Genomic DNA, 144,179 nt, shown 5'->3' on the forward strand with positions numbered 1-144,179 from the left:
CAAATCATGAGTGTACATCTCTGAAATTTCATAAAGTGAACACACCCATATAACCACCACCTACATTAAGAAACAGACCAGCACCCCAGCAGTCTTGGGCTGCAGTGTAAATTTACAATTCACTTATTATTTATGGGAAAATGTTGCATTCTTCAGTCTATATTTGAACATATTTCCTTAGTACAGTCATATGTTATTTCTAGAGGTGTGGGGCTGTGAACAAGAGTATCAGCATCACTGGAGACTCCATCAAAACTGTGAATTCTCGGATCTCACCCCTAACCTACTGAATCAGAAATTCTGGTGGCAGGGCTCAGCTATTGGTGTTTTCACAAGGCTTCCTGGTGACTCAGATATATGCTAGAGCTTTAGAAACCTTTTTGTTAGTGTCCACTGTTTAGCCTCTAAATTGCAACTGTGTTCTATGTTTTCTGGGTTGTAACATGTTACATTAGAATAGTGGTGATAAGACCTAATTGCTTATTTCCTTTATCCCTAAGCTTTAAAATATACATATCAGCTGTATTGAGGTATGATTCACATACAGCGAAAGACCATTTTTAACATGAAATTCAATGGGTTGTGACAAATGTTTACCATTGCTTCCCTTTCTACCCATTTCCATTGAATAGTCTCCTCAAACTTTATCAAAATTGTTGGCCTACTTACGTCTCTCCTATAACCTGTGAGCAGAATTCTCGAGGACAAAACTGCTCTATTCATCATTGGGCTCCTATCCCTTGAATGGACACAAATAAGAGGCTTCACAAATATTTGCTGAACCAATGAGTGAATAAAACTATGTACATAAAAATAAACCCATCAAGAAGACTAGCTGGGTTGTAGGATGTGGGGAATAGGTGAGTCTACAAATCCTGCATAAATTTGAGGTCTAAAGTGGAGATAATTAGATGAGTGGTGTAATAACATGCAGACAGCAGTGGATTTTCCTCTTGGACCACCTGCATGTGTGGCAGACACGTTCGCTGCCCTGTCCGCATTCCCTCAGTCCATCCTGGAGGTCACCTCTGGTCAGTTCCCTGAAATGTTTCCTGTGTCTTTCTGCTTCAGGGAATTTTATGGACATCTAGTGTCTTAGTCCACAAGTGGGACAGGTCAGAAGCATGGAAAAGTTAAAACTACAGAAGCAATTCCTGACCAACGAGGGTAGTTTTTGGTGGATAACTGCTTCGCTTCCTCATCCATGTGGGGGATAGTTCTGAGGTGTGCTCCACACACTTTCTCAGCACTTCCTACTGGGTTGAAGCCCCAGTTACTTACACATTAAATCCCCTTCTTTGGCTTTCCTTCCTTCCCAGCCTCTCCTCTCTGCTTCTTCATAGTACTGCCTGGGTTCTCCTCCTCAAAAACATGCTTGTACTCAAATCTTTGATGCAGGGTCTGCTTTTGAGAAAACCTAAACTAAGGATCTGCTTTTGAGAGAATCTAAACCTAAACCCTTAAATTTGCTTCTTTCTTGCTTTGTGACTTTGAGTAATTTAGTTCCATTTCTGGCATTGTCTATTTGTTCATTTATAAGACAGGGATAATATTACTTATATTTTAGGATTGTTGTATAAAATCCTGTTCAGTACCTGTACTATTATAGGTATTTAGGAGATAACAACTATTTTAGCTATCATACACATCTGACTTCCCTAACTAAGATTTTCCAAAACAGATGACCCCACAGAGGTAACCCTATAGCAGTGCAATTCTTAAAGCATTAGAGGGTTAGATGGATGAAAGAATGCCTGAGAGCCAGCTCCTCCACTTTCTCTGATAGTACTCTGGGCCCTGCATGCTGTACAATTCCTACTTCCCTTCTGGGAAAATCTGGAATTCCACAGAGACAGAGGGACGCTTTCACTGTCTTATGTAGGCTCTCAGGGAATTAGTTCAACAAATACTTACTGAGTGCCATTACAGGGGAAGTGCTGTTTTAAGTAGTAAGAAACAGCAGTGCATAAATCAAGTCCCTGCTTTCAAGGAGCTTATATTCCAGGGGTGAGAATTTGGATCATTAAGAAATAATGAAACAAATATATGATAATGAGAAAAAACCCAGGAAATACAGAATAAGGAGGATAGTTATGAAGCGAGTATCATCCTAATACCCAAACTAGGAAAGGACATAACCAAAAAAGAAAACTACAGATCAGTATCCCTGATGAACATAGATGCAAAAATCCTCAACCAAATGCTAGCTAACTGAATCCAACAGCATACCAAAAAGATAATGCACCATGATCAAGTGGGTTTCATACCAGGCATGCAGGGTGGTTTAACATATGCAAGTCAATAAATGTGATACACCACATAAACAGATTTGAAAACAAAAATCACACAATCATCTCAATAGATGCAGAAAAAGAATTTGGCAAAATCCGCAATCTCTTTATGAGTAAAACCCTCAGTAAAATCGACATAGAAGGGACATACCTTAAGATAATAAAAGCCATCTATGACAAACTCACAGCCAACATTATACTGAATGGGGAAAAGTTGAAAGCATTCCCGCTGAGAACTGGAACAATACAAGGAGGCCCACTTTTACCACTTCTGTTCAATATGGTACTGGAAGTCCTAGCCAGAGCAATCAGACAAGAGAAAGAGGGCATCCAAATCAGTAAAGAGGAAGTCAAAGTGTCACTCTTTGCTGATCACATTATCTTATACCTAGAGAACCCTAAAGACTTATCCAAAAGGCGCCTAGAACTGATAAATGAATACAGTAATAAGTTTCAGGATATAAAATCAATGTACACAAATCAGTAGCACTGCTACACACCAACCCGTTTTACAATAGTTGCAAAAAAATAATAAAGTACTTAGGATCATACCTAACCAAAGAGGTATAAAACCCCTAGAAGGAAAAATACAGAACACTGCTGTAGAAATTGCAGATGACACAAACAGATGGAAACACATCCCATGCTCATGGATGGGTAGAATCAATATTGTGAAAATGATCACACTGCCAAAGTCAATCTACAAATTCAATACAATTCCCATCAAAATACTACCATAATTAGTCACAGAATTAGAAAAAACAATTCTAAAATTCATATGAAACCAAAAAAATGCCTGCATAGCAAAAGCAAGACTAAGCAAAAAGAACAAATCTGGAGGTATCACATTACCTGATTTCAAACTATACTATAAGGCCATAGTCACCAAACCAGCATGGTACTGACAAAAAAAATAGGCAAGTAGACCAGTGGAATGGAATAGAGAATCTAGAAATAAACCCAAATAATTACAGCCAACTGATGTTCAACAAAGCAAACAAAAAACATATAGTGGGGAAAGGACACCCTATTGGACAAATGGTGATGGGATAATTGGCAAGCAACATGTAGGAGAATGAAACTGGATCTTCATCTCTCACCTGATACAAAAATCAACTCAAGATGGTTCAAGGACTTAAATCCCAGACCTGAAACCATAAAAAATATAGAAGATAACATCAGAAAAAAACCTCCTAGATGTTGGCTTAGGCAAAGAATTCATGACAAAGAACCCAAAAACAAACACAACAAAAACAAAGATAAAAAAATGAGACAATTAAACTAAAGGGCTTCTGCACAGCAAAACAAACAATTTTAGCAGAGTGAATGGGTAACCCATGGAGTGGGAGAAAATCTATACATCTGACAAAGGACTAATATCTAGAATCTACAAGGAGCTCAAACAAATTAGCAAGAGAAAAACAAACAATCACATCAAAAAAGTGGGCTAAGGACATGAATAGACAATTCTCAAAAGAAGATACACAAATGGCCAACAAACATACCAAAAAATGCACAACATCACTAATTATCAGGGAAACGCAAATCAAAACCACAACGCGATACCACCTTACTCCTGCAAGATTGGCCATAATCAAAAAGTCAAAAGATAATAGATGTTGGCATGGATGCAGTGAAAAGGGAACACTTTTACACTGCTGGTGGAAATTTAAATGAATACAATCACTATGGAAAACAGTATGGAGATACCTTACAGAACTAAAAGTAAAACTACCATTCAATCCAGCAATCCTACTACTAAGTATCTACCAAGAAGGAAAGAAGTCATTATATGAAAAAGACACTTGCACACACATGTTCATAGCAGCACAATTCACGATTGCAAAAATATGGAACCATCTCAAACGCCCATTAATTAGCAAGTGGAAAAAGAAAATATGTGTGTATATATATATATGTACATGTATATATGGAATACTACCCAGTCATAAAAAGGAACAAAATAATGGCATATGCAGCAATCTGGATGGAATGGGAGACCATTATTCTAAGTGAAGTAACTAGGGAATGGAAAACCAAACATCATATGTACTCGCTTATAAGTGGGAGCTAAGCTATGAGGATGCAAAGGCATAAGAATGATACAATGGACTCTTGGGAGAGGAGTGATAAAAGACTAAACATTGGGTACAATGTGCACTGCTCAGGTGACGGTAGCACCAAAATCTCAGATATCACCACTAAACAACTTATCCATGTAACCAAAAACCATCTGTTTCCTCAAAACCTATTGAAATAAAAGTAAAATAAAATAAGCAATAATGACAACAAAAAAATAGGACATGAAGAAATTAATTTACATAGGATATCAGAAAGTGTTCTCTGAAAAGAGTATTTCTGAGTGAAGACACAAAGTTAGAAAGGGAACCAGTCATAGGATAGCTTCAGGAAGAGCCAGACAGGCAAGAAGAAAAAGGCAGGTGCACATTTCGTGTGTTCCAGGAATATCAAGGAAGTCAGTGAGGGCAGAAGGGAGTAAGCAAAAGAAGAATGGAACGAGAGGCTTTTCCCATCTCTTAGGGCAGCAAGGACAAGATGGCCTGGGGCTGTGTAGATTACAGGATGGGTTTTGGATTTGATGTAGAGATGGAGAGTCTTGAGCAGAGGAGTAACATGATCTGAATTAGGTTTGAAAAGGATCATTCTGGCTGCTATATGGCAAACAGGCTGGAGAGGCAAGAGCATAAGTTTATAGGCCAGGTGGGAGATCAGAGGAGAGATGACCATGACTTGGCCCAAGTAGCAATGGAGGTGGTTAGAAAATGTTGCATTCTCCCAGAAGGATGTTCTGATGGGGTGGATGTGGGTTACAAGAGAAAGAGAAGACTCAAGGATTATCTAATGTTTTTGGAATATGTAACTGAAAGCCTGAAGATGTCCCTTAATGATATGGCAAAGATTAAGAAAGAAAGAGGTTTTTAGGGATAATGCCGGTGTTGAGTTTTGGATATGTTAAGTTTGTAATGTCTATTCTTCATCTTATCAGGCAATCACGTAGTGTATTTATTCATTAAGAGCATGGATTGTAAAGCCCAAGTGCCTGTTTCAAATCCCAGTTTTATCACTAACTTGTTGTATGACCTTGGGATACTTACTTTACCTGTCTGTTCTCAGTGTCTTTATCTGTAGAATAGGGATAATAATAAATCACTATGAGGATTAAATAAGTTAATGCATGTAAAGTGCTTGGGACTGTGTACTGCACAAAGTAAGCACTAAACTAAAACATGTTAAAATACTGAATAGATAGATATATGAGTTCAGAATTCAGAACAGAGGTCTGGGCTGTATGTAGCAAGCTGGAGTCATCAGAGCATAGATGCTATTTCAGCCATGGGACTGGATGAGGTCATCTAGGGAGTGAGTGCAGATGGAGAAGGTAAAATCACCAGACATGGAGTCCTGGAGCATTCCAAGGTTTAGAGGTGAAAAAAAGATGAAGGCATTCAAATGTACAAGTTGTTAATTCATTTTTAGAACTTTACATTTCTTGTGAGCTTTCATATTACTACTTGAAAATTCAGCTGAATGATTCACAAAGAGCAGCATTCACTTGAAAATGTGTCTGCAGTGGGGCCTGCAGCAGAGCCTATTTTGAAATAACACTTGTCATTCTAGGAAGGCGGCTGGAGTGTCAGAAACGACCAGCCATGCATTACGCATTTTATTCCCATGAAAAGGAGGGGTAAAGTGGGGAGACGTGATAATTTTTTCAAGAAGAACAGGGTGGCTAAGAAGTGTTAGCCTTCAAAGTATCCTCCTTATGAGACAACATATGTACTTACACACTTACCATGATTTCAGTATGTTGCTTTTTCATATATGATTTTATTAACAGCTATTAGAACAACTACAATTACAGAAGACCAGTTTCTGTCTTTTATGGGTGACACCTGTTTTTTATTGTGGTAAAAATATATCTATAAAACATAAGATTTGTTATTTTACCATTTTAAAATGTACGATTCAATGGCATTAATTACATCCATGGAGTTGTTCAACTATCACCACTATCTAGCTCCAAAACATTTTCATCACCCCAAACAGAAACTCTGTAATGCATTAAGCAACAGCTCACCATTCCCCTCTTACCCTATCCCTTGGTAACTTTCTTTCTTTATGCATTTGCCTGTTCCAGATATTTTATATAAGTGGCAAATACAGTATTTGTCCTTTTTATCTGGTTTATTTCACTTGGCAAAGTATACTTTCAAGGTTCATCTATGTTGTAGCATGTATTAGAACTATATTCCTTTTTATACCTGAATAATATTCCATTGTATGTACACACACACCACCCACATTTTGTTTAACTATTCATCTGTTTTCTTTAAATGTTTGGTGGAATTCACTAGTGAAGTTATCAGGGCCTGGAATTTTCTTTGTTGAGAGGTTTTTGATTATTGATATGGAATTTTTCTTCTTTTTTATTGTAGGAATTTGTAGCTATAAATTTACTCTGAACGCGTCTTTTGCTGCATCCCATAAGTTTTGGTATGTTGTGATTTCATTTTCATTCATCTCAAAATATTTTCTAAATTTACTTGTGATTTCTTCTTTGACCCATTGGTTGTTTCCGTATTGTTTAATTTCCACAAGATTGTGAATTTTCCAGCTTTCCTTCTGTTACTGATTTCCAGTTCCATTCCACTGTGGTCAGAGAAGATATTTTGCATAATTTTAATCTTTATAAATTTATTGAGACTTGTTTCATGGCTTAACATATGGCTTAGTTTGATGACTCTTCCATGTGCACTTACGAATAATGTGTGTTATGCTATTGTCAGTAGAGTGTTCCATATACAGTCAATCTTCATTATTCATAGATTGTATAATTCCCAATTAGCCCACTCACTAAAAATTATTTGTAATTCTGAAATCACATAGCTTTTACATTCATTTGTGGACATGTTCGGAGCAGTGAAAAATATGAGTTGTCTGAGACACATATTCTCAACTCAGATTGAACAAGGCATTGCTCTGCCTTCTTTTTTAAGTTCCCATGCTATAAACAAGTGTCCTTTTGGTTATCTATGCAGTGCTATGTTTTTCATATTTTTGTTTATTATTAAAGTTTTTTCTGTTTAACATGGTTCGTAAGCATACGATTGTAATGCTGTCTGGTGTTTCTAAGTGCAAGAAGGTTGTGGCATGCCTTACAGATAAAATATATGTTAGATAGTCGTTATTAAGGAACAAGTTATAGTGCTATTGATTATGAGTTCAATGTTAATAATAATATATATTGAATAAAGTGTCTTTAAACAGAAATCCATATAAAACAAACTTATGTATTGATCAGTTGATGGAAATGTTAGCAGAGTAACTCTGCATTTTGCCTAAGAGTAACAATTTAATATTTGCCCTAAAGTTCATGGTGGCTTTACAGAACATTACTACCGCAAATAGTAAAAATCAACTGTATTTCTATTAGGTTTAGTTTGTGTATATTGTTCAACTCTTTTATTCCCTTACTATTCTCTGTCTACATATTCTATCCATTATTGAAAATGGTATTAAAAACTCCAACTATTATTGTAGAACTGTTTCTCTCTTCAATTCTGCCAATGTTTGCTGCATATATTTTGGGGTTCTGTTGTTTAGTGTATACATGTTTATAATTGTTATATCTTCTTGATGAACTCACCCTTTATCACCATAGAATGTATGTCTTTGTCTCTTGTAACAGTTTTTGGCTTAGAATCTATTTTGTTGGATATTACCATAGCCACTCCAATTTTTTTGGTTGTAATTTGCATAAAATATCTTTTTCCATCCTGTACTTTCAAGCTATTTGTCTTTTTTTATCTAACATGAATCTCTTGTAGACAGCATGTAATTTAATCACAGTTTTGGTTTATTTTCTGATCCATTTTCCAATCTCTGCCTTTTTATTTGAAAGTTGAATCTATTTATATTTGAAGTAATTACTGATAAGGAAGCAACTGCTTCTATCATTTTGCTGTTTGTTTTTGTATGCCTCATAGTTTCTGTGGTTGGCATAAATATATTTATCAGCTCAAAAAAAAAAGAAAAGAAAAGAATAAAAGAAGAAACAAAATGAGGCAAAGGCTTACAATCGTTCCAAATAAAAATTGTTATTTTTTTATCTATCTTTTCTCTAATGAGAAAACCATCTTTAACCTTTAAGTAAAACTAATTTAGTAGGATGCATATTCTGAGTTGAAGACTCATAGGATTTCAGCACTGTGGCTCATGGCTCCTTAACTTATTGGTCCTAGAAGAAAAAGCTGAGAATGAAAGAGTAATTTTTACCATTGTAATTCAACAGCATCCATCCAAGAATTTTTTTTTTTTTTTTTTTTTTGAGATGGAGTCTCACTCTGTCACCCAGGCTGGAGTGCAGTGCTGTGATCTCAGCTCACTGCAACCTCTGCCTCCTGGGTTCAAGCAATTCTCCCACCTCAGCCTTGCCGAAAGTTGGGACTACAGGCCTGTGCCACCACATCCGGCTAGTTTTTGTATTTTTAGAAGACACATGGTTTCACCATGTTGGCATGTAATTTTCAAATTTCTTATCTTTTAAGAAGAATAAAAAAATTCCTGACGTTTGTGGAGCTTCTAGCAGGCTGTGTGCTAGACCCTTTTACTTTCTCGTTTTGATGAGGACTTGAATTAATCAAATAATATTCATTAACTACTGGTCTTGAGGGGCCTTAATACATTTCATTTTCGAATGAAGCCTTCAACCATTGCTCTTCATTTGCATCTATAAAACAATCCAGCTTTTTGAAGGTTCAAGAGAGCTTTAATATTTCTGAGCAGGCATCTATCTATATTCCTTCTCCAAGATCCTTTTTTCTTAAATCACTCCGCAGTGCTTGAGGACAGGGCAGAAGAGTTCCACTCTCTCCAAGGCCTCTTAGAATAAAATAAAGCCAGCACTCAACTTTTTAACTTTATATTCAATTTTCCTAATTATTAAGAATAAAACAAACAAAATAAGCTGAAATGCTTTTAGTTTTGATCATAGGCATAAAACCATCCTGGAAAGGAAGAGTGAGATATTAGCCTTCTTCAGTAGAATAGTGGTTTCCAAATTTTCTTTAAGGATTAAAAACAGTAACCATTTTTCTTTAATAAAAAAGCTATAAACAGACTTCCAAAATATAAACACAGAGAGGCAGAACTGCTCAGTTTGAAACTACAGGAAAGGGGAAGATGCAGAGTCCGAAGCTGTGGCCCTGCTCCCAGTCTTCACCCCATAATTCTGTTCACCAAGAATTCTCAACCTTGGCTACACTATATTAGAATTGCCAGAGGATTTAAAAAAAACCCTGATACCTGGTTCTCCCCAGACCAACTAAATAAGAATATCTGGGGGATAAGACAGAGGTTATCACTATGTTTTGAAATTCTACAGGTGAATCCGAAGTTTAGGTGAGGTTGGAACCATTGCAAGAAAGGAAGAGAAACAGTCTATTTTTTATTTGACAGCAGTCATAGGCTTTCCCCCCCATTATCCAGAATATCCAGAAGTGACGGAGCTATCTGGATAGCTGGATTAATATAATTTCTTTCGCTTTGCTGTTTTTCACACATGACTGGGTTAGAATAGAAAGTGAGCTTTTTTAGGGTATAACAGTGTCATCAGATCTTTTATTTTATTGTTTAAAATAAAATAGCCCATATGCTTACAACCAAATAACTTGCTCTTTTGTAATTTGACCTCTGAAGAGAATATTTTTCAGAAGGAATTACGCCAGAGTCAAAAGAAAGAGAAAAATTAAAATCATCCCTGCTTTGAAAGTTAAGTGATTAGAGAAAAATCTATGGAGAATATCTCATTCCTCTCATTATGTCTTCTCTCTATTGTATCAGGAGACAATAAAGGGAATTAATTAAGAGGCTCTCTCTAGCATCATTAACAGAGAACTCCTCTTTGTCTGATTATGATTTCAGGAGATCAAAATGTTTCTACCTCTGAAGATCAGAACTATAAGGACCTTTTCCCCCCACTTCACCTCAGGAAGCTCTCATTGTCCTTACTGAAGGTATTTAAACAGAAACAACTTAATGGATTTGGATATTAAAAAATCAATTGAAGAATCAAAACACTATAAAAATTGCCAATGAAAAAGCTAGTAATAAACATATTTTGGAAAGAAAATTTTAAAATTTATGCAATAAAGGTATGATGAGGCCGGGGAGTGAATGAATAAACAATAAAAATAAAGATAGCAATTTCCAAAAGAAACAGTTTTGGGGTCTTCTAATTTTAAGGCTTCTTACATTTTGCTTTAAATGAATTTAATTCCTACAAGGCAATCCTAGTAAGGAAATCTCGTCTTATCATTTTATGCATGTTGAGAACAAGTAGAGAACGAAGTATGGGCTGTGTGTGTGGATTTTGTTCCTATTCAGTGAAATCAACTGGCTAATGAATATTTACTCTCAAGTTCCCTCTCATTTCAGGGAGATCCAGCCATGCCCATACTGCAGAGCACACCATAAACTGCAGTGTTGACGAAGGGGGAAGGGGCAGACTCTCCTAGCTATAATCCCAACACTTTCATATGGAGACTGCCTATGAAAGTCCTTACATCTTCCTGGTTCCCTCATTTCTAGCTTTCAGATGTCACATTGTAAAAATTAAAATTGAATTGACATTTTTAAGCACATTGAAAGTTTTCTAGTATTTGAGATCTTTGCATGAGACTATTGCTTCCCATAGAGATCTGGAACAATCACATTGGGAAAACGTCTGTCATATCCACAGATCTAGATTGCACCATTAGGTTTCAGGCACAGAGAAGAAAGAGCGTCTTTAACCAAAGCCACAATTGCAAACTGTATCATAAAAAAAGGAAAGGGGAACTAAGTAGAAATGGGAGGGGAAGAGGAAGAGAACTAACAATGGATTGAGCACTTTTTATATCCAAGGTATAATACAAGCCTCTTCATGTGCTTATCATCCAATGAAGACAGAGAAGCTCAGATGGGTTAGTTGATCTGCCCAAATCTGCTTTGCTAGAAAGTGGGGAACCTGCAATTTTACCATGCTTTCTTGGGTTCCAGATCACTTGTCACTCTGCCATTTCACAGAAAAAGTACAAAACAGATTAAACAAATAAGCAATACAAAAGGCAAAGTGCAAGACGTAATACCTATTCATTCCAACCCTTAAATGTAGCTCTTCTCATTGTCCAGATGGGCTATGATGTAAGGACACTTGCCTCTAATGGTCAAAGCACATTGGCAGACATTTCCATGCATCCCTCTGGCTGCCACAGCCTGCCATGTGGGTGCAGACTCTCTGCAAGTGGAGCCTTCTGCTGTTGACATTGCCTATGGGCCTCCTCATCTCCCTGAGCCTGGAAATCCCCAATTCCATGATGTTGTAAGGGCTGCCCTCTTGCTGATAACTGCCAAATTTCCTTGATGTTCAAGGGCTTGGAAGAGCCCAACATTTGAGTAGCTCAGTGCACAGATGGATTCAGAATTTCAGGGTGCTGGAGCTGAGGATTCAGAAATGTGAGACATTCTAGGGAGATGTTGTCTTAGCTCCAAGCATTAGGGCTCCTCAGATTAAAAACATCTAACCCATCTAAAATACAAGAATTTTAAAGTGATCTGTGGATTTATGAGTTGTTATAAGAACTATTTTGCTTACATTATAAGAATGTTATTCATGACTATTTATTAAAGACTTCTAGTGCTTTTGTATATATAGCTTATCTATTGTCTTCATAGCGACTCTATCGTAAAATCTTAGCCCCATGTTTAGCTGAAGAAATGAATGTTCAGACAAGGTAGGCCATTTGCCCAAATTCACACAGCAACTAAATTGTAGAATGGGAATTCTAACCCAAGTCTGATTCCAGAATAAGTGTTGTACAACTGCCCCCCTAATAATGGGTAAAGTCAATGTGTGTGGGCTAAGCTGGTAACCTAATAATCACTTAACTTCTATTTTTTAATCTATATTTTTCTAATCACAAATTTTAACTGAGAATTCCAGTTATGTAATTATCTACTAATGAATAATAACTACTTGTTACCAAGGCATACTACTAAATATGTTTACTCAAAAGTGCGTTTCATTTTGAAAAGTTTGTTTTTAATTGACACATAATATTATGCTTATTTATGAGGTACAGTGTGGTATTTTGATACATTCTGTAAAAAATCAAGTCAGGTTATTTAGCATATTCATCAGCTCATACATTTATCTTTCCTTTGTGGTGAGAACATTCAAAATCCTCTCTTCTATGTATTTTGAAACATACGATGCAATATTGTTAACAATAGTCACCCTACTGTTCAAGAGAACATCAGAATTCATTCCCGCTGTCTAACTGTAACTTTGTACCTATTGATCAGTCTCTCCCTATTCTCCCTTCCTGCCTCCCCCCACCAGCTTCAGTGACAACTATTATACTCTCTACTTTAATGAGATCAACTTCTTTAGATTCCACATATGAGTGAGATCATGTGGTATTTATCTTTCTGTGCCTGGCTTATTTCACAGAGTGCTGCACACACTGGTTTTTCTCAACATAACATATCTTAAAGCCTTTCCCATATCAGCACATACAGTTCTAGCTCATGTCTTAATGACTGTATATTTTTTCATTATATGGTTGTATTTAACAGAGCCAATGCTAATGAATGTCTAAGTGGCTACCAGTTTTTTTTGTTATTGCAAACATGATTTCAGTGTATCTTTTTTGAACAAAATTTTGGCATACTATACCAGTACATCTACTGGCTAAATTTTTAGCAGAATTGTGGAGTCAGAGTACACGCAAAACACTGATAAATGTTGCCTAATTGTCTTCCAAAGGAGTTGAATCTGTTTACCTTACAAGACACAGTGTACGAAGGGGCTCATTTCCCTTTAAACTTGTGAATACTGGGCATTCTCAAATTTTAATTTTTGTGCTAATCTGATAGATAAATTATGGAACCTTTATTTTTGAGATACAATTCATATAACACAAAATTGACCCTTTAAAAGTATATAATTCTGTGGCTTTTAGTATATTCATGTTGTGCAACCATTACCACAATCTAATTGTAGAATATTTTCATCACCCTAGAAAGAAACATCATACTTATTAGCAGTCACTCTCCATTCTCCCCTGCCTCAATCTAGTCCCTGGCTACCACTAATCCACTTTCTGCCTCTATAGATTTGCTTATTCTGAACATGTCACATAAATGGAATTCTACAATATGTGACCTTTTGTGTCTCGGTTCTTTCACTGAACATGTTTTTAAGATTTATCCATGATGTAGCCATAAATTAGTATTTTCTTTTTATGGCAGAATAACATTCTTTGTTTGGATATACTACAATTGGTTTAACTATTCATCAGTTAATGGATATTGAGATTGTTTACACTTTATGACTATTATCAATTTTGTTATGATAATTTATGTACAAATTTTTGTGTGAACATAGGTTTCAGTTCTCACTGGATATATACCTAAGAGTGGAATTCCTGGGTCACATGGTATCTGTATGTTTAACATTTTATAGAACTGCCAAACTGTTTTTCCAAAATGGCTGTATCACTTTACATTCCCCCCAAAATGCACAAGGGTTTTAATTTCTTTAATCCTCACCAATACTTGTTATTGTCTATCTTTTTGATTGTAGCCATCTTCGTGGGTGATATGGTTTGGCTCTGTGTCCCCACTCAAATCTCATCCTAAATTTTAATCCCCATAATCCCCACATGTCGAAGGAGGGACCTGGTTGGAGGTGATTGGATCTCGGGGGTGGTTACCCCCATGCTGTTCGTGTGATAGTGAGTGAATTCTCATGAGCTCTGATGGTTTTATAAGGGACTTTTCTCCCTTTGCTCTCTGTCACCTGCTGCCATGTAAGATGTGCCTGCTTCCACTTCTGCCACGATCATAAGTTTCCTGAGGCCTTTCTAGTCACGTGGAATTGTGAGTCAATTAAATCTCTTTTCTTTATAAATTACCGAGTGTTGGGCAGTTCATTATAGCAGTGTGAAAACAGACTACATATCTTGAAGGCTTTCCCATATCAGGGCATACAGTTCTAGCTCATGTTTTAATGACCGTATATTTTTTCATTATATGATTGTGTTTAACAGAGTCTATGATGATGAATGTCTAAGTGGCTCCCAGTTTTTTTTGTTATTGCAAACAAGTGGCTATAAAGTTGTATCTCAAGATAGTTTTGATTTGCATTTCCTTAATAATTATCTTGAGCATCTTTTCATGTGCTTATTGGCCATTTGAACTTTTTTTGTAGAAATATCTATTTAAGTTCTTTGTTCACCTTTATTATTGAATTATTTGTGTTCCAATTGTTGAGTCGTAAGAGTTGTTTCTATATTCTGGATACCATATTCTTATCAGATAAATGATTCATAAATATTTTCCTCCATTATAGAGGGTTGTCTTTTTACTTTCCTGAGAGTATGTTTTGTAGCACAACAGTGTTTAATTTTGATGAAGTCCAAGTTATCTATTATTTTTCTTTGGTTTCTTGTGCTTTAGGTGTCATATCTAAGAAACCACTGACTAATATAAATATTTATACCGACATTTCCTTCTAGGAGTTGTATAGTTGTCACTGTTACATTTAGATCTTTGATTCATTTTGAGTTAATTTTTGTCTATGGTGAGAGTTAGGGGTCCAACTTCATTCTTTTGCATGTAGCTATCCATTTTTCACAACACCACTTACTGAAAAAACTATTCTTTACCCATTGAATTGTCTTGGCACTATTTTTGAAAATTAATTGCTTCCACATTTATTGCTTAATTTCCAGACTCTCAATTATATTCCATTGGTCTATATGTCTGTCCTTATACCAGTACCACACAGTCTTGATTATTATTGTTTTGTAGTCAGTTTTGAAATTGGGAAGTGTGGGCTATCCAACTTTGTTCTTTTTCAAGATTTTTGGCTATCCTATGTCCCTTGCACTTTCATATGAACTTTAGAGTCAGCTTGTAAATTTCTGCAAAGAAGTCATCGGGATTTTAATAAATATTACATTGAATTTGAATCTGTACATTGATTTGGGGACTATTGTCATCTTAACAATATTATCTTCTAATCTATGAGCATGAGATATACTTACATTTATTTAAGTAGTCTTTAATCATTCATAGTTTAATCACTCTTCTACTTCTTTTGACACATTTATTATTTTCGATGCTTAGATTTTCTTGATTTCATTTTCAGAATGTTCATTGCTATTGTACAGAAATCTCTGTATCCTGAAACTTTGTTGAACTTGATTACCAGCTTTCCTATTTTTTTGTGGATTTATTAAGATTTTCTACAAATAAGATTATGGGAAATACAGATAGCTTTGCTTCTTCCTTTCTAATCTGAGTGCTTTTTTGTTGTGGTAAAAAACACATAACATGAGATGTACTCTCTTAACAAATTTTTAAGTGTACAGTATACATTGTTAACCATAAACACAACGTTGTACAGCAGATGTCTGAGTCCAGCTAAATAATTGGTATTCCAGAATCCACCAGCAGGTCGCATAATGAAAATTCTCAGGAATGAGGCTTTGAAGGTGCTCCAACCTCATTCTGCCCTCTCCACTGACTGGCAGGCTGCTGGTTTTCATCATGATTGTAGGATGTTGGCTTTTAAGGCTCCCATGGAGCTGAGAGGAAAAGGTGGAAATATGCTGAGTTTAAATGCCACAGAGCATGCTGTTCTTATTAGTATTCTGCTCTATTTTTTCAATGAAATCTCTCTGGCTTGCAGAAAGCCTTTTGTTAATTTCCAGTGTAGCGTCTTAGAATTTTTGTCATGTTTTTCCATTGCTTTTATGGAGGAGAAAAGTTTCAGAGGACCTCACTCTGCCTTTTCCTCCCTTCCTCCCTCCCTCCCTCCCTTTCTCTCTTCCTTCCTTCTTTCCTTCCTTCCTTCCTTCTTATTTTGGAGACAGAGTCTCCTTATGTTGCCCAGGCTGGCTTTGAACTGCTTGTGCTCCTGAGTAGCTGGGACTACAGGTATGCGCTATGGTACACAGTTTTTTACTCTGCCATTTTTACTGATATCATTCCACTAACTTAACTTCTTTGTAAATACTCATTCTGAGTTCCAAGTCACCGTTTTACAAATGTACTTTTGGATATTTTTCTTTGTCTTTTGGAGAGGGCCTAAATTAATCTCTCTCTCACCGCTTCCAATAACACAGAGCTAGGCCACAGTCACAGAAGTTACCCCAGCCCCACCCCACCCTATGCTATGTAATTTGAGAGACATGACAGGTTCTGCCACCTTCAGATCTCTTTCATACCAACTTACCTCCATTGAACTTCCTCCCACTAGAGTCACTAAATGGTGAAAGCACAAAGATCTGGGCACTATCTGGGCTCCAGTTAGACATTCACGATACCATGAAGGATTGCTAAAAATACTCCTTCCTTATGAGATGATAGATGCAGGAAGGAATAACACATAGCATGTTCAAGCCTTGGGTAGCCCCAGTGGTGAGGAGACAGAATAAAGGTAGCAGGGTGAGATGGAAAAACAGTATATTAGTCTTACAATTAAAAAACCTAATCTCAAATCTACCCCACATAGCTTTGTAATCTTAATTAAATTGCATATCTAATTTAGTTTCAGTTTTTAATTGGTAAAATGAATAAAATAATTCTTACCATGTAGAGTTGTCATGAGGATGAAATACATAAAGTGTTGACTGGTATAGTACCTGGCATAGAGGAGATGAATCTAGAGATGCAGATCTGATGAGTTAATAGGTGCATAGTGGGCAGACTGAGGACAAGGACACCTCTGTGACTAAGGAAAGACTGCAGTCCTGGAATGCGAGCTTTCTGTTGGCCAGACCTTTGCCTTCTAGTTCATGGCTGAATCATAGTGTCTAATGCAGGACTGTCACACACAGTAAATGCCTTATAAAATACTTGGCTATTCTTTTTGTTTCTTAAACTTCCAGAAAACAAGATTTCACAACCTCCATCAGTAATCATTTAGGCATTTAATAACCCTGCTGGGGAACATTTCTTGACAGCTTTCTAACTCCCTTTTGTTGCAGCTAGAAACCATTTCAGCTTAACTCAATTCTTAGTGCAGCATTTCAGCTCCTGTTGTACTTGAAAGTAGCACTTCTTCTGTCTTAGCTGTTGTTAAGTTTGAGTCCCTTTAATAATTAATATCATATCTCACTCCAACCAAGCTGAGAGACAGGCTCTTCTGGCTCTCCTCTGGCTTTTTAATTGGCATCTTGTGCACTGCAAACTGTACAGTGCAAATGAGTTAAATACCATTCTCTGGCTGACATTTTCTTGTTGTCAAAATTCAGCAAGCTCAGCCTTAGGAATGTTCCAGTAAGAACTGCAGAAATGGCTCTGACTGAAGGGATGCAAATGTTTCCATGATTTTTTTCCCCCAAATATCTTTGCAATTGCACGTTCACATAGCTACCATGCAGATAAGGGTAGGAGACACTGATTTCCCAGTGAAAAGATTGAAGTTGATTATTTGATGTTGTAAATCGTTGAGATTGCACATTTACACATCAGGCCAAGTTCTTGGCTAGCCTTCTCAGAACTGTGGCAAATGATGATAAAAATTAAGTCTGCGAGGATCAGCAGAACATTTATTTAGTATCAACCTGAGTACCTGGTCCAGCCATGCCACCTCCTGGAAGCAGAGTTGGGTGAAGAATGAATGAATGCATTGAGGGAAATTGTAGCAATTGTATGTCAACAACAAGATGCCATAGATGTAACCAAGAAGAATGTAGAGTATTAGAAGTAGAGAAAAAAGGTTTGGAAGCAGAAACCTGAATGTATGTGTGTGTGTGCGTGCATGCCTATCCATTACACAAAATTTCATCACCTGTAAGCTGAGAGATCTAGGTGGCTGCTCAGAAGTTGGTAAACGTTAAAGCTGAGTGCATACTTACATAAAATGTTTAAAAATTTGTTTGAATGTAATCTCACCTTTAGTTTTAAAAAATCATATTTTATGTGATGGTCTTGATTAAACATGTGTTTTCAAAATAGAAAGATGTAGATATTTTTCTCGTGGTCTGAGCTAAAAGTAAATAACAACTAGCCACTTAGGCTAATGATTCGCATGTAACATAGGGCCTGTCATAAAGAAAGTATCTACAGAATACATATTTTTGATTAAACTGTATATTACGCAACACATAAATTATTCCTGTGATGATTACCTATACAAAATTGAAAGGAATATGCTCCCACTGATGCCTCCTCCTCAAAAAAAGAATTGAATGAAATGTCTACCCTAAAATTGAAAGAAAAAATTAATTGTCCTATAGGTAAAATATTATAAGTAGAAAAACCTACAGACTTTGTGGTTAAGGAAAACCTACTTTTACATTCATGTACTTGCAGCATATATATTTTCTTAGAAGTCATTCTTGGCATCTGTATCAGTAATTTTGCTGTGATAACACATGACTCCAAAACCTTTCAGTCCTAAGCATTCTTTTCTCTCATCATAAGTGTCACTGGTTGCAGATCCACGTGCCTTTGTGTATTGAGGATTGAGACTGAAGGAGCAGTCACTATTGGAGACACGCTATTTTGTGGCAGATAGCAACAGGGAGAGAGCTTCTAGTGCCTCTTGAACCTTCTGCTCAGAATTGGTGTATGTATGTTACATCCACTTCCATTCCTTTGTCCAAAGGGTGTCATATGTTTAAGTCCAAAGTCAATGAGGCAGCAACATATACTGCTCCCATGTCAGGAATAGTAAGTCTCAGGGCTGGGGGTATGGGTTAGGATTGCCAGATAAAATGCTGGACCTCCAGCTGAATTTGAATTTCAGTAACCAACAAATGAGTTTTTAGTATAAGTATGCCCCAAATATTGCATGGAGCATAAATGTTATTTGTTGTATATCGGAAATATAAGCATCCTGACTTTTTGTTTGCTAAATCTGGTGATCCTAGCAGGGGTGCATAATCTTCCTAGAGAGAACAAGGTAGTGAATAATTGGGAGCAACAATATATTCTATCATTGCACATTTGCGTTGCTACATTTTTAAAATTACATACTTCGGGGAGTCTTATTGTTTGCTGCTGCTCTCTACACCATGAACTTTCCTCTGTTCTAAACTAATCTAATCTACTGCCACCTGGTTTCACATTTATGCAGAAATTATAATGCCCCCAGGCCTCTATTGAAGAACTGAGCTCCCATAGAAGCATTTATACTTATTCCCACTTGAGTCCACAAACACATTAGTCACTGTGGTCACCAGGCAGCCCTCATCATATTCTTTTCCTCTTTTCCTGCAGCTCCCACTTGCTGATCTACACTGTCCCAGAGCCACCTGAAAACACCTCACCCCTGCTACTCTGCCAGTGCCTGTCCTGAGAACACCAAGTGCTTGGGTGCTGGGTGGTAGTGCCTCTAATACCGAAATGTCTCAGGGCACCAGGCTGGGGCTGGGCGTCAGAGAAAGATGGGAGAGCCATCTTCTCCTAGGGCACTGTTATTGCCACCAGGCCCAGGGCCAGCTCTAATTATGCCCCCAGTTCCACAGAGCCTTTCAAGGGAACATATTTGCCAGCTTCTGACCTTCACCCTTCTAACCGTATTGGCTCAAACTCAGTCCCAGAAACTTTATGCTTAAGCATCTGCAGTAGAACTATTGGGAATAAAAAAACAACTGGACATTTCATAGGGGCCATTGTCCACTCACACATGATGCCCTTGCTCTGCCTGTTTCCTGCACTGTGGAATGATAATATGCTAACTGCTTCCTCTTCCTTATACACCGTTTGCTTGTGTTTGTCTTTCTCATGCTCTCCTTTACCTCCAGGGGCTCGAAGATATTGATTCCTTTTCCTGGCATGTTTTATTTCACCCCCTACCTTGTGGTAGACTTTGTTGTGTTGGATTCTCCAATATAGATTCTATTTGTTCCTCAATGAGAAGCAGCAGTGTGATGGGAGAACTGACCTAAGGGTAATTCAATCTATACTGCCTGTGGTTGGTTTGTATGACACAATTCTGGGAAATGCAATACTGGGGAGGTTTGCCTGAAGCTTCTGGGAAAGGTCTTTCTTGCTGTTAAGAGAGAATGATGGGAAGCTATTATTTCTCTCTCTTCAGTTTGAACAAAGAAGCACGTACTAGTAAATGCTCTGGCCACCATCCTACACCTATGAAGGAAGCCAGAGATAGGAAGAAACCAACGCCATGGATAGTGAAGCAGAGAAGGCAAAGACCCATGTCTTCAATGACATCACTTAACCTGCAGCTTATTCAACTCTGAGGTGCACCCTGCCTTCGGATTGACTTTATGTCATCTAACAAATGTACTTGTTTGAGCCAGTTTGGGTTTTCTATTCCTCACAGCTGAAGGCATCTGACTGCTATATTTCCATCACTGTCTCCTCTCCTGATGACTCTTACTTCCGGATTGTGTTTAGGTGTAATATTTTTGGGATTGCCTGAGTATGGGTTAGGTACCTTGTACTCTGCTCTCATAGTCCTTAAGACACTTTGTCGTTGCTTGTGTAATAGTATAATTGAACTGCTGGAATATAATTCCCAAAGGGCAGGAGCTATATGATTCTTTTCCACTAGTATGTCACTCTCCCATTGTCAGCCACAGAGTAGGTGCTTAATAAAGTTTTGCTGAGAGAGGCTCCAAGGCCTTGTTGGATGATGTACCGTATACTCACATATATCCACACAAGCTCTGCTCACCTTCACTGCCTGGTTCCTTCCTCCAGTTGGTTATGACAATGTTGCTTGCCCTTTCAGTTCCATTTTGGTTTCTGGTACCCTCCACTCCATCCATCCAGCGAGTCTTTCTAGGTTCCCAGGCTATGGAACTACTTTCCTTACCTTCTAATCTTCCCTGTAACAGCTGGTCAGCCTGCAGCGCATCCTGCTTTTGGTTCCCTTCCTTCCCTGACCTGTTTCAGCCTTCAGTGGTTTTCATTTTCCAGCCCCCATATAAGGGCCAAGGCAATCGCTACATTTCATTCTTCTGAAATATTTGCAAAATATGAAATAAACAAGAAAATATATGTGGGCATTTTACTTCTTCCTTTAAACCTAATGGATGGACAATAAACTAATGAGGTCAGCAAGGCTCAGATTCAAGGGGCTGGGAAGTTCTTTGAATATTTTATCAAGGAACAGTGGTATTTTTTTGTACATGTAGCCCAAATGGCAAAGTTGAAGACATATTTGAAAACACAAAAACAAAAACCGGAAGTTATCCTGGATCTTTCTCTTACACATAAGAAATTAAAAGGTGGCAGCACTGCGACAGACTGTCAGACAAATTTGGTGACACAATGTGAAGAACTGCTCTCCATTTTATATGAGTTCACTCTAGGAGAGGTGAAATAGAATTATTGGAATGGTATTGTGAGAACAAAGACCCACTGGATTCCACTTCTGCATCTATCTTAGAAGAAAATCATATGTGATAAAAATATTTGTAATACCTGCAAAGTGCAGAGACTTAAGCAGTAAGCAATTTCCAGGGCTTGACTTTCAGGAGGAAAATGAAAGGCTTTTTTTTTTAAATTACAAATTCACTTAGGTCAATAATAATTCTTATATTCTGTCCAATGCCTTCTATGTAACAGAATTTAACCTACGGTATTGTATATGTAATTTTTACAGTTTAACTTTTTATTAGATAATTCAAATATGCACAAAAGAAGAGAGAGTCTTACAATGAACAGTCACACATCCATCACTTATCATCAACAACTAGCAAAATATGGTCAATCTTGTTTCATCAATATTGCTGTCTTATTTTCCCTTCACATTCTCTTATTTAATTCTCTGTGAGAGTTATTATCAATGGCCCATTTAGAATGGAAAAATGAGAATCTGAGAGATTGAATGATGATCCCCATTATAAGGTCAATAAATAGAAAAGCCAAGATACGAGCAAAAGCCTGAATTCCATCAGAGCCTTAGCCTATGCTGCTCATCAGCAGAAGCCCCTAAAATGCACAACAATCATGTGCTGATTTACCAATGTCTCAAATGAACTAAGAAATCAACTGACTAATATTTGTTGAGTCCTGATTTTATACCCACACTGTGCTAGCTACAAAAACATTCTTTTAAAACAGATTTCCAAGAAAGTGGACCCCATGATAGTGTATTTTTTAACAGCTTTATGGAAATATAATTTAAGTATCATAACATTCTCCAATGCCAGTATATGAATCAATACATTTTAATGCATCTACAGGGCTGTACAACGGTCAAAGGCAGTTATTTTTGACTGTTGATATCTGCTTTGTCTCCAGTGCCAAGAAATCGTGCTTGGAATATTATGTGTTCAATAAGTATTTGTTGAATAAATGAATGAAAAATAAGATTTATGCCCTCAAGGAGCTTACTGTATAGTTGGTTAGAAGTGACATATACATATGAACAGTTAGAAAATAAGATAGTTTATAACAACATACTAAATTTATTTATTTACTTATTCATCAGAAGATATTTATTGAATGCCAGGTGTAACTGCTATTAAAAGGTTCATTCACATCTTGGAATTATCCCAGTAAATTAAAAATAGCAACTCATAAGCTTTGTTATTATTGAATACACTTAGTCTTTTGATATCTATGTAAGGAATGCAAGTATTATTTGACTTTATAAAAATTTATTGCTTTTAACAGGATGCTACAGATGTGCTTTTGGATGCATATTTGTAGCATCTAGTCTGTAGTCCCCATTCTAAAGTGAAAAACACTGAGACATTATCTGTATCTTTTCTCAGTGTTGGGCCACGTAGAACAATGCTTCTAGCAACAGGAGTCATTTGAAATGTAGGATCATGAGATATAAATTCTCAGTCAGACTTAAAGCCAGAATTGTCAAAATGTAACTTCAGCTTTAAAATAAAAAAGAATTCTTTCTTTCTTTTTTTTTTCTTTATTATTATTATTATTATACTTTAGGTTTTATGGAATTCTTTCTTTTAGTAAATAGAATGTGTAGGCATTTATTGAACTTCATAGAGTAAAGGGAAAGTAGTTTTCAAATGTTATGATAATAATTTTAAGAAATCTAAGTCTATGTTAGAGTCACTGCTTTCCAAAAATATGAGTTAGTGATTGACAGTGGACTATTGCTTATGGTTTATTGAACTTTGGCATTTGGAAAAGTCTGATTGGTAAAAAAACAGAGGTGTTCTAACTTTGTGTTTTATCCCTATATTGTGGCGTGAATGGCTGTGATACAAAATAGCTTCATCCAAAATAAGTAGAAAGAAAAAAACAGAAAGGAAACTATGTTTTCCTGATTTTATAAGCTTAACATTCATTTAGCCAAGACTTTGAGTGATGATTTGACTTCATGTCAATTGGAGAAAAACTAAGGTTGGCCACATTGTTTGTTCACCTATAAACAAAATGTCTCAGAATAGTCTCCTAATGATCAAAATGTACCTTTCTGTGACCTTTTAAGTGACTCTGTATACTACAGAAACTATTAGGACTAGCATTTTTAGATCTTTCTGGGTTTCCAAAGAAGTATCAAATGTGTCTCTACGTTGTCTCTTTTCATCTGAGCCCATTAGTTTGAATTTTGCAAGACCATATCCAAATCCTGTTTGAGTTTTCGCAGTAGACAGAGCCCTGTTTTTAGCAAGGAGCAGAGAAATAAACTTTCACGGAGCTGAAGACTGCACTCTTTATTTGTGTGATAAAGCATGGCAACAGATGCTCTGAAAAGCCATGGTGATGGCAACAAGGAAGCTGTGCTGTGGGTGATTGATTATCTGGGTTCCTGGATTACTGGTCTTGGGAGTGATGTCTACAGCCAGGAAAGGTGAAGTGCCTAGGGAAGTTTTAGATGACACATATTGAAATTTCTAGGCTGTGAACATCCATTTATTCCTAACTAATTCCCTACTAATTATGTGCACTTATTGAGTTGGTAGAACTTTGGGGACTAGCCATTTTCATCTGTAGCTTCTAACGTCTCGCCATCTAATTGAGAGTGACTGTAGAAAATTATAGGAGAGAACACTGACTTGGAGTCAGACAGATCTGAATTTGAAATCTAGCTCAGCTCCACAAACTTACCAGCTTGGGCTCTTACTGAAGTTTTTCAATCCGTGTTAAGTAGGGATGATAACAGTACCTACACCCTCCAATTGTTAAAAATCATAAATGAGATAATACTAATGATGGTGCTGAGTGCATGGTCTAGTATCTGCTAAGCATACAAAAATGAAGGTGGTTATATCATTATCGTATTAATGTCTTTCTCACAAAGATGAGTGACAAAATGGAATCTTCAATGTCCTAGTCAGCGTTCAGGTGATGCCACTCAATTCAGTTCAATCCATTTTTTTAAAACACAGGAAAAAGGTCTTGAAAAGTGAATAAGACATATTTCTGACCTGAAAAAAAAGCCTAAAAGATTGCATGGAAGACCAACATACTTGTACTTAGCTACATTGCTAATCAGGATACAATTAAGTGGTCTAATTCCTTGCTGGTTAAAGTATGCTCTATGGATCAGTGGCATCAATATCATCTGGGACCTGGAGAAAAATCAGACTCTCAAGTCCCATCCCAGCCTTCTGGGTGAGAATCTGTATTTTAACAACATACCTATTTGATTGATAGACACATAGAAGTTTGAGAAGCAATAGTCTGAAATATTTCAAACAAAATTCTATGTTGGTAATTATTTCTGGTGGTGGGGGATGGATTGAAGGACTTGCTGATGAAGTTTAGTTTATATTGGGTCTTTCAGGTTGATTGAGGTTTCAATGAAGGATGGAAAGGACATTCTAGACTGAGGAAATAGTAAGAACAAAGGCATGGAGGTGTGAAATTTTGTTTCTCCATAAACATGTATGATGTTTAGAGAGAAAGCATTAGTAGCTCATAAACTGGATTATAGAGAATATGGGATAAAGTGATAGATGAGGCTCAAATTTTGGTTGGCAACAAATGGTGACATGGCATCAATGCCATGTTACAAAGGATGAATATCCTATTAACATATAAAATGAGACCTGAGATATTTTAGGGCAGAGGGATGTCAACATGGTTTATTTAGATAGCACATGGGGAGATACATGGATGATTGATTTGAGTCTAAAGGACAAGTGGAAGAGGAGCTATCTAGGCAACTCTTGTAAGAAACTGTTGAATGAAGAAAGTTTACAATATAGGGACTAAAAAGAAAATGCAGCATCAAGAGACATTTCTGAGGTGAAAACTCTGGGAGTGTGTGAGTGGCAATAGCATTGAATCAAAGATGACTTATGTTTACAGCTGAGGTGACTGAGTGGAAGAGCAAGAGATCAACTAAGACTGGATCACAGAGAAGGGGTTGGATTAAAAGGAAGATACCTAGTGAGTTCTTGAAAAGATCTGGCTTGCAGTGCCTAGGGACATCCATATGGAGATGCACAAAAAGGTAGTTTGGGCTGTGTATTAGTCTGATCTCACACTGCTATAAAGATCTACCTGAGACTAGGTAATTTATGAAGAAAATAGGTTTAATTGACTCACAGATCCACAGGCTTAACAGAAAGCATGACTGGTAGGCCTCAGGAAACTTATAATCATGGCAGAAAGTGAAAGGGAAACAAGCATGTCTTACTATGGCAGAGCAGGGGAAAGAGAAAGAGAGAGAGAGAGAGAGAAAGGGGAAGTGCCACAGATATTTAAACCATCAGATACCGTGAGAACTCATTCACTATGATGAGAACAGCAAGAGGGAAGTCTCCTCCATGATTCAGTCACCTCCCACCCAGCCTCTGCTTCAACATGTGGGGATTACAGTTTGACATGAGATTTGGGTGGGGACACAGAGCCAAATCATATCAGGCTGAAAGGCAAGGTCAGGGCAGAGATGTGGATTTTGGAAGCATCTCTATGCAGATAGCAGTTGAAATTATGGCAATGCATGAAATAGACCAAATAGTAGGTACAGTGTGAAGAAGAAAAGAAGCCAGGTATAAAAGACTGGTGATCATGTAAAACATGGGTGGAAAAGGAAATGATGGTAGGACATCTTTATGGACACTTACGACACCCCTCCACCCCCACTTCCTGACCCTTGGCCATATTTCTTTTTCTCTTTAAAATTTCCTTTGCTATAAATGATGAGCTGCTTCAAAATCTCCAGGGATTGCCTAGGCCCTGAACCTTGCTAGGAATTGCTCTAAATCCCACCCAGCTCTGCCAGGAAGGGCACAACGGTTGCATTACAGTCCAAATAGCCACAGTAGCCATCCAGAACTCCTGAGTTACTGGATACTACTTTCTGCAACAATAATAAGCGGCCCAGAACCTCAGTACTTATGATTTGTTCATCATTATTTTCTGCTTGTGGTATAGATCTCACATCCTGTAACTGTCTCCTGGAAGCTTAAGTACATCAATAATTTGTATTTATATATAGTGATTTTTTTTGTGTTCACATGATGATTTCTCATCAATTATCTCCTTTGTTTTTCAAAATCACCACCCGAGGGAAGCATTGTTTTTACTCTCATTTTACAGATGAGGCAGCAGAGGCTCACAGTAATTTTTCCCAAGATCTCATAGTTAGAATATTGTCCAACCTAGGATTTTAGATACTAAACTCCAGGCTGTTTTCCCTACTTTCAGTTCTTGTCCCTAAACTGTTAACAGGTCATCCATACGTGCAGGCTCAGTTAGATGTTTTCTTTTCTTTCAGATCAGATATAATGGCCCACATGATCTCATTTATATGTGGAATCTAAAAACGTTGAACTCATAAAAGTAGAGGGCAGATTCCTGGTGGCTGCCAGGAGCTGGAGGCGGGGTGTGGGGCAAGGGGGATGGGAAAAGAAGATATTAGTCAAGGTTTCAAAGTTTCAGTTAGGCAAAAGGAATAAGTTTTAAATATCTATTGCACAGCATGATGATTATAGTTAATAATATGTAATGTATATTTAAAATTACTATGATGATAGATTTTAAATATTTGCACCACAAAATAATGGCATATTAGTCTGTTTTCTTACTGCTGATAAAGACATACCCAAGACTGGGCAATTTACAAAAGAAAGACATTTATTGAAATTATAGTTCCTTGTGGCCAGGGAGGCCTCACAATCATGGTGGAAGGTGAAAGGCAATGTCTCACGTGGAGGCAGAAAAGAGAAGAGAGCTTGTGCAGGGAAACTCCCCTTTTTTAAAACCATCAGATCTCATGAGACTTATTCACTATCACGAGAACAGCACAGGAAAGACCTGCCCCCATGATTCAGTTACCTCCCACCAGGTCCTTCACACAACACGTGAGAATTCAAGATGAGATTTGGGTGGGGACACAGCCAAACCATGTCAAATGGTAAGCATGTGAGGTGATGGATCTGTTAATTAGTTTGATTTAATTATTCTATAACATATTTACATATCAAAACATCACACTGTACTGCATAAATATATATAATTATTATTTGCTAATTAAAAAACAGAAAAATATATAATAGTTCAGTCATCTCATCAGCTAGAAACTTCCTAATACATATGTTAATTTCTCCCCTGGTTAGGGAGAAGATTGGCACCCCTTTTTTTAGATGCTACCACTGCTGTTAACTGTACTTTTGTCCTTGAGGCTACATCAAGGGCATCCTCTATTGATTAACATATGGTAACCACATAAGGCAAATTGCTAATTGGAATCAGCAGTGCATATAAAGTTATTTTTTTTACAATATTGTAGTAAGAAACAAACAAATAAAACCTTTGCTTAGTCAGGATGCTAGGGTGTGGCTTGCCTCTCATTAGAAGCCACACAGTTGTCGACTAAAAAACCACTGCAGCCTTGGGGTTGTCTGAAGAAGAAGAGTTGCATGATGTTCAAATATCTTTGGTGACAATGAAAGTCTTCATGCCAATGGTAAACTGGCCAAAAAATGTTTATTAAGAGAAATAAAGTAATATCTTAACAGGTGATTTTGAAGCATAGTGTGAGGTATAACTTTTTTATATTATCTTTTTAAAATCAAAATCTTTTTTCTACATCTTACTTTTTGATGATAGTATCACAATAAATTACTGTGTACAAAGCTGTATCTGTTTATATATTTCAGAAATGTAATACACACGCAGATACACACATACATGTGGAATAAATTTTATAGGATGGTATACAGTTTTATGTAAAATTACCATGGACTTTTTATACAAAGTGTTCCATAATACTGATCCAGTGGTTGAGGTGAAATAGAACTGAACATACAGATTTTAAATACTTACTATGGTTCAAGAGTTAATTTTAATATTTTATTAAAAAATGCTTCCTTTGAGTGTTCACAATATCATTATAATATCGTATTACTACATAGAATTATCACAGTAATGTTGTAGGGTAAGTATTATTATCCTTTCTTTGAAGAAAGGCTCAGAGATATTGATTAACTCACCTAAGACCACAAAACTAGGAAATGGTAAAACCAGAATTAAAACTACAATTTGTCAGGCTCCTAAGTCCTCCCTCATGATCACTATTCCTGCCTTGCTCAAGATTACATTGCACCAGCCAGAAGAAGCACGGGAATTCAGGTCTGCTAACTTCCTTCCTAGAGTTCTTTTCTTTGTTTTGTTCTGTTTTCAAATAGGTAAACTGACATGAGGCTCATGTTAGTTTAGATTCCAGATACCTAAACGAATGGTTTCAAAGCTTCTTCTCACAAGCCACAGGCTGGGACTCCTGCAAATTTTCTTCATGTGTTCCTTAGCATCACGGAGTTCTTCTCTTCCGATAATTCCAAATATCACTGGACTTCCAGGATCAATGTCATGACAAGGTCAAGGTCAAGTTGACCCCAATAGATGCATGACAAAGTTGCTAAAGGGCAGCTGGACATAGTTCAGTGAGTGACAGAAAAACAACCTTATGAGGGGAGACCTGGCGAGAGGACTAATGAAGCTGGTTAATGTCTCTCAATGTGCTTGCATTATTCAGTTTCAAAGAGCTGAACACAGATACAGGGAAAACAACACTTGCCTCAAATGGCCAACAATTAAATTCACCCCCACAGACGAGCCAGACTCAGTTCAGCCATCTGCTAGTCATCCAAAGGAAGGAAGGCACATGACTGGAGAGTCACAGGAAATGGTTTTGTGACCTAGATAGCAGCTCTAGAATTAGGACCTTTGTTCTTAGTTTGGCCATGTAGTAAATCGTAAATCCTAAAGGATGTGTATGTGATAAATTTTACATATGCATCATATATGAATATATGATACAAATATATACATATTTAAGCATGTATTTTTATTACAGACACTTTTCTGGTTTTTTTTTTTTTTTTTTGAGATGGAGTCTCGCTCTGTCGCCCAGGCTGGAGTGCAGTGGCGCAATCTCGGCTCACTGCAAGCTCTGCCTCCTGGGTTCACGCCATTCTCCTGCCTCAGCCTCCCAAGTAGCTGGAACTACAGGTGCCTGCCACCACGCCCGGCTAATTTTTTGTATTTCTAGTAGAGACGGGGTTTCACCATGTTAACCAGGATGGTCTCGATCTCCTGACCTCGTGATCTGCTGGCCTCAGCCTCCCAAAGTGCTGGGATTACAGGCATGAGCCACTGCGCCCAGCCCAGACACTTTTCTGTTTTATACTTGTTTCATTTATGTAGGAATATGTATTGTAAATAAATACACATACACGTATAAATATAGACACAAACACAAATATGGATACAGACACATACACACACTCATCATATCGTCAGAGTAGCAGAAATCTTAGAAATCAGCCTGCTTCTTTTGTTTCATTCATGAAGAAACAAGAACTCAAAAAAATAGTTAATTCACCAGACACACAGTTAGATGTAGATGTTGCTAGAAGTTTATAGAGTTCTTATAAGTTCCTACCTAAATCTCTATCTATCTGATTCTAGGCTGTGGAATCAGGCAGAACTTAGGATAGAATGCCATATCCATCAGTTACCAATTATTCTGAAATACAACTTTTTTATTTGTAAAATGAATACAATAATCTCTATTTTAAATGGGGTGACATAAAGGCTAAGTGAGGCCAACTGTGTGAGGCCTCCATCACTATACCTGTACGTGGAGGCTGCTCAATAAACAGTCCTTTTCTCCCAATTTTCATTGTCTACAGCTATGCAATATGCATTCTCCTATAAATTTACTACTGAGTTAATTCATTTGATTTAACCTTCATGTCCACTTAATTTTCAAAATTATTTTTAGCCACTGGTTGGTTGAATAGATAGAGATGGATTTAAAGTAATAGAGAAGCAGCAGTTGTAACTTAGAATGAACCATGACTTGGGTATGTCTATATAATTTTCGTTCTCACACACTCCACACAGGGCTGCATTCTGTGGAAGGGTCTTGTATTATCTATGAATATGCACTGTTTTTCCTAGTTCAGCCATACAAAGATCAGTACTGTAATGTGGAAAAAAAAACCCTCAAAGAACGCAATTCTCATTTGTTTCTTTGAAACTTTGTTTTTGAGAATTTCATTCCACTTAACTCAGGACTCTCAGCCTGCCCTGATGATTTATATCTACATTTCAAAGACTATGAATCATAAATGCATATTTCCATCTATTGTACAATCTCACAAAATTGCTTAAAGGAGAGTGGGTGGATTCTTTTTAAATCTAATCTTCCCAGTACTCATCTAGGAAACTTCAAATCCAACAACTTTTCATTCAGATGGGTGTATGTTGTTTCTTGTTCTTTTTTTCAGTACAAACTTCTGAAACCAGCAGCAGCAAATATGTGTGCCCATTGATTTACTCTAACATGAATAACTGTTTCCCCAGGGTGAAATTGAAAAATAAAATGAGTGAATGATGGAGAAAACTGAGTAGCTAGGGATTCTAAATGGCCTTTGGTTTGAATTAAGTATTGTACTCCACTTCTGAGTAGTTGAAATCTGTTATTCTACCCCTTGAGTTTTCCTTATTTCTTTTGTCCTGTCTTTCTGCCTTTCAGGCAACTGCCATGCTTTGAATGTATGTGTCTCTTCAAAATTCTTATGTTGAAGCTTAATTGCCAATGTGATAGTATTAGGAGGTGAGGACTTCAGGAGGTGATTAAATCATGAGGGCAGAGCCATCCTGAATGGGATTAGTGTTTTTAAAGAAAGGTGTAAGGGAGCTGTTCATCCCTTCTGCCATGTGGGAGCACGCTAAGGGCGGCCATCTTGAAAACAGAGAGATGCCCTCACCAGACACCTAACCTGCCAGCACATTTATCTTGAACTTCCTTGCCTCCAGAACTGTGAGACAATACATTTCTGTTCCTTTTAAATGACCCAGTCTTGGGTATTTTGTTATAGCAGCATGAACAAATTAAGACAGAAACATACTTAAAAAAAATGTTAGCACTGACTATATGTTAGGCACTGTGCTAGTCAATGCAGATATACAAATAGATGTCCTATGTTTCAAAGTATCTGCAGGCTAGCAGGGGAGAGAAAAACACATAACCATAAATCAAAGTGGCAAATCCACTCTTGTTCCAGAAAGTGAGCTGCTGATGTAAATTTAGTCTCTCAGATAGAATTTCTGTTGCAAAGAGACTATAATGACTAGTTGACAAAAATGTTCCTTTCGGTTTCCTTAGTATAATTATGTTTCTCATATAAATGAATAAATTGACATGTTGGCTTCTAAGTAAATTTTTTGGACTGTGGTGAGTTATTTTTCAAGATCCAGTTGCCACAGCGTGAAATGACAAAACCACAGGGCTGACTCCACCTTGCTGAGAAAGTGCTCCGAACACTCAGTAGTTCCAACAAGATGCAGGCCCCCTCATGAGATTCAGCCTGAAGTGTCCACACCGAATATCAGATCCTAGCAGCTAGTAAGAAATGGGATAAGTTGTATTTGGGGCTGTCAAAAATGCTTTGAGGTAAATCTCTAGTTGAAGTAACAATTGGGCAGAGACAAAAGAGAGCAAATATTTGTTGAGTTTCTAGTACGTTGCTTTATGTGCTTAGCTTAGAGCAGCTGTTAATTATCCTAAATCACACATTCAGTAAGTAGTAGGTCTCAAATTTGAATCTAAATACATATTCTGCCTATTTTGCTTTTTCAAGAATATTATTAGAGACTATATCAAGAACTGTAAGGTATTTTATGCTTTTTAGAATAGCATTTTCATAAAAAAGTATTCCTAGGAAATAATAAGAGATGCACAGAAAGGATATCAAGGATGATCATATTGTGTAATTTATACTAATAAATAAACTGGAAACAACCAGGAAAATCAGCAAGGTAAATGTGGATAAATGAATTACAATGTAGTCATATGATGGACCTTTATACACAAAATTAAAAGCAGCATTTCATGACAGGAAACATTTTATGATGTAATGTTAAATATCAAAAGAAGAATGCAAAATTTTGAAGTGTATGATTTCACCATGATTTTAACATGCACAGAAAAAAATTGTAGAGGAAATTAAGTGCTTATCTCTAGATGATGAGCATACAAGTTAATTTAATTTCTTTTTACTTTTCAGTAATTTTCAAATTTTCTAATATTAAACATATTATTTTAAAGCAGTGAAATATTTTATAGAATTATATTAATCAAGATGCTTCATATAGTGATTGCAAGTTTTAGGCTGCTGCCACCTGTTTAGTGGGTACAGGGATGCCACCACCCCACTCCTGCTGGTGACCCCTCCCAGCTCATGTGCGTGCACCCTGTGGGGATGCTGTGGCTAGTCGTACATGCAAGTGAGCACAGATCCTGCTGCCACTGCCCTGAGTAAGTGCTTTGACTGCCTCCCCCCTACATCAGAGTATTGTGGCCAGTGGGCCAAGAACACCTCAGTCCCTCAAGTACAACAGGTTCCTAATCTTGAGGGGCCAGAAAATGAAGCCCAGAGTAAGGACACACAGCCCAGGAGTGCTGAGCTGAGCCTTCCCCACTTAAATCTTACAGAAACAAAGCCTGTCAACCTTATTCCACAATAAAATCCCCAAGGGCATCAAAGAAGATAAAAGCGAAAAGAAAAAAAATCCAAAGGACAGCAACTTTAAAGATTGAAAGAACATCAGCACACCTAGGTGAGAAAGAAACAGAGAAAGAACTCTGGCAACTTAAAAAGGCTTCCTACCTTCAAATGACTGCACTATTTCCCCAGCAATGGTTCTTATCCAGCCTGAAATAGCTAAAATGTCAGAAATAGAGTTCAGAATATGGATTAATGAAGATCACCGAGATTCAGGAGAAAGTCAAAACCCAATCCAAGGATACTAAGGAATACAATAAAATAATACAGGAACTGAAATTTGAAAAGGTTATTTTAAGAAAGAATCAGATTTGACAGAACTGGAAAACTCACTTCAAGTATTTCATGATACAATCACAAGCATTAACAGCAGAATAGAGCAGCTGAGGAAAGAATCTCAGAGCTCAAAGATTCGTTCTGTGAAATAACTCAGTCAGACAATAAAGAAAAAAGAATAGAAAGGAAAGAACAAAACCTCTGAGGAATATGGAATTGTGAAGAGAGACCGAATTGATGACTTATTGGAATTCTTGAAAGAGAAGGAGAGAAAGCAAGCAACTTGAAAAACATATTTGAGGATATTGTCTATGAAAAGTCCCCCAAACTTGCAAGAGAGGTCAAGATTCAATTTCAGGAAATGCAGTAAACCCTGTGAGATACTATCTAAAATGAACTATGCCAAGACACATAGTCATCAAATTCTCTAAGATCAAAATGAAAGAAAAAATGTTAAAGGCAATTAGAGAGAAGGGGCAGGTCACCTACAAAGGGAACCCAAGCAGGCTAACAGCAGATCTTTTAGAAGAAATCCTACAAGCCAGAAGAGATTGCGGGCCTGTATTTAGTATTCATAAAGAAAAAAAATTTCAACCAAGAATTTCATATCCAGCCAAACTAAGCTTTATAAATAGAAGAGAAATATGATCCTTTTCCAAAGAGCAAATGCCAAAAGAATTTATTACCACCAAACCTGCCTTACAAGAAGTCCTTAAGGGAGAGATACATGTGGAAAAGGAAGATGGTTACTGGCCACCAGAAAAACACACTAAAGTACATAGACCATTGACAATGTGAAGGAACTACACAATCAAGTCTGCATAACAACCACTAACAAGATGATGACAGGATCCAATCCACACAGATTAATATTAACCTTGAATGTAAATGGGCTAAATCCCCCTGTTAGGAGGCTCAGAGTGGCAAGTTGAATAAAGAAGCAAGGCCCAACTTCAAGAGACTCATCTCACATGCAATGACACTTGTAGGCTCAAAGTAAAGGGATGGAGAAAAATCTACTAAGCAAACAGAAAACAGACAGATTCACAACTGAATTCTATCAGACATCTGGTCCTGGGCTATTTCTGGTTGGTAGGTTTTTTATTACTGATTCCATTTCAGAACTCATTATTGGTCTACTCAGGATTTCAATGTTTTCCTGGTTCAATATTGGGAAGTTGTATGTTTCCAGGAAGGTTTTGCACTTTGTGTTCATAGAGGGGTTAAAAATAGTCCCCAAAGGGCTTTTGTATTTATGTAAGGTTGGTTTTAATGTCTCCTTTATTATTTCTGATTGTATTTACTTGGATCTTTTTGTTTTTTCTTTATTAGTCCAGCAAGGAGTCTATCAATCTTATTTATTCTATCAAAAAAAAAATTCCTGGATCTGTTGATCTTTTATATGGTTTTTCATATCTCAATTTCATTCTGTACTCCTCTGATTTTGGTTATTTCTTGTCTTGTATTAGCTTTGGGTTTGGTTTGCTCTTTTTTGTTGTTGTTGTTGTTTGTTCGTTTAGTTCCTTTAGGTGTAATGCTAAGTTGTTAATTTGATATCTTTCTAACTTTTTGTTTTGGGTGTTTAGTGCTATAAACTTCCCTCTTAACACTGCTTAACTGTGTCTCAGAGATTCTAGCATGTTGTATCTTTGTTTTCTTAACTTTTGAAGAATTTCTTGATTTCTGCCATAATTTCCTTGTTTACTCAAAAGTTATTCACAGCAGGTTGTTTAATTTCCATATAATTCTATGGTTTTGAGAGATTTACTCAGTATCGATTTCTATTTTTATTGTGCTGTGGTCCAAGAATGTGGTTGGTATGATTTAGGTTTTTTGAATGTGCTGAGGATTGTTTTACAGCCAATTTCATGGTCACTTTAGAGCATATGCCATGTGCAGATGACAGAAATGTATATTCTGTTATTCTGGGGTAGAGCTTGCTGTAGATATCTACTAGGTCCATTTAGTTAACTGTGGAATTCAGGTCCAAAATATCTTTGTTAATTTTCTGCCTTGATGGTCTACCTAACACTTTCAGTGGGGTGTTAATGTCTTCCACTGTTATCGTGTGGTTATTTAAGTCACTTTGTAGGTCTCTAATAACCTGTTTTATGAATCTTGGTGCTCCTGTGTTGGGTACATACATATTCAGGCTTGATAGGTCTTCTTGTTGAATTGAACCCCTTTACCATTATGTCATGCTACATTAAGGGAGAATCCTGTGGGGCAAAATAATCTGAACAGCAGACCTTGAGTCCCAGGTCTTCCCTCTGATATAGTCTACTGAAAGGAGAAGGAACCAGAAAAATAATTCTGGTAATATGACAAAGGTTCTTTAACCCCCAAAAGATCACACTAGCTCACCAGCAATGAATCCAAACCAAGAATAAATCCCTGAATTGCCAGAAAAAGAATTCAGAAGGTCAATTTTAAGCTAATCAAGGAGGCACCAGAGAAAGATGAAGTCTAAATTAATGAAATAAAAAAAAGAATGATACAAGATATGAAGGGAAAAATCTTCAATGAAATAGATAGCATACATAAAATGTTACTTCTGGAAATCAAGGACACACTTAGAGAAACATGAAGTGCACTGGAAAGTCTTAGAAATGAAATCGAACAAGCAGAAAAAAAAAACTTCAGAGCTCAAAGACAAGGTTTTCAAAGTAACCCAATCCAACAAAGAGTTTAAAGTAAACAGAATTTTAAAAAATGGTCAAAGTCTCCAAGAAGTTTGGGATTATGTTAAACAGTGACACCTAGGAATAATTGATGTTCCTGAGGAAGAAGAGAAATCGAAAAGTTTGGAAAACATATTTAAGGGAATAATTGAGGAAAACTTCCCCAGCCTTGCTAGAGATCTAGGCATCCAAATACAAGAAGCTCAAAGAACACCTAGGAAATTTATCACAAAAAGATCGTTGCTAGGCACATAGTCATCAGGTTATCTAAAGTCAAGACAAAGGAAAGAATCTTAAGAGCTGTGAGGCAAAAGCACCAGGTAACCTATAAAGGAAAACCTATCATATTAAGTGCAGGTTTCTCAGCAGAAACCCTACAAGCTAGAAGGGATTGGGACTCTATCTTTGGCCTCCTTAAACAAAACAATGATCAGCCAAGAATTTTGTATCCAGTGAAACTAAGTTTCAGATATGAAGGAAAGATACAGTCTTTTTTCAGACACACAATTGCTGAGAGAATTCACCATTACCAAGCCAGCACTGCAAGAACTGCTAAAAGGAGCTCTAAATCTCAAAACTATTCCTTGAAACCCACCAAAATAGAACCCCTTTAAAGGATAAATCTCACAAAACCTAGAAAACAAAAACACAATAAATAATAATAATAAACCAAGGTATTCAGGCAACAACTACCACAGTGAATACAATAGTACCTCACATCTCAATACTAACATTGAATGTAAATGGCCTAAATGTGCCACTTAAAAGATACGATGGCAGAATGGATAATAATTCACCAACCAAGTATATGCTGTCTTCAAGAAATTCGTCTAACACATTATGACACACATAAACTTAAGGTAAACTCATAGCAAAACAGTACTGTGGTGAACTGGGGACAGATTTGCTCCCACTGCTGCTGCTGCCGCTGCCACCACCTCCACCTTCTGTTGCTTGGATAAAGCTGAGGGATGTGGCACTGTTGTGAGAGTCTTACAAGTTCCAGGCAGGTACTCCTAGCTGGGACCCGACAATTCAATTTGCACCCCAAGGCTCTAAATCTCAGCTCCCCTAGATCCTGGTACCATGTCTTTGGAAGACACACACAGAAAGGACTTAGATACCTTCTGAAAAGGATGGGACAAATAAAACTTATATTCCCGCCTCTCCTCTTGCTTGGAAGATCATTTAAGATTAGGAGATGAAGTGATTTTTCCCACTGAAGGGGACACAGAGCAAACTATGATTAGGAGTTTCCAGAGACCTGTGTTCCAGCCATGGTTTCCCTATTTCCTTGCCTTGGGACCCAGCACTACTTACTAAACCTTTTTGAGTATCAGTTTCCTTATCTATAAACAGGAATAATAATAGGACCAACTGCACAGAGCTGTTGTGAAGGAAAAAAATATTCCATGCAAATGAACACCCAAAATGAGCAGGACTGGCTATTCTTATATCAGGCAAAACAAACTTTAAAGCGACAGCAGTTAAAAAAGACAAAGAGGGACATTATATAATGATAAAACGATCAGTCCAACAGGAAAATATCACAATCCAAAATACATATGCACCTACCACTAGAGCTCCCAAATTTATAAAACAATTACTACTACACCTAAGAAATGAGAGAGACAGCAACATGATAATAGTGAAGGACTTCAATGCTCTATTGACAGCACTAGACAGGTCATCAAGAAAGAAAGTCAACAAAGAAACAATGGATTTAAACTACACCCTAGAACAGATGGACTTAACAGATATTTACAGAATGTTCTACCCAACAACAGCTGAATATACATTCTATTCATCAGCACATGAAACATTTTAGAAGATAGACCATATGATAGCTCACAAAACAAGTCTCAATAAGTTTAAGAAAATTGGAATTATATCAAGTACTCTCTCAGACCACAGTGGAATAAAATTGAAAATTAACTTTAAAAGGACACTCAAAACTGTGCAAATACATGAAAATTAAATAACCTGCTCCTGAATGATTGTTGAGTCAACAATGAAATCAAGATAAAAATTAAAAAATTCTTTGAGACTGGGTGCAGTGGCTCACACCTGTAATCCCAACACTTTGGGAGGCCGAGGTGGGTGGACCCCTTGAGCCCAGGAGTTCAAGACCAGCCTGGCCAATATGGTGAAACCCTGTCTCTACTAAAAATACAAAAATTAGCTAGGTGTGGTAGCACATGCTCGTAATCCCGGCTACTTGGGAGGCTGAGGCAGGAAAATCGCTTAAACCTGGGAGGTGGAGGTTGCAGTGAGCTGAGACTGTGCCACTGCACTCCAGCCTGGTTGACAGAGCAAGGCTCTATCTCAAAAAAATAAAATAAAATAAAATAAATTATTTGAACTGAACAGTAATAGTGACACTTATCTCTCCTCCTTTCCTAAACATTATAAAAACCCTGTTTCTCTAACTGTACAACTACAAAGTCACTAAAAAAAACTCAAGTTGTAAAACATGTTTTTCCTTAAAAAATAAAAAATAATACGTCTCAATTAATTAAATAACTGTCTTTGTTTCTTGCTTCTATAATATAGTTTCCCCTGCACAAATCTCCCCCCACCTCATGAAATACTTAAAAAATAACTTAACTCTTGGTTCAAAACTCAGTCCTTTAAATATTAATCCAACTAGACCAGTACATATAAATAATAAATATCCTCCTAAACCCCATCAGTCTCTCTAATTCCTTAAAAATCCTATCAAAACCTATCAAAGTCTCTGGAATACAGCAAAGGCGCTGCTAAGAGAAAAGTTCAAAGCCTTAAATGTCTACATCAAAAAGTCTGAAAGAGCAAAAACAGACAATCTATGGTCACACTTCAAGGAACTACAGAAACAAGAACAAATCAGTCCCAAACCCAGCAGAAGAAAAGAAATAACAAAGATCAGAGAATAACTAAACTAAACTGATACAAACAAATAAAACACAAACAAACAAAAAATAATACAAAAGATAAATGAAAAAAGCTGGTTCTTTGAAAAGATAAGCAAAATTGATAGGCCCTTTAGTGAGATTAACCAACAAAAGAAGATCCAAACAGGCTCAATTAGATATGAAACAGGAGATATTACAACCTGTGCCACAGAAATACAAAAGATCATTTGAGGCTACTATGAATACCTTTATGCACATAAACTAGAAAACCTAGAGGACATGGATAACCCCTGGAAATATACAGTCTTTCTAGATTAAACCAGGAGGAAATAGAAACTCTGAACAGACCAATAGCAAGCAGTGACATTGAAATAGTAATTAAAAAGTTACCAACAAAAAAAGTCCAGAACTAGATGGATTCATAGCTGAATTCTATCAGATAATCAAAGAAGAATTGGTATCAATCCTATCGACACTATTCTAAAACAGAGAGAAAGAGGGAATCTTTCCTAAATCATTCAATGAAGCCAGTATCACTCTAATACCAAAATCAGGAAAGGACATAACATAAAAAGGAAACTACAGACCAACATCCCTGATGAATATAGATGCCAAAATCCTTAACAAAATACTAACTAACCAAATCCAACAGCATATCAAAAAGATAATGCACCATGATCAAGTGGGTTTCATATGAGGGATTCAGGGATGATTTAACATACACACATTGTATTAGTCCATTCTCATGCTACTATGATGAAAGACCTAAGACTGGGTAATTTATTAAAAAAAATAGGTTTAATTGACTCACAGTTCTGCATGGCTGGAGAGGCCTCAGGAAATTTACAATCAAGGCAGAAGGCACCTCTTCACAGGGTGGCAGGAGAGAGAATGAGTACTGAGTGAAGGGGGAAATCCCTTATAAAACCATTGGATCTTGTGAGAGTTCACTCACTATCACAACATGGGGGAAACTGTCACCATGATTCAATTATCTCCATCTGGTCCTGCCCTTGATATTTGATGATTATTACAATTCATGGTGAGATTTGGGTGGGGACACAGAGCCAAACCATATCATTCTGCCCCTGGCCACTTGCAAATCTCATGTCCTCACAATTCAAAACACAATCATAGCCTTTCAACAATCCCCCTAAGCCTTAACTCATTCCAGCATTAACCCAAAAGTCAAAGTCCAAAGTCTTATCTGATAGAAGGCAAGGACATTCTGCCTACAAACCTGTAAAATCAAAAACAAGTTAGTCGCTTCCTAGATACAACAGGGATACAGGCATTGGATAAATACACCTGTTCCAAATGGGAGAAAATAGCCAAAACAAAGGGGCCACAGGTCCCATGCAGGTTCAAAATTCAATAGGGCAGTCATTAAACCTTAAAGTTCCAAAATGATCTCCTCTGACTCCATGTCTCACATCCAGGTTACATTGATGCAAGAGGTGGGCTCCTATGACCTTGGGCCACTCCAGCCCTGTGGCTTTGCTGGGTACAGACCCCTTCCATGGGTACTTTAGTGGGCTGGCATTGAGTGTCTGTGGCTTTTCCAGATGCATGGTGCAAGCTGTCAATGGATCTACCATTTTGGGGTCTGGAGGACAGTGGCCCTCTTCTCACAGCTCCACTAGGCAGTGCCCTAATGAGGACTCTGTGTGGGGGTTCCAATCCCACATTTCCCTTCTGCACTGCCCTGGCAGAAGTTCTCCATGAGAGCCCTGCCCCTGCAGCAAACTTCTGCTTGGACATACAGGTGTTTCCATACATCCTCTGAAATCTAGGTGGAGGTTCCCAAACTAGAATTCTTGACTTCTGTGCATTCATGGGCTCAACACCATGTGGAATCTGCCAAGGCTTGGGGCTTGCACCCTCTGAAGCAATGGCACAAGCTGTACCTTGACCCCTTTTAGCCATGGCTGGAGCTAAAGCAGCCGGAATGCAGGACCCCATATCCTGAGGCTGCACAGAGCAGAGGGGCCCTGGACCTGGCCCACAAAACCATCTTTTCCTTCTAGGCCTCTGGGCCTGTGATGGGAGGGACTGCCGTGAATGTCTCTGATATGCTCTGGAGATATTTTCCCCATTGTATTAGTGATTAACATTCAGTTCCTTATTACTTATGCAAATTTCTGCAGCAGGCTTGAATTTCTCCACAGAAAATGGGTTTTTATTTTCTACTTCATCATCAGCCTGCAAATTTTCCAAACTTTTATGCTCTGTCACATCTTGAATGCTTTGCTGCTTAGAAATTTCTTCCACCAGATATCCTAAATCATCTCTCTCAAGTTCAAAGTTCCACAGATCTCTAGGGTAGGGGCTAAAAGCTGCCAGTCTCTTTGCTAAAGCATAGCAAGAGTCACCTTTACTCCAGTTCCCAACAAGTTTCCCATCTCCATCTGAATTCACCTCAGCCAGGACTTCATATTGCTATCAGCATTTTGATCAAAGCTATTCAACAATTCTCTAGGAAGTTCCAAAGTTTCCCACACCTTCCTGTCTTCTGAGCCCTCCAAACTATTCCAAACTCTGCCTGTTATCCAGTTACAAAGTTGATTCCACATTTTCAGGTATCTTTACAGCAGAACCCTACTTCTGGTACCAATTTACTGGTACCAGAAGTATTCGTTGATTCTCATGCTGCTGTGAAGAAATACCTGAGACTGAATAATTTATTAAACAATGAGGTTTCATTGACTCCCAGTTTCACATGGCTGGGGAGGCCTCAGGATACTTACAATCATGGCAGAAGGCACCTCTTCATATGGTGGCAAGAGAGAATGACAGCCAAGTGAAAGGGAAAGCCCCTTATAAAACCCATGATATAAAACCCAGATCCCATGATAACTTACTCAATACCATGAGAACAACATGGGGGAAACTGACCCCATGATTCAATTATCTCCACCTGGTCCTGCCCTTGACACATGGGGATTATCACTTAAAACAGAGCTACCATTTGACCCAGCAATCCCATTACTGGGTGTATACCCAAATAAATATAAATTGTTCTGCCATAAATACACACGCATGCATATGTGTATCACAGCAGTATTCACAATAGTAGGGAATGGAATCAGCCCAAATGTCCATCAATGGTAGACTGGATAAAGAAAATGTGAGTTAGTAGCAGGTAAACATTGAGTACACATGGACACAAAGAAGGGAACAACAGACACTGGGGCCTACTTAAGGGTGAAGGATGAAAGGGTGAGGATAGAAAAGCTACCTATCATGTACTATGCTTATTACTGGGGTGATGAAATAATCTGTGCACCAAAACCCTGTGACATGCAGTTTGCCTATTTAACAAACGTGCGCATATACTTTTAAGCCTAAAATAAAAGTTTAAAAATGAAATTTAAAAAAGAAAGTTTTTAAAGGGCTTTCATACTTGTTATCTTTAACATCTGTATTAGTCTATTTTCATACTGATGCTAATACAGACATACCTGAGGCTGGGTAATTAATAAAGGAAAGGAGTTTTAATGGTCTCACAGTTGCACGTGGCTGGGGAGGCCTCACAATCATGGTGGAAGGTGAAAGAGGAGCAAAGGCCTGTCTTCCATGGTGGCAGGCAAGAGAGTATGTGCAGAACTGCCCTTTGTAAAACTGTCAGATCTTGTGGGACATATTCACTATTATGAGAACAGAATGGGAAAACCTGCCGCTATGATTCAATTACTTCCCACTGGGTCCCTCCCAAGACATGTGATATTATGGGATCTACAATTTAAGATGATATTTGGGTGGGGACACAGCCAAACCATATCATTTTGCTGCAGTCCCTCTCAAATCTCATGTCTTCACAACTCAAAATGCAATCATGCTTTTCCAACAGTCCCCCAAAGTCTTAACTCATTTCAGCATAACTTAAGAGTCCAACTCCAAAGTTTCATCTGAGACAAAGCAAGTCCTTTCTGCCTACGAACCTGCAAAATCAAAAGCAAATTAATTACTTTCTAGATATAATGAGGGTACATGCATTGGGTAAATACACCCATTCCAGACTGGAGACATTGGCCAAAACAAGGGGGCTACAGGCCCCATGTAAGTTCAAAATCCAGCAGAGCAGTCAAATCTTAAAGCTCCAAAATGATCTCCTTTGACTCCATGTCTCACATTCAGGTCACTCTGATGCAAGAGATGGGCTCCCACAGCCTTAGGCCACTCTTCCCTGTGGCTTTGTGGGGTATAGCCCCCCCCAGCTGCTTTCACAGGCTGGCATTGAGTGTCTGTGGCTTTCCAAGGCACATGGGTGCAAGCTGTTGGTGGATCTACAATTCTGGGGTCTGGAGGATGATAGCCCTCTTCTCATACCTCCACTGGGCAGTGCCCTAGTGGGGACTCTGTGTGGGGGCTCCAACCCCTCATTTCCCTTCTGCACTGCCCTGGCAGAGGTTCTCCATGGGGGCCCTGACCTTGCAGCAAACTTCTGCCTGGATATCCAGGCATTTCCATACATCCTTTGAAACCTAGATGAGGGTTCCCAAACCTCAATTCTTGACTTCTGTGCACTGCACCTGTAGGCTCCACACCATGTGGAAGCTGCTAAGGCTTGGGGCTTCCACCCTCTGAAGCCATGGCCTGAGTTGTACCTTGACCCCTTTTAGCCATGACTGGAGCAGCTGGGATGCAGGGCACCAAGTTCCTAGGCTGCGCACAGCAGGGAGGCCCTGGATCTGACCCAGAAAACCATTTTCTCCTCCTATGCCTCTGGACCTGTGATGGGAGTCCTGCAGCAAAGGTCTCTGACACACCCTGGAGACATTTTCTCCATTATCTTGGTGATTAACATTCGGCTTTTTGTTACTTATGCAAATTTCTGCAGCAAGCTTGAATTTCTCCCCAGAAAATGGGTTTTTGTTTTCTGTTGCATCATCAGGCTGCAAATTTTCCAAACTTTTATGCTCTGCTTCCTCTTGAATGTTTTGCCACTTAGAAATTTCTGCTAGATACCCTAAATCATCTCTCTCAAGTTCAAAGTTTCATAAATCTCTAAGGCAGGTGCAAAATGCCACCAGTCTCTTTTCTAAATTATAACAAGAGTCACCTTTGCTGCATTTCCCAACAAGTTCCTCATCTCCCTCTGAGACCACCTCAGCACTTCATTGTCCATATTACCATCAGCATTTTGGTTGAAGCCATGCAAGAAGTCTCTAGAAAGTTCCAAACTTTTTCACATCTTTCTGTCTTCTGAGCCCTCCAAGTCTCTAGGAAGTTCCAAACTTTCCCATATTTTTCTATCTTCTTCTGAGCCCTCCAAACTGTTCCAACCTCTGCCTGTTACCCATTTCCAAAGTTACTTCTACATTTTCAGGTATATTTAAAGCAGTGCCCCACTCTATCAGGACCAATTTACTGTATTAGTCTGTCCTCATGCTTCTAATAATGACATACCTGGATAATTCATAAAGGAAAGGTTTAACGGACTCACAATTTCACATGGCTGGGGAGGCCTCACAATCATGGTGGAAGGTGAAGGAGGAGTAAACGCACATCTTAAATGGCAGCAGACAAGAGAGTATGTGCAGGGGAACTACCTTTTATAAAACCATCAGATCTCATGAGACTTATACACTAGCACACGAATGGCACAGAAAAACCCAACCCCATGATTCAATTGTTTCCCACTGGGTCCCTTCCATGACATGTGGGGATTATGGGAGTTACAATTCAAGATGAGATTTGGGTGGGGACACAGCCAAACCTTATGTCAATGTCATAAAGTAGATTAGAGAGTTATCCATTATTCACCTTTGTAGATGAGGCAATGGAGGCTCCCAAATAAATGACAAAGCAATTTGGCTGAGCTCACATAGTGACATTTGAGACATGAATTCTGGTCTTTAATGTTGCTTCCTGACCATCGCTCCATCTTTCTTTTATAACTCTGTATGATTGATGATTAATTCAGAATCTCCTGAAATTTCTCCTGAAGCCTCTCCTTTGCCTGCCTCTTCACTTTTTCTGTGAAGAAATTCACAATGAATGATGAGAACTTGCTCCCCATGCCTATATGCACCTATTTATTTTCTGTACTGAAATATAATTTTCCAATATGTAGACCCATTTATGGACAAATAGTAAACAACTCTCCCTCTAGTTTTGGTAACTGAACCCTAAACTATTTGTAAGCTTCAGAGATAAGTGTCTGAAACTTCAAAGTGAGATCTTTAGAGTGGAGGCCCATAAATATAACAGTCTTGTCTAATCTGAAAAGTCCAGAGAGCCCAGTTGATAGCTTGGATTGCTTTCTTTTTTAAATGATTATTTTATTATTTTAAAGTTAATCTATTTTAAAGAAGTATTTATATGAGCTAAGAGCCAATACTTAATGTATCTAGATATCTTTCAATAAACTAGTTGAATATTTAGTCATTGTTCAATTGTTCAAAGGACCTAATGATTATTGGCCTGCAGGAAGTCTAGTAATTACTAGGAATTCTAGCTTACTCGTTTTCCCAACCAAGAGAAAGAAGTCCTAGAATTCCTTCAAATGATGGGAGATTAAACTAACCTAACTGATTAATGTCAATGGTGATAAAAATTTGATCTTTTATTACAGCATAGTATCTAAGTTGGCTTTACAATGATTAATTCAGCAGCAGTATTTTTCTGGCTCCAAACTCTGCATTCACAGTAGAAAGCAAAACCCAGCAAAGAGATGAATTTGGGGAAAATACTCTGCAATGCCTTTAATTTTTTTCTCTCAATTCCTTGGGAGATTAAAACTTATGTGATGAAATAGATTATTACAAATGAAATCAGTATGCTCAGACATGTTGCTCTTGTGAAAAACATGGGAAAATGTGAAATATGAACTAGTTAATGTGTAACTAAAAATATGGGCCTTCAGCTGAAAGAATTTGAATTTTGGAAAGGACTCATGTCTTAATCAGCTCGGGCTGCTATCACAAAATATCATAGACTTAATATAAATTTATTGTTCAAAGTATTTGGGACTGAGAAGTCCAAGATCAAGGTTCTGACAGAGTTTAGTTCCTAGCAAGGGCTCTTTTTCTAGCTTGCAGATGGCTGCCTTCTTGCTGTATCCTCCCATAACCTTTCCTTTGTGCATACATGTAGTGGAGGGGGAGAGAGACAGAGGGAGGGAGGGAGGGGGAGGCGGAGAGGAAGAAGGGGGATGGGGAGAGAGAGAGAGAGAGAGAAGGAATGCCCTCTTACTTTTCTTATAAAACTACTATTACATTGAGGGACCTACCTTCATGACCTAATCTAATCCTAATTAAGTCCCAAAAGCTCCATCTCCAAATACCATCACATTGGGGGATAGGGTTTCATTATATGAATTATGGGGGGACATAAACATTCAGTTCATAACACTGGCATAGATTATAAAGAGCTAACCAGATTTCCAGGAAACATGTTTCTGTCACTTGAATGGAGATGAGGGCAGCATCTGCTACTGCTCTCCTGCTGGCTAGAAGGAAATAGATTGTGCTCATTCTGCAAAGAAAGAGTTATGCTTGCTGCACCTCAGCTTTCCAGCTCAGAGATTTGCTTCCCGGAGCCAGATGAGCGCCATGGCCTTTAGTGCCTGTCAAAACACAGTACCTAGATCCTGACAAAGCGGCAGGAAAGCAAGGGGAAAAAGGATACCACAAAGTGAATAGTCAAGAATAAATTAAGATCGGTTGTCAGTCCCAGAACTAATTCCTAGGCTTTCTTTATCCCTGAATAAATCATAAATGACATTGATATGTATTCTATGTAGCAACAGTCATAGTACTACAATTATAGCAACTTGGAACAGCTCTCTAAAGTTTATTATTTTAACTTTTTAAAATTTTTAATCTTTTATTTTTCCAAAAGCAATTTAATACAATTGTAGTTAAACAGTTTTCCCATTTTCTACATGAAAAAAGCCAACAATAGCATATATACTAAATTTAATTTCAACTATTTTTTCAGTATATCTTATTTATGAAGAAAGGCATTGTGTATTATCTTTAGTTAGATGATTCATGCCTTCGTCAGAGTAAGTCTGTTAAAGGATGTTATATCCCCTTGCAGATGAATCTGCTTTGCTCTATTTTCCTCTAATGGAACTGAGGATTCAGGTATGTTTTCCTCAGATAATACTAATTAGAAGGAAAGGTTGGAAAATAAGTATTAATCTCTCATGTTCCCAATATACTCCAGTAGATAATCTGCCTGTGATTACAAGGTAAAATCACAGTTTATTTCAAGTTCACAGCTATATAAAGGATAAGGATGTAGCATAATTGCAGGGTAAAAATACTCAGCAGTGTTGGGAATCAGATCCGTATAGAATGGTATAGAACAAGCTATCTGCCTTATGAGAGAAGAAAAAGGTACAGAGTCTATAAGCAATAATATTATTAGCCATGAAAACTCTTCCTGAATCAGGATTCTCAACTCTTGGCTGCGTGTTAGAATTATCTGGAAAAATCCTAATGCCCCATGCCACACCCTATCAATTAAATCTGAATATCTGGAAGTTGGGCCCAAATATTCGAGGAGCTGATTCCAATGTGCAAGTAAAGCTGAGAAGCACTCTGCAATAGCTCCTCACTACAAGTTGCTTTTGCACCAATCTGGCCTATTGGCACTTTTATAAATACAAACAACGGTGGACACACTGATGCTCAAACTAAAAAGTCCCTCTGGTAAGTTTTCCTCTCTTAAGCTTAATCTTATGGCAGAAAAGGTGAAAATGTGTTGGCGATTATCAGGGTAAGTCCACCCAAATCCTGGGATAAAGCAATTAGTTAATTTAGGCACAAATCATAATTTCTAATAATCTGTCTGAAGTTAGAAGAATATGAAAATAACACTTTATTTTAATTCTATAACATAGCTATCAAATTTTCTGCAGGTACTATATGGTTATTAGATTGACATTTCTGAAAATTTGTTGGAATAGCACATTTTTCTTCCAAGGAGATTTTGCAGGACTTATTTATTCAACAGATATTTCATTGAGTTGCTATTATAATGTCAGCTCTTGTTCTAGGCCTTGGAAATGCCATAAGGAACAAGACTAAGTCTATGTATATGGAGCTGATATTCAAGTTGGGCAAGATAGCAAGTCATTAGCATCCCTTGGCTTCTGCTTGGCATCTTATTCAGCCTCGTGCACAATTATTCTCAAAGTTCACTGTGCACAAGAGCCACCTAAGGTACTAATTAAAATGTGGTTCTGTAGGTTCTACCCCTGAGATTCAGGCTCAGAAAGTCTAGGAGGGCATTCTAACAAGCGCCTTTGGTAATTCTCATGCAGGTGGTCCATTTATCACTTTGAGGAATACTAGTCTAGCATACTTGTCTGTTTCATTGACTTACAATGAACACTATGGAATGGCAGGAGGATTATTCAGGGCTTATCTAATAGTAGAAAGATGTAATCTTAAAAGGATAACGCTTGCCATATAGGTGAATGGCAGCTGTTCGAAATTACTTTCTTGCTTTTAGAACAGAAAATGTAGCCTCTACAAGTAAGCAATCCTAGGAGAAAGTTTGACTGGCTATAGATTTGCTTATATTTGTCTCGAGAAAGTTATTTAATTTACCCAGATCACCTCAAAATGTGGCTCTTTTGAGTGCAAAGGAGTGTCCAGTAAAATGTAAATCCACAATATTTCTGTGGATTTATATTTTCTTCATTTAATATGAAAATGAAGAAATAACACTGCATGTAAATCCACAATATTTATGTGGATTTATATTTTACTGGACACTCTTTTGCACTCAAAAGAGCCACGTTTTGAGGTGATCTGGGTAATTTAAATAACTCTCTTGAGATAAATAAAATATAAACTATGAATTTATATTTTACTGGACACTCCTTTGCACTCAAAAGAGCCAGATTTTGGTTCTTTTGGATTTAAGTTTAAGTTTGGATTTAGCCCCAAAGCACACACTATGAGAAGGGCAGGAGTTAGTATGGGCCTGGGAAGTTATACTTAAAACCCCTTTATAATTTTAATGACAATTAGGTCAGTTCACTTCATCTTGCTAGACTTTACTCAGTCAAAGTTTAATTAGATGATTTCCTAGGTTTCATATAACTAAGAATGCCTTGTGAAGGGTCAGCCCAAATCTGCAGATTATGTCTAGCTAAAAATTTTAAAAAAATGTTTTTCTCAGAGTTCCAATCTTGCATGTTTATCCATGTTTTCTGCATGCACACATATGGCAACAGAAGGAAGTTTGAAGTGACAACAGACATTACCAAAACAATCTACAGTCAATCATTAGTAGAACTTGTAAAATTGGTCACTTATTCAATTGAACAACCTATTCGCTACAAGGGTGGCCAACTGTCCTGGTTTGTCTGAAACTCAGAGATTATATGGAATGTGCTAAGACCAGGAAGAGCTGGTCACCCTGGTTATCCACTAGCTATTTAAGAGGTACCTGCTCTCTTAGTTTGTAGTTTAGTTTAGGAGATAAAAGTAGCAGATACACAAAAATAATTGAAAAAGAATTCTGTGCTAAACTGGGTGATACTGTCTCCAAGTACCATAGGAATTCCGAGAAAGAAGGTCAGTGTGGGCTGTAGTTGCTGCAGTTTTATAAATTAGGTGGAACTGGATCCCAATTTTGTGGCTTGCAGTTCTGCTTCCTTCTTTACAAGAAATGTCATCATCCTTTTTGTGCTCAAGAAACATGAAAATGACCTAGGATAAATATTTCATATTTGTCAGTCAGGGACAAGGAATAAGATTAGTTTAAAACTAAATTGACTTTAAAGCTTTGTCTCTTATTTAAATAATTAACATTTATTTATTCATACAATGATGAATGCCAGGAATACAAAAAATAAAATAAAATACAATTTCTGCCCTTGATGTGTTTATTGTCTAGTGAGGTACATATACATTAGTGTGTAAAAAGGTAAGTTCAAGGATATGTGAGGAGACCTGCAATAGAAATATTTGGAGAGTTGTGGATACCTTAAAGAGAGAAATATGTGAGAAAAGAAATTGGAGTTTAGTAAATAACCCTATTTTTTTCTGTATTTAATATCAACATCTATTTCAGAACATTCTTAGTTTTAGGTCAGCCAAATGAAATAGCTTGATTGTAGATACTTTGTAGTAAAATAGTCATTTAATATGAAAATGAAGAAATAACACTGCATATTCTAAAGTTCTAATTACTTGGCTTTAGTTGATCAGATGGGCTGACTGTGCTTACCTTGGGGTATACTTTAATAAAGTCAGACAAACTAATCAAAAAAACAACACAGAGGTGTGACTATAGTAAGTGCGTTAGCAAATGCACAGGATGTACATTTGGCAAGACTCAGTGCTGTCCCAGGAACCTGAACTTTGGAATTTCCTGAATTTGTGGGGCTTATGGTATTTAAGTGGAAGTTAGGTAGATAGTAAGCTGGCTTTTATAGTTCATCAGTAAGTTAAAACACAGAAAGAAACTCTTAAAAGGAAGAGTGCTATGTCTTTATGAATTATAGTTGCAGTTGCTAAAAATTGCAGAGAGAGAGAGAGGGAGGAATTATTATGTATACACACTGTGCTAGGTACTGAACCCTTATTAAAGATGAATAAGATCTAAGATCTGGTTCAGTCAAACACAGCTTGGTGTGAATGCCACATATGAAAAACAAATACGATATTATTGAGAATAAAGAGAGGTAAGAAAAGGGAAGGAAAAGGATTAAATTAACATTGAGCTTGGAATCAACTAGCCTCATAATTCTAAACATAGAGTGGGCAATTAAATTTGGGAACCAGAGCATACAGTGGATAGAAAGACCATAAACATTAAATCCCACCTCACTGACATGCACAATATTTGTAATAATAAATAGTTGTCATAGTGACATCTAGATAAATATCAAAACAAAACCGACAAAATACCAAACAAACAAAATCAGACCAGCCCAGGAAATACAAAAACATCCCAGAAGTAGCCAATAGACAATTCAAGGCAGCTGACTAGGAAGGGTGGAGGGAACTCAGCTCTCTCATCTTTGAGTGAGATTTACTTTCCTAGGGTGCTTACTGGATCCAAGATGGTGCCCTGATTCCATTTCCAGTGTACAGTGCCCATTGGGCACTCAGGAATTTGTCTTACCCCTGTGAAGAGCCTGGACCATTGGCATTGTGGCAGAAGAGCAAGGAGACAGACAGAAGGGATTGCTTAACCCAGTTGCTCCAAAAGCCTGCGAAATAAGAATTTGCCTACCGCTCTTCAAGGAAATTTTAGAACATATGTCCTCCTTGTGTGAGTTGTGGGTTTCCTACCCAAAGGCCAAATGCATGGGCTGGCTTTTGTGCACCCAGTCACATGCACGAGATTAATAAGTGTTTGCAGTCTCCCAAGCCTGGTGTGACAACCACAAAGTAGGACATTGTGCCTTAACAGGTTGTACATATGAGTTTCAACTTTACATTGATCTTCTATGGATAACTTTAAAACTTTTTTTTTTAAATTTGTGTTTCCAGTAGTCAACTTTGAAAAATTTCATGATCAAAGGTAAGATGCTGTTGCATGAAACACTTAAATTACATTTCTTGGAAACTGACTTTGGAGATTTGTTCTTTGATTCCAGTGTTTTAATCATCTTGCTCTGTGACCTGCTGCATGAGTCATCCTGATCTCTAGAGGCTTTCTCTCTTCTTTCTACCTGGATGTTCATCTCTCTTCTTTCTACCTGGAAGTAGTATTTTGTTCATTGCACTTGGAAAGTTCGGACAGGGTCAAATCCTGCCTCTGCCAGTTACCAGGTCTTTCACTCTGGACAAATTATTTAGCCTTTCTGTCTTCTTTTGGGGATGTTAACAAGAATACACATCACAGAGGACTGAAGTAAGGATTGAAGAAGATTGTGTATGCAAAGCACTTAGCACTGTGCCTGACTCCCAGTAGTACTCAATACATGCTATTTTTACATGCTTCTGGCACAGGCAGCCCTGACTTAAAAATACCTGATTTATTGTGCCCTGTACATGTGAAGAGGATGAAACCACTACGAAGGCACTCCCAGAGCCTGCTGCCAACACCAGAAACCCCACTGTTCTAGCTCAACCCTTGACTACTTCTAAATCAATTACTCAGCAGATGCACAATTCACAGTTTCAGAATCCACATACAGTTCACCAGTCCTCTGTCTGCCTAACTCAATCTCATAAAATCACAGAACTAGAACTCTTAGATTAGGGCTTCTGGGGTCTATGTTTTTGGCATTCTGCCTCAGAATGAGTGTCCTGATGTTGATACCAGGAGCCAAAAATGCAAATTAAGAAGGGTGATCATGGACCAGCTTGTGGCCTAATGGGGCAGAGTTAACTAACATGTGTGGTCCCAGACTATTATAAGGAACAATTCAATTAAGCCCCAATACGTGCTTTCCAAACCCAAAGGGCACTATACCAGGCAAAGTGTCTTGCCCTTAAATTTGAAGGGGAGAGAAAAATACCAAACTGTAAAATATCTTCGTTGGGTTTGTTCCCCTAGCTCCCTGCATTTGCATAAACATGCCAATCAGTTCAGAATCCTGTGTTTATACCTTTCATTTGGTCAGAAAGATAAAAGATATAAAGAAAGTTTCCCTATTTCTCTTCCCAACTGGCTCCCTGTGTCTGAGTTCCAAGCCACGGCATGTGACAATGGGAAATCTTATCTGTTCTAGTTATTTGCTCTTTGTAGATCTAAAACAGTTTAAGTTATAACAGCATTCCCTAGGCCTTCAGCACAAATAATTTACACTTGCAACCACACTCACAGTTACCGCAGTGTGGTATCATAAAGACTTCAGTTCTGCAAGAGACACTAAATTTAATACCAGCCTTCAGGAGCCAAAAGCCATTGCTCAGTCCTTTGCAGAGAAACCGATTTAATTAAGATGTTTTATGTCCACCTTTATGCTTTTAAATGTAGAAATTTAAACATCTATAACATTAAATAATTCTGTATTTAGAAGCGTATTTTTCTCAAAAAAAACAGAGTGGCAGGTTTTCATTTACACAAAATATTCCAGCATCAAGAGCCTTCTCAATTAGTTGCCAGACTTCACTGTGTCTCAGTAAATTAGCAGAATGTAAATGAGCCAAGGTCCATGAAAAATCTCCTCATTGATTGCTTCTCTTGGTTTTGCCTCAAACCCTTCAGGGCTCAAATATTTGACACTACGCTTTCAACTTACACACTATTTGCATGAAACTGACAGAGCTTTAAAATTTTTTTTTTTTTTTTTTTTTTTTTTTTTTTTTTTTTTTTTTTTTTAGTCAGAGTGCCTAGAAATGCTCACAATGCAGTTTAACAAGTGATAGGCCAGTCTTTCTTCAGGAATATTTGCTTTGAAAGGGTAAGAAATAATTAGACTAGCATGTGCTATCTTTGGTGAGGGTTGGCAACTTAGAACTTGGGAGCTATTGGCAGGCCCTGGCAGTCATTGTTGGTGTTGTGGGAAGCCTTTCTGGAAGTGTGTCCAAAAATTGTAAGTGGACTCGTTCTGACCTTTTCTGGCCCTGGTCTCACCCTGTTAAAACAAGGTTTTCGGGGTAGGATTCCAAAAGGCAGAGTTGAGGTAGGAAAGGGGACAGGATGTCATGGAGTGGAAAAAAAATCATCAATAGTCTAGGGAATTGGGACCTTGTTTGTGTCCCGGTTCTGACACTATGTGACCTTGGACAAGCTACTATTCCCGACAACAGCTTCCCCTGGGCTGTGGTACAGAGAGATTGCATGTTGGAGCAATTCCTAGCACCCACCAGCTATACAACTGTTACTTCTACAAAAGAAAACATATAGAAATGCAAGTAAAAGCTAGGTTCTTACATAGATAACGTGGAACGCGCATAAATTTCTTTTTAGAAAAAAATTACTGGCAAATTTTGGTAGTTTATTATTAGTTATCCAATTATATATAACACCCCTGTAGCCCTGTGGCTGAGAACCAATGATGTTTCATTCTCCAAATGTACTTAATTATTGAAAGACTTTTCTGAGAGTTACTTTGATACAGAGGTTTAACTAAAAAAGCAAAAGTTGAACTCTCTCATCTGTAAATGGGAATCAACAACAATGACTACTCCATCCTCTAGGGTTTGCTGTGAGGAGCTATAGAATGTTGCTGAATGTAAAGGGCTTTGTGTAAGTGGAAAGGAGGTATCCATGCATAGATGCCTGGAATGCTCTGTGCAGGATTGGACGCACCACAGAGAGAGCATGAAGGTATGTGGATTAACATCACGAGGCAGCATGGGAGAGACTCTTGTGGAGAGGCCCAGGGCCCACAGTTCTGGCAGAGCGCCCAGCAGAAACCTTGGCATGCAGTAAGAGATCTGTAGGTATCCACTGAATGAATGAATGAGTGAATGTTTCAATGAGTAAATGAATGAATGGTGGAATAAAACTGCACAATAGGTTCTGGATTATGAGTTCCAAAACAATAGATTACATTGAAACTCCTATTTCACCCTTGAGCTCTGGTGCATGTGCTAGGTCTGAGAGGGATGGTTCCAGTGACAGATGTTTATGACCAGTCTCAGTAATAGGAAGCAGAGTGTACAGATTAGGGCAGGGGCTTTTACATCAGATTGCCTGGGTCCAAATCCCAGATCTACTGTGAGCTATTTGAGATGCTCATCATTATCTTTAACACTTCTGTGCTTTAGTTTCTGTAATATGGGGAAGAATACGGTAATGAAGATGATGAAGATGATGGTGACTACCTCATAATATTCTCATAAGGATTAAATGAGTCAGTACACACAAAGTGTTTAGACAGTGCTTGAAGTTCTCAAAAAATTTTAGTTATTGCATTTGGACAATGAAGCATCATTGGGACCTAATTGTTTGCACTGTACTTATAAATTTACATATATGCTACTTCTAAGCAGTTTCACTTGAACCTGAGTGGGAGTTCAGGCCCCGGGGAATAAAAAGGCTTACTTAGTATTTGAAGTCAGGGAAACAAAGCCTCAAAACTTGCTCTGATTCTTATTGAGTAAACTTGGACAAATAAATCATTTTTCCTTTTTGAGGCCCAGTTCCTAACATGCAAAATAGAGAAAGTAATGATGATACCTTATATTGGCTGTCATGAGGATTAAATTAAATAATACATGCGAAAGGGATTTATAAACCTTAAAGACTACTTAACAATTATTGTACTATTTTTCCAAATTTGCTTAACATCTGTATAATGGTGAAAAATTTTTAAGTGTTTTTACACACATTGTTTCAGATAGATAACTCATGTTACTTTAGTGTTGTCGTAATTACATATTATGTAACACAAAGTAATAAATTACCCTAATATAATTATATTGTAGGTGGACAGGCTCAGTCAGGTGGTTCTCATTTAGAGTCTCAAATAGGTACAGTTAGAACTTGGCTGTGGCTTGAGGCATCTGAATATTCCACCAGGCAATATTACCAAGGTGGCTTCTTAGGACACATTTTTTTTTTTTCAATTCTTATTTTGGATTTACAGGGTACATGTGCAGGTTTGTTACATGAGTGTGTTGCATGATGCTGAGGCTTAGGGTGTGGATGATCCTGTCACCAAGGTATTGAGCACAGTTCCCAGTGGATAATTTTTCAGCACACACCCCTTTCTCTTCCTACCCCTTATAGTAGTCCCGAGTTTCTATAGTTCCCGTCTTTATGTCCATGTGTACTCAATGTTTAGCTCCCACTTATAAGTGAGAACATGTAGTATTTGGTTTTCTATTTCTGAGTTAATTTGCTGAGGATGTTACTGCACGGGACATGATTTTATTCATTTTATGCCTGCATAGTATTTCATGGTGTATACATACCACATTTTCTTTATCCAGTCCACCATTGATGTACACCTAGGTTGATTCCTTGTCTTTGTTATTGTGAATAGCACTGTGATGAACATATGAGTGCATGTGTCTTTTTGGTGGAATGATTTATTTTCCTTTGGGTATATAGCTAGTAATGGGATTGCTGGGGTGAATGATTGTTCTGTTTTAAGTTTTTTGAGAAATTTCCAACTGCTTTCCACAGTGGCTGAACTAATTTGCATTACCACCCACAGTGTAAAAGCATTCCCTCTTCAGAACCTTGCTGGCATCTGTTACTTTTTGACTTTTTAATAATTGCCATTCTGACTGGTGTGACTGTGGTATCTCATTGTGGTTTCGATTTGCATATCTCTGATGATTGGCGATGTGGAACGTTTTTCCATATGCTTGTTGACTTCTTTTAAGAAGTATCTGTTCGTGTCCTTTGTCCATTTTTGATTAAATTACTTTTTTTTCTTGTGGATGTGTTTAAGTTTCTTGTAGATTCTGGATAATAGACTTTTGTCAGATACACAGTTTGTGAATATTTTCTTATACTCACAGGTTGTCTGTGTAGGTTGTCTGTTTACTCTGTTGACAGTTTCTTTTGCTGTGCAGAAGCTCTTTAGTTTAAGTAGATCCTACTTGTTGATTTTCATTTTTGCTGCAATTGCTTTTAGGGACTTAGCCATAAATTCTTTGCTAAAACTCATGTTCAGAAAGGTATTTCCTAGGTTTTCTTTAGGATTTTTATACTTTAAGGTCTTACATTTAAATCTTCAGCCCATCTTGGGTTAATTTTCATACATGGTGAAAGGTAAAGGTTCAGTTTCATTCTTCTGCATATGGCTAGCCAGTTATCCCAGCACCATTTATTGAATATGGAGTATTTTCCTCATTGCTTATTTTTGTCAACTTTGTTGAAGATCAGATGGTTGTAGGTATGTGGCTTTATTTTTGGGTTTTCTATTCTGTTCCATTTGTCTATGTGTTTGTCTTTGTACAAGTGCTATGCTGTTTTGGTTTTTGTAGCCTTATAGTATAGTTCAAAGTTAGGTAATGTGATGCCTCTGGCTTTGTTCTTTTTACTTAGGATTGCTTTGGCTATTTGGGCTCTTTATTGACTCTGTACACATTTTAGAATATTTTTTTCCAATTCTGTGAAAAATGACATTTGTATTTTGAATAGGAATGGCAGTAAATCTGTAAATTGCTTTGGAAAGTGTGGTTGTTTTAATGATGTTAATTCTTCCAATCCATGAGCATAAAATATTTTTTTATTTGTGTTGTCTCTGATTTCTTTCAGCAATGTTTTGTAGTTCTCTTTATAGAGATTTTTCACCTCTTTTGTTGTATTCCTAGTTACTTTAATTTTTTGGTGGTTATTGTGAATGGAATTGTGTTTTTGATTTCACTCTCAGCTAGGATGTTATTGGTGTGTAGAAATGTTACTGATTTTTATACATTGCTTTTGTATCCTGCACATTTACTGAAGTTGTTTATCAGTTCTAGGAGCCTTTTTGGCAGAATCTTTAGAATTTTTTAAGTATAGAATCATATTGTCAGCAAGAAGAGAGAGTTTGACTTTTTGTTTTCCTATTTGGATACCTTTTATTTCTTTATCTTGTCTGATTGCTCTGGCTAGGACTTTCAGTGATATGTTGAAGAGAAGTAGTGAGAACAGCCATCCTTGTCTCATTCTAGTTTTCAAGGGGAATTGTTCCAGGTTTTGGCCATTTAGTATGATGTTGGCTATGAGTTTGTCATAGATGGCTCTAATTATTTTGAAGTATGTTCTTTTGATGCCTAGTCTGTTGAGGGCTTTATTCTGAAGGGATTTTGGATTTTATCAAAGGCTTTCTTTGCATCTATTGAAATGATCATATAGTTTTTGTTTTTTGTTCTGTTTTGTGAATCACAATTATTGATTGGTGTAGGCTGAACTACTTTTGCCTACCAAGAATAAGAGCCTATTTGATCATGGTGAATTAACTTTTTGATGTGCTGCTGGATTTAGTTTGCTAGTATTTTGTTGAAGATTTTTGTGCCTATGATCATAAGCAATATTGGCCTGAAGTTTTCTTTTTTCTCTGTGTCTCTTCCAGATTTTGGTATTAGGCTGATGCTAACCTAATAGAATGAGTTAGGGAGGAGCAACTTCTTTTTCATTTTTTTGAAATAGTTTCAGTAGAATTGGTACTAGTTCTTTTATATCTGGAAAAATTTGTCTGTGAATCCATCTGGTCCAGGGCTCTTTCGGTTGGTAGGTTTTTAATTACTGACTCAATATCAGAACTTGTTATTGGTCTACTTACATTTTCACTTTCAGATTGTGTTTCCAGGAATTATCTATTTCCTCCAGATTTTCTAATTTGTGTGCATAGAGGTATGCATAATGGTCTCTAAGAATATTTTGTATTTCTATAGCACCAGTTCTAACATCATTTGCTGTTGTGCTTATTTGAATCTTCTTCTTTTTTTTCTTTGTTAATCTAGCTATTGGTCTATCAATCTTGTTTATTCTTTTGAAAAACCAACTCTTGGTTTTATTGATCCTTTGTATGGATTTTTAAATCTCAATTTCATTCAGTTATTCTCTCATTTTAGGTATTAGTTATTTCTTTTTTTCTGCTAGGTTTGGGGTTGGTTTGTTCTTTTTTTTTTTTTTTGTAGTTTCTCTAGGTATGATCAATTGGATCTAATAGACATCTCCAGGATACTCCACCCAACAAACACAGAATATACATTCTTCTCAACTGCATACAGAACATATTTTAAGATGGACCACATGCTCAGTCATAAAGCAAGTCTCAATACATTAAAAAATCAAAATCATACCATGCAAACTCTTGGACCACAGTGCAATAAAAATAGAGATCAATACTAAGATCTCTTAAAACTATACAAAACAGGAAAATTAAACAATTTGGTCCTGAATAACTCTTGGGTGAAAAATGAAATTAAGGCAGAAATAAAAAATTCTTTGATATTAATGAAATAGAGACATAACTTACTAAAATATTTGGGATGCAGCTATTGCAGTGTAAGAGGAAAGTTCATAGCACCCAATGCCTTCATGAAGAAGTTAGAAAAATCTAAAATTTTTTTAGATTTTTTAGATTTTAGTAAGCAGGGTGGCTGGCCAGGCCTCCTTCTCTATGCTCCCTCTCTACATAACTAGCTTGGATTTCCTATGAGCAGAACAGCTTCAAGGTAGTCAGGCTTCTTACATGGGGGCTGGCTCTGTCCAAAATTATTGTTCTAAGATATCACAGGAGAAATCATAAGGCTTTTTCTGACCTTTCCTCAATATCATTTTTCCTGAATTCTATTGGTTACCAGAGAGTTGTAATCCACATTCACAAAAAGGAGACCTATAAAGTCATGGCAGAAAGCATGGTTCATTAAGGAGCCATCTTTGTAGATTAGCTATTATTTATTATACAAATAACAGTCATTTAGCATATGACTCCCAAACTCAGGAGCTCATTCTACACAAGGAGCATCTTTTCTTGAATTTTAATTTGTTGATAAGACTTGACAGCCAGCTCACATATATAAATCTTCAAAAAATTATGGAAATGCTAAAAATTAAGTTCCTTTTAACAACTCTTAACTTTAAGAGATGTTACTGTGTACAAAACATAATATATAAGAAAAACAACCCAGTCAAACCTGATTTCTTTATGACGAAGAGAAACTCAGATAAGTTTCAGACATCATGTTCTTAATGCTGCCCAATAGCCTCAATCAGTGCTCCAGACTCTGGAGTTGCCCTTCCTTGGATCCATAAGATACTGTGAAGCATTGGGATGCAGCAACTGTTCAAGGAATTTCATTATATATAATCCCACCTAAAGAAACTGTTCTAGTGATTGCCACTGCATTGTCGTCAATTATAAATATCATTCAACCATCCACTTATTCATTCCTTTTTTAACACATACATTCTTTTTTAAAATTTAATTTTTAATTGACAAAAATTGTCTATATCTAAGGAGTACAATGTGATGTTATGACATCTTTATATATTGTAGAATGATTAAATCAGGCTATTTACCGCACATATTTATTTCTCTGTAGTGAGAACGCTTAAAATATCCTCTTTAAGTAATTTTGAAATATAGTACAAGGTTTTAATTAGACAGGAGAAACAGGTTAACCTTTATTTCTTCTTTTATTCAGATCCATAGCTTTCGTATCTGAGACATTGGTTTGGCATTATGTACCATTAGCCTCTGTGTTTGTGCATGCATAAAGGCACATGTATGTTAAAGTAAATATCTTAAGAATGGTTTCCAGAAAGAAAATAAGCTTAATAGAAGGATTAATTTTTTTAACCTCTTAATGTTTGTACTGTGAAAATTTTTCTACTTACTGTTCACATAACAGTTTCTGCTCTCCAGCTTCTAAGTCACTGTGCATGTCATACTTCAAAAGTCTAGCTCACTTCTTTAGTGGACTGTTCCTGATTATTGTAATTTGCAGTGATCTCACTTACCTCTTACCCTTGTAGTATCATTTGTCTGTTCTATTCCCTGACACTTTCATAGTGCTTCATGTCATACCTTGAGTTCCCACATTTACTAAACTATCAATTAATACCTAAAGAACCTCCTCTATCACTCTTTACTTTTTTTATCTTGCTTTATTTTTATTTACTGGATTTATTGATGCCAAACATGTGTTACATATTTATGTACTTATTTGGGTTTTATGTATTTTGTTCAATGGTATATAAATACCATCAAAGCAGGAATTTTGTCTGTTTTATTCATTGTTGTATCTTTAGCACCAATGAAAGTATCTGACACAGTAGATAATAAATCTTTTGGGAATGAATAATTGTGTGGTGACTGAGTCTTCTAGGCCTGTGCATGCCCTTGGCATATACATACCCGGAATTTGCTGGTGGATAAACAGGCACGTTGCTCATGCTTCAGCTTTTCAGTGTGCCAAATGGACAGTATGTCACTTCTATCCTATCTTGTAGAGACGCTGTGAGGATGACACTTGGGCTAGGAGGGCTGGAGTAGCTGGGGCTGGCCAGGCCTCCTTCTCTATGCTAAAATGTGATATTGAGTGGTGTCCTAATTCATTGATTAATAATAGTTCAAGTGTTCCTGGGGTATAGTCACAGTTTCAGCTTGTAAATTGTTCTGTGGTTACTCCAATTAAAAAGAAAATGCATGTAACCATAAGCTACTTCAATCGAATGTAACACTGTGAACTATGTCAGATTAATTATCCCCTGTAACAGATAGAACAAATTACCCTTCACTGTTATCCCCCAGTGATCCTATTCCTTCCTGCTTTATACTGCCCTATATAATATTGTAAAAATCTGTGAGCCTGGACAACATGGGGTACCCCAAATTCAACCAAGGCCACAGGTGTTGATTTTCTCGTCATTCTATTCCTGCAGTATGGCATTATCACTCAGCTTTGAACTTCAGGAAGAGCAAGAGCAGTGTGATGCCGAGCAGGTGCTACAATGTGGGCCAGATGCACCATTTGCAGCATCTGTGGAATCCTAGACCCTCTAGGCTGTGGATTTCTGCAGACATAACAGGCTGCCTACATTGAAATAGTTTCATTCAGGTATTTTATGTAAATTCTAAGCAGCAGGGCTCACTTTCTAAGATGTAACATTGGACTTTTCCCATCAGCTTTATGGTGAACCTGGGAAGGAACATTAAAAAACTGGGAGGCAGAGGAAATTAATTTTTGGAGGACTACGTTACCCTTTATAGCCTCATGCTTCTTTTTACCCTTGGGGTTCCCTTCTGGTACTTATCTACCTGTATTTTCCATATTTATCTAGTCCTCTTTTATTTATTCATTCATTCACTCATTCATTCCTTCCTCAGCATACATTGATCAGATGCCTAACCATGTGCCAGGCAACAGGTATATGAGAGCACATAAGGATCAACAAACAGGACACAGCTAATGCCCTCAGGAGTTCAAAGTATAAGAAGGAGGAACTCTGTAGTGCTTCACTTTTTAAGGGACAACTTTCAACCAGTACTAAGCCACTCAGCTCATTCTGCTTGCCGCATGTGAACACACATGGTCTGATCTGAACACTAGGACGGAGCAGAATCAGAGTAAGATGGTCACATGGGTGTAGGGAACAGGAACAAAACAACATGTCTTGTTTCTCAAGAAACTTATGGTCTAGAGGAGAAAAAAAGGGCTGTTATAAAAACGGGTATAATGGAAGGGAGAGCAAGGTTAAGGTCAGCAAGAGAAATTTTTAAAATTCTATGGACATTCAGAAGAAGGAGAGTTTACATTCAGGTGCTGGGAGCAGAGAAGAAAGGCCAGGGAATGCTGTGTAAAGGAGGGGCTAGTTCATTTGGAGGTTGAAGGATGGCTGGAATTTCTTCAGGCTGTTGAGGAGGACTTCCAGACCTAGAAAAAAGTGTGGTAGAGAGAGAGCATATACTTTGTTTAGCAAAGATGGCTTTACATGCCCAAGTGAGAGACTAGTGCTTCACTAACTTACAGAGAGGAGTCCCTTGAGGCTTTTGGACAGATTGACTTATGACTGATTGCTCAGAGCTGTTCTTTAAGATGAGCAGTTTTCAGTCGTGGGTGGGATAGGCTTCAACCAGCTGAGTCTGGGCACCAGTGAGCAGACTACTCTGGGAGAGATAATGAGGTGGTGGCAATGGGACCCCTGCAAAGAGACAGTACTCAGGTGATGCTTATGGAATTAGGATTTTCAACTCAATGAATGTGGGGATAGAAGAGGTGAGGAGTTAAAGACAGAGCTGCAGAAAAGGTTTTCTGGTAACACCAAAGGGCTTGCCCTGCCCACCTTGATGACATTGCATCTTAAGGAAGTCCTCGCTTCAGTCTGTTAACCTTAGTTAACTCCTCATTGTGACCTTTGGCATTTTTGTAACAGTTCTGATATCAAAACATGTGAAACATTTTTCAATGGCTTAGATTTATTCACCACTTGAACTCTACCAAAGCCTCTTTGAGTGATTTTGTCGTTGTTGTTTTGGACCTTTCATACTACTGCTTGCACATTTGCAATGATCTTGTATGTCCAGGAGATGCAGCCTAATTGTGTGGTGCCATCACTCACAGACCCTGGGATTCATTTCCCTCAGCAATGCATATGAGAGCAATCACTATTTCCATGCCATTCTCCTGTATCCTACCTCAGGAAAATGCTGTCAAGTAGATTTCCAGCAGAAGTTAGATGCTTTCCCATTGGTCCCCCTGCTCCTTTTGTGTTGTCCTTCCTGTGATCACAAATGTGCATGTAGGTCTGGCCAGACAGGACCAGAGGCCCCATGAATCCACAGAATATGGAAATTACTCTGGATGGGCCACCACATGATTTGCAGGTGAAGTAGGCAGCTTCTTCGTGGTCTTATCTGAAGGGCAATTATACATCTTTATATCCTAAAATATCTCCCCAATAAACTTTTTATATGAGAACAACTCCATTATTCATGTATTCATTCATTAACCCATTCATCCATTCAACAAATAAGTGTCTCCTTTCAGCCTGATACTGACCTGGCATACATAATTTCAACATCTTAGCTGTTAAAACATACAAATACACAAATACTTCATTTCTAGTTTGTAAACAGCCATAACTCAGATCCCTCTGAGTGCCAACTGTTTTCTTCAGACAGTTCCAGGAGCCCCAGCCCTTCCTTGGGAATTCCCTACCCCAACACACACACATATTTCCACAGAATCCCACAGCTAAAAGCTCAACCCCTCCTACTTGGTGGCTGAGGTGAAAGAATCACATGAGCCCAGGAGTTTGAGGCTGCAGTGAGCTATGATTGCACAACTACATTTCAGCCTGGGTGACAGAATGAGAATCCATCTCTCTAAAACAAGGAATAATGAATGAATGAATGAATGAAGTACTTTTTAAAAGTCTTAATCCCTGTACATCCTTGCAGCCAGCATCTTTTCTGATTGGTTGGTAAACACTCTGCACCTGTTGTTATATACTAAAAATAACACTCCTGATTTTATCCACCACCAGATACCAGATGAAAGATGAAATCCTAGAACCTTTGGAAGAACTAGGCTATGATCCTGACTTCATGTAGCTTCCAGTCTCTGTGGTATATTTGAGCAAGTGCATAATCAATTGGAATATATGTAGGAAAGGTGTGGTAGGCTAAATAATGGACCCCAGAGATTGTTCATGACTTAATCCTTGAAATCTTGAATGTTATCTTAAATAGCAAAGACTTTGAATGTGCTTAATCTTGATATGGAGGGATTATCCTGAATTAATCAGGTCCACCCTAAATACAATCATGTTTAGAGAGTGGTAGCAGAAGCTACAAACAAACAGAAGAGATGAGGCTATGGACCACAGAGCAGAGATTGGCAGCTGCAAGACAAGGAATGCTGGCAACTGCCAGAAGCTGGGGGAGGCAAGAATGCCTTCTCCCATAGAGCCTCTGCAGTAAGTGTGGCCATGCTGACACCTTGATTTCAACTTAGTGATACTCATTTTGGACTTCTGTTCTCAAGAATTGTGAGATAATGAATCTCTGTTGTTTTATACCACACAGTTTATGACAATTTGTAGCAGTAGCCACAGGAAACTCATATAGAAGAGTTAAGTGGACCTCAGATAGAAGCAGAAGGTTCTATGGGTGGTAGGGAAGGGAGAACTTAGTTCTCTTGGGGGCACCAAAAAATGCTTCAGAGAGGTAATGGCAATGGATCTGGGCCTTGAAAAATGAGCAGGAATTGTGTGTGCAGAGGTGTCTGACAGAAGTAACAGTGTGAGGAACCAGCAATCCTTCCATTTATCTGGAGTGCAGCTTCTAGGGGGGATGAAAGAAAGCAGAACAGAGTAAAACAATAGGGAGTGGTGGGGCCATATTGAAAAGAAGAGCACATGTTCTACATCTAGGGGTTAAAATTCAGTTAAAAACATAGCCCCAACCCTGTACTAACCAGAGTTATTACGTCTGGATGGACAAAGGGGTTAGTTGGGGATGAAATTTACACGAGGAGAATGCAGAACACAGAAGCCATGTAGGATAGGCTGAGCAATTTGGCTACATCATGCACAGTGGTGGAATTAGTTATCCAGATAGTGAAATGAAAAGAACTAGTCTTCAGGCAAGTCACTTCTATCTAGAAAAATATGTAGATGTGTGATTTCTAGGTCACTTTTGAAGAGTGTGTATTGGCTGGAAAAGAAAGAAGACTTTAGGAAAGAGAGCTTTCCATATAAGCACAGATTGGCTTAATGATTGGCAAATAGTCACCTTGAAAGTCCCAAGGGCTAGGTTTAAGAGCGGGAGAGAGTTGACAAGTGTCAATGAGGAAGAGGCAGGATCTTAGATACAATTTTCTGTGAAACGGCCATATGATCACATGGGGAGGAAAGGTGACAATAATAAATCAAGGATGCTAAACTTTACCCACAATAGCTGGGGAGGGCTGCTGACCATGCAGAGCCTTGGCTTTGGCTTCATGAGCACCTTATTATACTCCCCTCAGCTAAGCCCTAGAGACTCCATCCTTGGAATTTCCCCTATGCTTGTCCAAGGTCAGGAGATGTTTATCTTAGTCAGTTAGAAATGTGTGTAGATGTCTCTATTTTCCAAAACAATGAGAAGGAAAATGGGGCTGACCCTATATACCTAAGTAAAGTTTTTATTTATTTTAGAGTCCTGTCTTAAAAATTACATCTTACCCAAACAATTAAAATTAGCATACATGCTTATCATTGCCTTTCTCACCCACTTCAGATTGCAATGATTATTATCATTAGTTGAATTTGGATGCTCTTAGAACTCATAATTGACTTTTAATTCAGTGCCAAACTATTTCCAACTGTTTCACATACCCTAAGGATTTCTGTCCCACTTCTAATTTATTTTAGATGCCTCCCAGCACATGAAGGGATGCAGAAATGCACTTGAATGCAGAGCTGCAAGTAGAAATCACGGTATGCTTTTGTTAAAGAAAACCAAAGCCTTCTTTTTAAAAGAATTGCTGTGTCTTGTGCTGATGTGCATTATGTTCACAGCTACCCAGTAATTACTTTGGAGTCCTAGCTAAAGACTTGATTCAAAAGTCAGATCTTAAAACAAAAATCATGTGTACACAAAATTACCATTGACGTTCCTTGATATTGTCTTGAACAACAAGCAATAGTGACATGTAAACATATAATACATATTTAAATCAACAGCATATAATCAAATGTCATTAGGCAAAATATAATTCTGTAGTAAATTATGGTTACAAGAAGAAAGGTTCACAACTAGCTGGACAAGACACCAAACCATGAGAACTAAGGCAACGGAGGGATCACAGATTAGCATCGTTATGTCTTCAAAGACACTAAGCACACTCCTAACTTAAGGCCATTGTGCTGGAAAGGCCTTACCTGGAGAGATTTTTCCTCCTCTGTGGCAATTAAACAGGATTAAACAATCCTGTTTAATCTTCACATTTCTGGACAAATGTCATCTTATCAGAGAGGTGTTCTCTGGCCACTCTATACAGAAAAAGCTGCTTTATTTTTCTTCATTAGTTGGGATGATAACTGGAGTGAATGTAGAATGAATAAGTGAGCTTTCCTACGAGCATAATTAAAATTAGCATGTATCAGCAAAGGTACGTGCTAAGTTCTGAGTACAGTGAACCCAAATCTACTATTCCTTTGACTCATTCACTTACTTGTTCCTCCATTCACTCAACAAGTATTTATCAAATACCCACTCTGTCCCAAGCGCTGTTCTCAGCAAAGGGAATGCAATGAAATAAACAAACAAATAAACAAGGTTCTTGCCTCCTGAAAGTAACTTTCAATAAGGAAGACAAAAGAACACAAGTGAATTATATAATGTCAAGTAGGGGCGTTGTTTAAAAAAATAAAGCAGAGTAAGGGTGTAGAGATGGGATGCTTGTCTGTTGGATGTCAGTATCTGTTTGGGGGTACAGAGAGCATATATTTGCCTGTCTAGGGTACACTGGAGCGGATACTTGAATGAAGGATCTAAGTGAAGGGTCTAGTCATGGACCTATCTGCAGGAAGAGTACTAGAGGCCAAAGGAGCAGAAAATGCAAACATGGTCAGTGTGACTACAGCAGCATGATTTTATAGGGAAATGACAGATGAGGCTGAAGAGGGCCAAGTGGTGAGGGGTTTGTAGACCATAATGAAGACTCTGTACTTTTTTAAGTGAGATGGGAAAACATTGGAAGGCTTGGTACAGAAGCAATGTGATCTTATTTACAATTGTAAAGGATCACGTAGTTTCAGTGTGAGGAAAAGACTCTTCAATGAGGAGCCACCAATGAGGAGGTCAGCACTTCACAGGAGAGATGATGGTGGACTAGGCTGGGAGGAATGGAGATGGTGAAAGTGGTTGGGCTGGGGCTCTATCTTGAGGGCAAATCTCATAGGACTTTCTGTAAGCGTTCTCTTGTGTGTGAGAGAAAAAAAGGGAAATTAAAAATGGCCCTGAGATTTCAAGCCTAAGGACCTAAATGAATGGTATTGCAAATAATGAGTGGGAAAGGCCGAGGTAAGTGCAGGCAGGGAGGGGAGAAGTTAGAAATCAATAGTTTCATTTTTGATTAGCTATATTTGACATGTCAATGAACATCCAAGTGAAAGTTTGAGTAGACAGTTGGAGAAACAGTTTCCAGGCTTACATCAGTGAGAATTATCTTCCTCACATCTAAATATTCTTTAATTATGCTTCTCAATTGCGTATATAATTCCATAGCTAGGATTATAAATACATTTGATGGATCACCAATGCCTATGAATAAAGAATAAAGTAACACTTGCGTCCAAAGAAAATATAGGGACATTTAAATTTTCAGTCTTATCCCCTACTGGGCCCTGCTATGGATCACATATTCTAGGGTACCTATGTGCCTTTTCTGTACCTTTCAGCTTTTTTGAGTTAAGCTGTTCCTTTAGAGGCTCTTCCCCTCAGTGGCATCTATCAAATCAGATGCTACTTTCAATCTTCTTTCTATGTATCTCAAACGCCATCTCTTTCATTAAGCATTTTCTGATTATCTCAAATGTCTATGACCTCTCATTCTCTTAATTTCTAGTGAACATCATTTTTTTTTAATGTCCAGTGGCCCTTTTCTCCATATGGATTTTTATTACAGTTACTTGTGTTTGTAACATTCACCTCCCCTGTCAAATGCCTCATCTTTGTGACTGCACCAAACAGTCCCACTGCAGTCTTGGCTGCCAACAGCTCCTATCTCATATGTCACATATATGTATTTCGGATACAGAATACTAACTTGTTAGGAGACTCCTTTAGTCATCTGGAACCCTTAAAATGGCTTTTCCAATAGATGCCAATCAGTGTTTAAATAGTTTCTGTTTTTAGGGTGCTTACTGTTCATCAAACCTATGCTGAATCTTTTACCTATATCATCTTATTTAAACCTTGTGGTTCCACATAACAAATATATTTGCATACCCCTGAGGATAACCTATAATAAAAGTGCTTTATTGGTGTAACAAAACTGAATTCTCTTTCACAATGATCCTATAAGCAAATGTATAATCTAGGGGCTGCCAAATGGCCAACCATTTTTATTCAAATTTCTGAAAATATTTACTTATTAGAAAATTGTTATTTATAATTGCTACAGTTATTGGGAAAGAAAGGAGGAGAAACTCTCAGTTTTATGAATTTTTCATAGACTGCCCTTGTCACATTTGTCACCCTTGCTATGGGAAGCATGGTGAGGTTGACAATATTTGTGGAGTTTTAGCTTGTAAGAATTTTAAAATTAGGAAAGTTTGGCTGTATTTCTCTGCATTTTTCTGCTTTTAGTCTACTCTAGACAGAACAACAACAGTTTGGCCAGGTGAATGTTACAAAGTTTGTTTGTGCTTTACAATGTACATTTAAACTTTAACCTGCTCTTATGCTTTTAAAGTGCTGTAGAATTTGCCAAGTGTTTTTAAAGTATCATGAATTACTTCAAATCATCTCATTTTTCCTGAGATTTGGACGTTATTTTTATAATTTTACTTGTGAAGAACCATCATAGAGATGAAATGTACTCATCCACAGTGTCATGGCTTGCAAATCGGGACTGGATCAATGTTCTCTTATTCCAAACCCAGTACTGTTTCTACTGCACCATACCTGTCAATGTACCTACCACGTGCATGAGAACTGATGTATTTATCTAGGATTTATTTTTAGTTTATATTTTAAATTTCCCCTATATTTACATTTTAAAGTAATTTTTTAAAGGCAGTTCACAAAGCCGGTTAAATAAAATCCTGTTACAAATGATATACAGTGGAAAAGAAGTCTCTGAATTTGAGAATGCCACAAAGACACTCCTCGAGAAGAGCAACTCCAAGACACATAATTGTCAGATTCACCAAAGTTGAAATGAAGGAAAAAATGTTAAGGGCAGCCAGAGAGAAAGGTCAGGTTACCCACAAAGGGAAGCCCATCAGACTAACAGCTGATCTCTTGGCAGAAACTCTACAAGCCAGAAGAGAGTGGGGGCCAATATTCAACATTCTTAAAGAAAAGAATTTTCAACCCAGAATTTCATATCCAGCCAAACTAAGCTTCATAAGTGAAGGAGAAATACAATCCTTTACAGACAAGCAAATGCTGAGAGATTTTGTCACCACCAGGCTTGCCCTAAAAGAGCTCCTGAAGGAAGCACTAAACATGGAAAGGAAAAACCAGTACCAGCCACTGCAAAAACATGCCAAATTGTAAAGACCATCAAGGCTAGGAAGAAACTGCATCAACTAATGAGCAAAATAACCAGCTAACATTATAATGATAGAATCAAATTCACACATAACAATATTATCCTTAAATTTAAATGGGCTAAATGCTCCAATTAAAAGACACAGACTGGCAAATTGGATAAAGAGTCAGGACCCATCAGTATGCTGTATTCAGGAAACCCATATCACGTGCAGGACACACATAGGCTCAAAATAAAGGGATGGAGGAAGATTTACCAAGCAAATGGAAAACAAAAAAAGGCAGGGGTTACAATCCTAGTCTCTGATAAAACAGACTTTAAACCAACAAAGATCAAAAGAGACAAAGAAGGCCATTACATAATGGTAAAGGGATCAATTCAACAAGAAGAGCTAACTATCCTAAATATATATGCAGCCAATACAGGAGGACCAAGATTCATAAAGCAAGTCTTCAGAGACCTACAAAGAGACTTAGACTCCCACACAATAATAATGGGAGACTTTAACACCCCACTGCCAACATTAGACAGATCAACAAGACAGAAAGTTAACAAGGATATCCAGGAATTGAACTCAGCTCTGCACTAAGCAGACCTAATAGACATCTACAGAACTCTCCACCCCAAATCAACAGAATATACATTCTTCTCAGCACTACACCACACTTATTCCAAAACTGACCACATAGTTGGAAGTAAAGCACTCCTCAGCAAATGTAAAAGAACAGAAATTATAACAAACTGTCTCTCAGACCACAGTGCAATCAAACTAGATTAAGAAACTCACTCAAAACCACTCAACTACATGGAAACTGAACAACCTGCTCCTGAATGACTACTGGGTACATAACAAAATGAAGGCAGAAGTAAAGATGTTCTTTGAAACCAACAAGAACAAAGATAAAACATACCAGAATCTCTGGGACACATTTAAAGCAGTGTGTACAGGGAAATTTATAGCACTAAATGCCAACAAGAGAAAGCAGGAAAGATCTAAAATTGACACCCTAACTTCACAATTAAAAGAACTAGAGAAGCAAGAGCAAACACATTCAAAAGTTGGCAGAAGGCAAGAAATAACTAAGATCAGAGCAGAACTGAAGGAGATAGAGACACAAAAAACCCTTCAAAAAATCAATGAATCCAGGAGCTGTTTTTTGAAAAGATCAACAAAATAGATAGACTGCTAGCAAGACTAATAAAGAAGAAAAGAAGAATAAAGAAGAAAAGACTAATAAAGAAGAATCAAATAGACGCAATAAAAAATGATAAAGGGGATATCACCACCGATCCCACAGAAATACAAACTACCATTGGAGAATACTATAAACACCTCTATGCAAATAAACTAGAAAATCTAGAAGAAATGGATAAATTCCTCAACACATACACCCTCCCAAGACTAAACCAGGAAGAAGTTGAACCTCTGAATAGACCAATAACAGGATCTGAAATCGAGGCAATAATTAATAGCTTACCAACCAAAAAAAGTCCAGGACCAGATGGATTCACAGCCGAATTCTACCAGAGGTACAAGGAGGAACTGGTACCATTCCTTCTGAAACTATTCCAATCAATAGAAAAACAGGGAATCCTCCCTAACTCATTTTATGAGGCCAGCATCATCCTGATACCAAAGCCTGGCAGAGACACAACAAAAAAAAGAGAATTTTAGACCAACATCCTTGATGAACATTCATGCAAAAATCCTCAATAAAATACTGGCAAACCGAATCCAGCAGCACATCAAAAAGCTTATCCATCATGATCAAGTGGGCTTCATCCCTGGGATGCAAGGCTGGTTCAACACATGCAAATCAATAAACGTAATCCAGCATATAAACAGAACCAAAGACAAAAACATGATTATCTCAACAGATGCAGAAAAGGCCTTTGACAAAATTCAACAGCACTTCATGCTAAAAACTCTCAATAAGAATTAGGTATTGATGGGACGTATCTCAAAATAAGAGCTTTATCTATGACAAACTCACAGCCAATATCATACTGAATGGGCAAAAACTGGAAGCATTCCTTTTGAAAACTGGCACAAGACAGGGATGCCCTCTCTCACCACTCCTATTCAACATAGTGTTGGAAGTTCTGGCCAGGGCAATCAGGCAGGAGAAAGAAATCAAGGGTATCCAATTAAGAAAAGATGAAGTCAAATTGTCCCTGTTTGCAGATGGCATGATTGCATATCTAGAAAACCCCATCACCTCAGCCCAAAATCTCCTTAAGCTGATAAGCAAGTTCAGCAAAGTCTCAGGATACAAAATCAATGTGCAAAAATCACAAGCATTCTTATACACCAATAACAGACAAACAGAGAGCCAAATCATGAGTGAACTCCCATTCAAAATTGCTTCAAAGAGAATAAAATACCTAGGAATTCCAACTTACAAGGCATGTGAAGGACCTCTTCAAGGAGAACTACAAACCACTGCTCAACAAAATAAAAGAGGATACAAACAAATGGAAGAATATTCCATGCTCATGGACAGGAAGAATCAATATCGTGAAAATGGCCATAATGCCCAAGGTAATTTATAGATTCAACGTCATTCCCACCAAGCTACCAATGACTTTCTTCACAGAATTGGAAAAAACTACTTTAAAGTTCATGTGGAACCAAAAAAGAGCCCGCATTGACAAGTCAATCCTAAGCCAAAAGAACAAAGCTGGAGGCATCACACTACCTGACTTCAAACTATACTACAAGGTTACAGTAACCAAAACAGCATGGTACTGGTACAAAAACAGAGATACCGATCAATGGAACAGAACAGAGCCCTCAGAAATAATACCACACATCTACAACCATCTGATCTTTGACAAACCTGACAAAAACAAGGAATGGGGAAAGGATTCCCTATTTAATAAATGGTGCTGGGAAAACTGGCTAGCCATGTGTAGAAAGCTGAAACTGGATCCTTTCCTAACACCTTATACAAACATTAATTCAAGATGGATTAAAGACTGAAATCTTACACCTAAAACCATAAAAGCCCTAGAAGAAAACCTAGGCAATACCATTCAGGACATAGGCATGGGCAAGGACTTCATGTCTAAAACACCAAAAGCAATGGCAACAAAAGCCAAAATTGACAAATGGGATCTAATTAAACTAAAGAGCTTCTGCTCAGCAAAAGAAACTACCATCAGAGTGAACAGGCAACCTACAGAGGGGGAGAAAATTTTTGCAATCTACTCATCCGACAAAGGGCTAATATCCAGAATCTACAAAGAACTCAAACAAATTTACAAGAGAAAAACAAACAACTCCATCAAAAATTGGGGAAGGATATGAACAGACACTTCTCAAAAGAAGACATTTATGCAGCCAAAAGACACATGAAAAAATGCTCATCATCACTGGCCATCAGAGAAATGCAAATCAAAACCACAATGAGATACCATCTCACACCAGTTAGAATGGCGATCATTAAAAAATCAGGAAACAACAGGTGCTGGAGAGGATGTGGAGAAATAGGAACACTTTTACACTGTTGGTGGGACTGTAAACTAGTTCAGCCATTGTGGAAGTCAGTGTGGCGATTCCTCACGGATCTAGAACTAGAAATATCATTTCACCCAGCCATCCCATTACTGGGTATATACCCAAAGGATTATAAATCATGCTGCTATAAAGTTATATGCACACATATGTTTATTGTGGCACTATTCACAATAGCAAAGACTTGGAACCAACCCAAATGTCCAAAAATGATACACTGGATTAAGAAAATGTGGCACATATACACCATGGAATACTATGCAGCCATAAAGATGATGAGTTCATGTCCTTTGTAGGGATATGGATGAAGCTGGAAACCATCATTCTCAGCAAACTATCGCAAGTACAAAAAAACCAAACACCCCATGTTCTCACTCATAGGTGGGAATTGAATAATGAGAACACTTGGGCACAAGAAGGGGAACATCACACACCGAGGCCTGTTGTGGGGTGGGGAGAGGCGGGAGGGATAGCATTAGGAGATATACCTAATGTAAATGACGAGTTAATGGGTGCAGCACACCAACATGGCACATGTATACATATGTAATAAACCTTCACGTTGTGCACATGTACCCTAGAACTTAAAGTGTATTAAATATATATATATAAAATAAATAAATAAAAAGAAAAAAAAAAAAGGAAAAAGAAGTCTCTTCCTTCCCAGGCCCAATCCTCTTAATTCCTCTTCCTGGGAAAGACTGCTTTGGTACCAGATTTTTTGGTATTTTTAATAAATATTTTATATATTTATAAATATATGAAAATGTTTTATTATTTTTCATATCAAAGTGATTTTTAAAAATACTAAGTGTACATACTTTAAGACACTTGTTATAATTCAAATACTACATAAGTTATCATTGGAAATCCCAATAACTTTCATAAATATCCCTTGCTGAAATGGGGGAATCTTTAGTTATCAGATAGGAAAGTACCAGCAAGGACAGCTCAGAATGTGACACCACAAGGATACTTGTAGCTTTCTTTGTCTACTCTGGGACTGGGCTTCTTATTGAAATATACAGTATATTTTGGTTTAAGTTTAAAATTTTTTATTATATATGCACATAAAATGTCAATTCACTCCACAAGATTTGTTTAAAAAAGAAAATAGCACAACTGTCTTTCCCCTATTTACCTCTTCCCAGGAGCAACCACGTTCTTCTCTTTTAGTTGATTAGGTCTCTTAAAAAGATGTTTGCATTGCTACTTCACTAACACCTTTAATCTTCCCTTTAGTTAACAATTTTTAGCCCGTTTTGTTTATTTTTGCTTATTTTCCCCACACACGTTACTTATCCACTCCCCTACTCCTTGCTAAGCTCCTCTCAAAATATTTAGAGATGTTGATTAAATTTTCCTTCCCAGAACAGTTTCTCCCGACCTGCTTCATCCTGGCTTTGTCTTTGGGCTTGAGGCTGAGCTGCCATTCTGGGAGTTCTCATGAAAATCCAGAAGATTCTCTGCCTTCTTGCCTGTATCGTATTTTTTCTTTTCTATATCCTATGTCTCCCACTTTATTGTCTTTCCACTTTATTTCCTGGAATGGAACACATTCTCTATTAATGTTCTGAGAAAGGATTCAGGAAGGCAATTTTGTGGGAGACTTTGCATTCCTCAAAAATTATGTATTCTACTCATCAACTTGATTAAAAATTTGGCTGGCTATAGAATTCTAGTTTAAAAATAATTTTCTTTCAGAATTTGAAGGCATTTACCTACTGCCTTCTAATATTTGAGTGTGCTGTTAAGAAGTCTGAAGTCATTTTAATTCCTGATCATTTGCCTGGGGCCAATTCTTTGCTCTTTGAAAGAGTTTTCTTCTTTTCCCTGTTGTTTGGAAACCTCATGATGATGTGGCTCAGTATGGGTTTATGTTTATTCATTGAGTTGAGCAAACGATGGGTTCATTCAATCTGGAAATTCTTGTCCTGTAATTTGGGAAAATATTCCCTTTAAATTTTTATTTTACATAGTATAAAATATTTATTTTATGATTTCTTCTCTGACATTATTTTTTCTTTTATAGTCATTTTAGTGAGATTTTAGAGGGCAAAATTGATGCTATAGTCAAACTGTCTTCTTTATCCAGAAGTTGCAATTCTACTTTTATGAATTTTTTCTCTTTAGTAATAATTTTTTACTGAAATTTATTACTTATAAAATTTTTGTAATAATTTAGTAATAATTTTTTCTCTTCAGTAATAATTTTTGTATGAATAAATAATTCCAAAATAACTTGGCAAATGTTATATCTACTTACAGTATTGCTTTATGTTATAGAGTTTCCTGTAAAGATATAAATTTTGAGGTAAAATTGTAAACGTGATATTAAAAGATGGTATCTTGATGTGGCATTAACACAGTGATAGAAAGAAGACTCAGGAATACCCAAGTCTTGCCTTGTTTTAATCTTCCTTCCTTCATAAGAGGTTCCTGAAGGAGATACGTTCCCAAGGGAGAAAAAGAAAGTAAAGGTGATATTTTGTTATTAATAAGATATTTGGTCCCTGATCCTTAAGTTGAACTTTAATAAGAGAGGCTAGGATACAGGAAAGACCCATTCTTCCTTATCTAACTAGGGTGAACTACCTAGAACCAAAGAAGGCCATGGTTTCCAACTTGATTAATTATAAGATCACATGGGAATCTTAAATTTCACTATTGATGTGTGGAGAAAAAGACAAATCCAGAACACTCCCAGAATAGCAGAGAAAAGGCCAAAACAGATAAATGTTGAGAAAGTTTGTCCAGGATCTACAGCATAGCTAGTTATGGGAATAGTCCCAGCAGAGTTGCACTGTGGAAGTACAACAAAGAATGAAATGGAAAGGTGAAGAAGTTGATTCCAGTGTCCCTGGCTACCATTTGCACCATTTTGCTTTACTGGCAAGGAAGAGACAGAGAATGGAAAAGATAATTTTTAAAATATCTTGTTTTGTCAAGTAAGAGTGAATCCCTGAGAGAGAGGCAGATGCTGTCACTGGCACTGTCACCTAGTCATTGCCCTTCAACTTGCCAAATTCTTACTTCTGATAGAGATCCATGCTTGCAGGACTTAGGATGGTGGCTGGGAGCACAGGCCTTTGGTTTTGTCCCTAGTTGCCAATATTCTAAGCACAGTTATTATTTAGTAAGAAGCACTTTTCAACCTAATTATTTCTCTTTCCTCTATTTCTTCCCCCAAATCTAAATATGGCTTCACCTCTCTCTGGTCAGGGGCAATTAACATTAGGTATAAATGAACTTATTGTGTATAGCAATCATGATAATATTTATATTTTAAAAATGACCTCAAATGCGAGGGAGAAAGAAGGAAGGTAGAATAAAGGAAGGAAAGAAGAGAGGAAGGAAGGAAGGAAGAAGGCATGCCAGTAAACATATATTGGGCACTTGCTATACACCAGGCACTGTGCATATTGATTTCACAAATCTCTCAATTAATCCTGACAACATTAATGAAAAATAATAGCTATATATATATATAAACTTTTTTTTAACTTTTAGGTTCAGGGGTACATGTGCAGGTTTGTTATTACAGGCAAGCTGGTGTCACAGAGGTTTGGTTTATAGACCATTTTGTCACCCAGGTACTAAGCAAAGTACCTGATAGTTATTTTTCCTGATCCTCTCCCTCCTTCCATCCTCCTCCCTCAAGTAGGCTCCAGTGTCTGTTGTTCTCTTCTTTGTGCCCATTGGTTCTCATTATTTAGCTCCTGCTTATAAATGAGAACATGTGATATTTGGTTTTTCTGTTCCTACACTAGTTTGCTAAGGATAATGGCCTCTGGCTCCATCCATATTCCTGCAGAGGACATGATCTTGTTCTTTTTTTATGGCTGCATAATATTTCATGATGTATATGTACCGCATTTCTTTAATTTCTTTATCCAGTCTACTGTCGATGGGCATTTAGGTTGATTCTCTATCTTTGCTCTTGTGAATAGTGCTCCAGTGAACATACATGTGCATGTATCTTAATAGTAGAATGATTTATATTTCTTTGGGTATGTAACCAGTAATGGGATTTCCAGGCCAAGTGATAGTTCTGTTTTTAGTTCTTTAAGGAGTCATTACACTGCTTTCCAAAATGGTGGAATTAATTTACATTCCCATCAGCAGTGTATAAAAGTTCCCTTTTCTCTGCAATGTCACCATCATCTGTTATTTTTTGACTTTTTAAAAATAGCCATTCTGACAGGTGTGAGATGGTATTTCATTGCAGTTTTGATTTGCGTTTCTCTAGTGATATTGAGCAATTTTCATATGTTTGCTGGCTGCATGTATGTCTTCTTTTGAAAAGTCTCTGTTCATGTCCTTTGTCTACTTTTTAATGGGGTTGTTTGATTTTTGCTTGTAAATATGTTTAAGTTCCTTACAGATTCTGGATATTAGACCTTTGTCAGATGTATAGTTTGCCAATATTTTCTCCCATTCTGTAGGTTGTCTGTTTACTCTGTTGATAGTTTCTTTTGCTCTGCAGAAGCTCTTTATAATTAGATCTCATTTGTCAATTTTTGCTGTTGCTGTAATTGCTTTTGGAAAAATAATAGCCATTTTTATGAGTGAGGCAATTTACCATCTGGTGAGGATCAAGGGATTTGCTTAAGGCCTCATGGTAAATCTTGATACCAAAAGGGGAAACTGAAGCAGGTGTTCTTATATGTGAACAGGATAAAAATAGTAAAGGCTATTATTGGAAAGTCTGCTTTACTAGAGATTGTGTCTGCCATGACTCTGTAATAGAACCCTCCAAGTCACAGACCTGTCTCCAGGCACTCAGAATCTTGGGTCTAGAGCAAAACAACTCATTCCATTCATGGGTGGAATGAAGGCTCCTAGTCACAGGTCAGGATTAGACCAGGAATGGGTGGGTCTGAACCAACTCAATTAAAAAGTCTCAAAGATGACTGCTAAGCGAAACTAGAGTCAAGCCTAGTAAGTGAAATTTTTTCAGTTGAAGAATTTAAAGATGGCATATTTCCAAGGAATGAAAAGATACAGGCTGTGGTCATGTTACTAGATTTCTAAACTGAAGAGGGCAAAATGAAAAATAAAATCAATGGATTGTGAGCTTAGGGTTCTTCTGGTTATATCATTCATTTCCCCAACTCAGTTGAGTTCAACACACATTTAGTGAGTCCCTGCTGTGCAACGGAATTGTGCCCCGTCCTAAATAGCCATTTCTGGGTATTATTATTACATCTGAAGATACAAAGGTAAAGTAGCATTCCTGCCCTTTATGGGTTTGGCCTAGTCTATTGGTTTCCAAGCCTGCCTGTGGGGCAGAATTATCTAGAGAGCATCTTTTAAATCTCTATCCCAAAAGATTCTTTCAGAATGTTTGGGGTGAATCAAGGGATTTTGAACTTTTAACAACTTTCATGGGTGAGTCTTATGTACCTTGTGTATTTCTAGCCCATAGCAAGAATTTGGGCATAAGTGATCTCATTCAGTTGAACACTGACATAATATAGGATGATGGAGAAGAAGACTGACTTCCTCAAACGTGTAATTCTTGAATATATAGAGAGAGTGAGCAGTAGGTTAGCAGGGGACTTGGAACAAAAATGGGTAGGGAGATCACTGGTTGATCTCACAATGAGGGTGAAGGTGAAAGAGTGTGGAAAGCAATGGTCTGGAAGTCACAGCAAGATTCCAGTAGGACAGACACCCCCAACACACAGGGAGTATGGAAACTGAAACCATAGCCATTGAAAAGGCTGCAAGGAAAGCACCATCATCGGAGAAGTCAGCTTCCTGGTGAGGCATGGAAGTTGTGGGGGGAAGTAGCAATGTGGGGAATTACTTTGGAAAAGCAGTCAAGAAGGGCAGCAAGAGGAAAGTGTGAGGAGTGCAAATTAACAGGCACAAGATAGGCCAGAGAAGGTGATAGCCTGATTAGCCAGGGAATGAGTTTGGGAGAGAATGGGTGTGCACTTTTGTGTCATGACTGTGGAGGACTGAGCTAAGGGAGGACAGGGTCTACAGGTAGACAACATAATTTGCCTGTACTCCATGTACTGCCACCCTTCCTTATTAAGCACACAGTTTACAGGCCACCTTATTTTTTGTGAATCCCTAAGAAGTGAAATGCTTTTCCCAGATGTCCTAGCAAATTTATTCCAAGATACTGAAGAAACAAGACAATTCTCCTTTATAGAACCAAGCCTATGTCCTCCTCGAGTCCTTTTATTATTATTTTTTGAGATGGAGCCTTACTCTGTCACCCAGGCTGCATGAACTCGGCTCACTCAACCTCCACCTCTCAGGTTCAAGTGATTCTCCTGCCTCAGCCTCCTGAGTAGCTGAGATTATGGGCATGCGCCACCAGGCCCAGCTAATTTTTGTATTTTTAGTAGAGAGGGGGTTTCAACATGTTGGCCAGGCTGGTCTTGAACTCCTGGCCTCAAGTGATCTGCCCATTTAGGCCTCCCAAAATGTTGGGATTGCAGGTGTGAGCCACCATGCCCTGCCTCTCTCCAGTCAACCATGCCCTGCTTCTCTCGCCAGTCTCCTAAGGGGTTTGATAACTTGACACTAAGAGAAATAATAAAGCTGTCTAACGCCTTGATATGCTGTGCTTTTCTTGGTAAAAATTAAAGGGAGGCTGGAAAACCTTTACTAAAAGGAGACAACTTTGCCTAAGGTTGTTTGGTTGGCAACAACCCCAGGACTTACATAGAAAGGACAGACTGTCAGCAGGCTCATGGAGAATCCATTGTAATTAGTTCTTAAGCAGCCTTCAAGCAGCTTGATCCCTTGGTAAATTCTGGAGTGAACTCAGTTCAGGAGAAACTGCAACAGCAAATTAGGAGTTAATTGAATGTCATTCATTTCCTCTTTCTTAGCTGCTCCAGGGCTATTTATGCAAACTTTTCCTGGGGAAGCCTACCTCTATTCTCTATAACAGTGTTAATGACAACTTTCTTTGAAGAGCTCTTGCTATTTGCTTGTTCAGTCCATGCTTTATTATTCTTTCCACAGGGTGATTAGCAGATAAGTGGCATTTCTGTTCCCTCCCCAGGCAGTAGCAATAAAATCTCCTATCCCATATTAACATCATGATTTATCATTGATATTCATATCACAGACATGAATTTGGAGTCAGAGACACGAGCTTGTATTTGAGGTCTGCCACTTCTAGCTATGTTACTAGATTAAGTTACATAACCACTCTGAGCTTTATATTTGTTCAGTGGTTATATGGAAGCATAATTGGACCTACTGTTTGGTTGTTGTGTAGATTGAGTGACATGATGCATGCAAAATGCTTAGCAAAATGCATTAGTCTTATTAGTGTCCTAAAAGTGGTAGCATACTTTAGCTTTACAATCATTATCTTACATAACTATTATTTAATTATTATCTAAATCAGCCTTATAATAATCTCATGAGGTAGGCATGATAGTGCTCATTCTGGCGTCATTCGTGGCAAAGGCAGGGGATCTATAGGAAAAAGAAAGCACATGAATAGATAAATGTATAACATCTTATTTCCTACCTTATTTCAATCGGAGGAGATGTAGAACTAAGGAAACCAAGTAAGGTCTCCAACAACTGTTTCACCCTGCCAATAAACCCTGATATTCTTCTTCTGTCCCCTAAGCCAGGACCCACCTACACCCTCTACCACCGGCTTGGAAATTGAGACTCCTGCCTAGTTTTTGCCAGGATCATTTTTTGGAAATAGATTCTACTCTGTACTAGCAGCGCACAGGGTCCCCATTCTAGCTGTTGCTGGATTAGAAATATTAGTGTTACACACCTGGTTATTGCATGTAGAAGTTTAAGACTGGCTGCATAATTTGTGGGGCCCAGTGTGCAAGGAAAACAAGGGACTCCTTGTTCAAAAAGGATTAAACATTTCAAGACAGGGACAGCAGAGCATTAAACCATGCACAAGGCTCTTCTGACTACAGGGCCCTCTGTGACTGCCCAGGTTGCTCACCCAGGAAGCTGATCTTCAATTTAGCTGAAGATCTGCAATTTCACTTGTAAAGTGTTCCTTTGAAATTGCTTACTTTATTCATTAATTAATTTATTCTTTTAACAAATATGTTTCTGAGCTGCCACTATGTATATGTCAACCATCAGTCTAAGTCTGAAGATATAGCATTAAAAAAAATAAGCAAGGTTCCAACTTTCGTGATATTTAATATTATAGGTCACAAGTTGGAAAACTACAGCTCATGGGCCAAATCTGGCTTGCCACCTGTTTTTGTACCTCCCACAAACTAGGATTTTTTTTTTTTCATTTTTAAGTACTTAAAGGAATTTTTAAGCTAGGCTTGATGGCTCATGCCTGTAATCCCAGCAGTGTTGGAGGCTGAGACAGGCAGATTACTTGAGGTCCGGAATTCAAAATCAGCCTGGCCAACATAGCAAAACCCCATCTCTGGTAAAATACAAAAATTAGCCGGATGTGGTGTTGTGCACCTGTAATCCTAGCTACTCGGGAGGCTGAGGCAGGAGAATCACTTGAACCCAGGAGGCAGAGGTTACAGTGAGCCGAGATTGTGCCACTGCACTCCAGCCTGGGTGACAGAGTGAGACTCCTTCTCAAAATAAATAAATAAATAAATTTTTAAAAATAATATTTTGTGATGTGAAATTTACATGAAATTCAAGTTTTATAAAATTTGATTAAATTTTATAAAAATTGTTCATAAAGTTTTATTGGAACACAGCTACACCCATTTGTTTAATTGTCTATGGCTGCTTTTGCAAAACAGTGGCAGAATTTAGCAGTTCTGACAGAGACTGTTTGGCCTGCAAAGTCTAAAATACTTACCATCTGTTCTTTACAAAAAAAAATGTTTGCCAGCTACTATTCTAGGGGTGCGAGAGACTATAGACAAGTGATCAATTAAACAAGATAATTATGAATTGTGATGAGGACTCTGAAGGAAATATATGGGTGATGAAGTCTCATTCCTGCCTTTGAACAGGGCAGGAAGACCCTTTGGAGGAGCTGATAATTGAATTGAGTCCTGAAGGACAAAAATGTGCCAGCCATACAGAGTGCCAGAAAAAAAAGCCTTCCAGGTACAGGCAACAGTGAGATCGATGGCCTAGAGCTGGGAAAAGTCCTGGTTTATCCTATGGATAGAATGAGGTCAACATGGCTGCAGCATCTTGAGAAGGTGGGGAGGGTACAAAGTGAGACAGAGAGGTAGGCAGGATGTATGGCTCAGGATCTGAGGCCTTGGTAAGGAGTTAGGGCTTTACTCTGAGAGCAAAGAAAAGCTATTAAGGGATTTTAAATAGGGAAGTGGTTCAATCTGATATAAATATTTTTTTGGAAGGCTTCTCTGGCGGTTGTGTGGAGAATGTGTTTTAGGGAGGATAAGAATGAAAGAAAAGAGACAAAATTGGACACTATTAGAGTCCAGGAAAGAGATGAAAGTGGTTTGGATTCAGGTGGCACTGGATTTGGAGAAATGTAGAAGTCTTTGGGATATATTTTAAAGGTGGCACCTACCCAGCTTGCTGATAAACTGGCCTAGGAACTGAAGAAAAGGGAGGTTTAAAGACTCTTTCCTAAGCTTCTAACTTGATCAACTGAAGGCTTATGGTGGCACTATTAACTAAGATTAATTGATTCGGTAAATATTTATTGACTGCCTACTACATTATAGTCACTGATCTAGGATATAGTAAATAGCAGTGAACATAACAAAAGAGGCCAATAATCAAATATACACATAACTATACAAAATTCGAAAGGATGATAAATGCAATGGAGAAAACTGAAGGAGAGATAGAGGGAGGCGAAAGCCATGGGAGATTTTAGAGGTAAGAGAAGGTGCCTGACTATAAAGCAACTCCAAATAGAACTCGACTCCAAGTAAAATATGATATTTCTATTTTCCCAGTTAGAATAACCACTCCCTTCAAAAGTTGTTTTTGGCTAATTCATACTATTTAATTTAGTTAAACACATATCTTTAAAATCACATATTACATAAACTAATATAAATATAAAAGTATACCTTTAAAATAAATTACATTAAATTTACCATTTTCTTCACTATGCCCATGTCTGCTTTTTAAATTTTACAGAATCAAAAAATTTAATGTATAGTAGCAATATTAATCATCATTACAGATTTGGCTTGAGAAGTATTTCTCAAAATCTGTAAAGACCTGAATATAAAGTGAATTTTTTTATTTTTCTAAAATATGATTTGGGATAATAGCTAACTAAATGAATGAATGAATGAACCAACCAACCAATCAATCAATCAGTCCTTACCATGTTCAGACTCATGCAATGCTCATCCAGGAGAGTGGAAAAGCACTTACTGGCAGAGCAGAGCAGGAGGCCAGGTAGCAGACAGCGCAAGCATTCCCGTTCAGATGTCAGAATACATAAAGGAGACAGAATGTTATCATTTCTATTCTATATATTCATTTTCTTTACTTAAAAGATCAAGAAGCAGAGAGAGAGAAATGGGAGGTAGGGAGAGAATTTAAAAATACATTGGAAAGCCCAGGCGTGGTAACTCACGCCTGTAATCCCAGCACTTTCGGGAAGTCGAGGTGGATGGATCGCTTGAGTCCAGGAGTTTCAGACCAGCCAGGACAACACGATGAAAACCCATCTCTACAAAAAAATACAAAAAAAAAAAATACAAAAAATACAAAAATACAAAAAAAAAAAAATTAGACAGGCACAGTGGCATGCGTCTGCAGTCCCAGCTACCTGGGAGGGTGTGGTGGGAGGATTGCTTGAGCCTGGGAGGTCACGGCTGCAGTAAGCCGTATTCGTGCCACTGCACACCAGCCTGGGTGAAAAAGTGAGACCCTGTCTCAAAAAAAAAAATGCATTGGAAAACTTAAAAATGTACAAGGTAGATGACATATATTTCCTTTAACTCTTTTCCTGTTTAGAAAAAAAGTGCAGCTCACTGCCAGCGCACACTTAATTTTACGTAAACACGCTCGTTGAGGCTGAAGCAAATCTGACTGATTTTCAATGTGAAAATAAAATATTGTTCTTGGAGTTACTTTTAAACAGAACTAACGTAAGAATCATCTGAATCATAAGAATCATCTATTTCAGAAAAATTGGATTCATCACATGAATCTTCAGCCAACAACTGTTCGAGAACAATGTTGACATCACACATAGGAATGCTATGTTCTCCAGGATTTGACATTTTTAGTGATAGAGAACCACTATGTTTTGTAAGAGGAAGCACCCACTACTAAAAACAGAACGCTATAAATAGAATGATGTCTTTTGTTTCCAAAGTCAATATACTAGAGGGATGAGAAAATAGTAACAAAAGCGAGATATTTTGTGGCAAAGTTATTTGGAGGCAAATGATGAAGCCTCAAGCACTGCCAGTGAGTATTCCCAGGGCAAGTGGGAAAGGGGTTTTAAGCCATTTTTCTATTTTTTCTCTTTTTACCCTAAATCAACTTTAAATGCTACTTCTTAACTTAACATTTAAAAAATGTTATTTTTAATGGCTGCATAGTTTTTCATCTTATCATTTTACTTATTTATTTATTTATTAAAACAGAGTCTCATTCTGTTACCCAGGCTGGAGTGCAGCCGCCATCTCCAGTCACTGCAACCTCTGCCTCCCCGGTTCAAGTGGTTGTCCTGCCTCAGCCTCCGCAGTAGCTGGGATTCCAGACATCTGCCACCACGCTCGACTAATTTTTTTTTTTTTTTGAGACAGAGTCTCGCTCTGTGACCCAGGCTGGAGAGCAGTGACGCGATCTCAGCTCACTGCAACCTCTGCCTCCTGGGTTCAAGCAGTTCTCCTGTCTCAGCCTCCGGAGTAGCTGGGACTACAGGGACCTGCCGCCACGCCTGGCTAATTTTTGTATTTTTAGTAGAGATAGGGTTTCACCACATTGGTCAGGCTGGCCTTGAACTCCTGACCTCAGGTGATCCACCCGCCTCGGCTTCCCAAAGTGCTGGGGTTACAGGCGTGAGCCACCTGTCACTGACATTCGATAACGTTCTATATTTTGTATGTATTCTGACATCTGAATGGGAAAGGAAAGCTGTGAATAATGCTTCCAAGGACCTCTACTGTGTGGGACCCGTATATTTCCTTTACAGAGGTGCTGTGACAATGAAGAAATGTACATATATGCCTTTATGGTATGATATGGTCCAGCTGTGTTTCCACTCAAATCTCATCTTGAATTGTAGCTCCCATAATTCCCACATGTGGGAGGGACCTGGTGGGAGATAACTGAATCATGGGGGTGGTTTTCCCCACACTGTTCTCGTAAGTCTCATGAGATATAATGGTTTTATAAGGGGTTTCCCCTTTTGCTTGGCTCTCATTCTGTCTTGCCTGCTGCCATGTAAGACATGCCTTTTGCCTTCTGCCATTATTGTGAGGCTTTCCCAGCCATGTGGAACTGTGAGCTCATTAAACCTCATTTTCTTTATAAATTACCCAGTCTGGGTCATGTCTTTATTAGCAGCGTGAGAACAGACTAATACATGGTGTCTAGCTCACAGTTGGTTCTCCATACTTGGTAGCTAGGATCACAGGAGGTTGTGTGGCAGACAGAAAAGAGTGGGCCCTTAAGGGGCCACCAGAGCTTGGATCAAACCCAACGCTACTTCTGCTTGTCAAATGATCTTGGTCAATTTAGTTAACTTCTCTGCTTTTTGTGAAAATTACATGGTACCTATGTAGACTGGACACTTAGTCAATGATAGCTATTATTACTGTCATTATTCTAAAAAATGATGACTATACTGATAATTATTTTAAAGTACAAACACTAAACATGGTTTCTGTTCTTGGGCAGAGTGTGTGTGAGGGGACATGGGGAGGAAGAGGTACCAGGAGGAGATTGGTGAATAAACTTCAAATGCCCAGTTGTACCTTGTGTAGAAATAGGCTACAGAGGGAGAGAAGAAAATAAATACTTTCACTCAGCCATTTTTATCTGAGAAGATTGCAGTTATTCTCCACAGAAGATGAACAGCTGGGAGAATTTGATTTGGGGGATAGGGCCAAAGACAGGGATGGAATAGGCCAGGAAACCAGAGTAACAGGCATGGAGGGTTAGAAGAGGGGAAGCAGAAATGTGCCTATTTTCCCTTTCTGTTCACACAAGACCTGTGGTCTGTGGTCTCCTTCCTGATGAAACAATTGCCTTATTAATTTCCAGGTCCTGTTTGGTGGAGGCAGCAGTCAGCAATACTGGTTTGTTTTATATTTATAGATGTCATCAATCCTTTGATGCCTTTAATCTTTGCTGGGCAATGCAATTCTTTCTGTTATTTCTCATGAAAGGCTAAAAAAAAAAAGCTAACTAAATTATGCCAACCCCTATGTAGGAAAGAGGCTGACATTTTACAAGCAGCAATAATTTTACCACATTACTACTTGGCAATAATCTGTTTTAGGAGCAGATATTTATATTTGTCTAATCAGGGAGATGGTATTACACTCCATTGACTGATATGTTAAAATTACCTATAATTTCTCCCTTTTCTACACAGAAATATAAGCACTAGATTAAGCCAGGTTTAGTGACAGTTTTACCAAATGAGTTATGTTTTACAATAAGAAGAAACAGACAAAACACACATACACACACACACACACACACACACACGCACACACGCTTTAGCATTAGAAAGACCACTCTTCACTGCTATATCATTTACTAACTTTGCAGACCTGGGCGATCTGTGACTCACTCAGTTTCTTATCTTTAAAATGGAATGATACTTATAGTCTCCATTAATCTATTGTGAAGATTAAAATAGATCATTATTTATAAAGCACTTAGCATAGTACCTGACACACTAATTGCTCAGTCAATGTTAACTTCCTATTTCCCTCCTCCTTCCCTTCCTTTCTTGCAACGATCTCTGTGCTCAAGGCCATTTGGCTACCAGACAGAATCGAGGAGCAACAAACCCAAAGTCAGGAGACACAGCTTTGCCATGTATTACTGGAGTCAGTTTAGGTCAATTAGTTCTCTTAACACTCCTGTCTGTAAATAATGGGGGTAATGCTCGTAGTGTCCAGCAACCTAGTTGGTGAGGCATCAGTGGCTCAAAAGAAGAAATGAATGAGAAAGTGGCTTTTAAATAAATAATAAGGTCAGATTCCTGTGACATTTTGAGTAATCATCCAGGAACTAGGAAAGTAACTGGTCTTTAGTGTAACTACCTTTTAAGTTGCCGGTCATTGTAGGTAGAAATTATTTTGAAGGAGGTTCCCAATGGTGAAAAGTCTCCTAGATGCAACCTTTTACATTCCCACCAGCAGTACAAGATTCCAGTTTCTTCACATCCTCACCAACACGTAATCTTTTTTGTTTTCTTTGATTACACCTGTTATCCTAACAGGTGTAAGGAAATATTTCCTTGTGGTTTTTATTTCCATTTCCCTGATGACTGGTGATTGAGCATGTTTTCACATACTTTTTGGCCATTGTGTCTTCCTTGGATAAATGTCTGTTCAAGTCTTTTTCTCATCTGCTAATCGGGTTTTTGTTTTTTTTGTTATTGAGTTGAAGAAGTTCCTTATATATTTTGCATATTACCTATTATAAGATACATGATTTTGAAACATTTTCTCCCACTTCTTGGGTTGCTTTTTTTTTCACTCTGTTGATTGTTTCCTTGCTGTGTAGACTTTTTTTTTTTAGTTTGATGTGGTCTCCCACTTGTCTGTTTTTGCTTTTCTTGCCTTTGCTTTTGGTGTCATTTGAAGTCATTGCCAAGACCAATGTTATGAAACTTTTTCCCTGTGTTTTTCTCTAGGAGTTTTACAGTTTCAAATCTTATGTTTAAGTCTGTAATCATTTTCACTTGATTTTTTTTGTATAATATAATATAAGGTAAGATAAAATGTTACAGCTGCAATGGAAAACAGTATGGATGTTCCTCAAAAAATTAAACATAGAAATACCTCTTGGTCCAGCAATCCTATTTATGGGTATGTCTCTGAAAGATTGGCCAGGCGCGGTGGCTCAGGCATATAAACCCAGCACTTTGGGAGGCCAAGGTGGGCTGATCACGAGGTCAGGAGTTTGAGACTAGCCTGGCCAACAAAGTGAAACCCTGTCTCTACTAAAAATACAAAAAATTAGCCAGGTGTTGTGGTGTGCGCCTGTAGTCCCAGTTACTCGAGAGGCTGAGGCAGGAGAATCTCTTGAACCTGGGAGGCAGAGGTTGCAGTGAGCCGAGATCGTGCCATTGCACTGCAGTCCAGGTGACAGGGCAAGACTCTGTCTCAAAAAAAAAAAAATCTGAAATCAGAATATTGAAGAGATATTTGCACTCCCATGTTCATTGCAGCATTAGTCACAATAAACAAGATTTGGAAACAAACGCAATGTCCATCATGGTATATACATACAGTGGAATATAATTCTGCCTCAAAAAAATAGGGAATCCTGTCATACAACAACATAGATGAAGCTTGAGGACATGATGCCAAGTGAAATAAGCCAGTCACAGAGGAACAGGTACTGTATGATACCACTTATATGAGGTATATAGAATAGGCAAGCTCATAGAAACAGAGAGTAGAATGGTGGTTATGAGGAGCTGAGGGAGGGAGAAGTAAGAAGTTGCTATTCATCAGGTATAACGTTTCAGTTATGCCAGATGATTAAATATACATATCAGCTGGACAACATCACACCTATAATTACCAATACAGTGTTGCACACTTAAATTATTTTTTAACAGGGTAAATTTCATGTTAAGTGTTCTTACCCCAATAATATGCATATAAATTATCTTGGTAAAATTCTGATTCTGATGTGAAATGTTTGCAGTAGAGCCAAAGAGTCGAAATTTCTAATAGGCTACCAGGTGATGCCAATGCTGCTGGTCTGTGGACCATACTTTGAGTCACAAGTGTTTAGTAGGGGTTGACAAATTATGGCCCATGGGCCAAATCCATCCTGCCACCTGTTTTTGGATGACTCAAGAACTAAGAATGATTTTCACATTTTAAGATTATTTTTAAAAGTCAAATGAAGAATAATATTTTCTACCACATAAGAAATATATGCAACTCAAACTTCAGCATCCATAAATAAAATTTCATTGGAATGTAGCAACACGCTTTCCTTAAAGTTTTGTGTATGGCTGCTTTTGTGCTACAACAGTAGACTTAAGTAGTTGCAACGGGGGCTATATGATTTGCAAAATCTGACATATTTACTATCTGGCCCTTTACAGGAAAAATTTGCCAACTTCTGGAGTAGAGGGTAACTTGGATTGTCAAAGAAGTAAATATTATCCTCCAGGGTTTCATTTTATTTTTTTCATTGCTATCAGGTTCTCACACAGCAGCCTTCTGCCTATTGGCATTTCTCACCAGACTCAAAGAGTTTGACCCTCTCTTTTTTTAAAAAAATTTTTATTTTATTATTATTATACTTTAAGTTTTAGGGTACATGTGCACAATGTGCAGGTTAGTTACATGTGTATACATGTGCCATGCTGGTGTGCTGCACCCATTAACTGGTCATTTAGCATTAGGTATATCTCCTAATGCTATCCCTCCCCCCTCCTCCCTCCCCCCACCCCACAACAGTCCCCAGAGTGTGATGTTCCCCTTCCTGTGTCCATGTGTTCTCATTGTTCAATTCACACCTATGAGTGAGAATATGCGGTGTTTGGTTTTTTGTTCTTGCGATAGCTTACTGAGAATGATGATTTCCAATTTCATCCATGTCCCTACAAAGGACATGAACTCATCATTTTTCATGGCTGCATAGTATTCCATGGTGTATATGTGCCACATTTTCTTAATCCAGTCTATCATTGTTGGACATTTGGGTTGGTTCCAAGTCTTTGCTATTGTGAATAATGCCGCAATAAACATACGTGTGCATGTGTCTTTATAGCAGCATGATTTATAGTCCTTTGGGTATATACCCAGTAATGGGATGGCTGGGTGAAATGATATTTCTAGTTCTAGATCCCTGAGGAATCGCCACACTGACTTCCACAAGGGTTGAACTAGTTTACAGTCCCACCAACAGTGTAAAAGTGTTCCTGTTTCTCCACATCCTCTCCAGCACCTGTTGTTTCCTGACTTTTGAATGATTGCCATTCTAACTGGTGTGAGATGGTATCTCATTGTGGTTTTGATTTGCATTTCTCTGATGGTCAGTGATGGTGAGCATTTTTTCATGTGTCTGTGGGCTGCATAAATGTCTTCTTTTGAGAACTGTCTGTTCATGTTCTTCGCCCACAAATAAACTAGAAAATCTAGAAGAAATGGAGAAATTCCTCGACACATACACCCTCCCAAGACTAAACCAGGAAGAAGTTCAATCTCTGAATAGACCAATAACAGGAGCTGAAATTGTGGCAATAATCAATAGCTTACCAACCAAAAAGAGTCCAGGACCAGATGGATTCACAGCCAAATTCTACCAGAGGTACAAGGAGGAAATGGTACCATTCCTTCGGAAATTATTCCAATCAATAGAAAAACAGGGAATCCTCCCTAACTCATTTTATGAGGCCAGCATCATCCTGATACCAAAGCCAGGCAGAGACACAACCAAAAAAGAATTTTAGACCAATATCCTTGGTGAACATCGATGCAAAAATCCTCAATGAAATACTGGCAAACAGAATCCAGCAGCACATCAAAAAGCTTATCCACCATGATCAAGTGGGCTTCACTCCTGGGATGCAAGGCTGGTTCAATATATGCAAATCAATAAATGTAATCCAGCATATAAACAGAACCAAAGACAAAAACCACGATTATCTCAATAGATGCAGAAAAGGCCTTTGACAAAATTCAACAATGCTTCATGCTAAAAACTCTCAATAAATTAGGTATTGATGAGACGTATCTCAAAATAATAAGAGCTATCTATGACAAACCCACAGCCAATATCATACTGAATAGGCAAAAACTGGAAGCATTCCCTTTGAAAACTGGCACAAGACAGGGATGCCCTCTCTCACCACTCCTATTCAACATAGTGTTGGAAGTTCTGGCCAGGGCAATTAGGCAGGAGAAGGAAATCAAGGGTATTCAATTAGGAAAAGACGAAGTCAAATTGTCCCTGTTTGCAGATTACATGATTATATATCTAGAAAACCCCATTGTCTCAGCCCAAAATCTCCTTAAGCTGATAAGCAACTTCAGCAAAGTCTCAGGATACAAAATCAATATACAAAAATCACAAGCATTCTTATACATCAATAACAGACAAACAGAGAGCCAAATCATGAGTGAATTCCCATTCACAATTGCTTCAAAGAGAATAAAATACCTAGGAATCCAACTTACAAGGGATGTGAAGGACCTCTTCAAGGAGAACTATAAACCACTGCTCAATGAAATAAAAGAGGATACAAACAAATGGAAGAACATTCCATGCTCATGGGTAGGAAGAATCAATATCGTGAAAATGGCCATACTGCCCAAGGTAATCTATAGATTCAATGCCATCCCCATCAAGCTACCAATGACTTTCTTCACAGAATTGGAAAAAACTACTTTAAAGTTCATATGAGACCAAAAAAGAGCCTGCATTGCCAAGTCAATCCTAAGCCAAAGAACAAAGCTGGAGGCATCACGCTACCTGACTTCAAACTATACTACAAGCCTACAGTAACCAAAACAGCATGGTACTGGTACCAAAACAGAGATATAGATCAATGGAACAGAACAGAACCCTCAGAAATAATGCCGCATATCTACAACTATCTGATCTTTGACAAACCTGAGAAAAACAAGAAATGGGGAAAGGATTCCCTATTTAATAAATGGTGCTGGGAAAACTGGCTAGCCATATGTAGAAAGCTGAAACTGGATCCCTTCCTTACACCTTATACAAAAATTAATTCAAGATGGATTAAAGACTTAAACGTTAGACCTGAAACCATAAAAACCCTAGAAGAAAACCTAGGCATTACCATTCAGGACATAGGCATGGGCAAGGACTTCATGTCTAAAACACCAAAAGCAATGGCAACAAAAGCCAAAATTGACAAATGGGATCTAATTAAACTAAAGAGCTTCTGCACAGCAAAAGAAACTACCATCAGAGTGAACAGGCAACCTACAAAACGGGAGAAAATTTTTGCAACCTACTCATCTGACAAAGGGCTAATATCCAGAATCTACAATGAACTCAAACAAATTTACAAGAAAAAACTTACCCTCTCTTTTTTTTAAGGCACGATGCTGGGCACATCAAGTTTGCAATGTTATGTAAGTCAGAGTTTACAATGTTATGTAAGTCAGAGTTGCAACGTTACATAAGTCAAAGGCTCCTCTTGTGAGAATTACTGACTGGACTGTGTCATTTTCCCTTGCTCTTGTTCAGCCTCACTCCATCATACTACCCGATGTGCTCATACACATGGATGTTGTCTAATGTGCGGAGGAAAACTTTGATTTAAAATTCATAAAACAAAAACAAATGATTCTATTTATTAACTTTCTTTGAAAATGGACATTGAGATCTATGTATTTCTACCAAAAAACAGATTAATGTAACCTGTTTTAAATGAAATAATAAAATGGGTCTGTAGAACTTGCATCAGCATGAGAGCTTGCTATCCTCAGATAAGACCCTTAAATCCAATTCTTTATTCATCATGGAGTCTCAGTTTTACCCCTACCGTAATGGAAAACGACTTAAGGTTTCTGCCCACCTCTTTCACCAAAGTTTGCAAGTCTGAAATGCTGAAGAACAAATTCCAGCTACTAAATAAAATTTAAAACTCTGAAAAATGTGAGAAAAATTACTGCAAACCAGGCTCTGTAAGTCTGTGCTTCTGAGGTTACACAGGGCTGCCTGCAGGTACACTAAGAGTCTTCTTCCTTGTTCAAGGGGATGACAAAACCTCTGTCATACATAGTGGTTATTTTGAAAATATGTCAAAAATTTAACTTATGAAAAGTCCTGAATCATATCTAAGTACATAAGCCTGGTTTAATTATTCTTCCTAATGGCTCCAGGTCAAGACTAGTCAACATAATTGTCTCTGGTTTGGGGGGCAGTCAGGAAACCATGGCTGCTGCCTTCAGTGGTGCGTTCTTTATTATTTTTGGCTCCTAACAACCATAACTGGTTCAGTCATGTTGACCTAATCTAGCCATAATAGGGCAGCTTCCTACCAGCTCAGTCCTTGTAGAAATTAAGGTGTTAAGAAAGATTGAGTAACCCACATTTTTCTGTGAGCTCTTGTTTTCATAAGTATACACTGCTTTTTGTTTCAGGTACTTTCATGGTTAATAAAATTGTCATTTAAAAGTTAAAAATAAATAAAAAATTTAAAATTATTTATTAGGTAATTCAGATACTCATTTGGTACAATAGCCCTATGAAATAAGTGTGATTTTTCCATAATAGTTCAATACATTACTCAAAGTCATGCAATTATTTCATGGAAGAGACAAAATTCAAACCCCAGGCTCAATGACTCTGGAACTGATACCCTTTAATTTGAATGTATGTTTTTTCCTGACAGCGTAACTCTCAAATCCCATTGTTAGAGTCTGCTGTCACATAGACCTGGAAAATTCTACAGGATGTCTCCCTTCTTAAAGAGTCATAATGTATACCAGCTTGGTAACAGCTCCAGGCTTATTAGTGGCTTCCCTATATAAATCTATGTATATTTGTTTACTCCCACATTTCTCAAATTTATTTTCCCACTGACCCCATCCTCCTACCACTACCTTTTTTAACACTATGACTACTAACAACCTGTAAAACACATTTTGGGAAATATTGCACTAAGTCATTCAGGTCCTGTTGTTGATACTGTAGGGATGTGAAATCAATTGAGAGAAAATAGTCCAGGACAAAGAGAGAGGGAGGAGAGGGAGAAGAAGAAAGAAGAAGAAGGAGAAGGAGAAGAAGGAAGAAGAGGAGAAGGAAGAGGAGGAGAAAGAAAATAAAGGAGAGAAAACAAGAAGAGAAAGAGAAAAAAAGAAAATGCTATATCTTGACTGAATTGAAACATGGAAAGAGGGAGGAAGGGAGGGCATTCTTCTGGCAAATCACTCCTTTATATTCACTAATATAAATTGAGTTTTTAATACTTCAATATTTTGTAGCAATTAATAAAAAAGGTTTGGCAAGCAGCCAGAACATCTTTCAGTAGGTTTTAAGTTCCTGATGGAGGGACACCAAGATTCAGAAGGCACAGCCTTTTTCCTCTATGGGATCATAATATATTATGATGTAGAACACAAGGATACAGATAGTATCAATAGCACAGACTGCATGACAAGTGCCCCTGGAAATGTACAGGGTTCAAACTTGGGCTCTGTAAATTCCTAGCTTGTGTCCTTAGGTAACCTACTTAAACTATCTGTGCCTCAGTTTCCTCATATGTAAAATGATGATAATAGGATAACCTACTTCATAGGGTTGTTGTGAAGATTAAAGTACTCAGAACATTCCTGACATACAGTATGCTTTATAAGTGTCAATTATTATTATTATTTATTTATTTATTTATTTATTTATTTATTTTGAGACGGAGTCTGGACCTGTCGCCCAGGCTGGAGTGCAGTGGTGCGATCTCGGTTCACTGCAAGCTCCGCCTCCCGTGTTCACGCCATTCTCCTGCCTCAGCCTCCCGAGTAGCTGGGACTACAGGCGCCCGCGACCATGCCCGGCTGATTTTTTGTATTTTTAGTAGAGACAGGGTTTCACCTTGTTAGCCAGGATGAATTATTATGTTTTATATCACTATTTTGAAACAAATTCGTAAAAAAATCAGAAATCTGAGAAATAGAGAAAATCCCTAGAAATGCCACGAAAGAGTAAGATGGATGAAAGTAGAAGTGCATGACCTCTGAGTAACCAGTCTCACAGGTTTGTCCCAAACTCTGTGTGAAGAGAAGCAAGTCTGGGCAGAATTCAGCATTTGAATGGCTGGAAGGAGCTGTCATTCTAGAATTGGGATTTGGCAGCATATAGAAAGTAACCAGGAAGACCAAGTATCCCAAGGATTGTGCCTAGAGCTGTGAGCAGGCTGAGCTGGAAGTGGAATGGAGGGAAATAGACCATGAAGAAACAGCATGCTTACAATGATCCAAGATATTGAGCTCACCTACCCTTTACTGTCAATTCAGTAGTTTTGCACTGAATTGACATATCTGTATTGCTGCATATCTGTAAGGAGAGGAGGAGGAATGCAAAGCCAGAAGACCACTGTGCAGTACAAATGTGGATGAGAATTCTCTAAGAATTAGAGGTTGGTCTTTTCATCTGACAAAAACAAGAAATATATGCAGTCATACTGAAATTCTGTTTGTATCTCTTGCTGGCAGCAGTGGCTTATCATTGTTTGTCCCACTGTTGTGTCTGGAAATTGCCAACCAATTAAAACGCACAAAGTTAGCAAAATTGGTTACTCATTTTCCCAAAAATGTATACTGAATGTGCTGTAAATGAACTTGCTTTAGAAAGTTCAGTGAAGTATACAGATTCCAGTTACTGGTAATGACTTAAAATAAGGCAATAAAAATGTCACAGCTGAGTATGGTTTTTACCCTTTAATTTTAGTTCTTGATGTGGCTCACTGAAAACTATAATTGAAATGACTGGTTGATTTATGACTGCCAAACTCTGTCTTTGTTAATGTCGAAGTAAAAGAAGGTATGAAGCTAGGGGTTGGGGAATGAGAGGAAGCTAGGGGAGGGAATGGGATGGGAGAGTCTGTTGTGGATCTGGATTTCTTTTTTTTCTTTTCTTTTTTTTTTTTTTGAGACAGAGTCTCACTCCGTTGCCTAGGCTGGAGTGTAGTGGAGCCATCCCGGCTCACTGCAACCTCCACCTCCTGGGTTCAAGCAATTCTCCTGCCTCAGCCTCCTGAGTAGCTGGGATTACAGGCATGCGCCTCCACACCCAGCTAATTTTGCATATTTAGTAGAGACAGGGTTTCACCATGTTAGCCAGGCTGATCTTGAACTCCCGACCTCAGGTGATCCTCCCGCCTGGGTCTCCCAAAGTGCTGGGATTACAGTTGTGAGCCACCGTGCCCTGCCTGGATCTGGATTTCTTATCAGAATTAGTGGTGGGTAAATCCCTGAGGTTTCTGTATAATCTGCCTGGGATTAGATTCTCTGTAAAATCAGCTGATTCACAATATAACTGCTTTCTATTTTAAAATATTTTAACACTTAAACAATGTTACCACACTTTGCAACATAAAATGTACAATAATTGTAAGAGAAATTTCACTGCTTCTCTACATTCACATGGGTTCATATATCAAGAGAATAAATTAAAGAGAAATTTATCCCAGGGGATTTTATAATAAATTACCAGAGAAAACGGAAACAGAATGCTAAAAGTAAAGCAATAGAAAACTCCAAAAAAGAAAAATAATACTTCATGAAAACAACTCTAAAAAATATGTAACCAGAGCACAAAAAAGTAATGTCTCCAAAGGTCAATTCCTTTATGTTAGTGGTTCTTAACAGGGCTGATGTTAAACATACTGCAGTGTATAGGACAGCCCCTGACAACAAAGACTTATTCAGCCCCAAATGTCAGTTGTGACAACTTTGAGAATTCCTGCTTTATATTAAGCAGAATTTCTCCAAAATGTTTTTCTAGCTGGAGAAAATGATGCTGATATACTGTCTGGGCTCTTCACAAACTTAAAAACAAATTTTTAAACAGTATTGGTGGCATATTATTATATAGAAATTGAATTAAAAATGAATGTACAGATTAATGAATTACTATATAGGGCATACTTACGTAACCACCACCCAAGCAAGAAATAGAGCATTGTCAACCTAGACCCTCACCGTTTTCCCCCAGCACTTCTTGGCAATTGTGACTCCTTTTCTTCCCCTCATTCTCTTTACTTAGTTCATAGGTTTTCTTTGTAAATTACCATGCAATTATTCACCCCATACACTTTAGTTTTACCTATTTTGGAGCTTTATATAAATGGAATCATACAGTATGTATTCTTCTCTGTGTTTCTTCATTCATCATTTTGGTGAGTTCCATCCATGCATGTAACGGTAATACATTCACTGTCATTGCTCTGTGATATTCTGTTGTATTATCACAATTCATTAATTCTATTATATATGGGCATTTGCATTGTTTTCAGTTTGGGGCTATTGCAACTAATGTTGCTGTACACATTCTTGTATATACACTCTGATGCATACAAACTGTTCTATTGGGATTATATCTAGGAGTGGAACTACTAGGCCATAGGGTTTGAGGATATTCAACATTAGTAGATAACATCAAATTATTTTCATGAGCAGTTGTAAAAACTTATGCTTCCACATGAAGTACTGGAGAGTACTAGTTGTTCCACGTTTTTTCCAGCTCTTGGTATTGTCAGTCTTTTTCATTTTAGCCATTCTGATGTTATGCAGTAATATCGTGTTATGGCTTTAATATGCATTTTTTTCTGATTACTACAAGGGTTGAGTACCTTTTCATATGGTTATTGGCCATTTAGATATCTTCTTTTGTGAAGTGCCTCTTCAGTTCTCTTGCCCACTTTTTCATAGGGATGTCTCTTTCCGAATGGCTTGTTTTTCTTTATATATTCTTGGCATGAGCCCTTTGTTGTTCATTAAGATGCACATGTTTTCTCCCAGTCTGTAGCTTCCTCTTACTCTCATGATCACATTTTTTTAACAAATAGAAGTTCCTAATCATAATATGGTCAGTGCAATGTATACATCTTTTTATAACCCATTTAAGATGAGCTGATTTTGATGGATTGTGTGGGACAGGAGTCTGCCTATATACCAATTTATCTATTTACTTGCACAGTCTCAATAATATTTATTGAAATAACTGTCCTATGTTAACTTCAGTGACATGGTTATCATAAATTAAGTGTCTATAATTATGTAGAGGCTTTTTTGGCCTTCAATTCTGTTTCAGTGATATGTCAATTTTTGAGGGAATACCACGCTGTCTTAATGACTAAAGCCTTATAGTAATCTTAGCGTCTGTACAGCAAGCCTTGACATCTTCCACAAGAATGTCTCAGTTCTTCTCGGCCCTTTTATTTTCATGTGTATTTTTAAAATTAGCTTTTCAATTTTTATATACATACATAAACTCACACAAATGCACATTTTAGAAATGATAGATTCCATTGTATTGAATCTATCACTTTTTAGTATTAAGTTTTCCAATCTATAAAATGATATATATCTTTCCATTTGGAAAGGTTTCATTTAATTTATCTCAACAATATTCTATAGTTTACTGTATAGAGTACTGAGATAACACATAGGGTAGAGTTGTCAACTCAAACTCACATGAATCAGATCTTATTTGATGGCAAACATTCCTAATAATTCCAAGGGTACAAGACTCAGGCAAAGCATTCTTCCTTTGGAGAAATCCAAAACCATCAGCACAGCTCCCCAAAGATTCTTCCTCTTTTGTTTCAGGACATGGTCTGGTTCAGATTTAACATTTGATGTTAGAATTGCAGCAATTCAGTCCCATCTTCAGGCTGCACAGGTAATTCTTGTTCTTTTGCTATTCGTGGTGACTTCCTCTATTGGAGTCTTGAATTCCACAAAGTCATCCACTGAGGGTTGGAATCCACTTTTTCCAAAATCCAGCTAATGTTGATATTTTGACCTCCTCCCATGAATTAAATATTCTTAATGGCATCTAGAATGATAAGATATTTTTAGAGGTTTTTAATTTACTTTGCTTAGGTCCATCAGAAGAATCATTATCTGTGGCAGCTATAGTTTAACAAAATGTATTCCTTAAATAATAAAACTTGAAAGTCAATATTACTGCTTGATCCACAAGCTACAGAATGGATATTATGTTAGCAGGCATACAAATAACATTCATATCCTTGTACGTCTTCATTGGAGCTCTTTGTATGACTAGATGCATTGTAGATGAGCAGAAATATTTTTAAAGGAATCTTTTTTTTTCTGAGCAGTGGGTCTCAACAGGGGGCTTAAAATATTCAGTTAACCATACTGTAAACAGATGTGCCGTCATTCAGGCTTTGTTTTTCTATTTCTAGAACACAGGTAGAGTAGATACAGCATAATTTTTAGGGATTTTAGGATTTTTAAATCCCCTTTAAGTGATCTCAGGAATTTTAAAGGTATCCTTTTTTTCTGAGCAGGGGTTTCAACAGTGGGTTTAAAATATACAGTTAACCATACTGTAAACAGATGTGCCATCATTCAGTCTTTCTTATTCTATTTCTAGAACACAGGCAGAGTAGATATAGGCATAATTTTTATGCATCTTAGGATTTTTAAGTCCCCTTTTAGGGATCTTAGGATTTTTAAATCCCCTTTAAGTTGAGCATTGGTGTCAACTTAAAATCACCAGCTACATTAACGCCTAACAAAAGAGTCAGTTTGTCCTTCGAAGCTTTGAAGCCAGGCATTAATTTCTCTCTAGCTATGAAAATACTAGATGGCATCTTCTTTCAATAGAAGGCCATTCTAGCTACATTGAAAATCTGTTTTTTAGCATATCCACCTTCATCAATGATCTTAGCTAGATCTTCTGGATAACTTGCTGCAGCTTCTACATCAGCACATGTTGCTTCATCTTGTACTCTTATGTCATGGAGATGACTTCTTTCTTGAACCTCATGACCTACCTCTGCTAGCTTCAAGCTTTTCTTCTGTAGCTTCCTCATCTCTCTAAGGCTTCACAGAATTGAAGAGAGTTAGGGCCTTGGTGTAGATTAGGTTTTGACTTAAGAGAATATTGTGGTTTGTTTGAACTTCCATCCAGAACTCTCAAACTTTCTCCATATCAGCAATAAGGATGTTTTTCTTTCTTATTATTCATGTGTTTACTGGAGTAACACTTCTAATTTTCTTCAATAACTTTTCCTTTGAATTCATAACTTGTCTGTTTGGTACAAGGAGTCTCAATTTTGGCCTGTTTAGCTCTCAACATGCCTTCCTCACAGAGCTTAATTATTTCTAGCTTTTGACTTAAAGGTGAGACATGTGAGTCTCCCCCTTTCACTTGAACACTTAGAGGCCATCGTAGGGTTATTAATTGGTCTATTTTAATGATGTTGTGTCTCACGGAATAGGAAGGCCAGAGGAGAGGGAGAGAGATGGGAGAGTGGCCAGTTGGTGGAACAGTCAGCACACACACATTTATCAATTAAGTTTACTGTCTTACATGGGCACGGTTTATGGTGCCCCAAATAATTTCAATAGTGACTTCAAAGACCACCAGTCACAGATCTCCATAACATATATAATAATAATGAAAGTTTGAAATATTGTGAGAATTACCAAAACGTGATACTGAGACACAAAGTGAGCACAGGCTGTTGGAAAAATGGCACCAGTAGACTTGCTCTACATGGGGTTGCCAGAAACCTTCAATTTGTGAAAAAGCAGAATAAAGCAGGTGCAATAAAATGAATTATGCTTGTATTTGACTCATAATTATTTCCTGATCATTTATCTTTTTCTCTAAGCCTTTTTCTTATCATGAGCCTTTTATTTCAAAATATTCTCACTGAATGTAAATTCTCACAATTGTGACTTTAAGTTGCACATAAGCTACAGATTCAGCTCAAATTTTTATTTTTTCATGAAACTTTTATAGATTGTCAGCTCCATGATCTCTTCTGCCTACACTATCCTTACTAGCCACAATAGTGGCCATATTATTCAATATTCTTCATATTTATGAGACTGCCAACACCAAACAGCAAGTATATGGTGGACATGGTTACAGCCCAAATTGTTTGACTCAGCCCAGCAGTCCTCCCAATAGAATCCTAGTCCCTCAGTAATATCCTTCACATTCATTAGATACAGGCCACCAACTTGCCCAATAGGAAGCTAATACTGACCTGAAGTTCAAGGGAAGCATGCACGGTGAGGAATGAGGAGAGAGGAATTCTTGCGTTTGTGTATAAAAATTAAGCTTTATCTTCTAAGGCACAAACAAAAAGCCTGAGAATGAAGCAAATTTTCTTTTCCAAACCTGAGGAATGCACTTTTCCACCTGGTCTGGGAAGAAAAGGGTTTATGATTTCCTCACTAGCGAGAAGAAAAGCCAGTCACTTCTCAGAATTGAAGATAATCCTTTTCATTTTGATAAGAACCTGGTCTTTAGCTGCAGATTTCTGTCCTTTACTCTCCTATTAACCAATTTTTAAAATAAAATCACATTATCCTAATATGTGGGATTGTTTGACTCTCCACCTTAAGCTCAATTCTGCAGCTTCCTTTTTAACAATCATGTCAGTGATTGATTGGAAGCGGAAGCAGGATACAGAAGCAGCTTATAGGCGTGCTGATACAGCTCTCATAAATGGTGGAGTAATCAAGATTTAATCACAAAACATCTGTAATGAGGGTTTTAGAAAGCCTATTCATGAGTATGAATCTTTCTTCACTAGACTGTCTTACCAAATGCTGCAGGAGCACTGTGGAGACTATATTATGGCTCATTAATAAAGATTGTTTCTAAAATGCATGTATTTTGCATAGTCATGAAGATGAGGGGATTTTTAAAGGAACTATATCATTGAAAATGATTGATGTGTCTGAACAGCAATGATTCCATTCTTAACTCAACTGAGATCTTATATTTGAATAATTCCCGCAAGTATATCTTCTCTGCAGATATATTTTTGATTGGTAATAAATAATACTAGATATTTAGTTTTAGGCTTACAGAATGATCTGATATGATCCTCTGTCCTTTATATATGGTCTTGATCGGCATTCCAAATATTCATGTTGAGAAATCGCAAAAGAAATTGTCTGACATGCCACCTGAGGGGATAATGTGAAGAAACTGCAGACAGTGGATACAACAGCCACTCTGGCAGATAGGGAATGTGAGAAAAGCACACTTTTTCTCTGTGTTTGGGAGCAATGACAGGAATTTCTTTTCTATTTTCTACATCCTTTATCAAAAACTGATCCAAAAACCTCTCAAAAATTTCTGTTTAACAGTTTGTAGAATGGTACTATTAAAAATTCTTTAACCAGCCAGGCGTGGTGACTTTGCCTATAATCCCAGCACTTTGGGAGGCTGAGGTAGGCAGATCACTTTACCCCAGGAGTTCAAGACCAGCTTGGGCAACATGGCAAGACCCCCATCTATTAAAAATAAAAAATCTTTACAAACATTTTCCAAAGCTGTGTGAATTCTGAAGAAGAATATTTCCAAGTTAAAAAAAAATCATTGATCTTGCTATTTGACTACCAGGCTATCAGGCTATTAATAATCCCTTTTACATTTTTTTTACCTTTCCTGTGATTACTACTGCTGTCACTACCACCTACACGACAACTACCAGCCATCATCACTGGGGATTCAGCATGTTACCGATGTGCTTTACATGCATTATCTTATTTAATCCTTGTAATACAGGGAGTAGGCATATTATGGCCCATTGATATGTAAGAAATCAGATATTTAGGTAATTTAACTAACTTAGGTAATGTAAGCTAGGTAAAAAATGGCAGTGCCAGGGTTGGAACTAATGCATTCTAATTCAAAACCCTTACTCACGCATATATTCTGCTTCTAATCTGCTATGGGGTTGAAAGCCAAGTGGTCAAGCTTATTAGAATCGTGTCTAAATGTAAAGTATCTAAGTGCTGCATTAGGTTTAAGAGAGTCTCCTGAAAGGAACATTTCTAATCTTTAGAGCACTGGTTTTCAGCCACTGTTGGGGAAGGCAGAATTATTAGAGCTATGAAACTATACACATTATATATATATATATATATATATTTTTTTTTTACAATACATAGATTACTATAAATGTGTATATTTAAAGATACCAACTGATTTAAATGTGTGAAAGAATTTGTAGTCCGTTTTATTTATTGTGGAAGAAAACACAGTTTAGCAATGTGGTTAAGTACAGAGACTCTGGAGCCCAGACTGCCTGGGTTCAAACCCTGGCTCTGTCACTTTCTAGCTGGGTGGTCTTGCTTAAGTTACCCAATCTCTCTGCCTCTCAGTTTTCTCATATGTAAGATGAATTCAACAATAGTAAAGATAAACTTATTTTATCTTCACTAACCTCATGGAGCATTGGTGAAGATAAAATAAATTAAGATTTGTGTAACACTTAGAATACTTTGCAGTTTCCATAGTAAGCACTTCATGGCTTCTTGGAAGCCAAATGCTAACTACAAACCATCTCTAGGAGGTCTGCAACTAATTTTTGGATTAGCTTGAAAATGGTGAGCACCACTGCTCTAGAACAGATGCGCTGAGACATCTTGTTGGTTGTTTCAGAGACCCATTTGGCATCCTTCTAGATTATTACTTGTGCTTTTCATAAGTTCTCAGTGCTGGGCATATGTCCTGTATAAAAGTGAGATGCTATTCAACAGTGTGTTAGAAATTCAGAGGCATATAATTTGTACTTCGATGCTGAGTCAAAGTCAATAAAAATGACACCATTTCTGGAGATTAACATTTAATGTAAAGGCAACATTATAGACATAGTTTAAACACCATGGACAAAGAGAAAATTTGAGGAAACATGTTTTTCTGTTTTTACTGTTTTATTTTCATGTTTGGAGAAGCAGACTCTTATTCTCATTTCCTTTTGTTTCATTAAAAAAATGAAAAATCCAGTTTATATAATGTAGTTATCCCCTGCTCATACATACATATAAAAATAATTCTCTCGTCAAGTGAATTTTGAACTCAGACTCTCCATTAATTGCTATTTTTCTTCTCAAATGGAAACTGGTCTATGATTTGAATGCTTTTCGATAAGTCCTTGCATTTATTCGTATTCAGAGATTCTGTTGCAGTCTACTAAAAACCATTTCTTGGCAGCCTTGGGTAATTGCAGATGAAAAGGCTCCAAGAATAATTTTTTCCCTACAGGAAAGTGAGAAGGGATACTGCTGACGCTGGGTAGAAAGAGCTCAACCCAGGCAAATAAGAGAATAATTAAAGGCACAAGAAACTATTTGACAATATCACATCTCATGCAAATTAGAGGGACCTAGGATTTTTTTTTAAAAGCCCTAACTTTTACACACACACACACACATCAGTGCAAATTTGGAGCAGGAAAAAAACTCAAGGCTGCACGTCACTCAGACATTAGCATTCCAAAGCCTGAGTACTGAAGCATCATTTTGTACAAACTTCACTTGGGTGAATTGAGTGTCCGATGGGATTCATTCACGGAGCCTGAACAATAAGTGGGAACTCGGGGAGGTGAGACAAAGAAAATGCTAAACACTTTCTACTTTCATTTTTTCTCACATGAAAGAACAATACACTCGTCTTTGATACAGGAAAGGAAAACAAAAATTGTGCATTTGATGTACATTATAAAAAGATGTCTGCTTGTGTGGGTGGAGGAGCACCAAAAGCAATAGTCCCAACACCACCATTGTATCTTCTGTTCTGTTATTCTTTACATTATATTTTGTGGCTATAAGGATACCATCCTCAGTGTCAAAAACAATGGTGAACTACTTCCAAACAATTTCTTCAAGACATCACCAAAAAGCTTCCTTTCTATAATTCTACACAATCTCTTTTACAAAACACAAAAGGAAGGAACACTTCTCAATTCATTTTATGAAACTATCTTTACTCTGATAGCAAAACCAGATAAAAACACCAAAAAGAAGCCAGATAAAAATGAAAGAAAACCAGGGATGAATATTTTGCATGTATATTGATGTGTTGAAATCCTTGACAAAATATTAGCAAACAGAATTCAGCAATATACAAAAACAATTATATACCATGACCAAATGGGGTTTATTCCAAGGATGAAAGGCTGGTTCAACATTTGAAAAAATCAACCTATGTAATCCACTACATTAGCAGGCTAAAGAAAAAAACTCACATAATTATATAAATGGATTCAGAAAAACAATTCAACAAAATTCAACACCCATTTATGATAAAAACTCTTAGAAAACTAGAAATAAAGGAAAACTTACTCAGCTTGATAAAGAGCCAATATAAAACTCCTCAGTTAACATTATACTTAATGGTGCAAAACTGAATGCCTTCCTCCTAAGATCAGGAACAAAGCAAGGATGTAGCTCTTACCACTCTTATTCAACATAATGCTAGAAGTTCTAGCCAATGCAATAAGGCAAAACAAGGAAATTAAAGGCATACAACTCAGAAGGGAAGAAATAAACTGTTTCTATTTGTAGATGATACCATCATCTATATAAAAAATCCCAAAGAGTCTATTAAAAAAACTCAAGAACTAGTTAGTGAATAAAGCAAGGTTGCACTATAGATCAATATACAAAATCAAATGTAATTCTATATACTAGCAATTAACATATGGACACCAAAATGTTAAAAAAGTAACATTTACAATTGTTCAAAAAATGAAATACTTTAGTGTGTATTTGGAGAAAACATGCACAGGACATTTACACTGAAAACTGGAAATTACTGATGAAACAGATTACAGAAGACCTATAAAGTAGGCAAACATACAATGCTGCTGGATTGAAAGACTCAACGTAATAAAAATGTTGACTTTTCCTGACTTGGTTTACAGATTTAACACAGTTCCCCTCAAATTCCCTGTAAGACTTTTTATAGGTATAAACAAGATTATTTTAAAACTTATGTGAAAAACCAAAAGAACTGGAATAGTTTAAAAAAATGATAAAGAAGAAAGTGGGATGAGTTAGTCTACCTGATTTTAAGACGTTTCTTACAGCTACAGTAATCAAAACTGCATGATATTGGCAGAAAGGTAAACATAGATCAATAGATCAGAGCAAGGAATCCAGAAAAAAACTTACTCAATCTTTCCAACTATTTTTTGACAAAAGTGGTAAAGCATTTGACTGGAGGAAAGATAGCCTTATCAATAAATGGTACTTGAGCAATTAGACTTCCATAGGCAAAAAACAAAAAACAAAAAACAAAAACACACACACACAAAACAAAAAACAAACAAACAAACAAAACCCAACAAACCCTCAAACCTCAAAAAAACCACCTCAACTTAAGTGCATAAAAAAATTACTAAAAATTGAGCATGAAATTAACTGTAAAACATAAAACTATAAAATTTTTAGAAGAAAATATAGGATAAAATCTTTGGAACCTAGGGCTAGTCAAATAATTAGACTTGACACCAAAAGCATGATCCATAAAAGAAAGAAATGAATAAATTATACTTTTATCAAAGTTAAAAACTCTTGCCCTATGAGACACTGTTAAGAGTATAAGAAGGCAAGCTACAGAGAAATACTTGAAAACTTCGTATCCAACAAGGACTCACATCTCAAATATAAGGAACTCTTTGAACTCAACCACTGAAGGAACAAACAATACAATTTGAAAACAGATGAAAGCAATGAAGAGACGCTTCACCAGAACGCATATACAGATGGCAAATAAGCACATGAAAAGATGTAGAATATCAGTAGTCAGCAGAGGGTTGAAACTAAAATAACAATGATATATCAATACACATCTATCAGAAGGGCTAAAATAAAAAAAAATAAAAAATCTAGTGACAACACTAAATGCTGGTGAGGATACAGAGACACTGGACCACTCATACATTGAGAGTGTGGATGTCAAATGGCACAGGCACTCTGGAAAAGTTTGGCATTTCTTAACAAACGAAATCTGCAACTACCATATAACCCAACAAGTTCACTTCTGGGCATTTATCTCCAAGAAATGAAGAATTACGTTCACACAAAAACTTGTGCATGAATGTTTATAGAAGCATTACTCATAGTAGTCCCATACTTGAAACAACCTCACATGTCTTTCAGCAGGTAAATGGTTACACAAAGTGTGGTACGTCCATATGATAGAATATTACTTAATAATAAAAAGGAGTGAATCACTGGTACACATAACAACCTCTAGAGAATTGTGTGGAGTGAAAAAAAAGTCAAACTCAAAAGGTTATATATTGTGTAATTCTGTTTATATAACAGTCTGGAAATGACGAAATCATAGATATGGAGAAGAGTTTAGTGGTTCAGGGTTTAGAAGATAGTGAAAGTGGGGAGGAGGGAGTGGGTGTGGCTATGAAAAGGAAAAATGAGTCCAAAATGATGAAAATGCTCTGCACCTTGACCTTTTCAATGTTGAAACCCTGGTTGTGATATTGTACTCTACTTTTGCAATAAGTTACCACTGGGCAACAGCAGGTCAAGAGTACACTGAATTTTTCCATATTACTGTATTACTTCTTACAATTGCATGTGAATCTACAATGATCTCAAAATAAAAGGTTTAATTAAAAAAAGTTTTCTTCTTTTTTTTTTTTTTGACACAGAGTCTTGCTCTATCACCCAGGCTAGAGTGCAGTGGCACGATCTCAGCTCACTGCAGCCTCCGCCTCCAGGGTTCAAACAATTCTCCTGCCTCAGCCTCCTGAGTAGCTGGGACTACAGGCGCCTGCCACCATGGCTGGCTAATTTTTGTATTTTTAGTAGAGATGGGGTTTCACTATGTTGGGAAGTCTGGTCTTGAACTCCTGACCTCAAGTAATTCACTTTGGCTTCCCAAAGTGCTGGGATTACAGGCATGAGCCACTATGCACAGCCAAAAAAAAAAAAAAAAGAAAAAAAAAAAGTTTTCATCCTTATAATAACATAGGGTTATGTTATTGGCAAGCCCTCTTTATGGCCCAATGATTACATAGTAAGTAGTCTACTACATTTTCTTCCCTCTAACAAAAATAAACTCTGGGAATTTCAAGTGACTTTGAGAGGTTGTTTCTCCACTGTGTTTCCTACCCAACTATCCATTGTCTTAAACTTAAGGGGCCATGCCAGATATCATAAGATGAAATTGTCCAGGGTAGTGTTATGATTATATTTGGACTTAACTTTACCTAACACTGAGGAAAAAGCAACCAGTAATTTTATTTAGGAATCCTTTACCTCACTTTTTTTTGGCTTTTTATTTTCAATGTTGTATTGTGATATAATTATCAGATATTCTGAAGAAATTATAAGCAACAACGATATAATATTTAAACTTAAGAAAAATTATTTGAGCCAGAAAAGAGGTTGTGTTTTTAGAGAAAAGGAGTACAGTGGTTGTTTTGCTGATAGTTGTGGTTTTGGAAAGATTGTGGGTTGTCCAGATGACAGTGCTAGAACAGTGTTCTTAAGTCGAGTGTGAGAACTGGAAATTCATTCTGGGTCATTCAAAGTCATTGGAGAATTGTTATCAGACATTTTAAAATTGCTTCCAGACCAATCACCATTGCCATCATTTTTATCATCACATACTTAGGGAAAATTTCACAATCTGTGTGGCTTTCACAGCACTGCAAGAAATATTTACAAGGCCAAGTGATCCTATTCACATGAGAAATTGTTAAATGAATTGTATTTATTCATGAAATATCTGTTTAATTCATTAAAGACACATAATCATAAATAGAAGATCATGTTAAAAGTGCCAGCAAGGCACCTCTACTACAACATAGGTTTTTTTTTTTTTTTAAGCCTATAAGAAAGGTTCATGGCCAAGAGACTTTCATACTTTGTATATAGAAAAGTATTTTTAAAGTTATAACAATTAACATGGTAATTAAATTTAAATTAATGAAAGGCAAATCAATTTCTAGGGGTAAGTAAAGCAACATCTTGTTGGTAATTAAAGGAAATACATGATACACATATTTTATACAATGATGGTGAAAAGCAACACAAAGATCTGAATAACACTGAATATAGCCACAATTCTGCTCTGGTTTATGAAAGGATGTTAACCTTGAGACTCTTAGAATTGGAAAAAATAAAATATACCCGAAAGAGCAGAAGACAAATAATAGGAATAAAAGTCTTTTTCTTGAGTTTCTTTAGTTTGTAAGATGTGCTTTATCATTTCTCACCTGGGTATTAAGTCTTATGTCAAGCTGAAGAGCTACTAGAAAGAAGAAAACGAAAAAAAAAAAAAAAAACCCAGCTTTTCAAAAGAGCAAGTTTATTGCGTACATCTGAACACTATTTTGTAGGTGCCAAATTACAATGAAGATAGCATATGAAAGTAAACCTTCAGAAAATATGAACTTTTCCCAATCCTCAGAACTGAAGGAAAATTGATGTGCTTTCACCTTGAGTACTGAAAACAAATTCCCATTTCTTCTTTTTCTGTCTCCCTCTCTCACGCACACACAGGTGCATACACACCACTGTGAATAATTCCTTCTCTTTTTAGCTTGCATTGTATCCTGTAGGCTACTGTTTCCTACTTGCTCACGATCGGAATACAGCTGTAATTTTCACTTACATTTTGCATTTACAGAGCATTTAATATATTTTAAAGGCTTCACAGGTGTATTTCCTTTAAGGCCCCTAATACATATCTTATAGGGCTGAAAATGTTGACCTAGTTCACAGTCAACAAAAGACAAATAACTTGTGCCTCCCATAAGATGCAGCGTCCTCCAACAGATCATATAAGTGAAAGGAAAATCTGCACTTTGGGATTCGTGTTTATGAGATGATTCTCAGATTTCTTTATTTTATTTTATTATTATTATACTTTAAGTTTTAGGGTACATGTGCACAATGTGCAGGTTAGTTACATATGTATACGTGTGCCATGCTGGTGTGCTACACCCATTAACTCGTCATTTAGCATTAGGTATATCTCCTAATGCTATCCCTCCCCCCTCCCCCCACCCCACAACAGTCCCCAGAGTGTGATGTTCCCTTTCCTGTGTCCATGTGTTCTCATTGTTCAATTCACACCTATGAGTGAGAATATGCGGTGTTTGGTTTTTTGTCCTTGCGATAGTTTACTGAGAATGATGATTTCCAATTTCAACCATGTCCCTACAAAGGACATGAACTCATCCTTTTTTATGGCTGCATAGTATTCCATGGTGTATATGTGCCACATTTTCTTAAACCAGTCTATCATTGTTGGACATTTGGGTTGGTTCCAAATCTTTGCTATTGTGAATAGTGCCACAATAAACATACGTGTGCATTTGTCTTTATAGCAGCATGATTTATAGTCCTTTGGGTATACACCCAGTAATGGGATGGCTGGGTCAAATGGTATTTCTAGTTCTAGATCCCTGAGGAATCGCCACCCTGACTTCCACAATGGTTGAACTAGTTCACAGTCCCACCAACAGTGTAAAAGTGTTCCTATTTCTCCACATCCTCTCCAGCACCTGTTGTTTCCTGACTTTTTAATGATTGCCATTCTAACTGGTGTGAGATGGTATCTCATTGTGGTTTTGATTTGCATTTCTCTGATGGCCAGTGATGGTGAGCATTTTTTCATGTGTTTTTTGGCTGCATAAATGTCTTCCTTTGAGAAGTGTCTGTCCATGTCCTTTGCCCACTTTTTGATAGGGTTGTTTGTTTTTTTCTTGTAAATTTGTTTGAGTTCATTGTAGATTCTGGATATTAGCCCTTTGTCAGATGAGTAGGTTGCGAAAATTTTCTCCCATTTTGTAGATTGCCTGTTCACTCTGATGGTAGTTTCTTTGGCTGTGCAGAAGCTCTTTAGTTTAATTAGATCCCATTTGTCAATTTTGGCTTTTGTTGCCATTGTTTTTGGTGTTTTAGACATGAAGTCCTTGCCCATGCCTATGTCCTGAATGGTAATGCCTAGGTTTTCTTCTAGGGTTTTTATGATTTTAGGTCTAACGTTTAAGTCTTTAATCCATCTTGAATTAATTTTTGTTTAAGGTGTAAGGAAGGGATCCAGTTTCAGCTTTCTACGTATGGCTAGCCAATTTTCCCAGCACCATTTATTAAATAGGGAATCCTTTCCCCATTGCTTGTTTTTCTCAGGTTTGTCAAAGATCAGATAGTTGTAGATGTGCGGCGTTATTTCTGAGGGCTCTGTTCTGTTCCATTGATCTATATCTCTGTTTTTGTACCAGTACCATGCTGTTTTGGTTACTGTAGCCTTGTAGTATAGTTTGAAGTCAGGTAACATGATGCCTCCAGCTTTAGACTGTATATCTAGAAAACCGCATTGTCTCAGCCCAAAATCTCCTTAAGCTGATAAGCAACTTCAGCAAAGTCTCAGGATACAAAATCCATGTGCAAAAATCACAAGCATTCTTATACACCAATAACAGACAAACAGAGAGCCAAATCATGAGTGAACTCCCATTCACAATTGCTTCAAAGAGAGTAAAATACCTAGGAATCTAACTTACAAGGGACGTGAAGGACCTCTTCAAGGAGAACTACAAACCACTGCTCAAGGAAATAAAAGAGGATACAAACAAATGGAAGAACATTCCATGCTCATGGGTAGGAAGAATCAATATCGTGAAAATGGCCATACTGCCCAAGGTAATTTATAGATTCAATGCCATCCCCATCAAGCTACCAATGACTTTCTTCACAGAATTCGCTTCTCAGATTTCTATTCGAAACCTCCTTCCTGGGCTCCCGGAGAGGTCCATCCTTAGAAATGTGTTCCATGTGTATGTTTCATTTGCACTTGACTCGTGTACCTAAACCTCAATGATTCTCTCTTCACCTCTGGTTTCCATGCTGGTTAATTTGTGGCACCTTTCTCCCTAGAATCCAGATAGAAACCTCAGATTCTTCTTGGTTCTTACTCTTTGTTCTTTTTCACATTTTATCCAATCAGTTGACGAATCCTGCAGATGACATGTTTTCTTTACAAAACACCTTGACTTGATTTCCTCATTATCATTCCCACCACTCCCTCCTACCATCTAGGTGCTTGTTGCCTCTCCCAAAGGTTGCAGTAAGCAGTCTCTTCAACATCTTTTCTCCTATTTCAGGACATCCACATGCTGCTGAACACTCTCCTAATCAATACTTTCAGCATCTCTCCACCAATGATAGAGTTAAGCACATGGTGGTCATCCTCCTGATCAATACTCTAGCTTATCTTTTCTTCAGGCTGAACTATACATACCCTAGCCATCTGTCAGACTGCAATCCTGGCTTTCCTAAAAACATACCCTCCAGTGTCTTTCTTGTCTCTCTTTGCCCCTGCTCTGTGTGTGAATTAACCTGCCGAACTCCACTGCCCAACTTCTCCTGTGGAAATCGATTCCAGCCTCAGAGACCAGTTTTAAAGGCCAGGCCCTCCATGAAACCTCTGCCTATCCTCCACTGGACCCCTGCCACACTCTCTCAATTCCTCTCCAGTTGTAAATTCCATCTTATTGCACTCATTTGTGTGGATGTCTTCTCCTTCCTTCTAGATTGCAAGCTTCTTATAAATTTGCCATTATATTTTCCCAGGCATCCAGGACTGAGAGTTCTATATAATGGAGATTGCATACTGATGTAATTAAAGTAAGTTGAATTAAAATAGAGGTAGCATTGAACATTTAATTTTTATTTTACTGAATGGAGTCACTTTTCTCTTTGCTTTCAAAAAGTGCTTCAGAAAGGGCTGCTTCACTGGTACTAACACGCATCTTTTAGTTTCCACAGAAGATTATTATGTTTGAGTATATATATAGAGTTGGGTGAAGCTGGGCTATCAGTTATGTCAACAAAGGGCAGGAAAACATTACAAATGTACATACCAGTTTCTATCATCAGCAAATATTCATTTGTTAACACTATTAATCCAAACATACTATTTAATGTAAACCATTAATTAGTTTTGAACTAGAACCAAATAGAAATAAAAGTAAAGCAATCATCAAATAGAAAATCTACAAATAGAATTAAAGCAATCATCAAGATATTTTTTCTGTCACTATGGCTAAAAGTTTAGTTTTTACCTATGGTAACAATTTGCTACTCTTAATGCTAGAGAGCAATTTTACAATAGTTTACATACCATTCATTTATTCATTCTTCTTATTATTTCAGATTTCTATATAATATTGGGCAGGGGAGGAGTTGGGCAGTAGAGTTTGGCAGGTAAACTCACCAGTAGAGCAGGAGCAGAGAGGCAAGAAAGACACTTCAGAGTATATTAACTCTGTCATTGATGGAAATATTTATTGGGTAACTGGCTATAGGAGATGAAAAATGATCTCTATTTTTGCTTTTAAGTCTACTATAGCTTGATAAAAGACATACTTCAAGGCTACAATAAGACATGTTAAATTCTCTGTGGATGCATAAGTACTCAAGGAACTGTGGTTTTATGGGGGAAGGAAGATGTAGGTTTCCCCAGGAAAGACAGAAAACCTTTCAGAAATGCTGAAACATTTGAGTGAAGAACTAAAAAATTTCTAGTCTGCCACATGGGCAAGGGAGGTAACAGAATTCTGAGGAGAGGGAATGCATTTGAAAAGGCATAGGGTGGTGAGGTGCCATGTATGCTTGGAAGTGATGGCCCTGCATATCTGTTACCTGAGCGAGGAAAAAAGGCAGGAGATGAAAGTCAGCAGATCAACTGAGCCAGCCTGCAGAAAGCCTAGTACTCTCTGCTAAGACCTTTGGGTTTTATTCAGGCCTCAAGGTATGGAAAGATTCTAAGCAAGAGGATGCTTTCAATTTTATTGTAGAATCAGCACTGTATGATATTTGGGCAACAGGGCAAAAAGCTGTGAATGAATGAGTTCACATCTTAGCAGTATATCAATGAACAGTTCATTCCCATTACTGGTGGGTCAGTAGCATCAACAGATAACTCTTTACTCAGGATATAGAAAAGGATTTCCAGCAAGATCAAAGCTTTAAGGCAGAATGGAATAAGTTATATCAAAGTGACATTCAGTCATTTTTAAAAGTCTGAGAAGATTCAAGGATTTATCACAGCTGGACTATGTAGAATTCATCCATATGGGTAAATGTCTGTCTGTCCCAGTTGAGGTCAGAGGAGGAAATGCCACAACCACGGGTTTGCAAAATTACACAGACCTCAGTCTGGCAGTCCCTTTGGTCTAGCCTAAATTTATTTTCTTAAAGTTTAAGCTCATTTCCTCCTTTCCATCCTTGGGGAAGGTAAAGAACAGATGGTCATAAACCACCAGATAGTGACCCTTTATAGACTGGAGAAACATATTAAATCATCTCTCAGCCATCACTTTCCTGGGCAGAACAATAGAAACTCCCTATCAGTTCTAGTCTTAGATTTGCTGTTTTAAATCTGTATCTGTGTGTGTGTGTGTGTGTGTGTGTGTGTGTGTGTGTGTTTGTGACTGGACAGCTCTTTCTCACTTTGCTTAGATGCTCATCCACAAACAGGATGTGAGCCTTCAATAAATATATAATTATTTCTAAGTGCATTGGAAGCATTTCTTCTGGGGTCACTGATCCTGTAAATATAGTTGAATGTCATATTACATTAAAAAAGACAGCAGCAGCAGCAACATGTTACTGACTGCCATCTTGAGATGACTAAGAATTCTACATCCTTTTAGAATTCGTGTTGGACCAATCTTTCCATCTCATGATTGTCAGTTCTAAACTGTTATTCTGTGTAAATTGCAGTATTTTGCATCACTTCTTTGAATGCCTCTGGCCCTTGCATGTGAACCTTATTTTGCTCCATTTCTGGCCATTTTTCTACTTCGTTGACATTGCATGACAATTGTTATTTTACCTTACATTACAGCCAGAAGTAACTCAGATTTTCTGCAGCTCTGCACATCTAAAGATTTTACAACTTTTTGCCCTTCTGAAAGTATCTTGGATTTCTCTCTATATTAGGCTTCTCTGGAGCAGGCAGAGACATCTGGGGAAGGCTATCCCTGCCCCATCCAACATACTCACTTCCAAGCTCCCCAAAAGAAAGAGGGATGATTGAATAATGGCATTTATTGAACATTTGCTTTGGGCTGGACATTGAGATGGGCAGAGCCATAACCTGAACAATCTCATGGCTGCTCTTCAGGAACTCACAGTTCTGGGCTGGAGGGACTTTACAGGGACTGGACACGGCTGGTCTCTGCAATTTGAAAATTAGATGATTATGTAAGATGGGGTATTATCCTCAAAGTTAATTGGGGAGCAATACAATGTTAGATTTTTACCTATATTACCTCCCAACAGGTTTAAGTGCACGCCTCCTTACTGGGTTTGTTAAGAACCATAATTTAAAAATAATTTAAACTTTCTAAGTATTCTCTTCCCATAAAATCAGTGCTTAATAAAGTATTTTAACTAGAGGCTAGTTCTGGGTGGAAATAGTTGAAATATGCTAAGAAATCTGAGAGCCCCTATTTGACTATTAACTAAGTGTTGAAAAAAAAAAAACCTAAACAAAAACAAAATGCATCCTTTTCTTTCAGTCCCTCATCCCTTAAAATCCCTCAGGATCCTTGTAGGTTCAAACATCTGAAAAGATGATTGGTCTGTGGGAAGAGAGCATTCTCCCTGGTCTTTCATTCACATGACCATCATTTCCAAGTGGACAATGAGATCTACTTTTCCTTTTCCTGAGAGCTTACTATGAAATAGGCAGGCACTGTTCAACAAACTTGCACCTATAGTCAAAATTTGTGTCCAGTGGAAACCCATTTACATGAGAGGCTGAGAAGTTTCTTAGCCAAGAACTCCTTCTAAGGAAAGATGAGTCGGACACCAGAGTTTTGATCTGATAATCAAGTATCAGGGCTGAAGGGAAGTGGTAATTCTAACTACAGAGGAGTTGTCTTTGATCTGGAGCTGTTTCTAGTCTTATCTGATGAGGCCGTGTCTGGATTCTAGGAAAGGAGGGAACAGTAAATAAAATTCTAACGCGTTAAGTCAGTAGAAAAATCTCCAAAAATTTAAGTGTAAGCAGTCTTGAGTATTCTCCTAACAAAGCCTAACAAGAAGGGGAAAAAGAAAACAAAACTATTATCTCAATCTCAATTAGACGAGAAGGTAGTGAGCCCCGGAGAAATTGGGTAATCCATAATCATGCCATTGACCTGTACTACAGAATCTGAGGCAGATATGATTAACCTCATTTTATGGATGAGGTTTAGGAAGTGACCCTTAGCATGTATGCCGCCCCAGGGGGACACCTTTCTTTGTATTCTATGAGAATGGTACCCCCTACATCACAACTGGGAGTGCTAGACTTGGCATCTAGGTCTGGACACTTCTGAGTTTATCCTGTTAAGCAGCCAAGGTCTGTCTGGATTTAAGCCACCCCATTCTTCAGGAGCGAACAGACACAGAGAGCTGACCAGGACTTCACAATCAATGGCTCTGTAGGATATTTGTCAAGTTAATGCTACTAAGGAAGTTCTCTATTTCCTGTGGTCCTGGTGAGGAGATTTTTATCCTCCCCTAGGTGCTGGGCTTTTGTTCCAGGACATCTCAGCCTTGAGCTTTGTTTGCTTGTTTACTTCCTCTCCTGCATCCTTGTTGAGGTTCCCAGCCACATTTTTCCCCTCTGCTTATTTATTCCAGAGCAACTGCCTGTGTCATTTCCTTTATCTCTGGCATGTCCCTTGGTTAGTGCTGGTGTTTCTTTTCTTTTCATTTTTTCCCCATTGCCCAGGGCACTGTGAACAGTGGGCTGTGGTGTAGGATTTACAGACCTGTGCTATGAGATGTACAGACCTGTGCTCTGTACAGACTCAGGACACATTGGAGTACAGTGGGCTGACAACAGGGGGGCGCCAGCTGGGGAAGGCAACAGGCGCTCAGTTCTTGAACAAAAATAGGCCAGAGATTCTGCTACAACTGGCCAAGATTCCGCCCATCTCAATGAAAGGAAACAGACATTCCCACATGCCCACGAGCTTTGTGTGTGTATTTGGCTCCCTCAATAACTCCAGTGCACATTCCCACCCGGTCACTTTTCGCCCACGTTGTTATTGCTGCTGCTGTTTTTCTTTCTTTTTAATAAAGGTCACATTTTATTAGAGATAAGAATAACTTAACAATGAAACTCTTGGTTCATCTGTTCTTCCAGTGCTTTTGTGTTCAGCTTAACATCTTCTAAACAGACATTTAAAAATGATTATTTTCTTCTAGTAAAAATTATAACATGTTCATTTTAGAAATTTTGAAAAAAAGCCATAGAAAAGTATAATAAAAAATTCTAATCCCACCACCAAACATAACCACCATTTGTATTTATGTTTACATATGTCCAGTATTCTTTTTAAAAGCTCAGGCACATATAGTTGTAAAAAATGGAAGGAATAGTGTTCACCTCATTTTGTTTCAGTAGTTTACTTGTTTTAGCAGCTTAGAATTTAGGTATTTATACAAAAAATTTTCTAGATATTCATTTTTACATAGTTGAAAGAAAATATATTTTTACTTGAAGAATAATTTTCAGACAATACAATGTACCCACTTTAAGTTTTCAAATTATACGCCCATGTAACCACCATCAGGACCAAAATAAAAAGCATTCCCATCACTTCAAAAAGTTGCCTTGTGTCCAGTTCTAATGTCTGCTTTCTGTTTCAGGCAACCACTGTTCTTTTTTCCACTATAGATTAGATTTGTCATTTTTAGAGTTTTACATAAGTGGACTCACACCATGTATACTCTTTTGTGTCTAGCATCTTTCATTCAGCATAAATTTTCACACACTTACAGCCATATACAACCACACTTGCATATATTTTTTAATTTGCTTTTATTTTACAAATATATTATGAACATTTTTCCATATCATTAATTAGTCTCTTAAAATTAAATTTTCATTGACTAATTGTAACTTGTTTTAGGGATATACCACAATTTATCTCATAAATAAGATCTTATTGTTAATTGTTGGTGTTGTTTCAATGGTTTGCTTTCAAAATCAAGAATAATTATTCTGGACTACACATGTTTGTGTTCATTACCTAATTCCCTTGGGATAAATTTCAATTTAAAAAAAACTTAAGTTAAAAGTCTCACAAATTTTAATATGTACTGTGCCTATTTAATCTTCCACAAACATTATATACAAATATATGAGGAAGAACAACATTTCAAAGCTGAAAGGGAACCTGCAGAAAAATATGGTTCAGTGGTCCTTAACCAGTGGGGTGGACAAGCCTATGGAGCTCTTTTGAAATTCACCTGCATTTATTCTAACTTGGTATTTATGAAGCTCAAGTAGCTGCTGTTTTTGTTTTTAGTTCTGCAGATGATTCTGTTGCACACTACACAGTAAGAATCACCTCAGTTTCACAGATGAAGAAGCTGAGCCACGAAAGGCTAATTAACACCTCCTGATTCCTTATACTCTTGTCACTTTGCCAGGGAGAGCCTTTGTCTACATTGATTACCCATCATATGGAAAATGACAATAATGACCACCACCACTCCCCTCAGAAATCACAACTAACCATCTAGGTCCTCCCTTGGTGGACCTGTAAGCTAGAACAGCACTTTAAGTGATGGAGTTAGGACCACTTCAGAAAAGTCTTCATGTGAAAGGGACCCCAGACAATTGAAGAGAGGCCTAATTCAGAAATCCACTTAGAAGGTCCTGCCAAAAACTGAAGCAGACCTTTGTTGTTGCTGTTTAACCAGGCCAGATCTTAGGGGTAAACAATAGATTTACAGTGACAATAAACAGACACACAAACACACACACACACACACAAACACACAGAAATTCCTTGACTTTGTCCCCACTCACTGTATAGCCACTCCAGCCTATTCTCAACCCCCAACTCCATCTCTTCAAATTCTTCTCAGAGGAGACTGAGAAGGAAAGAACTGTTTCTCCTGAGCTAAGGAGGGCATCCTTTACCTACCCTATTTGGTCTGTTGTTTCTTTTTCTCTTCTGTGGTCCAGCTCCCAGAAGTGATGTTGGCTGTTTCTGCCATCTCCCACCATGGCTGTGGAGAAGCTACTGAAGGAAAATATCTTCTACAGCTTCTTCTCCTTCCAGACCCAGACTGCCACAGCTTACAGTTCAGTCTATTACATTCATTTCTTAATTTATCCAGGTTCCCACAGTCACCCTGGGGTGGGGCAAATGCTTTCATACAATTACCATTACAGGGGCTGCAAAGCAATGCTCCATTGAGCTGTCAATGTCTGACAGAAGCTTTAGTGAGCCAATTCTTCAAGATTTTTTCCACTCTTGATTGCAGTCCCTAATCTTGTGACTCAGACATGAGTCCAGAGAGACATCTTGTTAATCTGTATTCTTTTCCTTTAGGATATCTCAGGAGTGTTGATGTAGATAATTCCCTATGGAAACAGACAGTTGGTCCACCCTTTTCAAGAGTTCCCAGGTATGCCTACCTCCTGGAGAGAATCCAGTGTGACTATCCAGATGGGATTCCTATTTAAGCCTACCTGGGCATCCTAAATATGTTATTCAGAACACCATTAATTCCCCAAATCATGGTGTTTCATAGGGCAAGGAATCAAGATTCAGATGCAAATTATTACAAAGCCAAAGAAAAATAACTCTGGTGAGGGACTTTAAGCCTTGGCAAATAAGAATTTACAGAAAGAAAAATTCAAGTCAAATCATACAGGGCTCCTAAAGCACTTTTTAACACCTATAATGCAGTAATTTTTTTCACACACAAATCCCCAGAAGTTAGTTTAAAAGGAAATATCTTTATAAATTATGGAAGAAAGAAATGCAGCAGCAACACCTCAGAGAACAATTTCCCTTGGGAGGATACATTTGCCATTTCTTCCCGTGGCTCTTTCATTGCTGTTGACCTCCAGATCTCCAAGTATTGGTATCTGCATACCCTTTTACAAATTAATACAGGAGAGGTTCTGATAATCTATCACTGTTCTGCCTGATTAATTGCATTTTAACTGAAACTCTTGTCTAGTTAACTCACGACCGTTTTTGTAGAATGACATACATGTCAGTAATTACAAAAAACAACAAACAAACTGAAGGCATCAGAAAAGAGATGGGAAAAACCCTGGGCTTTGTATGCCCAAGAAATTACACATGGCCACTTCACTGACCTTTGAAAGTAGGTTTGGGGGAGGCAACTTTCCCAACTCACAAATTCTTCTGTGCAAAAATGTTGCTCTCTCTGTTTTTCTAAAATTGAACTTAATTTCTACCTTGAATCCTATTTCTGCAGACTTCTCTAGGGTGATACACTGCTCAGTGTTTTCTCAGTCATTTAAAATTTAAACTCAGCCAGATTAAATAACTCCTCCCTATCCCAGCAGCAGACTCAAACTAAAACATTATAGCATCAGTAGGAAGAGGAAGTAACCAGCTTCTGTAATATTTTATTCAAAATCCTTATAATTCCCACTTAGATCAAAGCTTTTGAACTTACAATTAAGAATATACAGTTTTGGAGTTTGGAGTATCCTCACCACTCCACCATGGAACAAAGTCATCCTTACGTCTCTTAGCTAAGTGCAGAGACTGTTGTAGGATTAAAGTAAACAGAGGATACATTTCATGTTTTTTGTGGTATTTCTGTCACGTATCACCCCACTAGATAGGCCAGATCAAGGCCATATGAAGGCAAAATGAGGAAGAGTAAGCAAGGCTATAAGCATTGGCCACGGCCTTTCCTGTAGCCACTCCTCCTGTGACCCCTTGGGGAAAAGATCGAGGTTTCTGCTGGCTCTCCCACAGGTTCATATGGGTGGGAGACTCTGTGTTCTGCTGTCACTGGCTTCTTTCAGGAGCGAAGGCCTGCTTTGTCTAGTACAGGCCAGAAGGCATGTTCCCCACTACACTTTCTCCTCCACAACGCTTTCTGCTTCTTCTCTCATTGGCCACACCATGTTCCCTCATTACCTCTCACCTCAGTCCAACTCTTTGCTTCCCCTCCTTCTGCAACAAGATTCCCATATATCCAATTCTGTATTTTCTAAATGTTATTATTATTCAATAGGTTTTAATTCTATAACCCTCCTTCTGTCTGACTTTTGAGTGTATTTCCATGTTTCCCACATTATTTCTTCCGTGTATGGTCTCTCTGAGAAAGAACGATATTGGGATGCATCCTGCAGTTGGCTGTCGATGTATCTTTCTCTTCCATTAGATGATGAGTTCCTTAAAGGTAGGGACCATATATGACTCATCTCAGCACTCCGTACAGAGCTGAACACATAGTAGGTGTTCAATGCACGTTTAGTGAATACTTAATGAATGCATCCTGTCTGCTAATAAAGAACTCCAAACATCCTCTAAAAACAATCACCTGGGCTGGGCACGGTGGCTCAGGCTCATGCCTGTAATCCCAGCACTTTGGGAGGCCGAGGCAGGCAGATCACGAGGTCAGGAGTTTGAGATGAGCCTGGCCAATATGGTGAAACCCTGTCTCTAGTAAAAATACAAAAATTAGCCAGGCGTGGTGGCACATGCCTGTAATCCCAGCTACTTGGGAGGGTGGGGCAGGAGAATTGCTTGAACCTGGGAGCAGAGGTTGTAGTGAGCCGAGATCGCGCCACTGCACTCCAGCCTGGGTGACAGAGCAAGACTCCGTCTCAGAAACAACAACAACAACAACAACAACAACAAAAACCCAGTCATCTGCTTGTAGTGCATATACTCAAGGTGAAAGCCACAGGCAATTTGCAGTCATCTAAATAATTTATCATTAATTCCTGATTTGCTAGTACAAGAATATATTGTTTTTTTTTTTCCTAAGCAATGATTTAAAGCCTGTAGATCAAGAGACTTTGGAGTCCTACACTAAGAGTCAACTTCCTTGCTCGAGTCTGTGAAAGGCTACTGATTTCCTAATATCACAATAGAGCCTCAACAGTAATACTGTTTCCTAAGAGCCTCAACAACAACACTATTTCCTAAGCTACACTCCAGTTTTTTCCCTCTATTATCTGGGATTGAACTACATAACAGGTATTATGAATTAAATTCACTGCTTGCTGTGCACCTATTACCATATACACAGAAGTCAAAATAGAGAAAATAGTAGCATATGACAGTCTCTCAGTCCTTTACCCAACGTTTACATTGTGATTTGATTGAAGGAATTCTAAGCACTTTGTGGGTTTATAGATCCCTTTAAAATTCTTTGAGTTATGCATTAACCTTGACTTAAAGCTCAATAAACTAACACTTGTTTTCTGAGCAATTTATCCAGTGTTATATATGGTAGGTAGCACAGAAAGAAACAGTATCTAAATTCTTTTATGTGCAAACTATAACATTCTGTTTGTCTGATTATTTTGTCTTTTGAAAGGCACTTGTACTGATAAAGCTTGTAGTAGTACTTACCAAAATGAATTTAAAATAGGCTTAAGCCAAAGTTCCAAATACAGTTTATTTTAGAAGACAGAAGGACAACTAGACTCTCACCATCTCCAAAATTATATTAAAAAACTATGAGTTATTGCATATACTTAGAAGTCATGTTTTTCATTGTGTTTTGCTTTTCACATTTTAATATTCACTGAAACACTACTAGTTCACTTATTCTTACTCCTTGAAATAACAAAGAGCTGTGACTCAGTGCCAAACCAAAACTAACGTCAACATTAACTGATGCAGTCTTGTTAAGTAAGCTTAGCAAAATATCTGTATTCCAAATGTTAATAAATACCAACTGGCCTTTACTAGGGTAAAGTTAGAGATAATAATGTTACATATTAATGACTTTCTTCCACTAATAAATAGAAGCTATTCTCACTACCTAAATAGTATTACTCAGAACTGGAATTTTAGTTGCATGTTTAATAATTTTGAGATTAAGTCAAGAAAACAAACAGAAACAATTGATATTTGTGGGGCCATCAACAATTCTGAAGTTTTCCCAATAGTCAGCCCTCAAAAATGCAGTCTCATAATTCACAATATCTGACTTGACTGTCAGGACTTGTCTAATTTGGCCATGCCAGCTGGCAAGGATATTCAGCCTCTTCTCCCAGAACATCACAAGCCACTTGGATGTAGTAGAATTCAGTGGTTTGAAGCCCCGGCTTTAATTCTAGCTTATCATTTTATTATCTATGTGGTCCTCAGCAAGTTGCTTAATTTCTCTGAGCATCATTTTTCTAACTTGTAAAATGGAGTTCAGAATATTTGTCCTTATATAAGAACTAATATAAATGAAGTGCTCAGTGTGGAAATAGTTACTGCTCAATAAATAATATTTAGTAAGCAGATTTTTATTGAGGATAAATACTCAGGATGTGATTCTCATTCTGTATTATTTAGAGTCAAATGTGACAGTGTTTGGTGTCAGCATGAAAAACCAAGAATAATGTAAATATTTGGTGAATGATTTGACAATAGTCATGGTTAAGACAAGATTAGTAGCAGAAGAGGGACAACAGACGTGGAAAGCTATAAAGAAAAAGTGGTTTTTTTTTAATATCTAAGAAGATTTTAATCTAGAAACCTTTATGAGGGGACAATCTTATTGTGACAGAAGAACAAGTATTTATTGGGAACCTTTATATGCAAACCCAGATGCCGTAAGAGACATAGTGAAATTTATTCAGTAAGTATTTATTGTGTGTCTACTATGTCTGGGACTGTTCTACATACTGGAGTAGGAGCAGTGAATAACCAAGTCAAATTCTCAGTCCTTGTGGAGTTTACATTCTAGTGTAGGAAATACAAAGATAGTATTCCTTTTTTCAAGGCATTTACTATTTCTGTAAGGAGACATGAGCCTTTGCATTAAAAGAGTATAAAATAACAATAGTAACAATAATTGCAACAAAGGACACAAAAATATCCCTAGGAGACTGAGTGGAGTAGTGGAAGGAATTCAGGTTTCAGTGACCAAGAAATCTGAGCTCTAATCTAAGTCCTGACGGCGCCTTTGGACCTTGGGACAGTATAGCATTTTATTCAAGTATCATACTCTCTTCTGTAAAATGAGCACAATAATAGTTACTTTATAAAGCTGTTCTAATGACTAAATGTGATTACATGTGTAAATCCCTTTATAGAGTAGCACAGATACATGAATATCCTTACTGAGAAGGAGAGTTGATTGATGCCTCAAAAGACAGCAGGATTTGGCTAGACAGAGAAGAGAAAGAGCATTCTAGGCCAAGAAAAGAGCTTGATGAAGGACACAAATTTGGAGTTGCACACAGAGTATTTGGAAGAAAGTGAGTGGGATAATTTGGCTACAGTAGAGAGTTCATGTAGATAAGTAGGTAGAGAAACAACTCAAATGATAGGTTGTTCTTAGATGACTCACAAAGGAATTTCTGAGAGTTAGAATAGCTCTCATGCATATGTAGACATTGAAACACAGTGTAATTAAGTGAATTACCCAAGGTTATATCATTAACAGTGAAAGTAGAATCCCAATATCCATCTGGCTCTTTGTCTCCTTGATGGTCTGGCCAGTGGTTAAGACCATGTATTATCAATCTCCTCGTCAATTCATATTTGAACACTCATAGTCTGTTAGGCATTTTTTGTAATATATAGCAAATATTCTAACCAGCCCTCTAGTTTAAGTATTGCATTTATGGCAAGAAAAAGCAATTCTGAAACAACCAAGGGGAATGAAAAACAAAGGGCTATTCATCAAAAATGAGATGGTGCTTTGCAAAAATGAACTAACTTTATGATGCCATCTGGAAAATGCTTTTGTATTCCCGATACAGTGCACTGAGCATAACTTAAAGTTGACTAACCAGCTCTGAAACGCTGTCTTCTGTTTCCTCACATATGGTTGTAGCCTACAGGAATAAGCGTTATTAGTCCTTGGACAGGACATCTGGTGTGACTTCTCAGCAATAAGGTGTGCAATTCTTGGGTGAATTTCAACAGAGCACATCAGCCTAACTTTGGAAACTTTTCAGGGTTGAGCCAGTCCATGGTGATTGACCTTTTTCAGAAAGAAACTAGGCTTCCAAACCAAACTCTAATCATGGAGATTCTGTCCTCCCTCTCTCCCTCCTTTCCTCTTTCTCTTCCTTCCTTCTAACATTTAAAGTCTTAATTCTGACATTACACACAGTGTAATGCACAGTGGTATACTCAGACAGAATTAAGACTTTCAAATGAAATTGAACCCTAAGATGTTATATCATAGTCAGACCTCTTGCAACGCTTAGGGTGGCAGATGTTCCTCACAGTTTCTTCCAAAGTAGCAACAGTCTTTTTGCATAATTTATTGTAATTGGATATTGGAATTATGAACAGAGAAATTCTTCTCTTCTTTCAGAATTAGTAATAGAACCTAATTTTAACATCAGTAGATTTAGAATCTCTTAAAAGAAAAAACCTTCATTAATTTGCTAAGGGATTAAGCTGAAGCTAACTTTGCTTTATAAAAAAGTTGCCAATAAAATAGCCTAATACTTGCATAGAGGAACATTTAATTTACTGAAAAGAACAAATTGTCTTCAAACAATTTAAAACACCCATTAATGGATAAACAACCAATATGTTAAATACAAATCATTCTTCTCTATTTATTGAAGTAGCTTCCCAACTCCTTTGCTTGACAACATTTAATTAGCCTAACTTGAGTTGCTTTATTTAATTGAAATTAATAGAACTAAGTTTCCTTTAAAAATATTATTTTGTTAAGACTGATTCCCTAATTTAGTCTAAATAGTGATTATTAATAAAATCTGCTTTTAAAAATATTTTTGACATTTACAATAATAATCAACATGTTATATATTTATATGAGGACTGATTATTTGGTTGTTAGTTATGTGGACATTTTTGCCTCAGTTTAACTCTGACTGCCCTTTTAAGGGGTGGAAAAGTTTCCTTAGCCACTCTACAGACAAGACAGAAAGTAAATCTAGGGAATTTGGCTAACAGTCAGCATCTCTTATAAAAATATTTCCTTGGAGAGAATGAAGGTTGAAATGCATATCTGAAATGATATATTGGTTTTCTATGCTGTGATACTATGGCTGGTAAAAATGATGGCTTGGTCACAAGTCAATTTATTCTTATTTTAAAGGGTCTAAATAGAGGGGAAGTAGAAATACTACATCCTTTGGGATCAAACAAAGTTGTTTCAACCCTAGCTCTACCATGCACTATATCTGAAAATAAACTTCTCCAAGCCCCATCTGAGTATAAGATTCAGATAATAATAGCTATTTAGCAACTGCTAGATCACATTTATTGGTGTGCTTACTATGTGCCAGAGACTGTTCTGGGGACTTTATGTATGTTAGTTCATTTAGTCCAACCCTCAAGCTTATGAGGTAGATATTTATAACCCCATTTTATAGATGAGGAAACTGAGTCACAGGGAGGTTAATTAATATGCTCACAGTCATACACTAGCAAGTGGGGATGCTTGGGTTCTAGCAGAGACAGCCCAATGCCAGACTTCACTTTCTAAAGAGTTCTGGAATATGAAGTGAAGATTAAAGTGGTTAACCTGTATAGAAGGCTGGCGTATGACCTCACACAGGGTAAAGTCTTATTAAGTGGATTTCTCTTAAAATTTCTGGCTACTTCTCAGCCCCCTTTTCTGGCTCCTTTTCCTTTTCTAGGCTTGAAGATATTGGAGTTATTCAGGGGTTCTCTCCTGGCCCCTTCCTGTCTCTATCCACACTCTCCTCTTTGACCTCCTCCACTACTAAGCCTGTAAATACCATTGCTATGCTGATGCCTCCCAGTTCTCCATCTCCAACCCTCGCGCTGCAGATTCATACTCTCTATAGCTTACCTGTCATTTACATTATATCTAACAGGCAACTCAAACTTTCACAGCCCTGAATATCATGTTTAACTTTTCTCCTTCAAATCTGCTTTTCCCTTCAGTCTTCCTCATACTCAGAAAATGGCACCACCATCAGCCCTTTTGCTCATGTCAAATCGAAGACTCATTCTCCCACATCAAATTTTTCTGCATGTCCTGCAGATTCTACCTCTACTTTTCTCCATTTGCACTTATATAGCCCACTCCAAACCACTACTCCTCTTGTTTAACCACTCTGAGAGCCTCCTAACAAGTCTCCCAGCTGCCTCTCTGGCCTTCCACATAAATCCACTATCTGCCCAGAAGCAGTGTGTTCATTTTTCAAATATAACTCAGATCAGGTTACTCCTCTCCTTAAAACCCACAGATATTCTCCCACTGTATTTAAATTAAACTCAAACTACTTATTATGGTTCACAAAGCCACGTAAGATCTGGCTTCTGCCAACGTTGCTAGCTTCATTCCAATCAATTCTTTTTTGACCATTATCTCCAGCCACACTGAGCATCTGCCTGGGTCTCAGATATTCAGGCTTATTTCTGGTTTTGGGCCTTTGCCCAGCTCTTCCCCTTCTGGAAACATGTTCTCTCTGATCATACAGTGGTTGGCTCTTTTATCTCTGTTTCCAATTCAAATGTCACCTCCACAGAGGCTTCCCAATGGCCCAATTTAAACTAGTTCTATCACTTCACTCCTTTAAATTCTCTACACTGAGTTGTTTATAACCTGATACTGGTTTTTATTGTCTGCCCGCTATTTCTGACAGCAGCAACACACATACACATGCATGTATGCACACATGAATGCCTAAAAAAGGAAAATTCCATGATAATGAGAATATTGTCTCTTTTTTGTTGTTGTTCTTGCTCTGGCTCCAACACTTAGTTTGCAGTGGCCAATGAAAGACATTCATTGAATTAATGAATATATTAAATTGAAGTGGCTGTTATTAATGGTCCTTCTTAAAGCCAAGGGTCAGTTTGTATCTTTTACAGCTCTTACCATATTCTGTGATAGGACTAGGTTTGGCCCAGTTAACTACATCAGTTTTGGGAAGATAGAAGGGTGCAAAAGGAGAAACAATCTATTTTCAGAAGCTGAGCAGCCATCTAGATTGCTACACAGAATTCGGCATCTGGTGAGAGCAGCCCTAAAATGCAAGTGATACGAGGTAAGCAATTAGCATATTAGCATCTGTATTCCAACTTGAAGCAATGGTAGTCCTCAAACCAGTGACAAGAACTTAGTGATGGAAAATTCACATAGGAGACATTTAGAAGTGCATGTAGGCAGACATACATGATAGTCTTTGAGCGGAAACCCAGATGGCTGACTGGAGTTCAGAAGTCAGGTTTCAAAGCCCAGGCCTGAAATAGGAATAACAGACACTAAGGGTAGAGCCTCATTTCTACAAGAAATGGAAATTAAATTTGCTGACAAACTTGAGAAACTCAAGCTCAAAGAACAAAGCTGGTGCTACATATCAGCATAAAGCACGAAGTAGGAGGGTGGCCTTGAGGCAAGCTGAAACCCACCCTGCAGGTTGGACTGGCTGCAGGTGACTGCATGCTGAGCATCAGACTAAAGTGCAGGGAAGGAGGTCATAATGCCAGGCCATGTTCCCATAAACGGGCAGTCCAGTCAGATGGGAGGGCTCTATTGATCGCCTTTTACTGCATCATAACAGTGTCAGACATGAGACCTGAAAGCCCATCTTTCTGCCTGCTGCACTCGATCAATATGATAGATCTTTCCCTTAGAGGCCTGTCTGAATCCTATTTTCTGCCTACACGCATGTGGAGCTAAATTAATGATGATGACTCATGGGCTTCAGAGCATCTGTAAACTGTTATTATCACCATCCACACCAGCACTTTATTGATCTCCTCTATTAGGCACTGACTCATTTTATGACCACCCTTTTTTAGGAAGCCAATAGGTTAACCTCTTTCCTCTCTGCCAATAGTCAGGGTAAATGTAGACCCAGTCAAAGGTGGTCCATTTTTGGTTACGCATGAGACTCACAACAGTTATTATTAGAGCCATGTGCATTTAAATATTTGTATTAAAACCAAAACCCTCATGATATTCTTTCTTTAAGGTTTAGGGTAAAAAGGAGTTATCTTGGAGATAACTTCATCACACTGGTATATGAACTGAATTTACCAAACAGTTAAATAAACATTACAAATAATTATGAATATACAAGAACAAACTTGGGTTTGACCACGGATTGCTCTTCATGCACAGATTGCTCAACATTCTCTAATCAAGGATGATTAGAAAAGTATTTTAGTCCTGCTATTTTAATCTGCTGTAACTTTTAGTTTGATGTTTTCTTATGGGGTCAGCAGGGGGCTGACTCCCTCTGTGGTGACTCAGTGCCTAGTTATTATAATTTCAATCAGGCTGCTGGTGTTCTCTCTGCAGACTTGCATATCTTCTTCATGTTGGCCTATTCAGCGTCTCCATCAATATCTCCATCAATATCTGAGTGAGCACTCAAGAAATAAACATGAAAAGGGGGAATGAGTGCTCTCTCCTTGGGAGTATTCACTCTTTACTACTCATACACACGACTTCTATAATCATAGTCCTGGCCTAGAGTTTTCTGAGCAATGTAGAAGGGAAAAGGTCTGATTGCTGCAGCACCAGGAAACTTTGACAAGCAAATATTTAATAACCATTGAATAAAACCTGAGGCTATCAGTTCTGTGAGACCCATATGACACATGCATATATGTATATGCACAGATAGACATATAAGCATGGGTATTTAGCAAATGTATGCCTATATGTACAGTGTATGTACTACAGGGTTCATCCAATTAGAGGGGTGATGTTCATTCCTATTGTTTTTACGTCTTCTCTTCTACACAGCAAAGAATTATTAGTTGTAATCCAGTTCATATGCAATGCTTTAGGGAAGGCAAAATAACTTTAACCTTGCTGCTCTTTTTACCTACATCTCACATTTTCACTTTTAGAAACACCAGAACTCTGATGTATTCTGAAACAGTCAACATTTGTGCAAACTCTTTTGGAAGAGAACAAGCTACAAGGATTAAAGCATATTTGAATAAGAGAGAAAAATCTGGTGTTTCCCTGTTAGGGTCAATAAAGCACTTGAAAAGCATGAACGCCATTTTGGGGAGAGTAGCTGGGTAGAAGGCAATGCCATCAGCAAATAAAGGAATCCAAGTAGAGGAAGATGCAAAAATGAATTTTAACATAGACCTGTTGGATGGTCTTCATCTAGCCAATGTCCTACTTCGTTAAAACATTATCTCTCTGTTTAACAGCTCATTTAAACATTTTCCACTTTCTTTAAAGAAAAACTCCTATGTATATGATGGACATAGAGATTACAACATTCAAAAAAGTGATTTTTCTCTCGAGACTTTTTTATGTTGTTAGATTTCAGTTGTGAATGATAAGTAGAGAACTTCAGATGTTACCTCTATTTAAACATCTGTTCAGCCAATATGTAATTTCATATTATAATCTGCTTCAGCTACATTTGGTTACCCGTTAATCAAAAACCATAAATTCTGCCTTGCACAATAGCTTTTTGGTTGTTGTTTGCATAGTTTAAATATAAGAATGCATATTTAAATGATTATCAGATGATAAGCCTTTATGAAAGTTTCTGCAATGGAATGCCTATTTTATGAATTTTTATTATTAAAAGGTATTATTACAAAGTAATCTGAGAAGCTAGGAAACTAATAGTAAATTACATAATTATTTTCCTCCTATTCAATATATTAAAAATGAAATTCCATTTTATGAGAGAAGGATGACCAGATAAAAAGAAACAGAAAACATTAAATCCTTTCTCTCTTTTCTTTCTGATTTTTCTTATAGTATATTGGATTGAAAGTATTTTCCATAAATTTATGCACTTTTAAAGTTTATCTTTCTATCCTGTGTTGCTTTGAAGAAAGTAAATCAGCAGTATCTAAATCCATAGGATTTGCTTCCCTGGCTTACTAGTCATTATTGACATCAATAGGGTCTTGCAGATAAACCTAAATGAAAGCGTTCTACATCAAGATCTATCAGCTCTTTATCAGTCATCCATTTTGAGACATAGAAAGACATTTTTATATCTGTCACTTGGGCTTGGTTCTTTGGTCAATTTCTGCAGAAATAATTAGAACTTTTCTTGTTACTCTGTAAATAGATTTTTCTAGGGTCTTCTTGCAGAAGAAAATTATTTTATGTTGGAATTCTCTGAGCAGTCACAGAAAGTCTGACAGTGAAATGGAGGTGACAGGAGTCTGTTTCAGGGAGAGGTACCTTTATGCTGATAGGTGAATTTTTTTTTTTTTTTTTTTTTACTTTAAGTTCTAGGGTACATGTGCACAACATGCAGGTTTGTTACATATGTATACATGTGCCATGTTGGTGTGCTGCACCCATTAACTCGTCATTTACATTAGGCATAACTCCTAATGATATGCCTCCTCCCTCCCCCCACCCCACGACAGGCCCGGTGTGTGATGTTCCCCTTCCTGTGCCCAAGTGTTCTCATTGTTCAATTCCCACCTATGAGTGAGAACATGCGGTGTTTGGTTTTCTGTCCTTGCGATAGTTTGCTGAGAATGATGGTTTCCAGCTTCATCCATGTCCCTACAAAGGACATGAACTCATCCTTTCTTATGGCTGCATAGTATTCCATGGTGTATATGTGCCACATTTTCTTAATCCAGTCTATCATTGTTGGACATTTGGGTTGGTTCCAAGTCTTTGCTATTGTGAATAGTGCCGCAATAAACATATGTGTGCACATGTCTTTATAGCAGCATGATTTATAATCTGTTGGGTATATACCCAGTAATGGGATGGCTGGGTCAAATGGTATTTCTAGTTCTAGATCCCTGAGGAATCGCCACACTGACTTCCGCAATGGTTGAACTAGTTTACAGTCCCATCAACAGTGTAAAACTGTTTCTATTTTTGCACATCCTCTCCAGCACCTGTTATTTCCTGACTTTTTAATGATTGCCATTCTAACTGGTGTGAGATGGTACCTCGTTGTGGTTTTGATTTGCATTTCTCTGATGGCCAGTGATGATGAGCATTTTTTCATGTGTCTGTGAGCTGCATAAATGTCTTCTTTTGAGAAGTGTCTGTTCATATCCTTCGCCCACTTTTTGATAGGGTTGTTTGTTTTTTTCTTGTAAATTTGTTTGAGTTCTTTGTAGATTCTGGATATTAGCCTTTTGTCAGATGAGTAGATTGCAAAAATTTTCTCCCATTCTGTCGGTTGCCTTTTCACTCCGATGTTAGTTTCTTTTGCTGTGCAGAAGTTCTTTAGTTTAATTAGATCCCATTTGTCAATTTTGGCTTTTGTTGCCATTGCTTTTGATGTTTTAGATGTGAAGTCCTTGCCCATGCCTATGTCCTGAATGATATTGCCTAGGTTTTCTTCTAGGGTTTTTATGGTTTTAGGTATAAGATTTAAGTCTTTAATCCACCTTGAATTAATTTTTGTATAAGATGTAAGGAAGGGATCCAGTTTCAGCTTTCTACATATGGCTAGCCAGTTTTCCCAGCACCATTTATTAAACAGGGACTCCTTTCCCCATTTCTTGTTTTTGTCAGATTTGTCAAAGATCAGATGGTTGTAGATGTGTGGTATTACTTCTGAGGGCTCTGTTCTGTTCCATTGATCTATAACTCTGTTTTGGTACCAGTACCATGCTGTTTTGATTACTGTAGCCTTGTAGTATAATTTGAAGTCAGGTAGCGTGATGCCTCCAGCTTTGTTCTTTTGGCTTAGGATTGCCTTGGCAATGCGGGCTCTTTTTTGGTGCCACATGAACTTTAAAGTAGTTTTTTCCAATTCTGTGAAGAAAGTCATTGGTAGCTTGATGGGGATGGCATTGAATCTATAAATTACCTTGGGCAGTATGGCCATTTTCACGATATTGATTCTTCCTATCCATGAGCATGGAATGTTCTTTCATTTGTTTGTGTCCTCTTTTATTTCATTGAGCAGTGGTTTGTAGTTCTCCTTGAAGAGGTCCTTCACATCCCTTGTTAGTTGGATTCCTAGGTATTTTATTCTCTTTGAAGCAATTGTGAATGGGAGTTCACTCATGATTTGGCTCTCTGTTTGTCTGTTATTGGTGTATAAGAATGCTTGTGACTTTTGCACGTTGATTTTGTATCGTGAAACTTTGCTGAAGTTGCTTATCAGCTTAAGGAGATTTTGGGATGAGACGATGGGGTTTTTTAAATATACAATCATGTCACTGCAAACAGGGACAATTTGGCTTCCTCTTTTCCTAATTGAATACCTTTTATTTCTTTCTCCTGCCTGATTGCCCTGGCCAGAACTTCCAACACTATGTTGAATAGGAGTGGTGAGAGAGGGCATCCCTGTCTCATGCCAGTTTTCTAAGGGAATGCCTCCAGTTTTTGCCCATTCAGTATGATATTGGCTGTGGGTTTGTCATAGATAGCTCTTATTATTTTGAGATACGTCCCATCAATACCTAATTTATTGAGAGTTTTTAGCATGAAGTGCTGTTGAATTTTGTCAAAGGCCTTTTCTGCATCTATTGAGATAATCATGTGGTTTTTGTCTTTGGTTGTGTTTATATGCTGGATTACGTTTATTGATTTGTGTATGTTGAACCAGCCTTGCATCCCAGGGATGAAGCAGATTTGATAGTGGTGGATAAGCTTTTTGATGTGCTGCTGGATTCAGTTTGCCACTATTTTATTGAGGATTTTTGCATCAATGTTTATCAGGGATATTGGTCTAACATTCTCTTTTTTTGTTGTGTCTCTGCCAGGCTTTGGTATCTGGATAATGCTTGCCTCATAAAATGAGTTAGGGAGGATTCCCTCTTTTTCTATTGATTGGAATAGTTTCAGAAGGAATGGTACCAGTTCCTCCTTGTACCTCTGGTAGAATTCGGCTGTGAACCCATCTGGTCCTGGACTTTTTTTGGTTGGTAAGCTATTGATTATTGCCACAATTTCAGCTCCTGTTATTGGTCTATTCAGAGATTCAACTTCTTCCTGGTTTAGTCTTGGGAGGGTGTATGTGTCGAGGAATTTATCCATTTCTTCTAGATATTCTAGCTTATTTGCATAGAGGTGTTTGTAGTATTGTCTGACAGTAGTTTGTATTTCTGTGGGATCAGTGGTGATATCCCCTTTATCATTTTTTATTGCATCTATTTGATTCTTCTCTCTTTTCTTCTTTATTAGTCTTGCTAGCGGTCTATCTATTTTGTTGATCTTTTCAAAAAACCAGCTCCTGGATTCATTGACTTTTTTGAAGGGTTTTTTTATGTCTCTGTTTCCTTCAGTTCTGCTCTGATTTTAGTTATTTCTTGCCTTCTGCTAGCTTTTGAATGTGTTTGCTCTTGCTTCTCTAGTTCTTTTAATTGTGAAGTTAGGGTGTCAATTTTAGATCTTTCCTGCTTTCTCTTGTGGGCATTTAGTGCTATAAATTTCCCTCTGCACACTGCCTTTAAATGTGTCCCAGAGATTCTGGTATGTTGTGTCTTTGTTCTCATTGGTTTCAAAGAACATCTTTATTTCTGCCTTCATTTTGTTATGTACCCAGTAGTCATTCAGGAGAAGGTTGTTCAGTTTCCATGTAGTTGAGTGGTTTTGAGTGAGTTTCTTATTCCTGAGTTCTAGTTTGATTGCACTGTGGTCTGAGAGACAGTTTGTTATAATTTCTGTTCTTTTACATTTGCTGAGGAGTGCTTTACTTCCAACTATGCGGTCAATTTTGGAATAAGTACGATGTGGTGCTGAGAAGAATGTATATTCTGTTGATTTGGGGTGGAGAGTTCCATAGATGTCTGTTAGGTCCGCTTGGTGTAGAGCTGAGTTCAATTCCTGAATATCCTTGTTAACTTTCTTTCTCGTTGGTCTGTCTAATGTTGACAGTGGGGTGTTAAAGTCACCCATTATTATTGTGTGGGAGTCTAAGTCTCTTTGTAGGTCACTCAGGACTTGCTTTATGAATCTGGGTGCTCCTGTATTGGGTGCATATATATTTGGGATAGTTAGCTCTTCTTGTTGAATTGATCCCTTTACCATTATGTAATGGCCTTCTTTGTCTCTTTTTATTTTTGTTGGTTTAAAGTCTGTTTTATCTGAGACTAGGATTGCAACCCCTTTTTTTGTTTTCCATTTGCTTGGCAGATCTTCCTCCATCCCTTTATTTTGAGCCTATGTGTGTCTCTGCATGTGATGTGGGTCTCCTGAATACAGCACACTGATGGGTCTTGACTCTTTATCCAATTTGCCAGTCTGTGTCTTTTAACTGAAGCATTTAGCCCATTAACATTTAAGGTTAATATTGTTATATGTGAATTTGATCCTGTCATTATGATGTTAGCTGGTTATTTTGCTCATTAGTTGATGCAGTTTCTTCTTAGCATCGATAGTCTTTACAATTTGGCATGTTTTTGCAGTGGCTGGTACCGGTTGTGCCTTTCCATGTTGAGTGCTTCCTTCAGGAGCTCTTGTAGGGCAGGCCTGGTGGTGACAAAATCTCTCAGCATTTGCTTGTCTGTAAAGGATTTTATTTCTCCTTCACTTAGGAAGCTTAGTTTGGCTGGATACGAAATTCTCGGTTGAAAATTCTTTTCTTTAAGAATGTGGAATATTGGCCCCCACTCTCTTCTGGCTTGTAGAGTTTCTGCCGAGAGATCCCTTGTTAGTCTGATGGGCTTTCCTTTGTGGGTAACCTGACCTTTCTCTCTGGCTGCCTTTAACATTTTTCCCTTCATTTCAACTTGGTGAATTTGACAATTCTTGTCTTGGAGTTGCTCTTCTCGAGGAGTATCTTTGTGGCATTCTCTGTATTTCCTGAATTTGAATGTTAGCCTGCTTTGCTAGTTTGAGGAAGTTCTCCTGGATAATATCCTGCAGAGTGTTTTCCAACTTGGTTCTGTTCTCCCCGTCACTTTCAGGTACACCAATCAGACGTAGATTTGGTCTTTTCACACAGTCCCATATTTCTTGGATGCTTTGTTTGTTTCTTTTTACTCTTTTTTCTCTAAACTTCTCTTCTCACTTCATTTCATTCATTTGATATTCAATCACTGATATCCTTTCTTCCACTTGATCAAATCAGCTACTGAAGCTTGTGCATTCATCACGTAGTTCTTGTGCCATGGTTTTCAGCTCCATCAGGTCATTTAAGGACTTCTCTACACTGGTTATTCTAGTTAGCCATTTGTCTAACCTTTTTTCAAGGTTTTTAGCTTCTTTGCAATGGGTTCGAACTTCCTCCTTTAGCTCGGAGAAGTTTGATCGTCTGAAGCCTACTTCTCTCAACTCGTCAAAGTCATTCTCTGTCCAGCTTTGTTCTGTTGCTGGCGAGGAGCTGCATTCCTTTGGAGGGGGAGAGGCGCTCTGATTTTTAGAATTTTCCGCTTTTCTGCTCTTTTTTTTCCCCGTCTTTTTGATTTTATCTACCTTTGGTCTTTGATGATGGTGACGTACAGATGGGGTTTTGGTGTGGATGTCCTTTCTGTTTGTTAGTTTTCCTTCTAACAGTAAATACCCTCAGTTGCAGGTCTGTTGGAGTTTGCTAGAGGTATACTCCAGACCCTATTTGCCTGGGTATCAGCAGCAGAGGCTGCAGAACAGCGAATATTGCTAAACAGCAAATGTTGCTGCCTGATCCTTCCTCTGGAAGCTTTGTCTCAGAGGGGTACCTGGCCGTGTGAGGTGTCAGTCTGCCCCTACTGGGGGGTGCCTCCCAGTTAGGCTACTCGGGTCAGGGACCCACTTGAGGAGGCAGTCTGTCCATTCACAGATCTCCAGCTGCATGCTGGGAGAACCACTACTCTCTTCAAAGCTGTCAGACAGGGACATTTAAGTCTACAGAGGTTTCTGCTGCCTTTTGTTCAGCTATGCCCTGCCCCCAGAAGTGGAGTCTACAGAGGCAGGCCGGCCTCCTTGAGCTGTGGTGGGCTCCACCCAGTTCGAGCTTCCTGGCAGCTTTGTTTACCTACTCAAGCCTCAGCAATGGCAGGCGCCCCTCCCCCAGTCTCGCTGCCACCTTGCAGTTCGATCTCAGACTGCTGTGCTAGCAATGAGTGAGGCTCTGTGGGAGTGGGACCCTCTGAGCCAGGCATGGGATGTAATCTCCTGGTGTGCCGTTTGCTAAGACCACTGGAAAAGCGCAGTATTAGGATGGCAGTGACCTGATTTTCCAGGTGCCGTCTGTCACAGCTTCCCTTGGCTAGGAAAGGGAATTCCCTGACCCCTGCGCTTCCTGGGTGAGGCGATGCCTCGCCCTACTTTGGCTCATGCTCAGTGGGCTGCATCCACTGTCCTGCACCCACTGTCCGACAAGCCCCAGTGAGATGAACCCGGTACCTCAGTTGGAAGTGCAGAAATCACCTGTCTTCTGTGTCGCTTATGCTGGGAGCTGTAGACTGCAGCTGTTACTATTTGGCCATCTTGGAACCCAGCCCATTAGTTGAATCTTATGGGATAAGGGAATCTAAGCTCTTCAAAAAACAAAGAAACCCAACAACTTACAAATATAAACATGAACATTTTAATCAAGCTTGCATGAAATGATAGTATTTGTACATCTGTTTGAAGCACATTTTTATGGTTAAAAAAAAACCATGGATTTTATTTCCATTGAAGATTATTGAAGATTTCAGGTAAATCATCTTCAGCCTGAATCCCTTCTGCTCTTCCTTACCCATAATGCTCCTGTTTCATGAAGGGTCTCAATGCTTATTGAGCTCTGTTAAGTTTTCCTCAATTAAAACTCAAATTATCCAGCATTTACTTTTAATCAACGCTCACTTTATTTTCTCATTTAAGGAATCATTTTCTCATAAGTGGAAAATAAATTACAGTGTTCCTCTCCCAAGCTCCTTCTTGCCTTTGGACTATATAGTTTCTCATGCATAATGTGGATTATTGATTAATTCCCACTAACACCAAGTGGAGAGAATAAGGACATTTATATCCTCACAGAGATGTATACACAGGTGCACACACATGCACACACACACAAACCTTGAATATACATACTAGTGAAGCAGTGATATTTTGGTGTGCATGTCTAACACATTTATTTATTTGATAATCTAAACTTCCTTCAGATGCAAGCAGAGAACATGTCTATTATTTTTCACATCTTTTGATTTGAACCACTCAGTAGGCTCCTCTTTTCTCTGAGTAAAATATTAGAATGTCCCCATAGCACTTGGAGTCATATTTAGATACCAACAAATTTTGTTTAAAACCAGATCATTTTAATATAGATGGAGTATAGCTCCCTCTTTCTATATCCTCTGCTCCCTCTATGTGAACTCTAGGTGGCCTCTTATTTTTAGACATGCTTTACATGAGCAACATATCCTTGTATCTTTAAACTCCAGGGAATGCATGTACACTTCAAGTGATTCTTTGGAGTTCCATTCTCTTGACTTGTGAGAAAAGGAAAGCATCCCTCTTCCTCATGGAGAGGGGTAAAAATATAATAATCCAACCTCTCTCTCTCTTTCTTCCCTGCTACCACCCAATCTTCTGCAACAGCCACATTGATGCTTAACTTCCTGTTCTATATGCTGGAGGTAGGTGATGGGTGATGTACTGGTGCTAGCAGAACCTGTCTTTGGCCACCTAGATTTGGAAGTCCTATATGTGGTGGGAAGAAGATGTTTAAGAATCAGGCTGCCAATTTCTTCTCTCCCTTTATGGTGGGTTTGGGGAGATGTTTTTGAGAAAAAAAAAGGTTCCCCAGTGGAAAGACTTCTTAGAAAACAATGATATCTGCTTTCAGGAGACTCATGATTAATAGAAAGCTTTCAGCAAGATATATCTGATCTTTCTATGATTATTTACAGAAAACAAACAAACAAAGCTGGAATCCATGGATTTATGAGGCATAGTTCTCCAGAAAATATCATGTAAGCCAAATAATGATTTAAACATTAAATGGAGATTTTTCATGACCAAAACAATACCTTTCCATGTAAGTAATATGTCTCCATATACAAGATAAGGTAACCTGAACCAAAGTGCATCTGTCTGTAGTAAGAGAGGCCCTGGGAAGCTGCACGGGCAGTCCTGAACCTCTCTCTGCTTTGGCTCTGCCTCATGATTATTTGTGTCCTTCAAATTATTATGAAAGCTTGAATTTGCAGAACATCTCTGATTCTTAAGCATCTGAACAAACAGACCAATTTTCTGTGTTATCTCAGATGGTCTAACCCTTTGCTTTAGAAGGTAGACTTACATTTCATCTTTTTTTTTAATGTTTGGCGTCAAAAAAGAATGTTTCTCTCTGAGATATTCTTACTTCATATGTAATAATAGAGTAAAGAAACTCCTTAATTTTCTTTGGTTTTGTTTAGGGATCAAATCTAAAAAGTGCTCTTTGAATGTTAGATTTTTCCTGATTCTAATATACAGGATGCCACACCTTGAAGGTGGCCTCTATAACTGATCTCCACTAGATGATGAACTTCTTAAGGGCAGGGACCACATAGTATTCACCTTAGGATCATTGGCATCTAGCACAGAACGGATGTTAAAAAAAATGAGTAGTGGTGATTTTAGTTGGTGTTTAGGACTTGTTTGCTGGAGTTTATGAATGAGGAATGGGCCTGAAATAATATTTAATTGTGTCTCAGGGGCCTTATTTTTGGCTGTAGAAGAGGTTGTGGCACAAGCCTGGGAGTAGAGAAGGTAGAAGGTACCAGAACATAACTGATTTATACTCCCCTGCCATATTACTCCATTCTCACACTGCTAATAAAGACATACCCAAGACTGGGTAATTTATAAAGGAAAGAGATTAAATAGACTCGCAGTTCCACATGGCTGGGGAGGCCTCACAATCATGGTGGTAGGCAAAGGAAGAGCAAAGAGAGAGAGATGTGCAAGGGAATTCCCTTTATAAAACTATCAGATCTCATGAGACGTATTCACTATCATGAGAACAACACAGGACAGACCCTCTCTCATGATTCAGTTACCTCCCACCGGGTACCTCCCATGACACATAGGAATTATGGGAGCTACAATTTGAGATTTGGGTGGGGAAACAGACAATCTGTATCATCTCAGTATAATCAGAAAACCATAATTTTCTGATTATACTGAGACATGGGCATTAGTCATTTCCCTTTGGTTGCAAATCATGTGATAGATTATAGGAGAAGGGTATTAATATAGTTTGGCTCTGTGTCCCTACCTAAATCTCACCTTCAATTATAATGCCCATAATCCTCATGTGTCAAGGGTGGGACCAGGTGGAGGTAACTGGATCGTGGGGGTGGTTTCCCCCATGCTGTTCTTGTGATAGTGAGTGAGTCTCAAGAAATCTGATGGTTTTATAACTGGCATTTCCCCTGCTACACTCACTCTGTCCTGCCACCCTGTGAAGAAAGTGCCTGCTTCTCTTTTCCCTTCTTCCATGATTGTAAGTCTCCTGCGGCCTCCCCAGCACAGTGGAATTGTGAGTTAATGAAATCTCTTGTCTTTATAAATTACCCAGTCTTGGGTATTTCTTCATTGCAGCATGAGAACGAACTAATACATGTATTCTCCCATTTATTCTTGGAGCAGCATTGTTCAGACAGTGTGATAATGAAGGGATCATACAGCATTGTAGAGTCACTTGAGCTTTTGACTGTGGAAGTGCATGAAACCCCTGCCTTGTCAGGAATCAGTATTCTCATGTGGAAAGCAGTAGTCATATGAAAGATGTTATTCTCAAGTAGCATGGAAGACAGAGGCTATCAGTAAAAACTGCATACTGGAAAAACACTAAAGAATTGTTTATGACCGGGTAGAAGAAACACCTGTGGATTTAAAATACAGACAAAGAAACTAGAGAAAGTTTCGATTTGGATGGCAGGGGGAGGAGGTTCCAAGTCCTACATCAAGCAGGTTGGAATAGTGAAATAATGAAATATATGTATTCATGTCAAGGTGTTATTTGTTGTACCAAATTGTACTCTATTGGACTCTGGAGAAATACTGATTACAAAAATTGGCTGAGTGAATGGAAATATCCAAGTGTTTATTTTTCTAAGTCCAATATAATAAAAAAGTTCCAGATAATATTACACAAGAAAAATTTTAAATTGGGATTAAATAATAAAAGGAGATCAAAGAGGTCATAAACTTTGATGTGTCTGCTAGAGCAGAGTTAGGTTGCAGACAACAGTTTATTTCCAAATAGAGATATTATCATGTGTTGAGTGACTTACAAAATCATTGGAAAGGTTGTGGAAGCAAGCTCTAGCCTGAGACTCCAGGAATTTCTACCAGTGGTAGGGAAGCTTCCACCTGAGCTTTCAGTAAGCCATCACATTAGGAAATCACTAAGCAGTTTGCACTGCTTCTCACAATTTACAACAGAATGAATGCCTTATGCTCTGCTCCTCTCCCCACTCCATTCAGTTTCAAATCCAAATCCCACAGGAGTGCATCAAGTTGGTAGAACCTTAACCAGATCTAGAACTCCAGCAGCAGGGAAATCTGAGATATGCAGCTTTTAGCGTTCCAGCCTCTACAATTTGGAAAGACACCACAGAATGTTGTTGGAATCGATGCGAAACTAGCCATTGCACAGAACCCATCATGGTCAGGGTTTAGAAAATTTACTTCATCCCATACCTTACACTGTTCATTTATTCATATAATAAATATTTATTGAATGTCTATTATGTTTTAGATCTCATTTCTTGGTTTTATCAATAAACATGATAGAAAGGTAGAGAAAAATAAGCTTGGGTTCTTTTTCTCTTTATTTTTATTTTATTTTATTCTACTTTGAAAGTAAAATTTGAGGTAGTATGATTTGAAGCTGGGTGTGCCTTCTGTAAGAGATGTCTTTGTCTCTGCAGAAGGAGAACAGGTCAGGGAGTGGTCGAGGGGAACAGGAGGCAGGCAGGCTGCTGGCTAGTTAGAATTGGCTGTGTTCTCAGCCTTGAAGAGGAAGGATGATAGGAATTATAAGGCTTTAGAATTTCCTAGCTATATGCACCAGGGTAAAGAGTAGAAAGGTCAGGAAAGAATTTATTTGGCTAGAATGTCCCTTTCATTTGATCTCAGAAACTCAGCCTGACCATAACAGCTAAAGGGAATAGGTTGGAGCACTCAACTGAGAAGAAATGCAAACACAAAACCTTAGAGAGCAGGGCACATACCTGCAGCAAAAGGATAGCAATTGTACAGAGGGACATGGACTTCAGTGTAAGCCCTTTAGAACTGCTGGGAGCAGAAGTGAGGAAAAGCATAGAGTGCAGGTAATTCACTGATACTGTCAAATACAGTCTCAAAATGTAAAAGATGCCAATTCTTTCATAAGATTCTTCCCTTAAGTGTTTCATTTTTCCAGTTATGGACTTGGACTGAAAATGCTGTGAGGAGAGCTAGATACCGTATATGTCAAAATATGAGGAAAAATTATCAAAGAAATAGTCAAATTTGGTAGTATTTTAAAGTTTGAGTGAAACAAATTATTATTTAAAAATAACCACTCATCTGTTAGTAACTAACTTGAATTTTCATGTTTTTGTCTGGATTCTTACAGAACTCTGTTAAAAGGAATTGTCTGAAATTTCACCAAAGTGCTCAAGCTCATTTAGACATCTATAATTACCTTTACAGCCCATTTATGAAGTGAGTGGAGGAGGTAAAAAACAATTTTTATAAATCTGAAAATTAAGAAGTGATAGTTATTAATGGCATGAGTGTTACATAATGACAATTGCTACCTTTCACGGAGAAGTTGCCATAGAGTAGGGGTTGAAAGTCCTTTGTTTTCATGATAGCTAATCCTCACAAGGCTGCATGGTGGATATGTTTGTTCCCCACTGACAAATTGGGAAGCCCAGGCTGAGAGAGGCTAAAGCAATCACTAGCATTTGCAAAGCCAAGAAGTATTAGAACCAGCATTTGAACCTAGGCTAATGTGATTCCAAAATCTACAGTTTTTTTTTCAGCACACCTCATGACTAATACCAAGACACTGTACAATCATCACCAGAACACCACAAAGCTGCTCCCTGTCCGCTACTCTGCTATCATCAGAAGTGCTAATAGAATCAAGATCTTCATACTCACGTAAGTACTTTAGTGGCTTGAGCATAAACAAATAAATACATAAAAATCTTTGGGACTCCCAAAGATTTCTTGTATAATACAATATCTTGTATTTGCTCCTTGAAGCTTCCTCCCATATTCTTTATCCTGTTTGTCTCAGTTATAAGGTTAGGTGCAAGGCTGTTCTTGCTTTGGAAAAATATTCTGTAGCCATTTGGTGCATGTGAGTGTTCTCTAAGGATACTGAACTGTCCTGTTTTCCATTAATGTTTATATAGTATCTTTTTGCATGTAGCTTCTGCTGATCAAGATTTAGGCATGGGCCATGAACTCCAACATTCTAGCAAGACACAGGACAGCTTGAATGATCTAATAAGCAAAAAACAAGAGGCTGCTTATAGCTAGAGGCTGCCTCCCTAGTCTTACAAGTTTGCATCCACAAGATCAAGTTTAAGTTGTATAATTGAAACTCAGAAATCATTAACTTTGTTTCAAACTGATATTCAAGTGCTGCCAATGGCCAAGGGCAGGAATGGGAAAGAACAGCTCCTGGCAGTGCAGAGGAATCATTTAGGACTTATCCTGCCCTGTGGTCGTGTCCAGTGTCCTGTTGGTGGGTCTTCTCAGACAGAAAATCTCCTTTGGAGGGGCCAGTGCTGTGGAGCAACAATTTGATCCACCCACTGAATTTTTCATTGGCCATTTCTACAGATGACAGCTTTGTGGACAAAAAAGTCATCCTTTATATGTAAGACGCCAAAAATTATGATATTAAAGATAGTTTTAGTTAGGTCAGGAGCTCTTAACGTATGACCTACATATGGGCTTTCGAAGGGTTCAACAGTCCACTGAAGTTTAAAGAAAGATAGTAGTGTTATTTGTGCAGATGTGAACGTTTGTGTGGGTGGGAAAGTCCACAAGCAAGGTCTGAGATTTTTTAAAAAGGAGGAGGGAGTATAAAAAGGCAAGTATGTGGTAAATCAAAACAAACATGAACTGTGCAAAAATAAAGTAATAATGTTTGCTTTGCAGAGATAAAACTAAAACATAACTAAAATATTAGATAACAATAATATTCAAGGTAGAAGGAGAATAATAGAAGTTAAAGCAATCTAAGGTCCTTTTTGTGTACAGGAGGAGCATAAAAGTATTGATTAACTTTAGAGCTTGTAAAATTAAATGTGCATCTAAAGACCAGGTACAGTGGCTCATGCCTGTAATCCCAGCACTTTGGGAGGCCAAGGCAGTTGGATCACTTGAGTCCAGGAGTTTGAGACCAGCCTGGGCAACATGGTGAGATTCTGTCTTTACAAACAAACAAACAAAAAAAAGTACAAAAAGTTAGCCAGGCATGGTAACACATGCCTGTAGTCTCAGCTGCTCAGGAGGCTGATATGAGTGGATCACTTGAGCCCGGGAGGCAGAGGTGACCTGAAATCGCACCACTGCATTCCACCCTGGGCAATAGAGCAAGATCTTGTCTCAAAAAAAAAAATTTGTC

This window comes from Pongo pygmaeus, chromosome 9 (genome assembly GCF_028885625.2).
Source record: "Pongo pygmaeus isolate AG05252 chromosome 9, NHGRI_mPonPyg2-v2.0_pri, whole genome shotgun sequence".
Taxonomy (NCBI): domain Eukaryota; kingdom Metazoa; phylum Chordata; class Mammalia; order Primates; family Hominidae; genus Pongo; species Pongo pygmaeus.